At 41.9% G+C, this 124,539-nt stretch overlaps 3 protein-coding genes, 1 long non-coding RNA gene, 1 other non-coding gene and 1 pseudogene across 8 annotated transcripts; 5 read left to right on the top strand and 1 right to left on the bottom strand.

The window, feature by feature from the left end:
- The first annotated feature begins 15,356 nt into the window (after nucleotides 1-15,356).
- On the top strand, nucleotides 15,357-18,485 carry LOC112164041. 4 transcript variants are annotated; one of them, XR_005799186.1, is made up of 4 exons: nucleotides 15,357-15,600; nucleotides 15,717-16,103; nucleotides 16,180-16,267; nucleotides 17,314-18,485. It is a non-coding gene; the product is annotated as an uncharacterized LOC112164041 (long non-coding RNA). The 4 variants fall into 4 exon arrangements; XR_005799185.1 differs by having other exon boundaries at nucleotides 15,701-16,103; XR_005799184.1 differs by having other exon boundaries at nucleotides 15,357-15,946; nucleotides 16,023-16,103.
- An 8,983-nt stretch (nucleotides 18,486-27,468) lies between these two features.
- Nucleotides 27,469-42,983, top strand: LOC112164039 (peptidyl-prolyl cis-trans isomerase CYP37, chloroplastic). Its single transcript, XM_024300283.2, has 10 exons — nucleotides 27,469-27,719; nucleotides 27,942-28,037; nucleotides 28,544-28,651; nucleotides 28,909-28,958; nucleotides 40,456-40,558; nucleotides 41,308-41,361; nucleotides 42,135-42,293; nucleotides 42,444-42,566; nucleotides 42,734-42,783; nucleotides 42,893-42,983. Exons 1-10 carry the CDS (start codon nucleotides 27,690-27,692, stop codon nucleotides 42,957-42,959), a joined length of 840 nt encoding a protein of 279 aa, XP_024156051.1. The 5' UTR covers nucleotides 27,469-27,689; the 3' UTR covers nucleotides 42,960-42,983.
- On the bottom strand, nucleotides 31,567-31,673 carry LOC112168504. The gene has a single exon (XR_002924268.1). It is a non-coding gene; the product is annotated as a small nucleolar RNA R71 (small nucleolar RNA).
- A 10,684-nt stretch (nucleotides 42,984-53,667) lies between the features above and the next one.
- On the top strand, nucleotides 53,668-54,996 carry LOC112164037 (zingipain-1). The gene is made up of 2 exons (XM_024300281.2): nucleotides 53,668-54,106; nucleotides 54,200-54,996. The coding sequence occupies exons 1-2, from the start codon at nucleotides 53,668-53,670 to the stop codon at nucleotides 54,790-54,792; spliced, it is 1,032 nt and encodes a 343-aa protein (XP_024156049.1). The 3' UTR covers nucleotides 54,793-54,996.
- Nucleotides 54,997-61,835: 6,839 nt separating this feature from the next.
- LOC112164040 (protein FAR1-RELATED SEQUENCE 5-like) lies at nucleotides 61,836-64,366 on the top strand. Its single transcript, XM_040505795.1, has 3 exons — nucleotides 61,836-63,989; nucleotides 64,083-64,253; nucleotides 64,295-64,366. Exons 1-3 carry the CDS (start codon nucleotides 61,836-61,838, stop codon nucleotides 64,364-64,366), a joined length of 2,397 nt encoding a protein of 798 aa, XP_040361729.1.
- A 4,476-nt stretch (nucleotides 64,367-68,842) lies between these two features.
- LOC112203579 lies at nucleotides 68,843-101,983 on the top strand (annotated as a pseudogene).
- The last annotated feature ends 22,556 nt before the right edge of the window (nucleotides 101,984-124,539 follow it).

Raw genomic sequence — 124,539 nt, 5'->3', positions numbered from 1 at the left:
ATTCAGACAACACATTTTTGTTGTTGTAGAAGATGATGATTTCCTATCTCACATTTGGAGGGATATCCAAAATTTGATCAAGTACTTTTCCCTCTCAAATAGCCAAGCTCTAGTTGACTAGAAAATGTTGTGACATTCAGACTACATTTAAATGTCGTCTGAGTGTGGAGCTTGTTTTAAAATTTTCTATGTTATTTTGACTTGTGCTTTTGGACATAGATCCCTTGCCATTTTCTGTCATTCTCACTTGATCAGTTCTCTCAGCTTGACCTAGAACTCGCGAAACTGAAAAACCTCAAAAACTAGCCTCTCTCCTTCTCACTCAGCTCTCTCAGATCTCGATTCTCACTCTCTCCTTCTTCTTCTTGCTCTCTTGATTCTTCTTCTTAGTCTCTCCCTCTTCTTCTTAGTTTCGATTTTAGGTTTGATTTCGATCAGGTTTTTCTTCTATTTGGGGTGATTGGATTTTACTTTTCCTCTTATCCTCGTCAAAATGACGAACACTGTTCGTTGTTCCAATTACTGAAAACCCAGACCTCTCTCTCTCTGGCTCTCAGCCTCCTTCACTGTCGACGGCGGCGAAACGGCGGCATTCAGTGACTCTTGTCTTGGTCTCTCCATGAATTCGAAGTCAATCACTTAGTGACTCGTCGTCTCTCTCCCTCTCTCTCTCAATCTCTCCTGGACGGTCGCTAGGACTAGCCCTCTCCCTCTATCCACGAAGGTCGACGGCATCGACCCTTTCTCCTCGAATTAGATCAGGTGCTAGTTTTGGTCATTTAAGCTTTGTTTTTAAAAAATGTGTTGGCTTTGGTGAATTTTTCCGGGATTTATGTGATATGGGTTTTCGTTCGATTTGGTTTTTATTGGGTTTTTGATGCTTTTCTTGCTAGCTTTGGTTGCTGGGATATTGAAGACAAAATAAAAGAGAAGAAAATGAAATGGGCATGTCCTCCATTTTCTCTATGGTTTTCTGGGTGCAGAAACATACTGTGATTGAGTCCAAGCCTGAACATTTTCTGGTTGACCTTCGTTTGGATAATCCATGGCTTGAGCTTAGAAGGTACAGAGTGCTATTTTCATGTTCTTATCTGAGACATTATCAATGTCAGTCTCTTTCACATTTCTGATAAAAAGTCCCGGTGCTGTACTTCCAACAATTAGGGAAGAGAAAAAAGAGTTCAAGGTTTACCTTCTTGATTTGTATATTAATTACTATGTTGAGCAATCATTTTATTGCTGTTCAACATTGTGATTTTTCTTCCTGTGTTCTTGAATTTATAAGGAGCTTATCAAAACTAGGATGACTGCAGATGATGTAGATAACTACAGTGAAGCATTGAGAACTTCTTTAAAGTCTTTACTCCTTGAGGAATTAGTGAGTATATGTTATTCAAGCATTGGTTGGAATTGTGAGAACGTTTTTAGTTGAAGAGGCTGTTGCGAATGAAAGTTTTCAAGATAGGATATAGTTGTCACTAAAATTCGAAATGACATTGTTTCTTCATGTCAGGAAAAATTCTAAAATTAGTATTTGCTTAACTAAGCTACAAACTACACTTAATTACTGCACCTGCATAGATGCAGTGTGGGTGTCACGCTTTGTCAATTATTGCTTACATTCTCACTCCTTTGGGGTTGGTATTGGCTTTATGGTTTTGCACGCACTTCTTTGGAGTTTGCCGTTATAACTAGTGTTTCAGCCTCAAATACTCATGCGTGAATTTCAATCCCCATTGAGCAGGTGGTTGATTTTTCTTACTTTATGTCTCAGGTCTAGAGTTGCAACAAATAATTAGTGACAGCCGTTCTGAAGTTCATTCCGGTTAATCAGACTTTTGGGTCATGGTGGTCGCATTGAAGATTTGTGAAACCAAGATTGAATCTGCGACAACTGGATATAGTGTGCATAAATTAGATTTGTTTATCTTGGTGAGAGTGTTTTTTATCACATAACATTTATAACATCTTCTAGAGTCTCTCCAACTGATTTCCTTATGATAAGTTCTGAATTGATTGATAACCCTAAACTGTAGTTTCAAAATGGTTCAGTGGTCTTAGTTGTGAGTGTAAGGCAGTTTAACTTTGATGCATTGATTAAAAAAAAAAGTAAAACCTAGTGTTAATGGCTTAACTAATATTTTTTGGGGTTAAATACTGTTTAGTCCCTGTACTTTGTCTTTCTCATTGTTTCAGTCCCTGACATTCTAATTTAATCTAAAAACTCTCTGACCTCACAATTTCCCTCCAATAGGTCCCTTCCGCGTCAAATTAGGAGTTGGTTTTGGGTGAAATGTCCAATATACCCCTCTGTTATTTCTTTTTCCTTTTTTTCCTTTTTAATTTCCTTTTTTCCTTTTTTTCTTTTTCCTTTTTATTTTTTCTTTTCTTTTTTCTTTTTCCTTTTTAATTTCTTTTTTGCTTTTTCTGCTTTTTTTCTTGTTCCTTTTTAATTTCTTTTTTCCTTTTTTTTTTCTTTTTTCTTTTTGTTCTGCCTACTTTCTCATTCCTCAACCCACCAATCCCATTCCAATCAAACTCCACAACCCATCTGTTTCTCTCCCTAAATTGAAACCAAACCCAGCAAAAACCTAGCTTGGCGGTATATAGATGGACATCGAGTAAAAGCAAGAGGCTAGGAGTTGATCGATCACTTCTTCACCTTCTCTGAAGCCATCTCCCTCCGTTGTCTCTTAGCGGATCCGCCCTCATCTCCATCGTCGCCGACGCCATCTCTCAAACATAAGCAGATCCCAATCAGGTCTGAAATTCACCGCTCAACCACCCCCCCTCTTGTTTTCACAGCCTACTTCTCTCTCTCCCACTCAAATCCTACTTTCTCTCTCCACATCAAGCCTTAATTTGGAAACTTTTCACTGAAAACTACCATTTTTTCAGACTCTGAGGTTTTTGGGTCTTGCTCAAAATGGTGATTTGGATTTTGGGTCTGGTTGAAATGGTGGTTTTTGATGGCCAAGTTGACCAAAACCAGAAGTGAAGAAGAAGAATAGTGATGGAAAAGAAAAATGGCCGCCGGCGTGAAGAACAATAATTGGGGTTTCGGGTCGATCTGGATTGGTTCGCTGACGTGGTGCTACTGATGCAGCAGGATATGATGGTCATTAAAAAGGAAAAAGAAAAAAGAAAAAAGGAAAAAAAAGGAAAAAAAGAAAGGGAAATGAAAGAAAAGGTCACTTTAAAGAGTGAAATGTTAAATAGGTCACTAAGTTTCCCACTTGATAAAAAGGTCCATTGTGAATTCCTAGTAATATTAATTTAATCCTTATTAATAATGAGGTGATGTTAAAAAGGGTCAGTTTTTAATTTTTTTGATTCCGATTCTGCCCTTCAAGCCAATTCTCTCTCTACTTCATTATATTCTTCTTCTCCTCCACAAAGACACAGACCTCCTCTCTCGAGTGTCAATGGCGAAGAACGACGCGTCCTTGGGATCAGTGGGCAAGTTCTTGAAGCGGTGCCAGCAATCTGGCGAGCCTTCGACGATCGACGTCTCCAAAGATCGGAGCCAAACACGCACATGAGGCTCTACGATGATCTCCTTATCAACGGGTTTGATTCTCTTCTCAATTCTCCTTAGTTTTTTTCAGCCCTGGTATTTGTAATTGTAGTGAATTAAAGGTTCAGGAACTTGGAATTGGAATCAGGTACTACACGACGACGAGGCTGTGGATTGGGACACCGCCTCAGATGTGCGCTCTGATTGTGGATAACGGGAGTAGAGTCACTTATGTGCCTTGCTCTGACTTTGAAGCGTGCAGTAACCATCAGGCAAGTTCGGCTTCATTTTCGTTCTTGACTTGGTCATTAACTTAGTTACTTTCGTGATCTGTTTATTCCTGATTGGTTTTCCATCAAATTTGATCTTCTCTGATTTTGTTGCTATTGCTTTGTTCTCAACATCTAGATCGCTGTATAGGTTTTGCTTTTAGATGCCTTTGTATTGGTGTTTGCCTTTCTAGGCTTGATTTGTGGCTCTGTACTACTTGTATGGGAATTTATGGCTATATATTTGGCATTTGTGTGTGCAGAAACTGAAGTCCTCTTTTAGTTTTGTATAATTTCTGCTTAATTGAAGTTCTCTGATACATGCATGGAACTTGACAACTTTGTTCTTCCAAGTGTATGAAAAGGTGATACTTGGCGTATTACCAGGAAATAGTTACCGATTAATGCACTGATATTCTTTACGTTATTTGTCTATACTTGTTTGTCTACTTCTGTGTGTGTACATTGTTATTTGCTTTCCATCGTTTGCTTTGGCTCATGCTGTCGAACAAGATTGGTGTAAAATTAAAGATTCATCTGTGCATTGAAGTTTTATCATTGCTGCGTATTTTCTATTTAAGTGCATATTAATTTGGTCTCTCTCTTTTGAAATGAAACAAGTGGTTAGAATGTCATATGTGACCAAAATACACTTTCTTTAGTTTCTGTTCTGCCAATTCCCAGCTTGACACCCTTGTAATAAAATGTGAGGCACAACCTAGGTTGAATAGTTGTTCATAATTTTGTTGTGATTTTTCTATTGTCTTCCTCGACCATTTGGTTTAATTGAACCTTAGAAGCACAGGGTAGCTACTGTCAATTCATTTAATTGTTAGGTTTGAACTAGCTGCAACCATTTCTGTTCAATGCATTCCTGATAGATGTATTGAATAGGCTGCAGGGCAGGCAGAGGTGTCTGCTGCCTCTACTGGTCCTTGGTATTGTATCCTGCTCCAGATGAAAGAAGGACTTCTAAGGGAAATTTCTTATAATTCTTTTCTTGCTCTATTGAGAATATAAAAGTTGTAGGCACTACGCCGTTAATGCAGCTTGGCTCCACTATATTCTTTAGATGGGAGACATGTAATTATAGTGGAAGTGAAGTGAAGGGCACAGTTCAGTAGACAATGATGTAGTCCACCACAAGAATTGCCATTGTTATCTCATCTCTCACATAATCAGAAATCCATCATAATGTAGCTAAGATCTGAATCTGAAAAAGTAAAAATAGAAAGGAGAATAATTTGAATACAGATGTGGTGTTAGTTATTTGGTCATGTATATCCTTTGGGATTTCTATGCGGCAAGAAGATCAATTCTGGAAAAAGTACTGTGCTTGTTGTTTACTCACTAGAAATGACTATCCTAACAATCTTCTCATGTTTTTTCAATGAACTTTAGGTTTATTCTGCAATTGTGTTCTTCCGACTGGCCTGAACGAAACTAAGGTTTGGTAAGTAAGATCAGATGGAGGAACTTATGGAGATAAGAAGAAATCGAGAAGCCATTCATGTAATTGTGCACCCGGTTATGGAAGCAGAAGTTCTAGACAAAAACATTGTCTTCCTCCATCTTCTTTGTTGATCCATTCTACCTCAACCCCAGCTTTGACTGTAAAGCTCTGACACCAGTTCATTTGATTTGGAGGCATGTTATAGAGTTTTAGAATTTCATATGAACAACAGATAGGGTAATTGCAAAGTTAATTATGCTCCATCTGGTTATCTCAGCTGCTTGAAAACTGTGTCAGTGTATTAGGTTTCTGTAAAATGCTTTATGGGGAGAATTAAGGTTTGCGATTTTCAATATTTTTCGAGTTTCTTTGTTCACCCTTATCCTGGCTTGGATTTATGACTAGTTTCTCTTTGAGATCATGTCACTGGCTATGTCAGTGGCCAAGTTACTGGCCATGTCACATTCATGAACACGTCAATGTCAATCCCTGGTCAGTGAAATCATTGTCCAGACCAAATCCTTAGTTAGTGAGGTCACTGGCCAAGTCACTGTTAACCTCAAGTCACAATTAATTACATGTCACTAACTAAGTAACTGACCATGTCACTGACAATGTCACTAACCAAGTAACTGTCAGTAGCCAAGTCACAAGTTAATAGCCAAGTCACTGTTAATCACATGTCACTAACTAAGTAACTGATCATGTCACTAACCAAGTCACTGTTAATCACATGTGACTAACTAAGTAACTGACCATGTCACATTACATGTCACTAACCAAGTAATTGTCAGTAGCCAAGTCACAAGTTAATAGCCAAGTCACCGTTAATCACATGTCACTAACTAAGTAACTGACCATGTCACCACCAAGTAACTGTCAGTAGCCAAGTCACAAGTTAATAGCCAAGTCACTATTAATCACATGTCACTAACCAAGTAACTGTCAGTAGCCAAGTCACAAGTTAATAGCCAAGTCATTGTTAATCACATGTTACTAACTAAGTAACTGACCATGTCACTAACCAAGTAACTGACCATGTCACCAACCAAGTAACTGTCAATAGCCAAGTCACAAGTTAATAGCCAAGTCACTGTTAATCACATGTCACTGACTAAGTAACTGACCATGTCACTAACCAAGTAACTGACCATGTCACTAACCAAGTAACTGTCAATAGCCAAGTCACAAGTTAATAGCCAAGTCACTGTTAATCACATGTCACTAACTAAGTAACTGACCATGTCACTAACCAAGTAACTATCAGTAGTCAAGTCACAAGCCAATAGCCAAGTCACTGTTAATCACATGTCACTAACTAAGTAACTGACCATGTCAGTAGCCAAGTCACAAGTTAATAGCCAAGTCACTGTTAATCACATGTCACTAACTAAGTAACTAACCATGTCACTAACTAAGTAACTAACCATGTCACTGACCAAGTAACTGTCAGTAGCCAAGTCACAAGTTGATAGCCAAGTCACTGTAAATCACATGTCACTAACTAAGTCACTGACCATGTCACTGTTAACCTCAAGTCACTGGCAAAGCCACTGGCCAAGTCACTGTTAACCTTTAGTCATCGGCAAAGTCACTGGCCAAATCATTGTTAACCTGGTCAGCTCAAGTCAGTGACACAACCAAATCACTGTTAACCTCAAGTCACTGGCTATGTCACAGTCATAAACATGTCACTTGCCATGTCACTGATCATGTAACTGTCAATCGCATGTCACTGATCATGTAACTATCAATCACATGTCACTGGCCAGGTCATATTGCAATGACCATGTCGTTGTTATATACGTCACTGACTAAGAAAGAGAATCCCATCGTTTTGGTCTTAATAGTTTTGTGCTTTAGTCGATGTTGTTTGGTCATGTGGGAGTGCATTTAGGCTTCAGCAAGCAAAAATACATTTAGATTGTGATCAATTTTTGGTTCACAAAAACAAAAACCTTTCTTATCAGTTTTTGCTTCACAAAAACATAATCAATATATCTTAAACTTGATGCTAATGCATCAAATCAAAAGGCTACTTTATCTGCCAAGCAACCCTAATCAAAATGGAAACACCAACCAAAATAAAAATTATCCATTTCCATTGCATATGCATACCATACGATCCTCAAACACAAAGTACCAAGCAGTCAAATGGAATCAATAGATAACTAGACATTCAACATTAATCCACCAAAACTTAAGTTGACTTGAGTAAACTAGAATGTATTTTTAAAAGTAACACAAAAAGAGCAACTACATGACATCCTCCCAAACAGCCAAAATATGTTCTTCAACGCTTCTTGGACACTCCAACAATCTTCCCCCTGTGGCCAATGGTCTTACTGTGCTGTCCACGCACACGAAGGCCCTAGTAGTGTCGAAGACCACGGTGATTCCTGCACAAACAGAAAATAGCATCAGTCATAATATTCATAGAAACTCACCATGTAGATACCACAAAATAAAGTAAAAAATGATGAGAAACCAGCAAGACTTGACTCAAACATTCAATGTTCAAAGCATGTAGCATGTAGCATGTAGTCATAGAATCTGTGTTCTCAGTAGCATGTAAAAACTTTAAATCAACATAAACAACTGACGATTTATAACAATAAAATGATAAAACCCACATATTCTTCTTATCAGGTAAAGAGCTTTGAACCAGTTTAGAAAAAAAAAAAGAAAAAAAAAAGGGGTCTCTACAAAGCTAAGAAGGCTAACAAGCCAAAATATATAACTAGCATAACAAACTGTAATAGGCAGCTAAATTTCTTCAAGTCAAAACTGTTTGAGACTTTTAGAATAGCCATAACATATAATTGAATAGTAACCCTTACATCTCTCTCTCTGTGAAGTTGTAACACTCAGGTCAATGCACCTACATGGTTCCCAAATACTAAACAAAGGATAATAGACAAAAGCCTTTGCATAATCTAGGGCAGCCTTTCTAAAGCCATTATTTCACATCTTACAATATTGTAAACCAATTACAGAATACACTAAACTCTAAGCTTTTAAAACAAAGCCCAAATCAACACTGACACAATGTTCAGAACACAGATGACCAACATGATAAGAGAAAAGAAAGCAGGAGGTCAATTTTAAAAAAATTTGTTTAAAGACCAAACACTTGCCAGAATCATTCAGCAAAACAATTGCTAATACCAACAACAATATCAAACTCATAGCAATAAGTGAAGCAGCATCAATATACAAGAAGCGAAAAACAATCAACTTATGACTTCAAAATAAATTCAGACCTGATCTTCTTGAGCCTCTTGAGATCATCCCTGAGCTTCATACGCAAGCCATTGGCAACCACCTAAGAATATTTACCATCCTTGTAATCCTTCTTTGTGTTGAGAAACCAGTCAGGGATCTTGAACTGGCGGGGATTTCCCACAATGAACATCAGGTTATTAATTTTGGCAGCAGTTACCTCACTAGCCCTGCAGGCCCAATCAAAGCCACAATTTCAACAATCAATTAGCTCATAATTTCAACAGTGAAATCCCTAACTCAACCGAAAACGAAAGGAAAGAATCTAGAAGAGTACCTTCCTGAACTTCCTCGCAGGCGGTCTGTTCTCCAAAAACCTGAGAAAACTTCCAGTCGAGTGGCGCCATCGCCTCTCCAGACGTCGCCGGAGCCACGAGCCCCTCTCCGCTGCCGTTCATTTCTCTCACCACTACTTATAATCGCGAAAAAGTTTGCCGAATCGTGAATAGCATGAATCGGAAATCATGCATCAATCTGAACACCAAATCGTGAATCTCACAACGAGATTAGGGAACAATCAAGTGGACAAGCACGGCGATGAGGTTGTAAATCTCGACCAGAAAGAGAAGGAACTTGAAGCCGGATACGTCGCCGGAGCCGAGCCTCGACGCAATTGTCACCGATTTCGAGCAGATAGCTCCCGAAAACTCAAACCCTAGCCTAGCCTCCTCCTCCTTCGCCACCGCGACGTCATAAACTCCTAGTCCAATCAAACCCCAACGAATTCAGAAACGGTGACTCAGATCGCGGCGATTGCAATCGATTTATCAAATTGGGAGCGAAATTTAGAGAGAGAGAGAGAGAGAGAGAGAGAGAGAGAGAGAGAGAGAGAGAGAGAGAGAGAGAGAGAGAGAGAGATTGGTAAGGGTCGAGAAGAGTTCAGACGGGATTGGATAACGGGAGAGAGGGAGAGGTGCCAGTGGTAGTTTTTGTAATTATTGTTACTTTTAGTGGCAGGTTGTAAAGATATGACCTTAATTATCATGGAGACATTTATGTGTTCTGGATTATAATAAGGCACTTCAAAATGACCTCTTTTATCATTAGCCCAAAAAAGAAATTAAAAAGGAAAAAAGAAAAATAAAAAAAGGAAAAAAGAAATTAAAAAGGAAAAAAGAAATTAAAAAGGAAAAAGAAAAAAAAGAAATTAAAAAGGGAAAAGAAAAAAGGAAAATAAGAAATTATAAAGAAAAAGAAATAACAGAGGGGTATATTGGACATTTCACCCAAGACCAACTCCTAATTTAACGCGGAATGGACCTATTAGAGGGAAATTGTGAGATCAGGGAGTTTTTAGATTAATTTAGAATGTCAGGGACTGAAACGATGAGAGATGCAAAGTACAGGAACTAAACAGTATTTAACCCTATTTTTTGCAAACAGAGTTTTTAGCTCTAGTCCTCGGTTTTTCGACATGATCAATGTAAATACATAAATAAATGCTCAGAGTTGAAGCATGTTGTCTAATTGAATGGTCCATGCAGGGAGGGAACACCTGAGTAATCTGACTAGAAGTCTTAGCTTTAACAAGGCCCTTAGATTTCTGCCGTTTTCTTTGGATGCATGAAGGTTGCAAAAGTTAACTTTATATATATATATATATATATATATATATTTTATATCAAGTAATCAAATGCTTGTATTTAGCTAGTCAAATTCTATACAATCCAAACCCTTATTCATTTATTAAGTTGTATAATCAGAAATTTTCACTTTACAGGAATTCCTAGCAAATGAAGGTGGTGGTGAGGCACCCCTCGAGGGATCAATACCAGATATGACATCTTCAACTGAGTTAGTCACATCCCCAGAATTTCATGTTTCTCTTTTGTGCTTTAAAAACTAATTAGTTGAAATGTGTGCTTTTTCTACTTTCTTGCAGGCACTATGTAGCTTTACAGAAAATCTACCAAGCCAAGGCTGAGGCTGATTTTCTAGTATTGACCAAAGGGTTAGGACTCTTCTAAAGAGAATTAGTAGAGATCCTAGTAGCAACTCAAAGGCAACTGTTATAAGTTTATGCAAGAATGCTAGAAAACTCAAAGTAAGTGTGTGGAGTTTTATAGTGTCAACATTTACTTGTATTCGATCTGTTTGATTGTTGGTTTGATCTTATTTGAGCTCCTGAATTTGTTTCTTTCGTTCAAATTTTGAAGACTGTAAAGAGTTAATTGGGACGGGGCTTGGCAATTGGATCCATATAGATTCCAAACTACTTTTATTTTCCCTTCATCTTTTGTTTTGAAATTGGTCTTTGTTGTTTGGTTTTTAAAATGTTGGACGGCCATTTTGATTGAGTTCTTGTTGTTAGATAGTTTCTTTTGATTCCTTGTGTAGTTTGCATATGTTTCGTTACTTTTTCTAGAGCTATGAATTAAGTATATGTGATTTTGTTTTCTACTAATTATGCAGGCATTATGCTATTTGAATTTGAGTTTCTGGAATTATATATGAGAATAGGGTGAAGTTTTTGAAGAGTTTCAAAGAGGCTATGGGCTGCTGAGCTAGAGTGGAATATAGGGCAGCCCATAGCCTCTTTGAATCTGATTTGTACAATGCAGATGGGCTACATGCTCTTTGGCACAGTCAAGATATGTGGTTCTGAGGCTGCCCTTATAAACACTTTAACAGAGACGTATGTTTCAAGATGGGACTATAAAAAGAGAGGACATTTTTGTTTCCTCTAAATTATGGGGTAGTCATCACCATGACCCTATTTCAGCTCTGAGACAAACTCTAAAGTAAGCACATATACTAGATTACTATACCTACTAGCACCAAATTCATTTCTTAATCTACTAGAATTACATATGGAAGAAGAGTTAGATATGGAAGAATTGGATTTGGTTTAGGATTATTGGTCTCAATAAACCTTTTCATTTTTCCCCACATTTTTATGTAAATATTGAGTCTTTAGCTTCATTTTGATATTGGCTTTTGCTATTACTATGTTTGTCTCACTTTCTGCAATCAAGTTTATGTTTTTGCTGCTAAGGTTTGGAATTCTCAGCAATATATGTTATGGGTTGACATCAAGTTTGGTATTTGAGTCCTAGCAAAGCATATTGGTATTATCTGCAGGGTTATACATATATGCTCACGCACCCTGGAATACATTCCGTTTTCTATGACCACTTCTATGATTCGGGTGATTCCATTCATGATCAGATCGTGAAACTGGTACAACAGTACAACTAGCTAGTTCCTTTATTGACTTGTGTCTAGTAAAAGTTCTTCCTTTATTAAGCATTTGGACTTCCAGATTAGTATATATGGGCCATTTTGAACTGATGCTCATGATTAGGTTTGTGTACATGAGACAATTGTGGATTAATGAAAATTGCAATGAATGATTTTGGATGTGGATTTTATGGTTTCATGAATGGGCAATTTTAATTTCCAAAATGCATGCATACCAATTGTAACAAAGGACTACTACTATGTGTTATCACAAATTGCAAGGTACAACAAAAGCACACTAATGTGTGGTTGCAGCTGCACAAAAGCAACACAAACACCAATTAGAAGTCTATTGTCTTTTTGGCTTTGGGACGACAGAAAATTGTAGTCTAAATGGCAAAACAATAACATAAGTTAGATGGAATTGTTGGCTGAAGCATATAATAACAACAAATAAGTGTGGTTGGACTTGATCACAGACAATATAAAACACGTACTATTAGTGGACTTTTTTATATTCAGATCACAAATATTTGTCGTCTTAAATAACCTTAAACGACAGTAAATTGTCGTTGTAATGAGACTGACATAACAGAAAGAATATGATATCTATTGTCTAAACCATTTCCCAACATCACATATGTATAATTTCAAAACCTTTCACACAACACTTAAATGTCATATAAACCTACCCTAAAAAGACACTTAATTGTCCTCTGATGCGCTTTACGACCACAGATAATTGTTGTTTAAAGTCAATTAGCACAACATTTAATTGTTGTTGTATGACAAATCACAATGTTCCCAAAATGCAAAACTCATCAGACAACACATGACTTTTATTTTTTTATGTCGTCTGATTTTTCAGACGACAGAACACTTCTGTCGTCTGATACCCCCAAGACACAACACCGTACTAGACGACAGAACTATTCTGTCGTCTGAAGGCCTTTTTGGCATAGTGTATAGAGATTTGCATGTATCATGCACCTTAATTTTCTCTTGTTTAAGGAAAAGAGAATCAAGAGAGATTGATGAGAGAATTGTGTATTTCATTATTGAGAATAGGAGCCCTATATATAGGGATTACAAAGTACATGTTCTAATGGTACAGGGAAAACTATTCCGAATAGGACTAAGAATTCTAGAACATTCTCTCCTATTATAATCACGGAACTAATCCTAGTTTGATTAGGCACACATAAGTCGATTTCCTTCAACACTCCCCCTTGTGCCTCTCAAACTTGGTGGTGACGCTTCATCCGTTGCCTCGACCTTGCTTGAGTGAAAAATCCTATGGGACAAAAACAAGCTCGAGGAGGAGAAAAAGAGTACAACACATCTTTCACTCTTCGAGATCGAACATGTAGACATCATAACTCCCCCTAATGTCGATATCCCCCCTGATTGCTACAATTGTGGGAGTTCGGATAACTTTCTCAATCCGATGCTCTTCACATATTTCTTGAAGGTGGATTTGGGTAATGACTAAGTGAATAAGTCCGCTACATTATCCTCTGATCGGATGTGATTTACTTCAATCTTTAGAAGTGATTGTTGTTGCTGATTATAAAAAAACTTAGGCGATATATCCATGGTGTTGTCGCTTTTGATGAAACCTAACTTCAATTGCTCAATACAAGCTACATTATCCTCATAAATTCATGTAGGTTCATCCGTGGTAGACTTCAAACCACAACTTCCTCGAATATGTCTAATTACAGACTTTAACCATATGCATTCGCGCACGGCTTCATGTAGAGCTATAATCTCTGCATGATTTAAGGAAGTAGCAACAAGGGTATGTTTTGTAGACCTCCAAGATATCGCAGTGCTTCCCATGGTAAAGACGTAACCCGTTTGGGAGCGACCTTTGTGAGGGTCAGAGAGGTACCCTGCATAAGCAAAACCCATAAAAACATCATTGTCATTTTGATGGAAGGGAGGAGGAGGACGTCGACCACCTTGGACGTGGCGGTGGCATCTTGCCTTTTGGGGTCCGATCCCAATTTTCCATCATTCCTCTTCTCTCTGTATGAATAAAATAGGCTCATATCAATCGTACCTTTTAGGAATCGAAAGATTGTCTTTACACCAATCCAATGGCGGCGTGTTGGCGTAGAACTATGTTGAGCTAACAAGTTCACTGCGAATGAGATGTCTGGTCTTATGCATTGAGCTAAGTACAACAATGCGCCTATTACACTTAGATAGGGCACTTCGGCCTCTAATAATTCTTCGTCCTCATCCTTTAGACGAAACAGATCTTTTCCAGGCTCAAGACTAAGGCCAATCATGGGAGTACTCACAGGCTTTGCTTTATCTTTATTAAAGCGCCTTAGAATTTTCTGAGTATATACAGACTGATGGATCAAAATCCCATCAATACGGTGCTCGAGTTCTAAACTGAGACAAAACCGTGTTTTCCCAAGATCTTTCATCTCAAATTCGTATTTCAAGTATTTAGCAGTTTCCTTTAACTCATCTAGAGTTCCAATTAGGTTCATGTCATCGACATAAACTGCTACAATTGCAAATCCGGAACTTGTTCTTTTAACGCATGGGCATATTTCATTGTTAATATATCCCTTCCCAATCATGTAGTCATTTAGACAGTTATACCACATCCGTCCGGATTGTTTTGATCCATATAGTGAGCGTTTTAATTTTATTGAAAACGCGCTCCGTGGTTTAGAGCCACTTGATTTGAGTAATTGAAGTCCATCTAGATATATATATATATATATATATCTCTCTCTCTCTCTCTCTCTCTCTCTGAATCTAGATCCCCATAAAGATATGATGTAACTACATCTATAAGCTGCTTGTCAAGTTTTTCGGAAACTACCAAATTGACAAGGTAGCGGAACGTTATAACATTCATTACGGGAGAATATGTCTCCTTGTAGTCGATTCCAGGACGTTGTGAGAAACCTTGCGCCACGAGGCGGGCTTTATATCTAACCACCTCAATTTTCTCATTACGCTTTCAAACAAGGACCCATTTATGGCCAACAGGTTTTATATCTGGGGGTGTTTGCGTTATAGGTCCAAATTCCTGTCTCTTTGCTAGTGAATCTAATTAAGCCTGGATCACATCTTTCCATTTAGGCCAATCCGCTCTTCATTGACATTCTTCGACAGAGTGAGGTTCGATATCATCATGTTCTATAATTCATTTTGCAACCTGATATGCAAATGCATCATCAATAGCAATAGAATTTCTATCCATCATCTCATGTACACTAGTGTAATTCATGGAAATCTCCCTATTCTCTGGAATTGGTTTTGACATTGGAGCTGTGAGCCCCGGAAAATATTTAAGGAATTAAGATGAGTTTAATTTTATTTATCGATAAGTGATAACGATATTTGGAAAACTTTTCAGACAAACTTTACAGAATTGAATCTTCAATTTATTGACTCGAGTGTAAAGTACGTGACATGACGAGCTCGTGGTAATTTTCTTAGAATTTTTCGGACGTCGGAACTATTTATTACGAATCTCGGAAGTTCAGGAATTAACAAATTCATTTGGAATAAAAGAAAATATGTGGAGCGATCTGAGCCGTTCATTGTAATCTTGTTAATCAGGATCGTTGATTTCAAATATATAAAGGATTGAGATTGGATCAGCGACCCAAAAAGCCCCATTCCAAGTTAGAGCTCTCGACCCGTTTACACGACCTGACGAACTGCGTAGTGATCGACCGGAACCTCTCCATTCGGCGACGATAGGGCGGCGCACCGGTACCGTTCGGTTCGTCTTGACGACGCCGACGTGCCTCTTGTAACGGATCGTCCATGCAAGGAGCGAGGAGAGAAAATCGAGGCTCGAAAGTTTCTAACTTTCTGGCGGTTCCACAGCATTTTCCGGCGATCGTTTGTTGATGCATGAGGTATGAAACATGCTCTTCTCTTCGTGCTCTACATTTTGGTGTAAATGGATTTTGGAATTGATAGAGTTTTGTTGGATTGGTGTTGTCGGCTGATGTCGAGGCTACTGTTCCGGCAGAGTGTTCTAGAGTTCTTTGATTCAATTTTGATGATAATTCTGGTCCTAGAACGAGCAGCGAGAGGTGGGTTGCATTGAAATTTAGAATTGGTGTGGTGGAGCACAGTCGGGTAGCAGAACAAAGAGTTCGAAAGTCCGTGAAGTTTGATGGTGAAAAGTCTGGTTTTGTTCGAATTGGAACAAGACATAGACATGCAAAGGGAGAGAGATTCAGAAGCTTGCCAGAGTTGGTAATTGGGTTTGAGTATTCCTCGATCAATTCTTAATCCCAATTGGCTGTGCACTGATCTTTTGTTGTGCTTATAGCATAGGATTTCAACTTGGAGGTTTTAAAGACGTATAATTGGACGAGGGCTGTCCAAGTTCATTTTGAGTTCCACAGTGAAGGTAAGGAATTACTCAAATTGGTTCTATTGCGTTGTGTTAATTAAGTTTGGTTCTGAAACTTGTCTTCTGGATTTAGAACCGGAGTGATGGCGAATAAAGGATGCAGAACCTCGGTGGGCTAAGAAGTAAGAACTCCAACAATTGCAATGGAAGAGCTATTCATGGTAAGTTGGGAGTTTGTATGTAATCCTATATTTAAGTTAAATTTAAGAAAAGTAGTAACGTGATTGAGGAGGAAAAGTGACATTTGTTTGGGAATAAGTTGTGAACAGTGAGATTAGCATTATTAGTTGCAAAGCTGCGGTTGTGGTTTGATAGTTGGAAATTAAAGAAAGAAATTGTCAAAGCTCATGTTACCATGCACATTAAGTGGCTACAGTTTTGAGTCAGTTATTGGTTAGAGCAAGTTCACCCGTTGGGTCACCGGGTCACTTACTATTCACTGCTTTTTAGTGTATATTTTCATTCTCTGGGTTACTAAATACACTGTGCTCGTGACCCAGGGCACGAAATACACTGTGCAGGTCACTATGGTGACCTAGAACACTGTACATGGTGACCCAGGGCACAAAATACACTGTGCTCGTGACCCAGAGGGTGAAATTAACACTAAAAAGCAGTGAATAGTGGGTGACCTGGTGACCCAACGGGTGAACTTGCTCTTACAAGTTGTTTGTGATTAGATGCTAGAAGTAGAAATCTGGGCGTACATATTATAAATCGTATTGAAAAATTACAAGATATAATTGACCTTGGTGAAGCTTTTTGCTAGTGATGGCCTTGTGAATTCTATAATTTATCGATAACTATGTCGTTTACATACATTTAAAGGATTTGGGTTTCTTGACATCTGTGAATGTTGGAAGTGCACTGAATATATATAGAAGTGATTATAAAGCTAAGAACTTGACGTACTGTCAAGTGTTTTCCAAGATAAGTATGAGGTTAATTGATATATATGGACCAAACCAATTGTAAAGATGTTTCATTTGGATGCCTTTCTGGGTTGGTATCTAATCTTGAATTTGATCGAATTTTAATTTGAATATGGGTGTCCATAGTAAATTTGGATATGTCTGTGATACTTTGGAACCTCAAAAGTTTAGGAAAAATGACTATTCGAATATCTTGGTACAGTGAAATTGGCATGATCATATTACTGTTGTCAATTTCAAATATTCAAATGACAATGAATTGTTGTCGGACTTAGGGACTCTAGTTACCCGGAACATGAAAGATTGTGGTGTTGGCCTAGAAGAGCGAATGGAATCAAAGCTACGGTATTCCAGGTAGGGGATTCTGGACTCGCCTCAGTTAGTAATTTTGATGCATATATTTTAAGGAAATTATTGATGCATGAAAAATGTATTTCGATTTTTCTATGAGTTAATATTTGATGACCTGAGAGTGAGAGGAGCATAGCGACTTCCTTGGGCTTCGATCCCCTAAACCTCCGGAGGGGCTGTATGGGCTGAAGACTGTCTGACATCCTTTGAGGTGTGGCACTGCTTCTAGGTGATACGGCGTAAGTGGACACTCTCGCTACACCTTGCCGGTGTAAACGATGTTAATCGTGGTAAGGTTGTAGTAGGCATAGAATCAAAGCTATGGTATTCCAGGTAGGGGATTCTGGACTCGCCTCAATTAGTAATTTTGATGCATATATTTAAGGAAATTATTGATGCATGAAAAATGTATTTCGATTTTTCTATGAGTTAATATTTGATGACCTGAGAGTGAGAGGAGCATAGTGACTTCCTTGGGATTCGATCCCCTAAACTTCCGGAGGGGCTGTATGGGCTGAAGAGTGTCTGACATCCTTTGAGGTGTGGCACTGCTTCTAGGTGATACGGCGTAAGTGGACACTCTCGCTACACCTTGCCGGTGTAAACGATATTAATCGTGGTAAGGTTGTTTCATTCTTTTGGGCCCTACTGTACTTTTATATACGAACAACGGTTTTGTGGTTTCGAACATGTTTGTTTATATGCATCGTTTTCTCACTTACTTTGCCGGCACCATTGTTTAATTGTTTTTACACCTAGCTGGGGTAGAGTCTTATTGAGCAGCGAGGACGAAAGCTCACCCCTACAACAGTTTGTGGATGCAGGTACTGTGTATGAAGACAGGATAGCTGGCCGATGCTGGGTGTGGCTTAGTTACATTAAATTTCAAATTATGTCATCGACGGAGTTAGATCCGCATGACAGGTTTCCTTGTTTCCTTTACTCCCTCACAATTCGTTTACTGAGTTTGTAATTGTTCGTAAAGTACCCCTCTTGTAAATTTTTCGGATGGTGATCTTGAACCGGACTAATATTTGATAATTGTTATGAAATGACTTGTATTTGTTTTCTTTAAAGGATTTCCGATGGTTTTATAGTTTTCACCTAACTTAAACAACTGCTTTTGTGCTCAAGCTTTCCTAGTGTATTTATTAAAGCATTTTTAACTTCCTTGTGTTGCCTTGCGGGTTCTTAGGACTTGAGTTAAGTATCTTAGCTTAGGTTCTAAGGGCATGCGGCACTGTAATGTACTCGATTTGAAGAGGTGCAAATCGGGGGGTTATAGGAGCGTCTCCCAATGATGTCTCTTGGACATAACCATAATTCGGAATATTCTCATGAGATGGATTATTTTGTGCCAAACTCACTTTCTTTCTTGGGCAAAAATCCATCAAACCTTTGGGCCTTCCGCACTTCCTGGCAGAAGCCATGGTCTTAGCCACTGCGTCACCCATATAAGGGATGTTGGTGCCATGCTCAGTTTCCCTTGAGATGGCGTCATGTCCTCTAATTTTAGGGACATCAATCCTTGCAGGCACGTTTGCAGCAGGTATGTGTGATCTCGTCATTTTAGCGATATTAGAAAACGCATCAGACATCGATTCTGCTACGTTCTAAAGATCGAGAATTCTCCACATTTCAATTTCGGACTGTGCAGTTCGGGGATCAAGATGAGACAAAGTGCGGACAGACCACGACAATTCCTGTCGTTCCTGTTGAACATTTATGTTCTTATCTCCTCCTAACGACGGGAAGACTGTCTCATCAAAGTGACAATTCGCAAATCTAGCGGTAAAGAGATTGCCTGTCAAGGGTTCTAAGTAGCGAACAATCGTTGGAGAATCATATCCAACATAAATTCCCAATCGTCTTTGAGGACCCATTTTGGTGCGTTGTGGCGGCGTAATTGACACATAAACTGCATACCCAAATATGCATAAGTGTGAGACATCAGGCTCATACCCAGTCACCATCTGGGATGCAAAAAAGGGTTGAGTGGCAGTGGACCTCAGATGAATAAGCACAGCTGCATGCAATATTGCATAGGCTCAAGCAGAAATAGGGATATTGGTGCGCATAACCAATGCTCTAGCAACCATTTGTAGTCATTTAATAGCAGCTTCTGCGAGACTATTTTGGGTGTGAACATGAGGAACTGGATGTTCAACTTCAATCTCAATGGACATGCAATAATCATCAAAAGTTTTAGATGTAAACTCCACAGCATTGTCTAGTCCTATAGACTTAAAAGGATGATCAGGGTGGTGAGCCCTTAACTTAATAATTTGTGCTAGGAGTTTAACAAATGCAACATTCCTAGTGGATAAAAGCATGACATGTGACCAGCGTGTCGATGCATCAACCAACACCATAAAATATCTAAATGGTCCGCAAGGTGGTTGAATAGGTCCACAAATATCACCTTGAATTTGTTGCAAGAATAGTATATTTTCTTTAGTGTCCTTTGCATAGGATGGTCTCGATCCTAATTTTGCTAAAGAGCAGGTTTTGTAGAACGAATGATGTGCTTTAGAAACAATCAAGGAGGATTTTGGTTGAGCCATGAAGTCATAATGAACTTTAGAAGTAGAATTTGGATTCATGGGAGCATAGGTGGTGTCAAAGCCACTCTTGGGATGCAAGGGGATGGCGGCGCCGGCTTGTGAAGGCCGGTGATGTAGGGGGATGGCGCCATGAGGCACAGGGGCTCCTTGTTGATCCAAAATCCGATTTTTACTTCTTTTCATTCTGAAGAATGGATGTCCGTGTGAAGTCTTTAATATACAAATCATCATATCACGACCTGGATGTCCCAACCGGTCATGCCCAAGCCTATATCCATAAATCATCTCTCATAACATGATTGGATTCAATGATTCGGATAGTGGTTGCATACAACCCACTAGAATGACACATAAGTTTCTCTAAGACTCTTTTATGTCCGTAGTCATTAGAGGTGATGCAAAGAAACTCTTGTCCATTCTCACAATGTGTTTCCACATGAAAACCATTGGCTCTTATATCTTTAAAGCTCAATAGGGTTCTTCTGGCCCCAGAAGCGTAGAGAGCTTTAGTAACATTAATGATTGTGCCATTTGGCAATAAGAATTGTGCTGGTCCTCGACCATAAATTAATTTAGATGACCCTGCCATCGTAGTCACTGAAGATCGAGTAGGTGTCATCTCAAGAAATAACTACCTATTTCGAAGTATGGTGTGTGCAGTAGCACTATCCATGAGGCATTCTAACTCTCCAGGAAACATACTTGAATGAATAAAGTTTGAATCAAATCGATACTTTATTTCAATGAAAGCCAATGATTATGTCAAAGTTTCTAGATCAAAATTTTAATCCAAAACAAGCTTTAGACAAGTAGAAATTACTTAATCGTTTCGGTAACTCCAACTAAGCATGACCAGGAAAGTAAGAGGAGATGTTGGTGGAGCAAAGCTCGCTTAAGTACCACTTATCTCAACTATTTTCCTAGACATCACGCTTAATTTGGGTGAGCCTTGTTGCGAAAGAGTTATAACCAATGTCTTTGTTGATAATAGTTTCCAAAGTTTGGATTTAGATCGAAACAATGACGTTTAAATGGTCAAATTTTGATGCTTATGAATGCTCTTAGTCCGTAGCTTACGAATGCTCTTAGTTCGTAATATTTCGATTCTCGCGAACACTCTCAGTCCGTGTTTTACGAACACTTTTAGTTCATATATAGCGTGAACCCCCCATGGTTCTGCTTTGAGAATCGAACCCACGTTACAAGAAAGGTGGGATGTAGAAGAATGGAGGTTGCAAGTCCCCGAGAAAAAGAAGAGGAATTGAACAAAAACTAAAAAAAATGGGAACTTTTAGTAAAAAATACCTTGCCGGAAAATTTGGCAGGAAAAATCTCGCTGGTCGCAAAAATCTGGCTGAAAAGTCACCGGTTGCTGGAGGTCGTTGACCTGTGGGCCGATCGGAGTTGGGCCTACTGACTGAGGTTGGCCTGCTGCCGGAGGTGGGCGTGCTGACGTTAGTGACCCAATGGGCTGCGCACTCTCCTTTTTTTTTTTTCTCCAGTGGACTGCGTCCTTTGCTGGGCCGAGTTTTGTTTTGTTTTTTGTTTTTTTGTTTTTTTGTTTTTTTCTGGGCTGGGCTTGGCTGCTCTCCTCCTTTTTCGTCTTCTTCTTTTCTTCTCTCTGGCAGTTCAAGGGTGCAGCTGATCTTTGTGGCCGGTTCGGAGACTTTAAGGCCGGTTCTAGTAAAATATTTTCCAGTTCCCGGATTTTGGGGTAGTGGTGCTACTGGTGACAAAATTTGACAGCAATTGAAAGTTTGGAAGGTGGTGAACCGGTGGAATATTTGCTGCGGATGGTTTGGGGCTTCCGGTGGCCGGTTCGGTATGTTTCTGGCCAGTTATGTTGGTGTTTCCGCCTGTAGATACCTCTACTAGCAAGCTAATTTGCTATCTCACTAAGCATAAGTAACACCCTCTTAGAGGGGCCACAAGCCATGGTGGGGCCCAACCGAGACATGCATCCCGTAGCCCGATGTCCAAGCTACGCCACGGTAGTCGGAAGCGGCCAATACCTCACCGGGAAGCCACCTTCCTGGCCTTGCCAACATGCCTCCACAATATGGCTTTCTAGACTGGAATAGTGGTTTTGCATCCCACATCTACGAAAATGTAAAGGAGAGGGGTTCCCTTACCTATAAAAGGGACCCCTCCTCCCACTTAAAATCCATCCCATTACATCTCTTGTAATCCCTTTGGGCCTCAAGGCCCAAACACACTAGTTAAGCTTTCAAGTGAACGTAGTTTCCCACTAAGGCGGGAAACGAACCACTATACTTCTTCTTCTCTCTCTCTCTCTAAACGTTAATTAGACCCCTAGGTCACAAACATTAACATTGGCACCGTCTGTGGGAAGCCAACACAAAGCCTTCGTCACGTACCGTGAACTTTTGATCCTCTAGCATCAAGTCAATGCTCGATCAGCACTCATAGGGCAGGTCAACGCCCATCAAGCTCGGTCAACACCATCACGCTTGGTCAAAGCTGAAAAAAAAATAAAATTGAGCTTCAGCCCCAGCGGTAAACTCACTTGGAGGTAGCAAAACTTTTCCCCACTGGGTATTACGAGTCCCGCGACGACATCTTTTGCTAGCGAGGCTAGCATCTCCGGCAGCGACATCTTCCACCACCGAGTCTGGCAGAAACATCTTTCGCCAGCAAAGCTAGCGTGTCCAGCGGCGACATATTCGTCTAGCGAGTCCGGCAAGGACATCTTCCGCTAGCGAGGCTAGCGTGTCCTGCGGTGACATATTCTGCTAGCGAGGCTAGCGTGTCCTGCGGCGACATCTTCCTCCCCCGAAGACATATTCCAGTAGCGAGGCTAGAGAGTCCGGCAAGGACATCTTCCGCTAGCGTGTCCGACGGCGACATATTCTGTTAGCGAGGCTAGCGTGTCCGGCGGCGACATCTTCCGCCAGCGAGTCCGGCGATGATATCATTTGCGAGCGAGGGTAGCGTGTCCAGCGGAGACATATTCCGCTAGCGAGTCCGGTGGCGACATAATCAACTAGCAAGGCTAGCATGTCTGGAGGAGACATCTTCCGCTAGCGAGGCCGGCGGTGACATCTTCCGCCAGCAAGGCTACCGAGTCTGGCGGCGACATATTTCGCTAGGACAACTCCAACAAAATTTGGGCACTTACATCAATTCCAACTCCAACTCGCTCCAAATCGGCATAAGATAAGTAAATATATCTTCCTTTACGCTCTTTCAATTTGAGCTAGTGCCATGCCAATGCCATGCTTTTACTACTTCTAAGCATGCCTACAATATATCACACTTGATATGCATTTACATGTCTTCTTGATCCTTAAGCATGTTCACAACAATGCAAAAATATTATTAGAAACTTTACTACAAGTACATGCTATACACATATGCCATGTTTCTATTTTAATTGCAAAATTAAATAAACATGTGACACTCAAACAAACTATGCCATGCTTATTTGTTGTTCATACAATTAGCAAGATTTACACGTACACTATGTAAATACTTTGTCTGGCCTCTTGGCCACCATATGTTGTCAAACCCTCCCCACGGGAAATAGACCTAAACGGGTCTAGACTCCACGAGTCTATGGTCTACGACCAACCGCCAAGCGGTAAGGCAACGCCTCATAATGACGATGATCGCTACGCGGCAATACAGTCAAGCTTCTCTCCTCTGGGAAAGAGTAAAGGGACCGGTTAACACAGCCCGCGGCAGCCATTGATCCGGCGGTTAACTCCTGACGCTTGGGTATCAAAGATTAGGTTAGCTACCTAACGCCCACCGCCTCAGCGACACCACAGAGCTCCACGCTCTCGAGCTCTAAAGCTCACTCCTCAGCGGCAACCCCGAGCTCCACGCTCTCGAGCTCTAAAGCTCACTCCTTAGCGGCAACCCCGAGCTCCATGCTCACGAGCTCTAACGCTCACGCCTTCCGGCACCCCCGAGCTCCGCGCTCACGAGCTCTAACACTCATGGCTTCGCCACATTCATGAGCTTCCGCTCATGCCTTCGGGCAACCCCGAGCTTCCTGCTCACGAGCTCTAACGCTCATGCCTTCGCGGCACAACCAAGCTTCCAGCTCATGAGATTTCGCTCACGCCTTTGCGGCAACCCCAAGCTTCCTGCTCACGAGCACTAACACTCACACCTCCGCGGCACCCCACTAGCTTCGCGCTCTTGCAGTCACGGCATCTCCGAGCTTCCCGCTCATGCCTTCCCATCAACCCCGAGCTTCCCACTCATGCGTTCCTGGTAACCCCGAGATTCCTGCTCATGCCTTCCCAGCAACCCACGAGCTTCCAGCTCATGCCTTCCCGGCAACCTCGAGCTTCCCGCTCATGCCTTCCCAACAACCCACGAGCTTCCCGCTCATGTCTTCCCGTTCCATTAATACGGGTGAAAACCAAACAAACACAGGTGTTCACATATTCATCTTTCACGAATTACAAACACTTGCATTCACGGCACTCATGCAACTTACACCGAGCTTAACCTCGTCAACTAGACTCGTTTGTTCTCTTGCGAGCACCACGACATCATATGCAATTCATGTGCTTATTCGTGATATATTCACACAACCATATGCGTTCTCGAGTTTATACGTCATAATCGATCTTACTCGGCGCCATTCACATGTATACATCAACATGTATCATGCACCTCGTACATTCATATATGCCAATGCATATCCGTGCAACTCATATACGTTGCCCAACATAACAAGTATCTTACGTGCGCATGTTCCTATATTTGTTTTACAGGTTGAAGAGTCCCTTCTTGCTTACAGAGTTCGGGGACTTGTAGGGGTTAGGCGCCTCTCGGATGTTACTTACGCTTGATGACATCATGTGTATAACTCCCCAAACAAGAAGCTCCTCTTACTTGGGACTTTAGGGACTTGTAGATACCTCTACTAGCAAGCTAATTTGCTATCTCACCAAGCATAAGTAACACCCTCTTAGAGGGGCCCACAAGCCATGGTGGGGCCCCACCAAGACATGCAGCCCATAGCCCGATGTCCAGGCTACGCTACGGTAGTCGGAAGAGGCCAATACCTCGCCGGGAAGCCACCTTCCCGACATTGCCAACATGCCTCCACAATATGGCTTTCTAGACTAGAATAGTGTTTTGCATCCCGCATCTAAGAAAATGTAAAGGAGAGGCGTTCTCTTACCTATAAAAGGGACCCCTCCTCCCACTTAAAATCCATCCCATTACATCTCTTGTAATCCCTTTGGACCGCAAGGCCCAAACATACTAGTTAAGCTTTTAAGTGGACGTAGTTTCCCATTAAGGCGGGAGACGAACCACTCTCTCTCTCTCTCTCTCTCTCTAAACGTTAATTAGACCCCTCGGTCACAAACATTAACACCGCCGGTTCCGGACTCCTGGGGTCGGGGCTACTAGTTGGGAGGCGGAGGCAATTAGGGTTTGAGGGTTCCGACTTGTTTTGGGGTTTTGGTTATTTGTTTCAGGGTTAGAGCTCGTGCTGATAACATGTTTAAGGAAAAGAGAATCAAGAGAGATTGATGAGAGAATTGTGTATTTCATTATTGAGAATAGGAGCCCTATATATAGGGATTATAAAGTACATGTTCTAATGGTACAAGGAAAATTATTCCGAATAGGACTAGGAATTCTAAAACATTCTCTCCTATTATAATCACAGAACTAATCCTAGTTTGATTAGGCACACATAAGTCAATTTCCTTCAACATCTCTTAATTTTTCCTGAACTTATTGTCTTTACATGAAGCTGAAAATATCACCTTCAAGTACATGCATTGGTAATATTTTCAGTTTCATGTAAAGATAGTAAGTTCATTAGAAAGTATGCACAAAAATCATAACATTTATCTCAACCAAAAACGATATATTCATTATGTATCTGTTTCCAAATAACAAATTTCTATCTCATCATATTCACGTAGTGAACCTTCATAAAGATGAGTCATCTCAAACATAAAAGCCAAGCTTTCTCAATATTACTAAATCCACTAATTATACAAGCAGTTAGCTCACCTTTCTCTCTTCTTGGAGCTAAAATCAACTTCAAGTTTGGCATATACTTTATTTGCCAATTTGGTGGCTTGATCATTGTTTGGATGTGCCTTGGATACAAAAACAATAAACCATTCCCGTTCATCATTTTGGACAATTAGTTTTAGCCGTGGTTTGAGAATGGTCTTGAATTCATCAAGATCCTACAAAATTACAAAAGAAACAAAAGTTATTGAACTAGTAGACTAGCAACAACACATTTACACAGAAAAAAAAAGGGAGACAATTTCCAGCCACAAATGAAATACAAGTATATATCAGATCTACGGGAGATAGTAGCCATAAAACAGAGCATTAGTTCTAGCTCAAGCTGACTCCAGTACATTTTGAGCAAAAATACTCAGTTAAATAGATATAACGGAGATCGATTGTTTCTCATATGCACTAACTAGCAAATTCAAACATGCGACAAGTCCTTTTTCATCTGGTCCAGATAGGAACATGAACATCATCCAATCACACACAGATAATACACACACAAGACAATTCCTTAGCTTCAAAATATGTCGGCAACTGGTAAAGTATGAAAGAGAGAAATTGGCAACTTAATCAAAATGAGGTTAACCTGTAGAAATTGGCAATTCCTTAGCTTCAAAATAAGTCGGCTTCAATTTGGTACGGGCCGGCGATCTAGTGCTTCGCAGCACATCACGCTTAATGATTCCGATATTGGATCTGCCCGTTTAATTCCCCGACTATCTCTTTTTTTTTTTTTTTTTTTTGACAATTATTCCTGGTTAGTTACTGAAATATTTCAGCTAAGAAATAGAAAATGGATTCTCTAATAAACATGCCTCGTGTTGACTGTCATTGACCATTATCAATTGGCATGCTCTTGTGCTCCTTTTGTCATTATGGAATTGTTGATGGGGTTCGTTCGGTACATTAATATATCGATACATCAAGTAGACAAGTTTGATACACATGAGTAAATTGGCTCCATGTATTGATCGACTTGCTTAGCTTGATCCCTAGTTAGTCTACTATTTAAGAAGCTGGTTTACTAAATACTAATGTAGAACAGAATGTAGTAAGCCATATGGTACTAAAGCATCTTGACTTCTTTTTAATGGGATAATATGTTCAGCAGCTTTCAAATTTTTTTGGTTTTCCGTCCATTGTTTCAATTACTTCTTGCCAGAAATTAGTGTTATTCTTCAGGGTTCCGACATGATTTTCGGTGTCTTAAGAGATTATTTTGTTCGTGTAATGCATGAACAGATGATTTCGTTGTTCTTTGCGATGTTTTTCTTCTTTTGAAATGGGTTTTCAGTCATGCAGGAACTCGAAGACCAACGCAGTACTCTTTCCAATTCCTACATGTCAACTAATGGATATAAAAAGAAACTTGAGAGTTTAATTTCTGTGATCCTTGTGGTTGTCCAAATATCCTCTCCGCTTCCTCTGGTTGGTTTGGAGTTTTGGCCTAGATCACCTGCGAATGCGGTTCTTTATTCTCCAGACACTAAGGTTCCCAGAACAGGAGAGTTAGCTTTAAGGAGGGCTATACCTGCAAACACAAACATGAAGGCCATGCAGGTTGTTATTGATTATTGATTTTAATAATGCTCCTTATTGTTCAAAGTTAATCAGTTTGGGACGCACTTGCTTCGATTTCTAGGATTCTCTGGAGGAGATACTTTACTTGCTTGCTGAGAATCCCACAGAGAAAGCCTTATGGAACCATGGAGGGGAATGTGAAAAAAGCTCTAAAGGTATACTTTGCTTCTGTTCCAGGACTGCTACCTGGCAGCAAATTATGTATCATATGATCTGCCTACTTTTTTATACTGACTGTAATTGTGGAGATAATAACATGTAGAAACGACATGTTCTTTTGAGAACTTGTATTCTTACATCCATTATACATTGCATGTATGTTGTTTAGCCTACTTATGTTTGATTTAATATTCTTAGTTCTTTTTTCTTTTCCTTAGATAGCAACAGATGAAAAGGACTCAATTTTGGCAAGTGTACCCACAGACTTGAGGGAGAAGGCTTCCACCTTACATGCATCTCTTATCGATGGAAAGGTATGCAAAGGTCCATTGGAAGAAAAGGGAAAATTCATGAGATGGCAGTTAGCACTATATATGTTATTTCTTTCATGCATTGTGACACAATATTATATTTGATGAACGAATGGGTAAAAAAAAGAACATTGATATTATTGTTATGAGCACATTCAAAACATCACTTTTCAATTATACACTTCATTCTTTTTCGATGTTTTCTGAGGTAAATTGACTATTGTCTTCATGAAATTAGTCTTTTTTGGTTGATTGGCCAGAAGTCAAAGTTCTTGTTGGGCTAAAGGTTTTGTCTAACAAAAAACTTGTTTATGTTGCCCCACATATAATATGTACACTATCTAAATCCTAGCTGCCCATCATTAACTATAGAGAAGAAAGGAAGCACGGGAGTAGATGTATGGTTCTGCATGTTACTTGACTTAATTATGAAAGCTTGAATGCCATGAAGTTAGGCTATTCACTGCAGAGACTATAAGAATGTTATTGAATTTTTCTTAGTTTTCCAGAATGGATTGCAAGTTCTTCTTGGATATATAAAGGATAAGGATGCAGATAAAGTATCTGTGGCCCTTGCATCTTCACTGGATACCATTGCTGAGCTTGAGTTATTACAGGTAAACACAACCAATCAATAGCATTAGGTTGCAGTTTTAGACTTGTTACATAGATATATCAAAATCAACATATGGATGCTTTTTCAAAAGAATAACATGAATTGTGTTGTAGTCATAGAAATTGTAAAAAAGATTGGCAATGTATTCATTTCTCTTATATATATATATATATATATATATATATATAGGGGCTAATTATACAATGACATGTCTAAAATATTTTATGATTAATCATAATTTGATATTCTGTGCAACAGGCTCCAGGCCTGTCATTCTTGTTACCTGAGCAATACCAGAGATACCCAAGGTCAGTCTTATCTCAGTAGTTCCCTTTGAGTGATATTCTTCATCTGTTTGGGTGATGATACTACATTCATTTAACTATTGAAAGCTAAATTAGTCAGTCATTTGAAACTCCCTTATTAAATACATTTAGGTATGCAAACTTTCAAAGTTTTAGTACATATATCATTTCCAAAATTTGTAATCTAAAATTTTGCTTTTACAAGTTTCCTCTCACAGCTGATTATGGATGATTATTGAGCCAAATAAATCATTATCTTACAGCTGATTATGGATGATTTTTGAGCCAAATAAATAATGATTTTTTTTTTTAAGCAAGTTTTTGGATCCTGTTGTTTTATATTAGATCTCTAGCTAATGATGCAAAGGGACAAAACACAAATATGGTTTTTCGAAATGTTTAATGGTAACTGATAACTCATAATTTCATACATTTTTATACCCTTAAATGTAAGATTCTAGGCTTAGTTCTTATCATTTTTGAGTCATTTACTTTGTGTTTGTGTTTTGTAGGTTAAATTGGAGAAAAGAAAGATTTGGAGCTTAAAATCAAACGCAAGATTGAAAGGGTACTTGCTATCCTGAGTGTCCAGAATTGTCTCTGCTTTGCGTCAACTTCACAGATTAAACTGTACCTTCTCACAAGGAACTAGCAGGCGAGCCTTATACCATTGGAAAGATACGGATGTTAGCTTTCTGAGGAATTTTACGGAAGTGGATTCGCATTCTTGTGGAGCAAGTTATGATGATTTTAGCGAACCTAGTTCGGGAAGGCAGATTCTGACGGATTTTCGGAATCTGACTTGTGAGGCCCAAGTCCGTTGCTCTTAGCACTTGAATGGAACAAGGCTGAACGTGTTTGACATATTTGGAGTAGTTTCTTGCATTGACTTTAATAACCCTGCATTTCTTTGGAGAGAAGAAATCTATTCCAAGTTGGACTAGAAGACCTAAGAAGCCCAAAGTCGAGGAGGATTTGGAAAGAGAGATATAGGGCAGAAAACCTAGGACGTTCAGATACACAAGACACAACATATTTCGCAGAGAACAAGGAGAAGGGAAGCTCTCACCATCGCTGGTTCCGAGTTCCTCAATTCTTCCATTGTTTGTTTCATGTTTTCTTTGATTCTAGTCATGTTTTTCATAGTTATGGATTGCTAAACTTCTAAGCTAGGGCTGAGATGAAGCCCTTAGTATGACTATTCTATTTATCTAGTTGGTTTGCTATTGAATTTCTGGATTTCTATGTTAAACTCTTAATCACCGTTTCAATAGAACTTTTATTCAAAATCTTTGCTCGGGATCAATAAGACCTAGGTTTTGTTTATGAGTTATTTGGTTGGAAAATATGATGCTTGATCAATGAGTAGATGTTTTCTAAGGTGCCAAAAGATAATTTAATCTTGTGATTTAAGAGTTGTGAATTAAGAATACAAGTGCTTGATCATAGTCGATATTCTTGTTTGCATGATTTTCTAGTTCTTTTGTGCTTAATGGAGTTGAACATGTTTGCTTGAACCTGATCATTAAGTGGAGTAAGTCATAGTTTGGCTACTTGAGTTCTATACAGGATCAATAAGTTGGAATTCATAGGTTAGAAGAACTTTGGCATATGTCTGGGATCAATAAAGCTTATGTACGGAAATCTTAGCATGATATCTAGGGAATTCAATTGTTATCAATTGGGAAATAGTTTAGAAGTATTAGGTGGTGGATTCAATGCTTTAGCATCTTCATAATCTGCTTTCTTTAGAGTTTAAATCTCATTGCTCATTCTTGTTTTTAATTTCAGTTTCCCTTTCTTTAATTAAACCTCAATCACATCATAAAAATCAGTTTGTTTCACTTAAGTAAAGCACACCTGTCATTGCAAATTTGTTTCAATCAGTCCTTGAGGGAATGACCTCGTGCTTGCACATCTATCCTACAATTGAATCGTGCACTTGTGAGTACTAAATTAAAATTGACAACAAGTTTTTGGCGCCGTTGCCGGGGACTGACTTAATTCAATTTGATTTGTCAGTTGTGCCATACTTAATTTTTGTATAGTTTTTTTTAGTTTTTTTAGTTTTTTCTTTTACTTATTTTTTTGTTTATTTTTCTTGTAGGTTTGAATTTTGTTTATGCAAGGTCGTCGATCCCAGAATTTAGATATCATTGTATACGATCCGGAGATTGAACGAACTCGTAGAAGACTCTTAAAGCAAGCAAGAACTCAAGCTCAAGTTGTGGTTCCAATGGCAGAAGATGAAACAAAAGCATTGAAGGAGTTCACGGCTCCTACTGCACTCACAACATCATCTTGTATTGTTGTAGCTCCTATTCCTGCAGGAGTGCGTTTTGAGATTAGACCAGCAACAATCCAAAGCTTGCCTAACTTTTATGGAAAGACGAATGAAGACCCTTATCTCCATGTGGAGGAATTCAAGGACATATGTGGGACTTTTCGGTATGAGATATTAGATGAGCAGATCCGTTTAAGGCTTTTCCCTTTTTCCTTGAAAGACAAGGCAAGAAAGTGGCTAAGCTCTCTTCCCCCTGGTTCCATCAATACTTGGGATGATTTGGTTAAAAAGTTCTTGTTGAAATTCTTCCCGGCTAAGAAAACCAATGCTCTCCAAGCAGAAATTTTTGGTTTCTCTCAACCCGAAGGAGAACCTTTTTATGAGAGTTGGGAACGTTATAAGGATTTATTTTTAAAGTGTCCTCACCATGGATTTTCTAAACCCCAAAAGGCTCAATTTTTCTATAGAGGTTTGAATGCCCAAAGTAGAAGTATGGTGGATGCTACAGTTGGTGGAAGCTTGATGGGAAAGACGGCAGAAGAGCCAATTCAAGCTTTTGAGACTATATGTGAAAATTCGCAGCAATATGATCCTTATACATCAGTGCCCAAAAGAGGAGGACTATATGAGATTAGTGCAAGTACTAAGTTGGAAGAACAAGTTGCAGCCTTGGCAAGACAAATGAAGAGCCTTACTCCTCTATTAAATAAGGCTGCAAGGGAGACATGTGCTTCGTGTTCAAGTATTGCACATACCACAGAGGCTTGTCCCGAAAATTTCTTCCAAGATGAGCAAGTCAACATGGTGAATAATTATAGAAGGCCTGTTAATGATCCTTTTTCAAATACATATAATCCAGGTTGGAGGCAACATCCAAATTTCTCTTATAGCAATAATAATCAGGTGCAAATGCCAAGGAATCCTCCCATGCAAAATTATCAAGGGTCGGTTGAACAAAAGAAACCATCTCTTGAAGAAACCATGAAGCAACTTGCACAAAATCAGATGGAATTTCAAAAGGCGAATGCTCAGATGCTTCAAGCTATTCAAGAGACCAAGAAAGAGCAGCAAGTTCAATCTCAAGCTATTTCTAAGCTGGAAGTTCAAGTTGGTCAGATTGCCACTGCTTTGAATGAGAGAGAACAAGGGCGTTTACCTAGCCAAACTCTTGCTAATCCAAGGGGTCAATTTGAGAAACATGAGCCTATGAAAGCTGTGATCACATTGAGGAGTGGAAAAGAAGTTGATATAAAAGTTCGTAGTCCAAGAGATAAAGAAGAAGTCAAACGGGGAAACCCAGAAATTAATGAATCAGCAGAGAAGGAATCTGCAGAGGGATTGAAGCTGCAACAGCAATCCCGAAAACGTACTGATTCAACCCCAGCGACTTCTAGCACCCCAGAAACGCCTTTACGGTCTACTTCAGAGTCTCAAGTTGTTCCCAAACCTCCATATCCACAGTTGCTTCAGAAGCCAAAGAAAGATAGGCACTTGACTGAGATTATGGAACTATTTCGCAAGGTACAAATTAATATTCCTTTGCTTGATGCTATTAAACAAATCCCAGCTTATGCGAAGTTTTTGAAGGAGTTATGCACTAATAAGCGAAAATTTGAAGATCATGAGAAAGTGTTGTTGTCAGAAGAGGTCAGTGCCGTAATTCAAAGAAGACTCCCTCCAAAGTTGAAGGATCCGGGTAGCTTCACAATCCCTTGCACAATTGGTGATCATTATTTTGAGCGTGCTTTGATGGACTTGGGTGCAAGTGTGAACCTGATGCCATACTCTCTATATTTGAAATTAAAGCTTGGTGACCTGCAACCAACATCAATCACCTTGCAATTTGCAGACCGATCAGTCAAGAGGCCAAAGGGAATTGTTGAAGATGTGTTAGTGAAGGTTGATAAGTTCATATTGCCTGCAGATTTTGTCATTCTTGAAACTGAACCAGATGCTTATTCAAGTGAGGATGTACCAATCATTTTGGGTCGTGCATTCATGGCTACTACTGATACCATAATTAAAGTAAAAGATGGACTTCTATCTATGACAGTTGGTGACATGTCCGTGGAGTACAAGATTTTTGAAGCTGGTCGACATCCCTCTGAAGATGGTAAATGTTTTATGGTTGATTCAATTTCTCCTATTACTCATGAATCTTTTGTTTTGAATTCATCTCAAGATCCACTTGAAGTATGTTTGACACAATCTGGAATGGATTTTGATGCCAAGAAAGAGGTTGATGAGTTAGAGAAGCTTCTTAATGCTGCACCGGTTTTTGAATCACGAAAGTGGAACCAATTTGAGTCTTTACCTTTGTCCACAAATAAAGTTGTGCCTTCCATTCAGCAAGCACCGAAGTTAGAGCTCAAGCCACTGCCACAACACTTGAAATATGTATTTTTGGGTGAAAGTGAGACACTTCCAGTGATTATTGCTTCGGACCTTTGTGAAGAAGATGAAAAGAAGTTGTTGCAAGTTCTTCAAGCTCACAAAACAGCGATTGGATGGACAATTGCAGATATTAAAGGTATAAGTCCTACAATGTGTATGCACCGAATCCATCTTGAAGACAATATGAAGCCAACACGTGATGCACAAAGGCGTTTGAATCCACCAATGAAAGAAGTTGTGCGTGCTGAAATTCTGAAGCTTCTAGATGTTGGAATTATATATCCAATTTCAGATAGTCAATGGGTTAGTCCAGTTCAAGTGGTGCCTAAAAAATCAGGAATAACCGTTGTGAAGAATGAAAAAGACGAGTTAGTGCCTACAAGGATGACTACGGGTTGGAGAGTATGTATTGATTACCGAAAGCTCAACACTGCCACACGCAAAGACCACTTTCCATTACCTTTTATTGATCAGATGCTTGAGCGATTGGCAGGTCATAGTTATTATTGTTTCCTTGATGGCTATTCAGGGTATAATCAAATTCCTATTGCACCAGAGGACCAAGAAAAGACTACATTTACTTGCCCTTTTGGTACTTTCGCTTACCGGAGAATGCCTTTTGGATTATGTAATGCACCAGCTACCTTCCAACGGTGTATGATGAGTATTTTCTCCGACATGGTGGAGCGATTTATTGAGGTATTTATGGACGACTTCTCTGTTTTTGGTTCTTCTTTTGATGATTGTTTGCTTCATTTAGCTCTAGTGCTCAAAAGATGTCAAGAAACCAATCTTGTGCTAAATTGGGAGAAGTGCCATTTTATGGTCAAGCAAGGTATTGTGTTGGGACATATTGTTTCAAGCAAAGGCATTGAAGTTGACAAGGCAAAAGTGGATTTAATTACCAATCTTCCTCCACCAACAACAGTAAAGGGAGTGCGTTCCTTCCTTGGCCACGCCGGATTTTATCGACGTTTCATGAAGGATTTTAGCAAGATTGCAGGACCATTGAGCAATTTATTAGCAAAAGATGCAGAATTTGTGTTTAATAAAGCATGTCTAGAGGCATTTAACAAGCTCAAGGCTCTCCTCACTTCAGCTCCTATCATAAAGCCTCCGGATTGGAACTTGCCATTTGAATTAATGTGTGATGCGTCGGATTATGTGGTGGGTGCAGTTTTGGGGCAGCGTCTAGAGAGGCTTCCTCATGCTATTTATTATGCTTCAAAGACTCTAAATGATGCTCAGCTAAACTATTCTACCACCGAAAAAGAGTTGCTTGCGGTTGTATTTGCTCTAGACAAGTTCCGGTCTTATTTAATTGGTTCCAAAGTAATTGTCTACACTGATCATGCTGCCCTTAAATATTTACTTGCCAAGAAAGATGCCAAGCCTCGACTGATCCGTTGGGTTCTCTTACTTCAAGAATTTGATTTGGAGATAAAAGATAAAAAAGGAAGTGAGAATGTGGTTGCAGACCACTTGAGTAGATTGGTGCATGAAGATGATGAAGTGGACTGCCTTCCTTTGAATGAAAATTTCCCTGATGAACAACTGTTTATGGTACGTGATTCTCCTCCTTGGTTTGCTCATATTGTGAACTTTATTGTTACTAAAAAATTCCAGATCATTGGAGCAAGCAAGAGAGGGAGAAATTTCTTTCTAAAGTGAAGCATTATATTTGGGATGAACCATATTTATTCAAATATTGCCCAGATCAATTGGTTAGAAGATGTGTCCCAGAAAGTGAGTTTCAAAGCATTCTTCGTTTCTGCCATAGTTATGCTTGTGGTGGGCATTTTGGAGCCAAGAAAACAGCGGCTAAAGTTCTTCAAAGTGGTTTTTATTGGCCAACATTATTCAAGGATGCCTTTGAATTTTGTTCTTCATGTGATCGCTGCCAACGAATGGGTAATATCTCTAAACGTGACATGATGCCTTTGAGTAATATTTTGGTAGTTGAATTATTTGATGTTTGGGGAATAGACTTCATGGGACCTTTTCCTCAATCCTTTGGCAATCTCTATATATTGGTGGCAGTGGATTATGTATCAAAGTGGGTTGAAGCAATTGCTTGCAAAACTAATGATCACAAGGTGGTACTTTCTTTTCTCAAAGACAATATTTTTGCTCGTTTTGGCACTCCTCGAGCCATTATAAGCGATGGAGGACTACACTTTTGCAACAAGCCATTCGCATCACTTATGAAGAAGTATTCCATCACTCACAAAGTGGCTACACCTTACCACCCTCAAACTAGTGGTCAAGTTGAGATTTCCAACCGGGAAATTAAAAATATTTTGGAGAAAATAGTTCGCCCGGATAGGAAAGATTGGTCTCAACGTTTGAATGATGCTCTATGGGCGTATAGGACAGCCTATAAAACTCCAATCGGCATGTCACCATATCGCTTAGTTTTTGGGAAGGCTTGTCATCTTCCGGTAGAGTTGGAGCACCGAGCATATTGGGCAATCAAGCACTACAATTTTGACATGAATGCAGCCGGTGAACAGAGAGCATTGCAGCTGAATGAGATGGAGGAAATTCGTAATGAGTCTTATGAGAATGCAAAAATTTACAAGGAGCACACCAAGAGGTTTCATGATAAAGTTATTCGTCAAAAGACATCCGAACCAAACCAAAAGGTGTTGCTATATAACTCCCAAACCAAACCAAAAGGTGTTGCTATATAACTCCCGACTGAGACTCTTTCCAGGGAAGTTGAAATCTCGGTGGATGGGTCCTTTTCTGGTCACAAAGGTGTTTCCCCATGGAGCAATTGAAATTAAGAACTTGAGGAACAACTCTATATTCAAAGTGAATGGTCAACGTCTCAAGCCTTACTTGGAGACATCTTTTGACACCAATGAGCAGCATGTTTCCTTCACTGATCCTCCAAATGAATGAGCTTAATCTTGGTCTGGCTGAAGACATAAAACTTAGCGCTTGTTGGGAGGCAACCCAATGATTCTTGGAAGAAGAGGAGTGCGTGTTCAGCAAGAATGAGGCTTCTAATCATGTCACATCTGCTACCTTCATACCAGGGACGTTTCCTAACTCTTTTCTTCTATTTTCGTAGTTCTTTTTCATCCATTAGTTGTTTTGGTCGTGTTCTGTCCCCTTACTGTTATTGCTGCACTGCTGTTTTATATTCTGGGATTGTAGTATGCACTTCAATCCTGCGACTGATTTGTTCTTCACATTGCGGACAATGCTCAATTTAAGTTTGGGGGTGGGATTTCATATTTTTATTTTATTTTAGGTCTGTGTTCGGTGTTTTGTGTTACCTTATTCAAAAAAAAAAAAAAAAAGAATAAAAATTAAAATTAAAAAATTTGCGTTTTTTATTGGGTTTTTAGTCTTGTTTGTGAGTCCAAGTCTTAGGGTTCTTCCAAACACTATGATGAGCATGAACTTCTTTCGGATTAATATTATGGTCTCAAGATGATAGCAAGCATGTATTGATTCATGATTTTAAGTAATTGTTAATAGATTTTTATGACCATTGTGCTCAGCTTGTCGTGCATTGATGGTTAGATTGGTGTTATGATTGAAATTTGATTAATGCATGCTAGGATGAGCTAAACTTGATTTTAACCCTTGTGAGAATTTGAGCCTATATATGTGCTTTTCTTTTCTGAGTGAATTAGAATAGATCATCCTATTTTCTTGATGTGGATTTTGCATGATCTCATCTTTTATTCATCTTGGTCGAGACTCGGATTCGACTTGCATATTTTATACAAGGACAAATGCTAGAACTTGCCCCAAAGCCTCTTGAAGCGTATGGTTGAATTGCATGATGGACGGGAAAGGATAAAGGCACTAGGATTAACCACCATAGCCAAATTAAACCTGTGTCCCTTTAATGCACACAAGTTGTGCCACCCCCTAGATAAACCCTCTTGAGCCTATATTAAGCCTTTTCTTTCGTCAACCACAAATTCCTTACCCTTTAACCTAGTATAGCTATATCTTGACCCTATTCTAAGGAGTTAGTGGAGCAAAATTTTCAGAGATTCATTATTGTTCAAGGTATTGTTGTAAGCAAATATGGAGGAATGTTATTGTAAATGTCGATCCAAGGAAGGAAGAAAAAAAATATTGATGGCTATCGAGAAAAAAAAAACAAAAAGAATAGCCGAGAAGAAAAAAAATCGAAAGAAAAAAAAATAATAGAAGAATTTCCTTGGATTCGATAAGTTGTTTATTTATATTGTGGTGTTTAGAATGAAGCAAAGGCCCAAAAAGATGACATCCGGCCTTAAGAAAAAGTTTCTTGCTTCATGTGTTTCGAGTTTTATTGCCTTGAGGAAATTCATTGAAGTTCTTATCTCTCTACATTATCATCCTGGTGCTCTACTATGTCCCTTAGGATTTTTGTGATTTCTTGATCCTTTCTTTCTTGAAACCTACACCCATGGCCCCATTACAACCCTAAATAAAGACCTCTTTGATCTTTGAAGTTGTGCATTCGATTTGTGGAGACTTGTGCAGAGGGGTGAGCATATGGTGTCACTGGCCTTTCATCTGAGTTTTGGCATTCCTTTCATGAGATCGTAATAAAAAAAATATTTTCAGAAAAAGCTTTTCTCTCTTGTTGTCATATGTGAGCTATTTGTTTGCCTTTATACATCATTCCTCTCACATATAACTTGAGTGAAAATGGAAGCTTATGCCATAGTCAGAAAATCATGAGTGGAAAGAAATTGAGTGCATCCTTGTGAGAAATTGAGTTGACACTTGTTTGAAACATGAGGAAGTTGGGTTTCTTTTGTTGCGTTAGTTTGATCGTTCTTGCACTAAATTTTGAGTATGATGGTCATCAAAATAGATTAGTTTTTAAGTGAAGTTGTGAATTTGATATTGTGCTTGCTCGAATCTTGACTGACCATACTTGTGGGCAATATAAGTTCTCTGAGATGTTTGGAAGACATTAGGTCCGTGTCTTGAGTCTTATTTATTTTTCTTTTCTTGTTTGCTCGAGGACTAGCAAAATCTAAGTTTGGGGGTATTTGATAACTCATAATTTCATACATTTTTATACCCTTAAATGTAAGATTCTAGGCTTAGTTCTTATCATTTTTGAGTCATTTACTTTGTGTTTGTGTTTTGTAGGTTAAATTGGAGAAAAGAAAGATTTGGAGCTTAAAATCAAACGCAAGATTGAAAGGGTACTTGCTATCCTGAGTGTCCAGAATTGTCTCTGCTTTGCGTCAACTTCACAGATTAAACTGTACCTTCTCACAAGGAACTAGCAGGCGAGCCTTATACCATTGGAAAGATACGGATGTTAGCTTTCTGAGGAATTTTACGGAAGTGGATTCGCATTCTTGTGGAGCAAGTTATGATGATTTTAGCGAACCTAGTTCGGGAAGGCAGATTCTGACGGATTTTCGGAATCTGACTTGTGAGGCCCAAGTCCGTTGCTCTTAGCACTTGAATGGAACAAGGCTGAACGTGTTTGACATATTTGGAGTAGTTTCTTGCATTGACTTTAATAACCCTGCATTTCTTTGGAGAGAAGAAATCTATTCCAAGTTGGACTAGAAGACCTAAGAAGCCCAAAGTCGAGGAGGATTTGGAAAGAGAGATATAGGGCAGAAAACCTAGGACGTTCAGATACACAAGACACAACATATTTCGCAGAGAACAAGGAGAAGGGAAGCTCTCACCATCGCTGGTTCCGAGTTCCTCAATTCTTCCATTGTTTGTTTCATGTTTTCTTTGATTCTAGTCATGTTTTTCATAGTTATGGATTGCTAAACTTCTAAGCTAGGGCTGAGATGAAGCCCTTAGTATGACTATTCTATTTATCTAGTTGGTTTGCTATTGAATTTCTGGATTTCTATGTTAAACTCTTAATCACCGTTTCAATAGAACTTTTATTCAAAATCTTTGCTCGGGATCAATAAGACCTAGGTTTTGTTTATGAGTTATTTGGTTGGAAAATATGATGCTTGATCAATGAGTAGATGTTTTCTAAGGTGCCAAAAGATAATTTAATCTTGTGATTTAAGAGTTGTGAATTAAGAATACAAGTGCTTGATCATAGTCGATATTCTTGTTTGCATGATTTTCTAGTTCTTTTGTGCTTAATGGAGTTGAACATGTTTGCTTGAACCTGATCATTAAGTGGAGTAAGTCATAGTTTGGCTACTTGAGTTCTATACAGGATCAATAAGTTGGAATTCATAGGTTAGAAGAACTTTGGCATATGTCTGGGATCAATAAAGCTTATGTACGGAAATCTTAGCATGATATCTAGGGAATTCAATTGTTATCAATTGGGAAATAGTTTAGAAGTATTAGGTGGTGGATTCAATGCTTTAGCATCTTCATAATCTGCTTTCTTTAGAGTTTAAATCTCATTGCTCATTCTTGTTTTTAATTTCAGTTTCCCTTTCTTTAATTAAACCTCAATCACATCATAAAAATCAGTTTGTTTCACTTAAGTAAAGCACACCTGTCATTGCAAATTTGTTTCAATCAGTCCTTGAGGGAATGACCTCGTGCTTGCACATCTATCCTACAATTGAATCGTGCACTTGCGAGTACTAAATTAAAATTGACAACAGTAACTGTAGTGGTCTGCTCCATCTTATGTACATATCAGTCTTGCATTCAGGAATTCTTCATTGAATGAGAGGATATCTTTGATCTTGAAGTTGCATTTCAATACTCCCGCCAAAGATTCTTTTGATATACACTGACTTGCCAAACCTATGTTTGAAAGACCTCCACATATGTTATGTGTGTCTTTTACATTGGCATTTTGTGTACTATAGTAGAGAATATCATTATTTTGTTTAAGACTTGTAGGCTTACAGGGAGAGGAACTGTTGAATTAATCATTGAGAAAGGTGACGGTTCAACATTTTCTCCAGAAGCTGGTGGCGAACCAAGAAAGACAGCCAGTATTCAGGTATAATAAATTTAGTAATTTACTTAAGGTTTGTGTTATGTTCCCTTTATGGTTATATGAAGTGAATACACAGGAAAAGAATATCTTGAATCTTCTGTCTTGTGTTTTTCCTTGTTACTGTTGTGTTCAGTTTCTTGGTGAATGAGTAAAAACAAATTGCCGGTATATTTTTAGACCTATCTCCACTTTTCCAGACAATTTGGAGACTTATACTAGCTAGGTACAACCTTTGAATTTTGTATTGATGCTCAAAAACCCAATCAGAAGATCTCATGTCTGAGTTTCTTCTGAAGGTAACACACATAATCGAACAGCTTTAAAACATGAAATATTATATAACTAGACTAGCCTTTGTCCCCATATAGGTGTCATGTTCATCTGTTAGATTTATTTAGCTTTACTTTGTAGAGTTATATATAGGTCAATATCTGTAACTTATATACATCCTTAACAACTTTTAAGGGTCAAGTAAATGAAAGATTTACCCTAGCAGTTTCTGGTTAAACACAATGCATAAGCTTGTAGTTTACTGGGCGATTTAGAATCACTAGATCAAGGATCGAGTTATTATACTGAATGCTTAATAACCTCTGCTTTAGGAACTTAGGGGCTAGGTTTAAATGGTAGCCTGGACTCTCACACACACACACACAGAGTTTGATATTTTCAAAGGTAAAATGAATGCCTGGCACCCACATTGACTGTGAAAAGATTTAATGATCAAATACTGATCGGTAACCTTTGTACAGGTTGTTATAGATGGATATTCAGCACCATTAACAGCGGGTAATTTCGCAAAACTGGTAAGGTAGTTAAACACGTGAACCTCACATTGGCCTTGTGCAATTATCTACATTTTGTGAATAGATGTGCTTATTGGTGCTTTACCCCTTTAAATTTTTCATCCGCACTGGTTCATCCATATGTTCTAGGCCAACTAAAGTGTCTAGAAATGTTAATTTAATCTTGTAAGATCCACATCATATCCAACATTTGGTCTTTAATGTTTATTTTATCACACTCTATTTGCAATTATTTCTCAAGCATTCAATATCACATAATTTCACCAACATGATGTTACAATTTGGGTACTTGTGGTTTTGCAATTTATATTCTATGAAAAGTTTTTGTCCAATGTCTCAATCTGACAAGTTTATAACGAGGTTATTTTAACTATTAATAAGCTTCATGTTTGGTGACTTGGTGTCTTGGTCTATGTTGGAAGCAATGATAGGGACATCCATGGATACTATTTCTGAGAGGAAGTATAAAAACCTCAGTATTATCAGACAGATGTCATAGATGGTCCAAAATGTAGAGATTAAATTTGGTTAAAGTAGATAAACTCAAGCAGTTTTTGTTGAGTTCACTTCTCTTTCTTCTATGCTATACATCATCCAATCAATGCTTAACTATGCCAACCCATTTTTCTTATCCTTGTTTAGTTGAACTAGCTGATGATAATGCCAGTCTTCGTCTGAGCTTTAGTATTTGGCTATGATAGTCCTTGCGAAATATTATTATTTTTCAAATAATAAACAGGATGAAACATGTCTAATAATCTAAATATCTGCAGGTAAGTGATGGGGCATACAATGGGGCAAAGCTCAGCTCGACCGACCAAGCTATTCTCTCAGATAGTGGTCTTGACAAGAACAGTGGTTCTAGTGTTCCTTTAGAAATCAAGCCATCTGGGCAATTTGAGCCCTTGTATAGAACAAAATTAGATGTCCAGGTATGCTTATGCTTTATGCCATTACAATAAAGCATATGTTATTACAACTCATCAGTGGTGATCAATATTTGATATCCGTTTTCATAATTACTTTGATTCGTTGATTCATGCTTACTTTGTGGTCATTATCTTTTCTATTTTTCGTGGAAGGACGGGGAATTGCCAGTTCTTCCGCTATCTGTTTATGGATCAGTTGCAATGGCACATAGTGAAGCCTCTGACGAGTACTCCTCACCATATCAGTTTTTCTTCTATCTTTATGATAAAAGAAATGTAAGTGCAAGCAACACTGTTTTAGTTAATCATCTAATTGGAGCTCTGAACCCTAACATTTAGAAGTTTGATCCATCAGTTATTTCATGATTCATCCATCTCATAGTGACACTATTGTTTTCTTCTTCATCATTTCATCTAAATTATGATGTAACTTTATCCTATAGGCTGGCTTGGGAGGATTATCATTTGATGAAGGAGAATTTTCAGTTTTTGGGTAATGTATCTTGACTCCTAAATTTCTTGTGGGTAAATAACTTGGGTATTTCGATAAAGAAATTCCCGGTTTTCCTTTTAACTCATTATATACAATTTTTAATATGCAGATACACAACAGTTGGGAAAGATATTCTTTCACAGATAAAAACTGGAGATGTGATTCGATCTGCATAGTTGGTCGAAGGTCAAGATCGTCTAGTGCTGCCAAATGAGAAGTGATTTGTTCTCTTGCCCCCAGGACTTCTTTCATTCTTTACATCTGTTGTGTTTTAGTCTTTTAGAAGGTAGCAGCAGCAGCCTGATTTTCTTGGTGCAGGTTGTGTACGGTTGTACCTGAACTTTGATAACATCAAATCCATGGCCAACCTTACAAGCACAGTGAAGAGAGAAAGAGACGAAAATGGAAGAACAATCTGGAGCAAAATTCTTGAGAGTGTTTTCAGAAAAATGCAAAGTGTCACCAATTATTACAACAAACCCCTATTTATAGTAATACACCTACTTCACTTATTACAGACTGGAAAATATAGAAAATATCTAAAATCTCTGCGTCACATGCTTGACAGCTGGATGCCACACCATTGGTCAAGCTGACTCTTCCATGTTGAGGCAACATTATAGTTAACACCTCCCCTCAATCTCAGCTGGGGATACCACACTGAGATTGACACAATGTTGTTTGAAGATTGGGCTATGTAAACCTTTGGTGAAGACATCTGCAGTTTGATGTTCAGTGGGAACATATTGCAGAAGAAGATCTTGTCTCTGTACTCTTTCTCTTACAAAGTGAAAATCATTATCTAAGTGCTTAATCTTTGAATGGAATACAGGATTGGAGCATAAAGCAAGAGCAGACAAGTTGTCACACTTCAACAGAGGAGGGGCAGGTACTCTTACCTGCAAATCACATAGCACATGCCTTATCCAAGATATCTCTGCTGCCGTGTTTGCAAGAGCTCTATATTCTGCTTCTGTTGAACTTCTTGACACTGAGCCCTGCTTCTTTGACTGCCAGGATATAGGACAATGGTCTAGATACACAATGAAGCCAGTGGTAGATCTCCTGTGGTTAATCTCACCAGCCCAATCAGCATCACAGTAGGCATTAATATATGCCACACTGTCACCATACTTGTAAAACAATCCTTTGCTCAAAGTTCCTTGCAGATATCTTAATATTCTCTTAACAGATGCATAATGAACATCAGTTGGGGCAGACATGAATTGACACACAGTATTGACAGCGTAGGCAATATTAGGCCTAGTGAAGGTTAGATACTGGAGTGCCCCAACAATGCTCCTATAAAGAGTAGGATTCGGTAGAGGAGTACCTTCATTTTTGAGCAACTGAACATGAGGAAGGCAAGGTGACACACATTCCCTACAAGTTTCCAGACCTGCTTTGACTATCAACTCCTTTGCATATTTTTCTTGGGACAGAAAAATACCATTTTTCTTGTATTGCACATTGATGCCAAGGAAGAAAGACAAGGAACCGAGATCTTTCATATCAAACACTTCACTCAACTCGGACACAACCGCATTGATTCCTTCAGTATCAGATCCAGTTACGACAATATCATCCACATATAACAATAAGGCAACTACACCTTTTTCACTTTGCTTTATGAATAAGCTAGGATCTGAATGAGAAAAATGAAAGCCTAGAGCTGGAAGAAAGTTAGTAAACTTTTCATTCCAAGCTCTAGGAGCTTGCTTCAAACCATAGAGTGATTTCTTCAACAAGCAAACATAATCAGGATGGATAGAGTCAATAAATCCTTGTGGCTGTTGCATATAAACTTCCTCTCTGAGATCACCATGCAAAAAGGCATTTTTAACATCCAACTGCCGTAATTCCCATTTATTCATAGCAGCAAGAGCAATCACAAGTCTAACTGTACTGTGTCTCACTACAGGGCTAAAAGTTTCATCATAGTCCAAGCCTTTCTCTTGACTATACCCCTGTGCAACTAATCTAGCTTTGTGCCTAGAAACAGTGCCATCAGGATTCCTTTTAATCTTATATATCCATTTACTCCCTACAATGTTCTTACCTTTAGGTAATGGAACCAGAACCCAGGTACCTTGCTTCCAAAGCGCATCCATCTCCTCATTCATTGCCAAGTCCCAGTCAGGTGTACCAACTGCAGCTCTAAAGGACTTGGGCTCTATAGACTCGTGAATATCCAAAACAGAAGTAAAGCCACTAAAAAAAGGCTAATTCATCAAGTAGATTCTGTTAAACCACACAAGAGAAGGCACAAAAGTCTGGAAATAATTTGTTCTTTACAATCCCATTCTTTGCTCTTGTCAGCATAGAGTGATTATTATATGCCTGAGCATGATCTTCAACAAATTGCAACTCTTGAGGTAGGACTACACTGGCATTATTACTATCACTGTAGTTGGAGGAAATATCATCATTAATTGAATGGGAACCACCACTACCACTTCCACCATCTTCACTTAACACATTCACGTTTCCACCATCCACATTACTATTCACAGCAGCATTCACATCACTATTCACAGCAGCATTCACATCACTATTCACAGTACTCACATTACTATTTACAGCAGCATGAGTCATGTCCCCCCCATCAGCCAAGGTAGGGGACCGTGCAGAAGGCTGAGAGGACTGGGCAAAAGGAAGCACCACATGCAATTGAGCTGGAGGAAGGACGGAAAGCAGATGTGATGGAAGAGAAGGAGAGCTGGCAGAGGGGGATGGCCTAGCAGGACTAGGGATAGATGGTGTTGGAGTAGAGGTTGACACAAGAGAAGCAACTGAAAAGGGGAACTGAGTCTCATCATGGATAACGTGTCTGCATAGCCAAAGTTTATTTTTCTCGATGCTGTAACAAAAAACACCTTTGTAACCAAGAGCATAGCCAAGAAAAACACATGTAGTTGTTCTAGGATCAAGTTTGTCATGGGAATATGGTCTAAGATAAGGATAACATGCTGAGCCAAAGATTTTGAGGGAGTGGATATCAGGTACAGATCCAAACAACTCAAAGTAAGGAGAATGCATGTTGAGAGATTTACAAGGCATTCTATTGATAAGAAAGGCTGCATGAGCAACAGCATTAAACCAAAATCGTTTAGGCAAGCTTGCTGCCATCATCAAAGTGATGCAAGTCTCTACAACATGTCGATTCTTCCTCTCAGCAACCCCATTTTGCTGAGGAGTGTGAGGACAAGTAATAAAGTGCAAAATCCCTTTGGTGTCTAGGAAATTCCTAAAAGCTTTGCTATTATACTCCCCACCTCCATCAGTTTGCAAGGATTGAATAGAACAATGAAACTGTGTTTGCACAAAGTTGAAGAACTTGACAAATGTGGAGAAAACATCTGATTTATTAATGAGAGGAAAAATCCATACAAACTTGGTATTATCATCAATGTAGGTGACATAGTACTTAAAGCCTTCCAAAGACAAACAAGGAGCAGCACCCCATACATCAGAATGAACTTTCTAAAATGGAACAACTGACCTAGAGACTGATTCAGTAAAAGGTAACCTATGCATCTTTCCACTAAGACAGGAAGAACAAATATTGGGACTAGAATCATTGCTAAACTGCACTTGAGAAAGTGATAGCATTTTAGCAGCAACATCAGAAGTAGGATGACCAAGTCTTTGATGCCAGAGAGAGGACTTGATAGCTGAACCAACAAAGGCAGTATGTGTATGTTGAGAGATAGAAGGAAATCTTGGACTTTTGAACAGAAACAGTCCTTCACCATTACTCTTTCCCTTGTATAACAAGTCCTTTGTTTCTTTGTCCTGTACACAAATGTCAATATCATCCATAATTATGTAGCAATGATTGTCTTTGCATAGTTTATTGACGGACAGAAGGTTCACAGCAAGACCAGGCACATGTAAAACATTTTTAAGTCTAAAAGAGTGCTTGTCAAGTGTAATATCAGTAGAACCAATATGCTTTATATTCAAACCTGCACCATTGCCAATTGTGATGGAGTTGTGAGACTCATAGGGACGAGCAATGGTGAGATTCCTGAGATCAGAGGTCATGTGATGAGTTGCACCAGTGTCTCCAATCCAAATCTCACTATGTTGTGTTCCAGATGTGCTAGCACCAGAAGATTGTGCTGTCATAGCAGTCAAGGTAGCTAGAGGTTCAGCACCTTGATAGGCATAGTTGCTCCTATTATGGCAATCCAGTGCTGCATGACCCTTTAGGCCACAAATTTGGCAAATTACCACAGACTGAGATGGATGATTAGGTGGGACATTACTTCTGTAAAAGCAATTAACTGCAGTGTGACCCTTTTTTCCACAAATCTGACACTCAGGTGAGGAACCAATATTGTTTCTATATTCACCATTGTTACCCTTGTAATCAGGAGAAGCAGGATTTTGGAAGCATTTGCTTGCAATGTGGCCTTTCTTGTGACAATAATCACACTCAGTATTTTGATAACAGTTGCTAGCATTGTGACCTCTTTTACCACATATCTGACATTCAACACTGTTGTAACTCCTGAAACTTCCTCCAGTTTGATCATTCTCAGAAATGAGTTGCTTGCTAGTACTCCAATCAACATGTCTTCCATTATTGTTATTCCACACACCTTTGCCTTTATCACTGCTAAATGATCTAGTGGAACCTTTATTTCTGTCATCAGCATTGAACCTGTATCCATTTCCTCGAGCTGCCATTGCAGTCATAGATCCTGTAGAGATGAACTGTGCTTCAATATCTCTTTCAGCAGCTAAAAGTTGAGCCCTGAAGTCCTTAAGTGAAATGGAGCTGTCACAAGCACGAATAACAGTCTTTATCATTGAGTACTCATCAGGCAAACCATTCAAGGTGAGCACCACAATATCCTCATCTGCTATAGCTAATCCAACAGACTGCAACTGATCTCTGGCATGCTTAATACGAAGTAGGTACTTGTCAATTGAGTCAGCACCCTTCTTGATGGTCTGCATGTCAGTTTTGAGCTGAATAATGTTGGCTCTTGAGACAGTAGAAAACCTTTCTTGCAAAGCTAGCCAGGCTTCACGAGATGAGCTACATCCAACAATGATTTCCATCATATCATCATCAAGAGTGGCCATTAACAGACCAAGTAAGGCCTTGTCAGTCCTCTTCCATTGCTTATAAGCTTGAGTGATCTCATTAGTCACAGTCCCATCCTCAGTAAGAGCAAGACGAGGGGACATGGATAGGTTCCATCAAAGAAGCCAAAAAGATCATTTCCTTCGAGAACGGACTAGAATTGAAAGCTCCACTTGACAAAATTTGTTTCACTCAAGCGAACAGTAATCATACTCAGCAGGGAGTTAACATCAGATTGTGTAATAGTCATGATGGCTGATAATGAGTCTACAGATTATCAAACTCTTTGATTAACCAAATATTGTCAAACTCGTATCTACTGTAGTATAATCTCACAAGCAACCAAGCTATAAACCTCGTTTTATCACAAATCTCACAATATCATATTCATCATAGTCTCACAAGCAATCAGGTTATCAATCTTGTCTTATCACAGATCTAACAATATTATACTCATCACAGCATGATTTTCCTTCAACAAATCTCTTTATCATCTCAGTTATATCTCAATCACTATCAATTTTACCAGATCCATATATCTCAAAGATTCAACATCACAGAATTAGTACAAATCTCACAAGAGAACGGAGATCCAAATCACAAGTCACAGATTGATATGAAAAGTTTAGATGAAGTCAAATCGCAGCACAATAAACCATTTCACAAGTGAAAACAAGTAATCGAAGTCAGAATCAAAACCTCAGAAGCAGAAAGCAAAGATCTAGGGTTTGGTTGAAGTACACAGTGAGCTTGACGAAGACGAAGAGCGAGCTGCATTAACAAGGAGTATCAGTAAGAGAAGCTCAGGATCAAGAGCCATAGCTCTGATACCATGATAACATCAAATCCATGGCCAACCTTACAAGCACAGTGAAGAGAGAAAGAGACGAAAATGGAAGAACAATCTGGAGCAAAATTCTTGAGAGTGTTTTCAGAAAAATGCAAAGTGTCACCAATTATTACAACAAACCCCTATTTATAGTAATACACCTACTTCACTTATTACAGACTGGAAAATATAAAAAATATCTAAAATCTTTGCGTCACATGCTTGACAGCTGGATGCCACACCATTGGTCAAGCTGACTCTTCCATGCTGAGGCAACGTAATAGTTAACAAACTTCTCCTCCCATTCCTCTTGTATCGACAATATAAATATTGACTAAAAGAAGTGTTATAAGATTACAATCAACTATACTGGATCATTATTCCAATTTCCAGCTTATCTTTCTTTTCCCCTTTATATTGATTTTCCTTTTTTATCCATTCAGTTTGCATTTTTTATCAGGATTCTAGAATTCACCACTACTATGAGTTAGATACTTAACGGGTCAACCATACCATGCTGGTCATCATCAAGTCTTGATAATGTTGACTTTGAGCTAATGATGTGGCTTTGTTCACTATGTGCCATGCTGGCAATTACAGGTTGTAATAAATAAATGTGCTAGGGTTTTCTTTTTCGTTTTTCAATTGCTATAAATAGTCTAAGTGTGTTGTAATAATTAACGAGACTCTCATTATAATTGCTTGGTATCGGTTCTTTCTCTCTCTGTAAGGTCTTCTTCTTCTTCCAGCTTACTTACATTTCAAGCTTTTTGATCTATGGCGGCCATATATGTTATCATTAGACAGCAACCATTTGCCATTGTTAAATTTTTTTTTTTTTGGTCGAAGGGCAGCATCAATTAACAAGGCACATGGCCAAACAACAGTACAAGGGACACATAATACAAATTGGAACATGCAGAGCAAAGGTTAGTTGAAACCGCCGCAGTGAGAACTTTTTGAAACTAGGGTTGCCGCCTCTGTTTCTAGGGTTTTCTGCAGTGCCGATCTCCGGCTTCAGTAGGTGCTCGACACCTTGCCTCCACACCATGAATTGTTTGATTTGGAATTGCCAAGGTATTGTGAACAGAGGAACTTGGCATGCCCTCAAGTTATTGATTCAGAAGCACAAGTCGTGCTTGGTGTTTCTTAGTGAAACCCATTGCACCAAACAGCAGCATAAGACACTCCTTCGATCGGTAGGACTCCCTTACATCGCTCACTTTGATCGGGTGGATAGAGCAGGAGGTCTGGCATTGATGTGGGATGATTCGATCTCTGTCCAGGTGAGAGATGTGAACAAGTATTTCATTGATGCGATGGTGAAAGGGCCAGACAACCTGGAATGGCGTTTCCCTGGCTTCTACGGGCACCTGGAAACTGGTCAACGCCATGTCTCTTGGGATTTACTGCGATCCTTGGCCCGTGATCCGGCGGAGAAATGGATTGTTGTTGGAGATTTTAACGAGATCTTGGACCTGGGGGAAAATTCAGGCGGTCGGCTTCGGAGTCAGGGCCAGATGCAGGCGTTCCGACAAGCTTTGTCGGACTATAACTTGGAGGACATGGGAGCTGCTGGTGGTATCTACACGTGGAGCAGTCCCGGCATCAAAGAGCGTTTGGATAGAGGCACTTGTTCACCAGCATGGGGGACAGAGTTTGGTTTCTCTAGGGTGGTGAACTTGCACCCTAGTCGTTTTGATCATGTTCCCATCCTTCTGGAGGTGCGTCGTGAGCCGCCGCAGCTGGAGAGACGGAGAAGGCGGTTCCGCTTTGAGGAAATGTGGTGTGCTCATGAAGGTTTTACACAGAAGGTGGAGGAAGTATGGAGTGAGTCTTATAATGGGAACCCTATGCTTCAGTTATGTCGGAAAATAAGAGGAGTTGGAAACCAGTTGTTGACTTGGGATCGCACTGTTTTCCAAAGCCGGAGGGAGGAGGTGGAGGTAAGTCGCTCACAGCTTAACACCCTCTTATAGAAGCCCTTTGATCAAGATGACCAGGAAGCTAAGCAGCAACTTTCCAGAAGATTGAACGAATTGATGTCGATAGATGAGACTTACTGGCGTCAACGTTCACGTGCAATATGGCTCAAAGATGGGAGTGGAGTTTTTTGCAGAAAGTTATGCTCAAGATGGGTTTTGCTAGTCAATGGGTGGAACTGATTATGTTTTTTCTGTCCACGGTACGTTATTCCTTTCTCATTAATGGCAATGCCAGAGGTTTCATTGCTCCGCAGCGAGGTCTGAGGCAAGGTGACCCTATCTCACCCTACTTATTCCTACTATGTGCTGAAGGTCTATCGGCTCTTATTTGTCATGCTGTTTCTAGTGGTCAATGGCAGGGGTTATGCATTTGTGATAGGGCTCCTGTTATTAGTCACTTGCTCTTTGCTGATGATAGCATGTTATATTCCTATGCTAGTCCTCAGGACTGTTATCTTATTCATCAGTTACTCAATATCTATGAGAAAGCGTCGGGGCAACAAGTTAATTTGCAGAAAACTAATGTGGTGTTCAATAGGAGTGTGCTTCCCCACTTGCACGAAAATATGGCGAATATTCTGGGAGTTCAAATGGTAGACAAGCATGAGAAATACCTAGGTATCCCAACTCTAGTAGGCCGGTCCAAGACAGATACATTTGCCTATATTAAAGACAACTTGTCAAAGAAACTGACAGGATGGTTGTCTAAATTATTAAGCAGCGCTGGTAGAGAGATCTTAATCAAGGTAGTAGCTCAGGCTATGCCTCTATATACGATGAATTGTTATCTGCTACCTCAGTCTCTTATTCAGGAACTTCACCAATTATGTGCTCAGTTTTGGTGGGATAGTACGGAGGAGAAGCGGTCTATGCATTGGCGTGCTTGGGATGCTTTATGTAAACCCAAAAGCACAGGAGGTATGGGTTTTCGACATTTATTTGCTTTTAATCTTGCCATGTTAGCAAAGCAAGGGTGGAGGTTAATCCAAAACCTGGATTCTTTAATTGGCCAGCTTTTAAAAGCTTTGTATTTTCCCCATTGTAATTTTTGGGAAGCAACTTTGGGGGCGCAACCCTCTTATGCTTGGAGGAGTATCGTGCAAGGTAGAGATATTCTACCGGCAGGTATCCGGAGACATATTGGCAATGGGACAACCACTAATATCTGGGCAGATCCCTGGCTAATGGGGGAGGACTTGAGTTTGTATAGGTCCGATCGAGCTACTGTGGTTGCGGATCTGTTTCTTGCTCCAGGTGTATGGGACACTACTCTTTTATCTCATTTATTCCCTACACATATTGTTCAGAAGATACAGGCACTCCCACTTAGCCCTCAGAACCATGCAGACAGATGGATTTGGGATGCTGACAGAAAAGGCAGATTTACAGTGAAGTCTGCTTATCATGTTGCTAGGTGTAGGATTCTTGAAGAGGAGCCTTCTAATCCTAACCCTAGTGCGGTTCTTTGGAAACAATTATGGAATGCCCCCGTGCCAGGTAATGTGAAGGTTTGTGCTTGGAAGGCAGCTGCTAATATTCTTCCTACACGAAGCAGGCTTAGTGAAAGAGGTGTTGATATTGATACCCAATGTCCGTTTTGTGATGAAGAAGTTGAGTCCCCAATTCATGCCCTACGAGATTGTCCCCATGCAGTTAGTATGCTCCAGGTATCTCATATTCCTAATCTCCCAGGTGCCTCTTGTGTTGCGGATTGGTTGGTATCCATTTACTCACAGGCCCCAACAGTTTTTGCTCCTTTATTGATGACCATCTGGGCTACTTGGCGTAACAGAAATTCCCGGATTTGGGATGAGGAGTGCAAGTTGGCTACTGATATTATGCCAATAACATTGGGTTGGTGGGAGGATTACAAGGCTGCTCGCACTCCCTCACCTTCTGTTCATAGATCAGGGTCTTTAACCTAATGGAAAAAGCCTCCTATTGGTTTTATTAAATTGAACGTTGATGCGGCCTTTTGTTTGGATTCGGGTATCACAGGATTGGGAGGTGTTTTCAGGGACCATGAAGGAGTTGTGTTGGGGGGCTTTCGACACACAGTAATGGTGTCTAGTTCTGCCTGCCATGCGGAGTTGTTGGCTTTGCTTCTCGGAGTGCAGTTGGCTATTGATCAGCATTTAACACTAGTGATAGTGGAAACAGATTGTATGCATTTGGTTCACGCTATCTCTGGCTCTTCCCTTGATCAATCGGAGTTGGGGTTCTTAATTGATGACTTGCGAAACTTGTTGCATGCTGCTTTAGATGCTAAAGTGGTTTTTGGTAATAGGCAGGTTAATCTAGTAGCGCATACTTTGGCGCAGGAGGCCAAAGCTGGTCAATTTGGTATTGATTTCTTTACCAACATCCCTCCAAGTGTGGAGGTTCTAATTTTCTCTGATTGTAATGACGTTTCATCAATGAATTAGTCTTCCATTTCACTCCAAAAAAAAAAACAGTACAAGGGACACAGCCCAATACACACGAATTCCGCAAAGCATGATTTACATAGTCAATTGCCAAAACAAGCAAGATTGGAGAAATCAAAAGAAAAGAAAGAACAGCCGAACACAGAAAGCAAAAAAAGAAAAGAAACTTCGAATTTACATTACGGGCAATAGATAGAGATCGTCACGTACTAGTTGCCAAGACTTGATTAGCGGGCGTACATAATGTTCCAAGTCTTTAGAAGTTGAACACTGAAATTTGGACTTGTGCTAATTTTCCACATAAAAGACATCACTTGTTTTAGCTGTATATTTAGAAGTATACAGAAATTTGTGCCAATTTTCCACAGAAGAACCGAAAACATCAAATTGTATATATATTCATGCCAATTATACACGTTAGATTTCTCCTATATAAACGCAATACTATAATACTTGCTTCTTCACAGCTTGTTTGCCAATCACTTCATAAAACAAGCCATTGTCACAAAGTTACCCGGCCTCCGGTACTAGAATTGTGAACAATATATGGCTTTTCAACGCATTAACCTTGTGTTTATTGCCATATTCATTACCTTGGGGACTTTGGCTTCTCATGCCACATCTCGTTCATTGTATGAAGCTTCCCTTGCTGAAAAACATGAGCAATGGATGGCAAAGCACGGCCGCGTTTACCCAAATGCGGCAGAGAAGGAAAGGCGTTTGGGCATCTTCAGGAAGAATGTCGAATACGTGGAGAAGTTCAACAATGAAGCGAATAAGACTTACAAGTTGAACATCAACAAGTTTTCTGATATGACCGACGAAGAATTCCGGAGATATCATACCGGATTCAAAATGCCCCCCGGCTTAAATTCAACGTCATCCAATTTTAGCTACCAAGGCTTGGCTGCTACTGATATTCCAACTAGCGTGGACTGGAGGGAACAACAAGCTGTCACCCCCATAAAGGATCAAAAAACATGCGGTAAGTGAATCACATGCACCATGCATACGTCAAACCTACTTGATCGATCAAATATTATCCTTGTTACTAACTTTTGTATACATATACATGTAGGTGCTTGCTGGGCATTTACAGTAGCAGCAGCTGTGGAAGGGCTAACCAAAATCAAAACCGGCCAATTGATCTCACTCTCTGAGCAGCAACTTGTGGACTGCAATCATCAGAACAAGGGGTGCGGCGGTGGTAACTTAGATTTCGCCTATTCCTACGTAGTACAAAACGGAGGACTCGCTCGTGAAGAAACTTACCCGTACCAGGCAACAGAAATGGGAACATGCGATACTAACAAGGAAAGTGAGCATGCCGCACAGATCACTGGCTATGAACGCGTCCCTTCCAGCAGTGAAAACGATCTACAGAAGGCTGTGGCCATGCAACCAGTATCGATTGTCATTACTGCTGATGGACCAGATTTTAAGATGTACGGCAGTGGGGTGTATAAATCCGGCAATTGTGGGACGGAGCCCAACCACGCCGTCACGGCCATTGGCTACGGGACGACTGAAGATGGAACCCCCTATTGGTTAATGAAGAACTCATGGGGGGAGGGTTGGGGTGAAAGTGGGTATATGAGGATTCTTAGAAACAGTGATGCCCCAGAGGGTATGTGCAGCCTTGCTGTCAGTCCCGTCTATCCGACTGCATAACTCTACGTATAATCAAACCAATAACATCAGGCCCCGGCCTTTTCCATATATATGAATTAAGTATGCACTTCCAAATTCTACTATGTATGCACTTCCAAATTCTACTATATGTTCGGCCGTGAAAACGGCTGTATTGTATTTTGTACCAGCATGTATTTGCTTAAATAAGTTGGGTAGCTCTTGTTTCAATATAAGAGGATCCCATTAGAGGAAGATCGATCATTGCCAACTCATTTGTGATAATTACCATTGCACTATAGGTATTATTTAACCAACCAAGTGCTCATATATGCAGCAAGTTACTTGGAATATGCAATCAAATGAGAGAGACTTTTTATTTTTTTTGCAGAGAAAAATGAGAAGAAATTTTATGTACACCCCTATAATTACTTAATGCATATTCCCTCTTTTTCATTTTTCATTAAACTTTCATATAGACATCTCCTCTTTTTTTGACTTTGTCAAGAGGAACTCAAAGGCTTCATAGGTCCAAGATAAACCCCTTCGGCGCATGTGAAATGCTCCAACTGTGCATTGCAGCATAGTGTCTGGCCACTTTGACAGCTTCGGGATTTGAACCTAGATTGAGGAACACACCTAACTAAGCAAGAACCATTAGGTCACTTGCAGTGGTTATAGGCATCTCCTTTTTAAATAAACTAGTCTTTATTGACACATGCGATACATGTGTTAAACATTTTTTGTTTTTATTTTTATTTTTACTTTTTGGAGGAAAAAAAAAGTACGAGATTACATCAGTAAGATGTGGGTAGTTATATATGTCGATAGTGGGATTGGATAGTTTACATTTGTAAAATGTGTGGGATGAGAAGTTATCCTTTCCTTCTTTTTTTGAATTTTTTTACATTTATATTTTGTTATTTACCACAATATCCCTCATATATTAAAGACAATTTTGAAAACCATAGTTTAAGGATAGTTACGTTATTTCACACTTATTTTGGCCAACAAAGTGGGTTCTTTTCATAATTACTAGCATTTCTCCACACATGCTCTGCAGAGAAATAATTGGTTATTGCAGAGAAAAGAAAATGGTTATTATTATTATTTTTTTAGAAAATAAAAAAGAAATAGTTGGTTATTGCAGAGAAAAGAAAATGGGAGAGAGAAAAGTGGGTTGTGAGTATTTTTTTTAAAATTTTTTTAAATAAAAATACATTTTGTAAATGTCTTAATTATCCTTTTGATTTAATTAATTCTCAAAGTTTATTAATCTTTGTAGATACCTCTACTAGCAAGCTAGTTTGCTATCTCACCAAGCATAAATAACACCCTCTTTGGGGGCCCACAAGCCATGGTGAGACCCAACCGCGACTTGCATCTTGTAACCCGATGTCTAAGCTACGCCACGGTAGTTGGAAGCAGCCAATACCTTGTCGGGAAGCCACTTTCCCGGCCTTGCCAAGTTACCTCTATAGTAGGCATTTCTACACTAGAATAGTGGGTTTGCATCCCACATTGAAGAACATGTAAATGAGAGGGGTTCCCTTACCTATAAAAGGGACCTCTCCTCACACTTAGAAGCCATCCCGTGTAATCCTCTTAGGCCGCAAGGCCCAACACATTAGTTAAGCTTTCAAGTGAACGTAGTTTCCCACTTTCGAACCACTATACATCTCGTGTCACACACACACACACACACTCTCTCTCTCTCTCTCTCTTAAGTTAATTAGAGTCACCTATTCTAAACATTAACATTGGCGCCGTCTGTAGAAAGTCAACACAAAGGCTTCGTCACGTACCATGACCGTTGGCGTTAGGTCAACGCCCATCGGGGCCGGTCAATGCTTGGTTAATGCCCATATGGGCTGGTCAACGTTTGGTCAATGCCAACAACAAAATGTCAACGTTGCACTACTTATACAAAAAAAAAAAAAAAAAAAAAAAAATTTGAGCGACTTGGGCATCCAGCCCTTACGCCAAGATCATCGGCACATTAGCTCAGCGTTACCCATTCTCAGCGGTAACCCAAAAACCCACCCTTAGGGGGAACAAAAAAAAAAATTTGGTGTCAATTTACTTTGGACACCCAGACGGCACCTACCCTCCTCCTTGGCTAATTGCACCGCCAAGGCTTGATTCCTCTTGATCCGCCAAAGACAGGCCGCTCGTGCAATCAAAACACCGCCAACAGCGAACACATAGATGACAAGCTCCTCCTCACCGCCGAAGAAGGCCGGTCAGGGGCAAAGCAGGCCGTCAGCGGCAAAGCAGCTTTGCTTCTTATCTCCCACCACGCTTTAGCCTTCTCCGCTGACCAACTAAGGGCAACTTCCGCCAACCAAAAGCTCCGCTCCGCTGGACAGCATCACCGCTGGGCAACTTCAACCAACCAAAAGCTCCGCTGAACGGCATCCCCTCCAACCGCTAGGCAAAGTAATTTATCAGCGTCAAGGTCGGCGCTCACTCCACACCACAATAATTGATCAGTGCACCCACAGCGGTCACCTGTCTCACCTATTCACCGCCGCTCCATCATAGATTCATAACTGCAATCCACTTCCAAGCACGACCAATTTTCAAGTGCACAGTGCTAATGGAGCGTCAAAGATAATCTGGCGGAGCGTCAAGACCAATTCTGATGCACAGCTAACGTAGCAACTGTGATCCGCCAAGCATAACACAGTCATCACCGTCAGCAAACGGCAAGCCTCAAGAGGCCAACGTCAGTGCTAGACCCAAAATAAGAAATCGAGGTGCTCGCTAACTCTGCTTGACGAGTGACGAACCATCAACTCCTCTTCTTGACGCAGCGCCAAGGGCCCTCCGCCAGCCGCAAACCTCCGCTGTCCAAACCTCCGCTTGGCTGGACAAACTTCCGCTGGACAAACCTCTAACCAACCGGGTACTGGTCTTCAATCATGGTTTCGAGCTCCTACGGACGTCAAAACGCACATAGCCATCAATGATTGCTGGGTTGTCTTTTGGGAAGGCTCTTGGGATGAATGGGAGCAAGAAGTCTGCAGAACCAAAATTTGCAGCCACGCCATAATTGCTATGGACACCCACGGCTGAATAACCTCACAGACTTTCTGGGCATTCCAACTATATCCAAGAGCAGATCATCACGGCTAGCCTTCGCTTGGACCTATAGCACCTCGAAGAAAAAGCCAAGTCCTCTTCTTTTTCATATGCAGTTGAGTTATATATATTCTGGAGTCGAACATACACGCTATTGCTGCACATTCATACTGTGTCCAAAGGATAGCTCGACACCAACACACACCACGTGCCTTCTTGTCAAATAATATCAAGAACATGACGTGTGACTCATTAAGCATACCACTGATGTTAGCTCACTGATACGCATATGTATATGTCTAATATATATACAAGTCTTTACAATCATTTCCCCCAGGCCATTTATTGCATCTAAGTACTGGAATACACATGCCGGGTTCAACTTTGCATGTGATATTGCCATGCTCTAAATTAGTGACACGTGAACAACGTAATACATTTGTTTGCTTGTGCACACTTATGGCACAACTATCTAATTTAAATGTGATCTATACGCATGGGCTACTATAGCACACATATACTTAATTGATAAGTTGGCCAATTATGCAAGATAGCGTTCCAATTATTTGCTTCCCCCAAACACATGCGTACTTGCAATTAAACATAAATACCAAACTCTAAGTAGCCTTGCTGTGAGTTTGCATTATATCCTTCATGGTCGATGGTTGTAGACTTTGTTACACGTATATGTCTCATAGCCACTTTCTTATGATTCCTCATATCATTCAAAGCTCAATATGCCATATCCAAAAAGTTAATTAATTCTTACTTTTGGCTTCACACAATTTAAGCGAAATACAAATTTACACTCACTCATGCTTGTGAGATTCGAGCATCTAGTGGTCAGTTAATGTCATGAAGTCATTACTATGCTGTACTTCAACACATTTACATGAAACCTCCACTACGTACATATAGTCAACAAAATCATATGATTAAGTTACTAATCATTTACTTTATCTTATATTAAGGAGACATAATCACCGATCACCTCTTCAATTAGAGAAATCATCATCCTTCTGCTAAGGAACTTCGCCGGACCAATGGAGCGTCATGCTCGGACAACTCCAACATGATTTAGATACTTATATCAATTCCAAACTCCAACTCACTCCAAACTGGCATAAGATAAGTAATTATATCTCAATACACGCTCTTGCAATTAGAGCTATTACTATGCCTTTACATGCTTTTACTACTTCTAAGCATGCCCACAATATATTACACTTGATATGTCTTTACATGCTTCCATGACTTTAAGCAGGCGTACACTATGTATCAATGTTACTAGTACGTCTACCATGCTAGATATGCCATGCTTTATGTCTCCATGATCCGTAGGCATGTTTACAACAATACAAAAATATTATTAGGATCCACATTACAAGTACATGCTAACATGCCATGTTTCTATTTAATTACAATTTAATTAAATAAACATGTGACCATCAAGCAAGCTAGGCCATGTCTAGAAGCTTGTGACACCTATGACTTAATTAAACATGCTCGGGTAAACAACTTGCTTGGGTTACGACACACTTGGGTATCGAGCATGGCCACAACTTTCTTGGGCCACGCTCCGCATGCTCGCGTAGCGCCTACTCGCTCAACTGCACCAAACTTGCTCGAACACAACCTAACTCGCTCAAACATATCCAACATGCTTTAGTTAAGCTCTAGGTTCACAATGCTTCATAGCTTTCATCGAGAGCTTCTCCCAAAATTTTATATGGACACCCATCACACTTGCAATTATCTATTGTGCATGTTACATGGCCATAAGATCCATATATTATTACTTGCTATGCTTATTTGTTCTTCATACAATTAGGAAGATTTACATGTACACTATATGTAAAATATTTTGTCTAGCCTCTTGGCCACCATATTTTGTCAAACCCTCCCCACGGGAAAGAGACCTAAACGGGTCTAGACTCCACGAGTCTATGGTCCACAACCAACCGCCAAGCGGTAAGGCAACACCTCATAATGGTAATAACCGCTACGCGACATTGCAGTCAAGATTTTCTCCTCCGGGAAAGAGTAAAGGGACCGGTTAACACAGCCCACAGTAGCCATTGATCCGGTGGATAACGCCTGACGCTTGGGTATCAAAGATTAGGTTCACTACCTAAAGCCCACCGCCTCCGTGGCACCCCCGAGCTCCGAGCTCACGCCTTCACGGCACCCTCGAGCTTCCCGCTCACGAGCTCTAACGCTCATGCCTCCGCTGCACCCTCGACCTTCCCGTTCACGAGCTCTAACGTTCACGCCTACCCGGCACCCCCGATCTTACCGCTCACGCCTTCACGACACCCCCGACCTTCCCGCTCACTCCTTCACGGCACCCCCAAGCTTCCTTCTCACTCTTTCACGGCATCCTTGAGCTTCCCTCTCACGCCTTCCCGGCACCCCCGAGCTTTCACGCTCACGCCTTCTCGGCACCCCCGAGCTTTCACGCTCATGCCTTCCGGCATTCCAAAGTTTTACACTCACATCCCCTTGACATAATACACATTAATGGAACATTGAATTCTTCTACCATTTGTCCTTTGCAACAAATTGAATTCTTTTCGCATGCCATTAATACGAGCGAAAACCAAACAAACACAGGTCTTCGCGTATTCATCGTTCACGAATTACAAACGCTTGCCTACATCGCACTCATGCAACTTACACCGAGCGTAACCTCGTCAACTCGACTCATTCATTTTCTTGCGAGCACCACGCGCATCCAAGCCAAGTATGCTAGTAAGATAGATGATATACAATACTTCATAAAAACAAGATGGATGCCCAGTTCATTTTAACATGTAGACTTGGTTATAAAGGCTGAAAATTAGGAACGGTCCCTGTGGTGGAGGGTCAATCCTAATGTCAATAGTCAATACCCATGGGTGAGATTTATAACCAGATTTAGTCCAGCCTCACGAGTCCGTCAAGCTCTTTTATAACAAGTCCAGGTGCCACGCACGTGCCAGAGAAGCTGACCTATGCAAGCTTCTTCTATATTATCATTGACGTAAAACAGTTGGGTAAGCTCTTGTTGGGAATTGGAGAGCACTTGAGAACAATTGCTCTTGAAACCTTTAAACTGGGGAAAAACTCGGATATGCTTCACGTGCAGTTAAATTTTAGCAAGCTATCATACACAGTGATCATTCGTATGTGCAAATTTCTCAATATAACTAAACTGGAGAGCACTTGAGAACAATTTCTCTTGAAAACCATCAAACTGAGGGGGAAAACTTAGATATGCTTCACGTGCAGAAAATTTTAGCAAGGTATCATACACAGTGATTATTAGTACGAGCAAATTTCTCAATATTACTAAATGGGAGAGGATCCTCTCCTAATCTTCTTATCTTCCTAACCTACCTAACCTTTTAACACCAAACTGACACGTGTCCAAACTTACATCCAATGGCCTACAATAAATTTAGGTTTTTTTATCTCCATTTTTATTTGAGTTCAGGTTGCCGCGCGGTTGGTTTTGTTTCCCTCGCTTTCTCCCTTCTCCCTCTTTTGTTCCCTGGCGCTCTTGATGAAGTAGAAACGAGTCTTCAGTCGTGAAATTCAATGGATACACGCAGAGAGATCTAATCAAAATTTCAGAACTTTAGCTTTGATTCTTCTATGTATCTCACTTTCCCTGCATTCCATTACGACATGTAAGTGTAATCCCCTTTTATTTTGGGTTTTCTTTTCTAAACTCTCTTCATATTGTGTGTTTTAGAGTTTAGGAACTCTATATTTGCTATGGACAAAGAGGAATTCCCTGCTTCATTATTACAAAAAAAAGGACCCAAAATGCAATTTTCATTCAAGTTTCGATCTATTCATGTATCAATTGTCTTTCGTATATTGATATCAAAGTAATCAAACCATAACAAAGCATCAAGGCGATCTTATTCTTGTAACCTTTTATTTTTTTTTGGACTGATTCTTGTATCTGTATTGATTGTATCTTTTCAGTTTACTGTACAAGGAATTGGTTGCAGATGGATAATGCATTGGGTGCAACAGATGTTAATGTAGAGAATTTTGATTTTGATTTGGAATTGGATTGGAAACCAAGAAAAGGAATGGAGTTTGATTCTGAACAAGCAGCTTATGACTTCTACAATAGGTATGGAGGAAAAGAGGGGTTTAGTATTAGAAGGGAGAGTCATGCTAAGAACAAGAAAACCAGTGAAATCACTTCAAGAGTATTTGTTTGCTGTAAGGAAGGTATTCGATCCAAAGATAAGAGGGAATACATGATTAGAAAATCCAGAGCAGAGACACGTACAGGTTGCCATGCTGAACTTTGTATTAAATTGAATAGGGAGAACAATAAGTTCTTTGTTACCCATTTTGTTGAAGAGCACAATCATGCTCTTGTGGTGAAAGAATGTTCCCACATGCTTCCTTCGCAACGAAAAGTACAAGACTGTCAAGGCATTGATATAGACTTAGCACACGATTCTGGAATTGGTGTCACGTCTCTATATGAGTTGATGGGTAAGCAAGCCGGTGGAAGAGATGCTGTGGGGTATACAAAACAAGATGTGAAAAATTACCTTAGATCAAAGAGACAAAGAAGCTTGGAGTATGGAGAAGCTGGATATATTATGAAATATTTTTCAGACCAAACATTGGAAAACCCTTCATTCTACCATGCTGTGCAATTAGACAGTGAGGAGCAAATAACAAACTTATTTTGGGCAGATGCTAAAATGATCATTGATTATGGCCAATTTGGGGATGTTGTTAGTTTTGATATGACATACAAGATTAACAAATCTAATCGACCTCTTGCTGTGTTCATTGGATTCAATCACCACCGTGAGACTATTATATTTGGGGTGGCTTTAATGTATGATGAAACAGCAGATTCATTTATATGGTTGTTTGAGACCTTTTTGAGGGCAATGTCTGGAAAGGCTCCAAAGACTATATTTACAGATCAAGATGCTGTAATGGCAAAGGCTTTTCGACATGTTATGCCAGATGCATATCATAGGCTTTGCAAATGGCATATGATGCAAAATGCCATAAAGCATGGGAGTAGTTTTTTGACAGAGGATGGTGGAATCACAAGTATTTTGTCAAGGTTCATGGAAAATATTGAGGAGGAAGATGAGTTTATATCTGCTTGGGATGCTATACTTGATCAATATGGTGCGCGTGACAATACTTGGCTGAGTAGCATATATGATTTAAGAGAAAAGTGGGGCTTTCCGTATGTTAAGCGAGCATGGTCAGCTGGATTAAGAAGCACTCAACTAAGTGAGAGTTTTAACTCTGCCTTGAAAAAATATTTAGACTCTAACCACAATCTGTCAGAGTTTTTTACACACTATGAGAGGATGGTTGCTGATAAAAGGTACAAGGAGTTACAAGCAGAATATGATATGTGCTTCAGGTTGCCTATTCTGAAAATGCATGTCAAAATGCTATATGAAGCAAGAAAAGTTTACACTAAACTAATATTTGAAGAGTTTCAAGATCAATTTGAATCGTCTCTTGAAGCTTCTATAACAGATTGTGTTGATGTTGATGGTGGAAAGATATATACTGTGATTAGAGATGGCTACTCTAGAGAACGGCAAGTGAAGAGAGATAGTGATGATATACTCTCTTGTAGTTGCAGATTATTTGAGATGAAAGGGGTTGTATGTAGGCACATTATCAAGGTCCTTAGAGAAGTGATGCAAGTCAAAGAAATTCCTGAGCATTATATCTTAAAAAGATGGACCAAAAAAGCTCGAGCTGAAAGTGTTCAAGACATGCATGGGCGTGAAATTCAACCCGACCCTAAGTTGCAACAAGCCTCTTGGTACAGATCTTTATGTTCCACCTACATTAGAATATCAAGCAGGGCTTCTGAAAATGAAAAAGCATACAAATTAGTCATGACAAATGCAGAGAAGTTAGCAAAAGAAGTTGAAGAATTGCTACGATCTGAAATGAATGCTAAAGTGGATGAGAATGGTCATACAACTCAATCCACTCCTACTGGACAACTCAATGTAGATGGTAATGTGGTGAATGCAAAAGGGCTAAAGAAGAAGGAAACATCTAAAGGAAGAAAACGGAGAATCAAGAGTCAAGTAGAGATAAGCATGAACAAAAATAAAAAACAGAGGCAACCCAGTAAAAAAGCAATGGAGGTATTCTCCCATTCTTATTTCTATAAAACTACTTCCTTATTAGTTTGTTTAAATTTATTTACAGATATCATTCTTTGATGTTATGCAATTCAGGTTACTCCTGATCAAATGAATGATGTATACAAGGTGACTTTTGATCCAAGATGTAATGAAGAGAATGCTACTCTTGATCTAACAAACAATGCAGAGAATGATGCTTCTGTTATAACAAGTAATGCAGATCAATTTTTGGAACAAGACTTTTGTGCATCTTCACTTAGTCAGGTATATTAATATTCTGTCATTTATTGTTGTTGTTTCTGCAGATATTGAGAAGTATTGCTTTGGTTCTCTTCTCAGCAATTTCTGGTATACATATAGTTCTATTGAACAATTGACTGAATATATAGGACGACCATTTTGGCTTTTGGATGGGTTTAGTGATTCATTGTAAATAAGCTATGTGATACTTATGCCAATATGAAGGAGTTTTGTTTACATTTACATGAGTTTTGGTGGAACATCAAGTATATTATGTCATAATGTGATACTGGTATGAATAGAAAAAGAAAACATTTTACAGACACATGATGCTTATTCTTTTCTCTCCCCTGGCCTAGAACCATCTAGCTCATTAAACTTTTAACCAATCATCAATTATTCATCAGTATGGCTATTTGGAAGGTATGAGCTTCTGATTGAAGTTCTTTGCTTCTCTGGGCTCTAAGATGCATTGCTTTGGTGCTCTTCTCACTGGTTCTCTGATATTATAGTTTCATTCATTTTGAATTCAATTCAAAGTACTGTACTCCATCTCTCTCGTTGTTTTTTTGAGGCAAATCAATTATCACTTCAAACCCCTTCGATGCTTCTATTTCTATATGTGCTTTGATCATGCAAATCAATTTATATGATACTATGGTCTTTCATTTTCTATAATTTATGTGAATATGTCCTCTGTGGTTTGTTCTTAGCAGGTTGTGCAGGCTTCTGCTTCGTTTTTGTAAGAGGCTTCTGCAATTGTATAGCCTTTCTGTCTTGTTTTTGTAAGAATGGAAGAGGGCATTTGTGCAGCATTATGTTTTATTTTTTTAAGAGAGGGCAATTGTGCAGCATTATGTCTTATTTTTTGTAAGAGGAGTGGTAGCTATAATCTTCCATGAAGTCCTACGAATATTGAGGATAGAATGTGAAAGTTAGTAACTTTGAGACATCTAAGACTAGTCATTGGCAGATCATATGTAGACAAGCAGTAATTCATATACCCCTTTTACCTTATCATGGGTTTACTCAATTATTTCTGTTTTCGAAAGAGTAGCCGATCCTGATTTTGTTGAACAAGCACTAATTTGATTCAAAATATAGATATTAGAATATTGTGATGTCGGACATTCTGGACAGAGAACCATAAAACAAAATACATGGATAGGGACCAAAAGAAGGGGACAACAAAAGGCTACAATTGCATATATGATGAGCTGTTAGCTTCTACTTTGATCATATCAGTGTGTTAAAGAGAGGTTTTGGGGTAGAGCAAAGAAATGTAAAATGCCAGTAGTGATCAGCACATTCAACAGTATATCCACAATATACAAGTTTTAAAAGTAAAAGCTAACAGGGAATGCCTATGCATATTGCCAGGTAAAGTTACCATTTTATTCAACATGAGGATGGCTATATTAAGGTAACATCAAAGTCTGAAATTGATAATAACAACAAAAGTGAATTACAAGAGCCGTCCCTAGAAGGCAACTAATGTAGTAATGCGCTTCTAGGATCTTACACATCCACCAATTACATGAAATTATGAAAGAGCACTTTATTGGGGTAAATTATTTTGTACAGATTCCTTTCCATGAAGTGCTCTTTCTTGTCATCGTAAATTCTGCAAACCTTACAAGTTGGTTTCCCAAAAGAATTCTGCATTACACAAACTAACACAAATTGGTATCCCAAAATAACTCTGCATTATACAAATTAGTTTCCCAAAGAATTCTGCATTACAAGTTGGTTTCCCAAAAGAATTCTGCATTACAATTTACAAGTTGGTTTCCCAAAAGAATTCTGCATTACACAAACTAACACAAATTGGTATCCCAAACTAACTCTGCATTATACAAATTGGTTTCCCAAAGAATTCTGCATTATACACAAACTAACACAAATTGGTATTCCAAAAGAACTCGGCATTATACAAATTGGTTTCCCAAAAGAATTCTGCATTATACATTTCCCAAAAGGAGAAGGCAATTGTACAAATACTCTTTTATAACAATTACAGTCTCCTCGATTCATTAAGAATGCTAGCTAGTAATCGTCTTCCTTCTGGTTTCTTCAAGTTCAAATAGTGATATGCTGCTTGGCCAAAAAACTCTCTGACCTCTTCCAGGTCTCTCCCTACCACCATCAAGTCTCAATGACACAATTAGCTTTAGAAATATTATTTGGCTGAAATACTTGATACAATGATCACACTGTATGAACAAAACTAGTTCACATATATGCAGTTTCTGTACAAATATTGTGTCTGTAAATTTCCCTTGTAAATTTGCCTATAGAATACAGACCATAAGACCTGCCAACTACATATAATAATCGCATCTTGACATGGCAAACCTAGAATTAAGATAGAATTATGACGACTATCATATGGGAATCCCAACAATAATTCTTTACAATCAGAGTAAACAACAATAACGCAACTAAAACAGAATACAAATTCTGCATGACAACACCTCATGACGAACTGTTGATTAGAGTTATCCCTGATCAAAAGGGGGCTAATTTTGCAATGTAAAATAAAAAAGTGCTTCCATTTGCATATTTGCCTAGAATGGAAGGCTTGAACACTTACCTGCAGCTTCAAGATGCAGATCCCCAAATTCGAGGGATGAAGAATAAGCCCAGACAAAGAAAAAAAATCAACCAAAAGTAATCTAAACCCAAACCAAAACCAATCGAGGCGTCGAATCTTAGACCAGATCGAGATCTCCGAAACCAAAACAAATCGAGGCGTCGAATCTTAAACCAGATCGAGATCTCCCAAACCAAATTGAGATCGCCCAAACCAAAACCAATCGAAGCGTCGACGCCTCCTTTCCATTTACCAGCAATTTCTTGTCGGCGGCACAGAGCAATTTGGAGGGCCAAGGATGTGAAGCTAATCGGAGCAATTCGAAGTGGATGTATAGAGAGAGAGAGAGAGAGCTAATCGGAGCAATTCGAAGTGTATATGTATAGAGAGAGAGAGAGAGAGAGAGAGAGAGAGAGAGAGAGAGAGAGAGAGAGAGAGAGAGAGAGAGAGAGAGAGAGAGTGGATGTATCTCTCTCTTTTAGCCGCACTGATTGAAAGAAAAATAAATAAATAGTGCGAAATCATATGAGCCATTGGATGTAAGTTTGGACACGTGTCAGTTTGGTGTTAAAAGGTTAGGTAGGTTAGGAAGATAAGAAGATTAGGAGAGGATCCTCTCCCTTACTAAATCCACTAATTATACAAGCAGTTAGCTCACCTTTCTCTCTTCTTGGAGCTAAAATCAACTTCAAGTTTGGCATATACTTTATTAGCCGATTTGGTGGCTTGATCATTGTTTGGATGTGCCTTGGATACAAAAACAATAAATCATTCCCGTTCATCATTTTGGACAATTAGTTTTAGCTGTGGTTTGAGAATGGTCTTGGAACTCATCAAGATCCTACAAATTAAATTTAAAAAGAAACAAAAGTTATTTAACTAGTAGACTAGCAACAACACATTTAAACAGAAAAAACGGAGACAATTTTCAGCCACAAATGAAATACAAGTATATATCAGATCTACAGGAGATAATAGCCATAAAACAGAGCATTAGTTCTAGCTCAAGCTGACTCCAGTACATTTTGAGCAAAAATACTCAGTTAAATAGATATAACAGAGATCGATTGTTTCTCATATGCACTAACTAGCAAATTCAAACATGCGACAAGTCCTTTTCCATCTGGTCCAGATAGGAACATGAACATCATCCAATCACACACAGATAATACGCACACAAGGCATTTCCTTTGCTTCAAAATTAATAAGTCGGCAACTGGTAAAGTATGAAAGAGAGAAATTGGCAACTTAATCAAAATGAGGTTAACCTGTAGAAATTGGCAATTCCTTAGCTTCAAAATAAGTTGGCTTCAATTTGGTATGGGCCGGCGATTTAGTGCTTCGCAGCGCATCATGCTTAATGATTCCAAATTTCCGATATTGGATCTGCCCGTTTAATTCCCTGACTGGCTGACTATATCTTTTTTTTTTTTTGACAATTATTCCTGGTTAGTTACTGAAATATTTCAGCTAAGAAATAGAAAATGTAATCTCTAATAAACATGCCTCGTGTTGACTGTCATTGACCATTATCAATTGGCATGCTCTTGTGCTCCTTTTGTCATTATGGAATTGTTGATGGGGTTCGTTCGGCACATTAATATATTGACACATCAAGTAAATAAATTTGATACAGGAGTAAATTGGCTCCATGCATACATTGGTTGACTTGCTTAGCTTGATTCCGAGTTAGTCTACTATTTAAGAAGCTGGTTTACTAAATACTAATGTAGTACAGAATGTAGTAAGCCATATGGTACTACAGTATCTTGGCTTCTTTTTAATGGGATGATATGTTCAGCAGCTTTCAAATTTTTTTGGTTTTCCGTCCATTGTTTCAATTACTTCTTGCCAGAAATTAGTGTTATTCTTCTGGGTGTCTTAAGAGATTATTTTGTTCGTGTAATGCATGAACAGATGATTTTGTTGTTCTTTGCGATGTTTTTCTTCTTTTGAAATGGGTTTTCAGTCATGCAGGGACACGAAGACCAACGTACGTAGTACTCTTTCCAATTCCTACATGTCAACTAATGGATATAAAAAGAAACTAGAGAGTTTAATTGCTGGGATACTTGTGGTTGTCCAAATATCCTCTCCGCTTCCTTTGGTTGGTTGGGAGTTTTGACCTATATCACCTGCGAATGCGGTTCTTTATTCTCCAGACACCAAGGTTCCCAGAACAGGAGAGTTAGCTTTAAGGAGGGCTATACCTACAAACACAAACATGAAGGCTGTTGGTATAGATATCTCTCAGGCACAAGTATCGGAAGCACAAGACTTACTAACCACGTGAAATGGTGCCGATAACGCCCTGACACGATGCCAATACCATACACTAGTGGTATCGGGTGAACCACAGTTAGTCCCACATTGGAAACAAAGGAGTGACAAGCTCATCCCCACATTATAAATACATTTCTCTCCACTCATCCAAGATAAGTCACCGCTCTCCATTTACTCCTACCTAGTCTACATTCTTACATGTATCTGACTTAGGCATCGGAGGGTAGAAGGCCGGCTAGCCCGGTCTTCCCTCTGACCTCTGTTCATAGTTGGCAGATACGGATATCGGAGGTGGAAGCTCTTATCACAACCCCATTTCTACCGCAGAAACATTTGATGCTAGAATGAGCCATCCGATGGTGCAACATAGCTCACCACGAACAATTTCACTATTTCATTGAATTTTTTTTTTTTCCGGCAACCAAAATTCTCTCTCTCCTCTCGGATTTCCCTATGCTCGCATGCCAGAGTACATCTCCTTGGTTTTAACAAGAGATTGGATGAGAGAGAAAGTAAATCTGAGATTTTTTTTCTCTCTCTCCTCCATAATGTTATGATCTTTACGTAGCTCACCTCTTTTACACACTCTGAACCCCAACATCAAAGGGTTCTGTGTTTCGAAAATCAAGATCAGAAAACAACCTATTCTCAAAAATCAAATCATTCAGTTCCTGGATTTCAGTTTACAGAAAATCTTGAGGAGAGAGAGAGAGTAGATCTGAGTTTCTCTCTTTCCTCTACCACTGCTGTACAAGCACCATTGTGCCTCACCTCCACCACCATCGTGCTCCGTGGCCTCCGGCGAGCCACCGACAACCCTCCGTCGTCCGACGATGGACGGAAGAAGCCCACGCGCCGCCACCAGGTGCCCCCAGATTTGATCTGGACACCCAGGTTCCCCAATCTTCTCTGCTGATCAATCAACCCTTCACCAGCCATTTGCTCCGCCGGTCTTCATCTTTTCGAAATCAACGACCGACTGCCCAACTAAATCATCATCATCCCACTCTCTTTACAAGTTTCGCAGTCCCTGGGTCGTGTATGATAAATAAAAAATATAACAAATTACATATAAGTTATTGACAAAAGATAACTTAACAAATACATCATCTAAAGATTGAATTAAACATATAAGGACTAAATCTTACAAATAAGGACAATGTGCTCTCCACTTGCCACATGTCATGAGTTAATTTACCTTTTTATCCTTATCTACTTCTTTTGACTTCTAATCCCTTTATAAGGTTAAATATTACAAATAAGGACAATCTGCTCTCCACTTGCCACATGTCATGAATTAATTTACTTTTTTACCCTCAACTACTTTTTTTTACTTTTTTTTTACTTCTAATTCCTTTTATGTTACTTTTTTTTATTTTTTAGAATAATGACTTTATATTACTTTTTTTATGTTACTTTTTTTCGTAACTTAGCTTTATCGATATTTTAAACTCTCCAAAATATCTTCAAAACTAGTTTTAGATACGAATATTTACCACATATATCAAAACTTCCATCAAATTTTCTAAATTTTAATTTAAGCAAAATATCCATTGAAATTTCCACAATTTTGAGGTACCAAAATTTTCTAAACTTCGTCTCACTAGTACATTTCCCAACACAAATCCCCTCTTCTGGTAATGCACTCGTCATCGCGTAATCTTGCTACTACACTTGTACTCGTGTTCTGCTACTACACTCGTCATCGCCTAATCCTGCTACTGCACTTGTCATCACCTAATCCTGCTACTGCACTCATACTCGTCCAGTTCTGCTACTGCACTTGTCATTGCCTAATCTTGCTACTGCACTCGCTGCACTTGTACTCGTGTTCTGCTACTGCACTCGTCATCGCCTAATCCTGCTACTGCATCGCCTAATCCTGCTACTGCACTTGTCATCACCTAATCCTGCTACTGCACTCATACTCGTCCAGTTCTGCTACTGCACTTGTCATTGCCTAATCTTGCTACTGCACTCGCTGCACTTGTACTCGTGTTCTGCTACTGCACTCGTCATCGCCTAATCCTGCTACTGCATCGTCAAATCCTGCTACTGCATTTGTCATCACCTAATCCTGCTACTGCACTCATACTCGTCCAGTTCTGCTACTGCACTTGTATTCGTGTTCTGCTACTGCACTTATACTCGTGTTCTGCTACTGCACTCGTCATCGCCTATTCCTGCTACTACACTTGTACTCGTGTTCTGCTACTGCACTCGTCATCGCCTACTCGTGGTCAGTAGCAGCTTCATTTGCAGTAGCAGTAGCAGGATTCTTTTTCTTCTTTATTGCTGAACGTGTCCTCGGTTCAGTAGTAGCTTCATTTGCAGTAGCAGGAGCATTAGTAGGATTCTTTTTGTTCTATATTGCTGAACGTGTCCTCGGTTCAGTAGCAGCTTCATTTGCAGTAGCAGGATTCTTTTTCTTCTTTATTGATGAACGTGTTTTTGGTTCAGTAGCAGCTTCATTTGCAGTAGCAGTAGCAGTAGCAATTAGATCTGTCAATCCATGAATGAAATTAAAAACATAGAAAATTGCATTATTCCCACAGCAATATTACCAACCAATAGCAAGATCACCATTTTGCACCTACACATAGTAGCATAAAGTTCATCAGATCATCTTGTCCATACACATAGTAGCATAAAGTTCATCAGATTGCATTAGACACTGCATGTGGTATCCAAGAGCTGAATAATAGTTTTTAGTTTGCCAAATGAAGTAGCAATTGGGATATTGGGTGCAAACATGCACAATGTTAAAACTAAAATCAGTGGAACCAAAATTAGCGGAAAGAATGTTAAAACTTCTTAACACACAACAAACAAATTACCTAACTTTATAAATCTCTCAGTCTCAGTAATAAAAACTGAAGAAATTGGTATCAACAATAGGAAATTCAAAAGGCCATAATATAAATCTTTGCCCCATCAAAGTTTTCCAACCATAGTACTATATCTTCCTGTCATATGATACATTTAAGAGTTATCAAACTCTTTCAAGAATATTCCATCATCTCTTTAAAACTAAACTTAAAGATACTATTTTTCACCCTTACTGCAAATTTAAAGAACCTTAGGCTTTCAAGAAAACAGGGGAAAGAAGATTTTATCGGACAACCAGGAGTTCAAGCATAGTATCACTGACGCCCGAGTTACAAACAAGGTGGTACTTAGTGTTCTTACTCCTTGTTGGCAATAATATGTTCAGTTAGTCACTTTTCTGAACCTTGTGATCTAAACATTTTGGCATTCTCTTTTCGTTCCTTTTACATTTGTAGAGAACTAAATTGAATTTTGTCCACCAATGTGATGATACCAAATTATCAACACTAACTAGAGATTGACAAGCTTTTGTAGCCTACGGAACTACCAAAGGTATTGGTAGTACCATTGATCAACAGGGGACATGGAAATCACAAAATCAGTGGAACCAAAATTAGCAAGGGAATGTTAAAACTTCTTAACACACAACAACAAATTACCTAACTTTATACTCTTAACAAATTAACATCAATGATGAAAAAGTATAATTAATCAACCTTTCATATCACTATAAATTCAAATTAATTGGCTTTTATCTACAATAAACCACTAAACAAAGCGAAAGATGAGCCATAAGCTAACTGGAATAAGGAATTTCAGGTCAATGATCTCACAATTAACAATCATTCAGCACTGTACAATCCAATTTTCAACATCAAAACCAGAAAATACTGAAGCTTACTCGGTCTTTAGGCCGCCATTTCGAAACAAATCCGCTATCAGAAGGACCTGTAGGGACTCGCGCCTCGAACTCGTCGTGGCGAAGCTCACACAAGACAATGGTTTGGGGCAAGTACGCCATGCTTGTAGTGGTTGTACCCGTGGCATTCTCATAGCTACTACTCGCAGTCTCTGATTCCCTTCTCTGCGAGCTCACATCACCGTCGTTGTGGCTGGGATGGCCTGGCCTTGGCGCATGGAGTCTGACAGTTGCAACAACTCTTCGATTGAAGTAGATCAAGGGAGATCTGAGGGAGGAAGTGGTGGATCTGGCGGTGCCAGAAACCCTAGAAATTGGAGATCTCCGTGAAGATGAATTGGGGATTGAGAGAGCGAAACTAAGAAGGAATAAGGACGACAAGTATAGAATGCGTTCTCTCTCTCTCTCTCACACAGTGGCAATGCCCGTAAATTGTGATGAAACTCAAGCATTTTGGTCATTTTTTATTAAAATTAGGAGTCAGGCTTACATCATTTAGTTTTTGGGCCTGAACTCATGTCCTTATTTGTATAAATCTTTTTGAAAGTGAGTTTTATGTGTTTATATCTTTGGTCATGTGCTACTATGTAATTTTCTATAAAAAATAAAGGATAATAAAAAGGGGAGGCAGAGGGGAATGGTCTTGTTCTGGACACTCCCAAAGCTTCCTTTCTTTACACCATAGCGATTTCTGGTACTGAAGAGAATCCGGAAAGACATCTCGGCATCGAGATGGGGCAACGCTACTCCATACACCCTGCATATCCTTTTATACGTATATGCTGGGTCTCGGTGACCAAAGATACAACTTGTTTTGGAAACTACATACTTATCCAATTATATATCATTGGAGCCCGTGTGCGTACCCAATTAAATATGATCGCTGCATCCGCATGCTCTAACGCCTGCATGACACACACATACACTCTACATCAATGATCTAATGGCATGTATCCACCGCATTAGCTCTTTGACACATTTATGTCACTACTCTATCAGGCCCGCTCACCTGTGGGACGAAAATAAAGGGACAAAACATGACAAAACCATCTCAGCCGTTGAATCTTAATTCAATTGATCAAACGGACAAAACGGCAAACCATTAAAACAAATTTTTTTTAACCTATTATCCAATCCCGTTTAGTCTCAACCAAGACTCTACGTTCAGTCTTGGGTTCTTCCTCCTCCCTTATCTCCACGTTCAGTCTTGAGTTCTTCCTCCTCCCTCGCCTCCCATATACCATTCTTGATTCATCCTCATCCTCATCATCATAAGATTGGCCTATCTTGAAGGTATTTTTCATAGATTTTACTCTCTCTCGATTTTAGGGTTTTTTTTTTTTTTTAATTTTTTCTCTTCAGTTTGGGTGAATCATGGAGCCATCGTATTTTGTTTGATGATTTCATTTTTGGTGTTCTGATTTGATTGTCGAAATTTTGGTATTCTTTTGCAAGTATTGATTTTGCTGGGATATAGAGTTGGTCAAAAGAAATTGAAAAAAGGTCAATACTTTTTGTCCTGACTTTTTGTCCATGGAATGGATTGAATCATTGAATAGGAAGCCTCATTGACCCAAAAAGGTCAATACTTTTTGTCTTGGTTTCATTGTCTTAATTTTGGTTGTTCGTGTGGAAGTATTGATTTGTGGTTGCAAATGGAAATTGGTTTAGTTTTCGGATTTGAATTCCTGCTCAAAATTCGATTGACTGGAGTTGGTCAAAAGAAATTGAAAAAAAATCAATACTTTTTGTCCATGGAATGGATTGAATCATTGAATAGGAATTAGTCAGTCAGTCAATGTTGGTCAAAATTCAATTGACTGGAGTTGATCAAAAGTCAAAATCTTTGAGTCATGCACACACCTAAGGTGTATCACAGTTGTCAGTCAATGTTATGTAGGCACCCTCAGAGAGTAATTAGTATGGATTCTTCAAAAGAATATGGTGATGCTCCCTCTGGTTTGGAGATATAGTCCCCAGTTACCATCATCATGAAATCTTTTGCTGCAACAGAGGTTGGTTAGGCTGTTGATAGGTTGAAGCAGTGGGAAGAAAGGATCTAATAAGATTTTTTTTCCAAATTAGTGAAGATATTTTTTTTTTCTCTGGACTAAATCAGCAAGAGAAAGTTTCATAGTTAAATCTCTTCTGGACTTTGTAAATATGCCAACTGCTTCTTCTCACATTTTCAACTGGTTGGTGTGACCTCAAGCCACTAGTTAAAGGAAAAACAAATAATGTGGTATTGGAAGCTAGTTCATTCTACATTTATACCATGTGAATTGCAAACCAAAAAACTCAAGTTCTAGGAATCTGAAAGTTAGAGCGAGGAGAGAAATACTATTTGCTTCGTTTGAGTATGGTTTTAATCTCTCACTTTATGTGGTCCTTCTTGTTTTCTATATTTGTGGGATGTATACTAGTTACAATTTTTTCATCATGGTCCTCGCTATTTTTGTTTCCATTGGATGATTTTTATTTGACTAATTTCATTTTTGTTTATGTAGGTCAGGGTACAGTTCTTGTCTGCTGAAGGCAAAACCCTTGCCAGTTTGAGCCATCCATGCATGTTATATTTTAAAAGTGAGCCATCCGTGCATAATACAATCCTGGCGCTAGTATTCGCGAAATATACGATGCATCCATGACCCTTGAATCAGAACTTCCCCTGTTTAAAAGGATTATATGGAACTGGAGGAGAACTTTATTTGTTTGCTGTAAAAGTTGGAGAGATACTGATTCAACCAGTTAGAGCATCTCCAATGGCTTTTCTTTTGGTTTGGGTCAAATTTGAACTTGACATATGACATGGCAAATTTGATATAACAATATTTTGACATCCTTTAAGCTCCAATGGCTATGTCAAATTTGAATATTACTTTAATATATAAAATTCTATTTATGTTGTTTTTCCTTCTTTTTTTTTTAATCTTGTAAATCAATTGAGATGCAATTGAGATTATGAGACATTTGATTCCCAACAGACATTTGTCTCAGTTATAGTTACTTGGTCAGTGACATGGTCAGTTACGTGACCAGTTACATGACCAGTTACAGTTACTTGGTCAGTTACATGACCAGTTACATGACCAGTTACAGTTACTTGGTCAGTGACATGATCAGTTACATGGTCAGTTACGTGACCAGCTACATGACCAGTTATAGTGACATGGTCAGTTACATGGCTAGTTACAGTTACTTGGTCAGTGACATGGTCAGTTACTTGGTCAGTGACATGGTCAATTACTTGGTCAGTTACATGGTCAGTTACGTGACCAGCTACATGACCAGTTATAGTGACTTGGTTAGTGACATGGTCAGTTACATGACCAGTTACAGTTACTTGGTCAATGACATGGTCAGTTACTTGGTCAGTGACATGGTCAGTTACGTGACCAGTTACTTGGTCAGTGATATGGGCAGTTACTTGGTCAGTGACATGGTCAGTTACGTGACCAGTTACTTGGTCAGTGACATGGGCAGTTACTTGGTCAGTGACATGGTCAATGACATGGTCAGTTACATGGTCAGTTACGTGACTAGTTACATGGCCAGTTACAGTTACTTGGTCAGTGACATGGTTAGTTACGTGACCAGTTACAGTTACTTGGTCAGTGACATGTAACAGACATCCCAATTCACAATCACAAGTTATAATCATAATGCAAAAGAATATACACAAGTTCTGGGCAGTGGATGAATGAAAAAACATTCATTGAATGACAACCCAACTGATGCATATTACAATCCATTACATATAAAAAAACTTGTGATTATGCTGAAACAAAACAGAAGAAAGATCAACTTCATCCTTTACATGCTAAGTGGTGCTTCATTTGATTGCTCAGTGGGGTTGATTTGTATGCTTGACCTGCTCATATACAATATCAATGATACATTAATAAGCATGAAATAGATCACATCAAGAAATAAAAGCAAGTGTTAGTAGTAAATAAAGTTATTACCCATTAGCATTGTGCTTCTCACATGTTTTTATGTTGTGCCCAGTTTTACCACATTTTCCACAGTTTCTCTGCCTATTCATTGCAATTTCTTTGGATGACTTCAACCTCTTCCCACTTCCTTTTGCCTTTGATTGAGATGGTTCTTCAATGAGTATTTCCTGAGGTATTCTTTTTTTTTTTTTTGTGGATGGAAGTTCCTCAACACCCAAATTTGAGAGAAGTTCTTTAATACCAAGGCGAAGGGAATGGAGTCCGTCTGTGAAATATTTTGTTGTTTCTTGTGAAAGAGACGCCTCATCAATGACTTATCACCCACATCTTTCACTTCGACACCATCATCATCCCAAACTCTTCCAACTTTTGCATTTTTTGTCCACCTATCCAAGATGTATTCAATTGGCAAATGTACCATATTCATACTTCGAAAAAAGAAAATGATATGCCTACATGCAATTCCTTCAACCTCAAAGCCTCCACAACTACACTTGGCAAAACCAGAAACTTTGGCATGAACTATTTGTCGCAATTTCCAGCTTTGTTCATCATCTGCAGCCCTTAAAACATTATACACGCATTCATTTTCATCTTCCTTCAAAGTTTCACATTTCAAGTAAGCAGTACTCTTGACAACCTCATCTTGGAACCTCAAAAATATTTCTTTTGTGTACACCTCACGCATTTGCTTTTCTATGGGATAGTAAGTCCTTGTCTTTGGAATTTCATTACTATCAACATGATCACGAATCAGTTCTTCATGCCTTTGTTGTCTAAGTCCCCTTTTAATCCTTGTAGCAAAATCCAATAAAGAATTGTTCACCGAAACAAATGATTTGAAGAATGAATGGTTACTCTCAACTCTTTGACTACTTTGCATACCCGCATGAAAGATGTGATTGCAAAATGCAGGGACCCATTTACTTCGTAGTTCATACATTGTGCTCAACCACGCATGATTTTCTTGACTACTTTGTTGCACAGCATTCTTCCAACTAGCTTCAAATTCTTCTTTAGTCTTGGAGTTATATACACTGGCTTTGAAGAGTCCATAATAACTTTGAGCAATCACAGGACCAAGCTTATCTCGAAATTTAAACATGATATGCCAAAGACAAAAACGGTGGAGTGTAAGTGGAAGAACTTGAGCAATGGCTTTTGCAATTGCTGGATCTTGATCAGTAATTATAACTTTCGGTGGACCACTAGGCATAGCTTTCAACCATTGTTCCAGTAACCAAATAAAAAACTCAGTTTTCTCATCACTTAGAAGTCCACAACCAAATACAATTGTTTGGCCATGATGGTTGACGCCAGTGATTGGAGCAAAGATCATGCGATATTTGTTTGTGTTGTACGTGGTATCAAACACAACAACATCGTTAAAGAAATAATATGCTTTTTTTGAGGTAGGATCAGCCCAAAAGCAACGATTCATCCTATTTTCTTCATCTCGGTCAACTTCAAAATAAAAAGACGGCTTCTTTTCCTTTTCTGACTCTAAGAACTCAAGTAGCATAGTTGCATCATGTCCCTTCACTTCTTCCCTTGAATCTCTTTCAAAGTTTCTCAAATCTCTGGGAATACATCCTACATTCTGTATACCACCTGCCACAGTCTCCATTATTTTGAATTGCTGACTTGTTCGAACATTAACACTAAGCTTTTCCATAAGACACTTTTTTGCCTTTGTAAGCTTGCGGTGTGATGGTAATAAATGTACTCTTTTGGGGGTTGTAAGTTCATGTGTATGAGTCTCCTCGAAGTCACTTACACACCAATTTTTGCTTGCCTTGTTAAAGACGATGTTCAACCTTGCCTTACAACCCATACGCTTTATTCCGCACCTCCTTTCTTCCATGGTCGATGAATGTTGCCGTCTTGAGTTCTCATAAGTCTCATCTGTTTTTCCTTCCTTGGAACATAAAAATTGTTTCCAAGTAATCTCTCCAGTCACCTTACTTCTCTTAGTTGAACCCATTCTCACACTAAAACCAATAGTCTTTGCATATATCTCATTGTAAAAGTAATAGGCCTCCTCTAATGATTCGAATTCTTGACCAAGCTGAAGTTTTGGTTCATCTACAACAGCATTCTCATTTGTCTCTTGTAACGATGGTTCACCCATCATAAAGCTATAGCATTATATTACAAACACCCTGTACAAACACAGCTATAATTAGAATTTCACCATAACAGAGTCAAAGACATAACACTAATAAAAAAGAAGTTAAAAACTAAACACAATTTCAATTCAAGCATTTTACTTATATTATAATTGAGCTCTTCATGTATGGAATTGCATTTTGACGACAAAATTGTGTGAAGCCATGAGCTCCTCATTAAACAAATCTATGTTGACCGTTTGAGATTTTAGTGCTCTGAATTAACATATTGCCCTACTTGAAAAAGATTTTTAAGAAAAAGAAAAAAAAAAGCAGAAACTTTGACCGTGAGACAGAGAATGAAATCAAAATTAAGACAATGAAACCAAGACAAAAAGTATTGACCTTTTTGGGTCAATGAGGCTTCCTATTCAATGATTCAATCCATTCCATGGACAAAAAATCAGGACAAAAAGTATTGACCTTTTTTCAATTTCTTTTGACCAACTCTATATCCCAGCAAAATCAATACTTCCAAAAGAATACCAAAATTTCGACAATCAAATCAGAACACCAGAAATGAAATCATCAAACAAAATACGATGGCTCCATGATTCACCCAAACTGAAGAGAAAAAATTAAAAAAAAAAAAAAAACCCTAAAATCGAGAGAGAGTAAAATCTAAGAAAAATACCTTCAAGATAGGCCAATCTTATGATGATGAGGATGAGGATGAATCAAGAATGGTATATGGGAGGCGAGGGAGGAGGAAGAACTCAAGACTGAACGTGGAGACAAGGGAGGAGGAAGAACCCAAGACTGAACGTAGAGTCTTGGTTGAGACTAAACGGGATTGGATAATAGGTTAAAAAAAAATTTGTTTTAATGGTTTGCCGTTTTGTCCGTTTGATCAACTGAATTAAGATTCAACGGCTAGGATGGTTTTGTCCCGTTTTGTCCCTTTATTTTCGTCCCGCAGGTGAGCGGGCCTGACTACTCTATATGCTCTTCATGCATGATTTTCTATATTCATCAGCAGATTCATATAACAGCCATAACTTTCTATGGCTGCACATGCTCCTCACTATCTCTGTTAATTAATGTAAATGATGTTCACACATGCATACCGTGCAATCAAACGCCCTTGAAGCCTACATGCAGGGAATATATGCTCAAAAAATTTGGACTACTTGAAGGATGTGGTTATCAATTAATGTCACGCATAAACATGTACTCATAGTCAGCACTTGGCAAAGCAACAGTTGCATTTTGACATAAAAAATGGTCATTGCACAGAATTAGACAATCAAAAGCATAATCAGACTATGCAAACATAGTACTGCTCACTTACTCTTTTTTGAGAAGCTACCTTCACTCTTACGAGATACTTTATATACAAAACGGGAAAATTTCATGAATGGTACCCAAAGTATGACTTACTATGCATTTCGGTACACCAAGTTTCAAAACATAAACTTTGGTATTTGAGGTTTCAAAACCGACCCAATATATGTACACGACGTCAATGACACCGTCAGTCTGCATGCCATTACGCACACAGTGAAGGGCAAAATTGGTTTTTCATTTCTCAACAGCTTTCCTCTCTCTCTTCTCAGACTTCTCTCTTTCCTTCTAAACGACTCTGCTACCCCAAACTAGCAGTGGCCTCCGATGAGAAGTATGGATTCAAGAGGCCTATGCTTTTTGTCATCACTTGAAGAATCAGAAGCCCCAGATTCTGATCTAAAATCATGATCCCTATGCCTTTTGTGGCTTCGCTTCTTCCTCTTCTTTTCTCCTTCATAGCCACTCTCATATCCATCACTGTTGTCATCACTTGACCTTGAGGAATATCTCTCTGGCTTCCGCCTGGATCTCTTTTCCTCCTTTTTGTTGTCACCGATCACCGCCATCGATCACCACGCCTCTGCACCGCCTTTCGTAACCTCCGATTATAGCCCCTATTTCCAATCCTACCCTCCATCACCGTCGAATTTTTCACCAAAGCTCGACCTCGACAACCAAGGGAGCCATGGGGACTTTGTTTCTGGTCTACGACCCTCCTCGGGTCCTTCAATTGCGACGAGTATTTGGGCTGGGCTATCTCTTATTGCCCCAGCAACGATCTCAGATCTGCTCTTCCTTGATAATCCCAAACATCTCACCTCAATATTGTATGTTAGGTATAGACAAGCTAATGCAATCTCACCTCAATCTCTTTCTGGGTTAAGAGAAAGAGGTCAGAGGTAAATATAGATAGAGATGGCGCATTTCGGATGAAAACCAACCATAGTAGTGGAGTTGGAATGATTGTAAGGGATGGGGCAGGTGCGTTTAGAGGAGCTTGGTCTGGGTTTCATCCCAATTTTTCTTCGCCTCTTCACAGCAAGTACGAGGCCTGCAGGACGTGTTGAGAGAGAGAGAGAGAGAGAGAGAGAGAGAGAGAGCTAGGTGCCCAGAATAAGAGTGATAAGAGCATATTTATGCGATGTTAATAGCGTTAATCTCCATACTTTCTTTGTTAGTTTAGTGTATTTTCTGGTTATTTACTTTGTTTATTTGTTTTATAGGTATCTTGGAGTAAAGAAGAAGAAAAGAAGTAAAAGAGGGATTGAAAAGCAAAATCGGGAAATCTGCCTGTGCAGATCAGTTAACTTCGACAGAGCACTAAGACCAGCTCAGAACGATCCAGAGAATGATCTTTATATTGATGGAAAGCCTCAGATGTCTAGTTTCCAAATATTTTTACGGCTCATCAATATCATTTTTCTAAAGGAAGTTATGGCCGATTTAGTACAAAGAGGTCAGCCTGCGCGTGAATCTGAGGTTGGACGGGAATTTAGGTTTCGAGGCCCAAATCAAACCAAGAAGCCCAAGAACGAGTTTCTGCTTCATATTCCGACTTATGATGGACAAATGGCATGATGTGAATGGTTGGAATGAGTCATCAAGCTCAAACGCCAATAGGAAAACTCCACCTAAGCACGTGAACCCTAAATTCTTTTAGGTTTTGGATTTCCTAACCTCTAAGCATATAAAAGGAGATCAATCTGCAGCAGCTCGCGCTCTTCTTCTTCCTCCCTTTTTCATTATTTTGTGTTTTTGATTCCAATTATGTGTAACTAAATTTCCAGTAGTTAGGGGGCAGTTGAAGCCCCTGGACATGATCCATAACATGCTTTGACATTCAATTTGTTTTCCAATTAATATAGTTGAGGTTTTGTTTACCGATTTCTCATTGATGAATTCTATGTTTGTGTGCTTTGGAGGCCTACTTAGTATGCATGCTAGGGTCCTAATACTTTGATTGTTTGATGCCTGGATCAATAGCTGGATTCCTCAAATTGTCTAGAGAAGTAATTGGTAGTTTTCACTAGCAAGTAAACAAAACCCTAGGTTTAGCAAGGCTCTAAGTTAATTGCGATGCCTAGTGATTGCTCAAACTCTTTTCAAACTTAATGATCTCTGCATGTTTAATCTAATAAGCGTACCTTTAGGTTGCATTGCTTGGGAATAGTCTAGGTGTAGAGCACTTCCTGCCTAGCGTACAAAGTAAGAAAGAGTAATAGGTTGTGTTCAAGCGTACCGAGCCAATCTGAGTGTCTTCAACTAAGTTAATTGGTAGTAAATTGGACAAAGTGTATTGTGTGTGATTGTTGGGGGTGGATACTTCCTTCCTAGCTAGTTTCATTATCTTGATATCAACCAATCTCAAATCTGTTCCAGTTTCGTTTTTCTTTCTGTTCTCTGTTTTGACGTATTTTATTCTCATAGTAAACGAATTCCAAATTTCACCAAATTTTGTATACTGGACGCCTTGTGTGTCTAGTACGTCTCTGTAAATTTTCATATTTTTCTGGGTTGTTTTGGTTAGGATTTTAGTTTGTTTTTCGACTGCTGTTCAGTAGGAACTGCAGTCACGTTTTTTTGTGACTTTTGTTGAAGCTTTTAGTTTAACTTAATCCTCTGCGGGAGACCCTTATTTCCCTATATTACAATTGACATATTTGCAGGAGAATAAGGGAGAGAGAGAGAGAGAGAGAGAGAGAGAGAGAGAGAGAGAGAGAGCTAGGTGCCCAGAATAAGAGAAGAGAGAGACATGGGTGCTCAGAGTAAAACAATTGAAGAGACCTTTTTACCCCTTGAAATACGACAGCTAGCACAAAACTAACAGCGTCATTGACGTCGTGTATATATATTACGTCTTTTTTTAAACCTCAAGTACCAAAGTTTATGTTTTGAAACTTGGTATACTGAAATGCATAGTGGGCCTTACTTCGGGTACCATTCATGAAATTTTCCCTACACAAAACAATGCCAAATGATCTACCGGCACTCGCTAGCCGACATTGAATTTTATATATGAACAACTTTAAGCTTTCTATATTATCTTCACTACTTATGAACGGCTTCAGATAAATTCTCATTTATACCCTTTTAATTTGAGATAATGCTATACTTTACATGCTCCATTGATTATTATAGTCCAAGCATACCTACAAAATGCGATAATTTCAATAGCATATTTACTATGCCCTAATATTGATGCCATGCTTTAAATGTCTCCATAATTATCAAGCATGACTATAATATGCACAATGCTATTAGTATCTCCACTGCGATTTACATGCTAAACACATATGCTATGCTTTTATCTTGATTTCATTACTACATATACACTTGCGATACTCGCTTTACAAATGGTGACATGCATAGATGTCCAAACAATGTCATGCACACAAAATTGCCCATTTAGCTATACTCAATACTCTTATTTACACACTTTAATCTTATATCCACATGTTGCTACATGTTTAGCACATCTGTTGCTTATATACACATGACATTTCACTAGCGAGATCAGTACTCGCTCCTGTCATGACAAATGTTCTCGATACTGGGGGGACTTGTACACCATACCCCCCATGCCTAAATGACGTACTTTTGCCGTGGTAAACGTTCTACTGGGGGACTTTTGCATCGTACTCACCATGCCTGAATGACATATATTCGCCATGCCTAAATGGTACATACTCGCGATGGTCAATGTTCTCGATATTGAGGGACTTGTACACCCTACCTGCCATGCTTGGATGGCATATCCCTTCCATGCTTCAGTGACATATCGCCATGCTGTACTCTTTATGTTTCAGCGATATATCACTTTTGCTTCAACAGTATCTCATCTACACCTCAATGGTATCTTATTTATGCTGCAGCCACATCTTATTTGTGCCTCAGTGGTCTAACCATCTATGTTTCTGCTCTTATCTATGCCTCAACAATATATTATCTAGGCCTCAGCGATATCTTATCTATGCTTCAGCGGTATATTATCTATGTTTCATCAGTATCTCACCTATGCTTCAGCGATACACTTGCAATGCTTCAACGGTATCTTATCTATGCCTCAATGTCGTTATGTTCTCCATGCTTAAGCAATGTCCTCGCCATGTTTTAGCGACATACTCGCTATGCTTCAACAATACACTCGCCATGTTTTAGTACCATACTCGTCATGCCTCAGTGGCACATTCTCGACATGCTTCAATGGCGTACTCGCCATGCTTCAGTGACATACTCGCCATGCTTCAGCAGTCTATTACCTATGCCTTAGCAACCTATACTCGCCACATCTCAGCAGTACATTATCTATAGATCAGCCATATCTTCTCTATGTTTTAGTAGTATCTCCTCTATGCTTCAATAGTATCTCATCTATGCTCCAGCAGTATCTCATCTATGCTTCAGCGGTAACTGCCATATGTTTCAGCTGTATATTATCTATCTTTTAGTAGTGATTATCTATGCTTCAGCGTCATCTATGCTTCAACATCATCTATCCTTTATGCTTCACCGATACGTTCTTCATGCTTCAACGGTATCTTATCTAGACCTTAGTGATATATCATCTACGCTTCAGTGATACACTCACCATACCTCAGCGATGTCATATACAAGCTCTGCAATATGTTATTCATGCTTTAGCGGCATCTCACCCATGTCTCAAGCGACCTACATCTCAACGCGACGTAATCGCCATGTTTAGAAGGACACACTCGCCATGCCTCAACTGTAAACTCGCAATGCCTTAGCGATATACTCAACGTACTCGCCATGCCTTAGTGGCATATACTCACTCATACCTTAGCTTCACGCTTGTGGCCTAGCAAGCACTCTCAACTCCCCGAACGTGCCCTAGTGACACTTGGGACTATACTGTTTGAAGCCTGCCCATGATAGTATTATCTTGGCTTATCTATAGGCTTACTATATAACCCCTCTGGGACTCTGCGTATTCTCCAATGATCACCATGTATTCTCTAATGATATTCTCCAATGATCACTATGTATTCTCTAATGAATCCTCCAATGATCGCCATGTATTCTCTAATGATATTCTCCAATGATCGCCATGTATTCTCAGATGACCACCACGTCTTCTCTCATGATTGTCATGTATTCACCTACGATCATGGTGTATTCTGTCACTGCCTTTGGCAATTTTCAATAAAATTGGCTTAATATCGCCATTTCTTATCTCTCTCCACCAAAATATCGCTAAAGGCATGGGCAAGCTGTATAGCAATCCCAAACTACTGCCTAACGCGAACAAGCTGAAATGGCTATACAATGCGATATCGCTCATAGCCGGTTCTGCTGGTACAGCACGATGTTGTCCCTCGCAAAGCGCTGCCAGTTGCGATCAAATGAATGAACGAATGAATGCTACGTGACTTGAAGCATATGCTCTCGCAAGCATACGAATCGTTGTCAAGTAAGGGAAGTATTAAAACCTTGATTATCGTACCTCGGGGATTAGGTGTTGGACCTAACCGAGGTAATTGGCGCTAGAGTGACTCAAAAGCATACGATGAAAAATAAAAATAAAAAGAAGTAAAATAATATTCACAAGGCACCAAGCCTAGGCAATGCTCGGCTTAGCTCACACTAAGCCTAATCAAAGCCACTAACTTGTAGCCCAAATGAGTTATGCACAATGGAAGGTAGAATTTTGTTTGGGAGTTTTGAATTGGGAATTAACTAAATTAAATCAAACTAAAATAAAAGCAAACAACTAATTATCAAGCAAGAAATTAAAATTCGGATTTCAAATTAATGGGAACATGGGAGTGTCGGGTGATTCACACTAACTATCTTGTAAACATCGATGCCAATTTCATAAATACATGCATTTCCTATATGTGTTAAGTCTCGTATTTAGTACCGGTCAAGTCTACTAAACCAATTATCCTTTCGGTGTATAGATTATGCCGGTTAGGGCCACAATCAACTCTCTAACTTAGGCATTACGCCGGTTAAGGCCCCAATATCTAAAATTAGAGGCCTAGAGTGCAAGATAATAGAGACTCAAGCAAGCTTAGCTACAATTAAGCTAGCTAATGGTTACCACACTTAAATCCTAGATGCAACAAGACCAATAAGTTGTCAATTTATCAATCTATTCATCACAATTGCCCACAACATAATTTCAAAGGATGACAAAGCCTAGAAACATGCTTCTAAGGACCAATACATTCGGATTTAAAGCATACACAATGAAAATTGCATTTATTAAAATTAAAGCATCAATATTTATACAAGATGAGTTAGGGCTTCACAACCCTAACTCCCAAAATTGAACTACTCACTCATAATTAAAATAAGATTTAACATCAAAACTATGTACAATTAAAATAGATAAGAAGAGAGAGGATAAGCTTTGCTTAATTTCAACAATGCTAGAAAGCAAAGAAAACTAAGCTAGCTTGAATCCTCCTAACTACCCAAGATGAAATTAAAGTCTTGATGATCTTCCTTGATGAAATTTGAGAAGAGTCCAATACTTTAATGTGGAAGAGTGAATGAAAATGGGAGAGTGGGTGAGTTGCGGCGCTGTTGAAGAGAGGAAGGAAAAAATGGGGTCTGCTGCGGCTGTTGTCTTCGAGACTTCCCTCGAAAGGGTGAACGGTGATGAATATATATGTGTGGCTGATGTGTTCCCTTCTTACTTGAGAGAATTAAGGTTAATTAAACAATGGGCTGGGCTGAGGTGATGGAATACGAATGGTTGGCTCGCTGTGATGGCTGGGAAAGAAAGGAAAAGTGGATAAAATTGGATATGCAGCTGGCACGTGGTATAAAGAACAGCCAAATATGATGGGCTATTCAATTAGTTTAATTAAGCCACACATGCAGATGCACTTCCGTTTTCTTTAATTAAACCAAAGTTGGTTTAATTAATTGTTAAGCCATTTTCTCCAATAAGCTTCAATTTGCTGCCCCATTTTCATTTTTGTCTCATTTGCTTATGAAGTTATGAGTGATAAAGTTTTGTCCCTTTCAATGTATTGACTCAAGGTTGACTTCCGTCTTTTTGTCGAAAACTCAATTTGCTCCAATTTCGGTTCATTTTATCTCGTTTCCGCAATTCCGCTTATTTTCTACACAATAAAAAAAATTAGATTAATTACATAATAATTGACTTGAGGATTAACTTATTTATAGTGTTTTAGATATAATTACATGCATAAAAATGCGTGTAATCACTACGCGATACTCCGCCATGAATAAATGATACCCGATAAATTGCCATGAATGAATGAATAAATGATACGCGATACTCCACCATGAACGAACGAATGATACGCGATACTCCGTCATGAATGAACGAATGAATGAAATGCTTCTACTCGCCACAATTATCTGTCACTCCAACACCAATGCTAACAATTATCGCCATCCGACCCAAACGGTCATATCGCTACTATCGCCACGGGCCATACGCCGCCCCCCTCCCCCCCCCCCCCCCCCCCCCCCCCCCCCCCCCCCATATGTCACGCAACAGACAAGGGCACGCTGTATAGCAATCCTGACTTATTGCCTACGTGTTATCACTACTGAAAATGGAACATCGGTCATGGCAGGTTTCGTTGACACTGCACGATGCTGTCCCTCGCAAACCCTTGCGATGCTAATTGCGATCAAACGAATGAATGAATGAATGTTATGCGATATGCCAATGAATGAATGTTACGCGATACGCCAATGAACGAATGAATGAATGCTACGCGATACGCCAACGAATGAATGTTACGCGATACGCCAATGAATGAATGAATGAATGTTACAAAATACGCCAATGAATGCATAAATGATACACGATACATCGCGCCAAACAAATGTTGGTCAATGCAAACTGCTCCAATGCGATCACAATGTGAGATGCTTCAATGCAAAATGCTCCAAGGTGAAATGCCTAAATAAAATGCGATCAAGGCGAAATGCCTATATGAAATGCGAGCAAGGCAAGATGCCTAAATGAAATACGAGCAAGGCAAGATGCCTAAATGAAATGAGACTAAGGCGAAATGCCTAAATGAAATGCGAGCAAGGCGAAATGCCATGTCATTATTTGATATCGGCATGAGTTATCTTCCTCCAACACTTGATATTGCCACGTCTTATCTATCTCTTACACGATATCGCCATGCTTTATCTCTATTATACAATATTGCTGTTTTACCTCTATTATGCGATATGACCTCGAGTTGTTTCTCCAACACGCGATATCACCATATGTCATTATCTGATATCAACATGAGTTATCTTTCTCTCACACGCGGTATCGCCATGCGCTATGCGACATTGCCATGTTTCTCTATTATACAACATTGCTATGTTTTATCTCTAACATATGATATTACCATGTATCATTTCTCCATTACATGATACGATATCGCCATGGCTTCTCTCCATTATACAATATCGCCATATCTCATTTGTCTCCATTATGTGATTGCATGCCACTACATGCAAAACGAAAGGTTGTGCCAAGCTTAATAATAACGATATCGCCAAGTAAATTCTAGTCACTATTGGCTACATCATTACAACCACTGTCGGCTATATTCATTACGGCCATTATCGGCTTCACCCCAAAATTATTACTATCGCCATATGCAAAAATGGGATGACATAGCCAAGGCTATCCTTGCAGACACCAAGTGTATCGATTACACCTTATATTGAGCATACATGATGCCACATGCTAGTAGACCCTAGTCTAAACCCTCAGACCTCGGTCTCGGGGGACTGGTTACCCTAAGGAAGTCACTCTCGCCAAATGTCCAATGCATGCTTGCGCGGTTTTTACTTGGAAAATGAAATCACCACCCCATTCAAGACTCCTCTTAGCTGGGGACTTGGGGGACTAGGGGTAATGGTTGTACGGAAGTCACGTGGCAAGGATACTCGCCTTGCACTTCCGATACTTTTACCATGGACAGACTCCCCACCTGTACATGCATGTACATTTGCAAGCATAATTAGCTATAATGGGCCACGCTCATTGTACCGCCAAAGGTACTAATTCCAACTAAAGGAATGACATGCAGACACACCGCCAGACAGGCTACGGCCTCGGCGTCGGACCACCTCCAGATCGCCGCCGACGCGCCGCCACACGCCACGCCAAGATGGCATCAGAAGCTTCTAAAACTGGGAACTGAAGCATGTCAGTCCCACATCGAAAACAAAGAGAAGATCAACCTCTTCCTCACCTATAAAAGGTTCTCTCCTCTCTCCTCTCTCCTCATTAATTACGCATTCAATACTTACCTACTGTTACTTTGTCAACACAAATACATTGACTAACTTAGGCATCGGAGAGCAGAAGACCGCCCGGCGCGGTCTCCCTCTGACGCCCATTGTATTTCATTTGACAGATAACGGTAGCTTCGAGAACAACACAAGTACCGATCCGCCCACCGGATCAACGTTAGCTAGGGTCCAGCTACCGCTGGACTTTTAGACATCAACATTGGCGCCGTCTGTGGGAACCCTTGAACAGAAGGTCATCCCGCTACAATCACCATGACTAACGGTAGCGGGGGAAACGCGGAGGAGCAAGCAGAACAGCCCGCCATCCCCCAACCCTCCGACCCCGCGATCGGCGTTAACCGCGCACTATTCACAACCCCGGCCAACCCCAGCGGTGAGGCAAATCCAGGCAGCAGCCGCCCATCAGGCCAAGATCTCGTCACCATGTACGAGCTAGCACTGGCGGATCTTCACAAGGCAAACAGAGAACGTGAGGACGAGCACAGGGAAAAGGCTGAAGCCCAAAGGCAGGTGGCTACACTAATGACACGTTTTGAGGAACTAAAGAAGACGCTGGCGGCCACCGACCGCCCAGCACAGAGCGAGCAGTCACGTAGCACCAGGCGTAGTCGACCCAGCACCGGAACATTGGTACCAGGGCCGGTCATACAGATGCAGGTACCGCTGAACCCACCTGAGTTGTTGGGAATGGGACCGCCGCCCATACCTCAGCTAATGTTGGAGCAAGAGGCGGAATCACTCCCACACACCAACCGCTCAGAAACCAGGGCGAGGACAGAGGGTAATCCGCCTGTGCCGAGGTGCAGGCCAGCCCAGAGGATCATTCAGACCGATTCCGCCGACGAGGCGACCGCCCAGCTATTGGAAAGGATGCACCAACTGGAGCAGAGATTGATTCGGGCGGAGTCGGGCGTCCCAGCGCCAACTCGGAATCCGCTCTTCACTTCCAGACCCGGGCCCTTTTCCGCTGCAATTCTGCAGGCTGTCAGACCAGCATATGCAAAAACCCCAAAGATGCCGCACTACGGCGGATTGTCCGATCCCTTCGTCCACATGGACACCTTCAAGAAGGTCACCAACAACAAGGGTTTCGACGACGCCACCTTATGCCATTTGTTCAGCGAAACACTGGATGGCGAGGCAATGAACTGGTTCTTTGAATGTCCGCCAGGTTCTGTCAGCTCATTCCATGCACTATCACACGCTTTCCTCTCCCGTTTCATCTTATTGTCGGCCGGGCATCACAACACGAGTCAGCTGTTCAGCGTTAAGCAGGGGGAGGACGAATCACTGAAGGCCTTCGTCACAAGGTGGCGGGCGGCAGCGTCTCAGTGCCGCGACCTAGACAAAACTATGGCATCAGCGGCCTTCAGAAAGGGACTTCTCAAGGGACCGTTCCTCTATCACCTCAACTACAGTCATCCCAATGCGACGTATGACCACGTCATGAGTGAGGCGGTCATTCACGCTTAGGCGGAATTCATCACATATGGAGAAACCCCACCACCACCAGCAACGCCAACAAAGTCAACACAGCCATCCTCCAGTCACCAGGAAACCGCTAACAAGAACCCTTCGGCACCGCCAACTGACAAGAAAAGGGAGTGGCAGCAGGGCCACCACCAGAACAAGCGGCAGAAGGACCAGCCTTACAACAGGGGAAACCGCCCAACCCATGGAGATAACCGCAACAAGCAGGCGGAGTCCTCGCAGCGGTATGCAGTTTTCACAGTCTTAACGGCCTCATATGAAGATATCTATAATCAGTGCAAGGATCAGATTCCACCGCCACCCCCTCCAAAGTACCCAAAAACGGGTAAACCCAGGAACACCAGCAAGTGGTGCAAATACCACGAGGACAGCGGCCACAATACCAATAGCTGCAATGCTCTCAAAACAGCCGTTGAGACCTTGTACCGTGACGGCAAGATGGAACAGTTCAGGGTGAGCCAACCACCACCAGTAATTGCCAACGTCGAGACCTTGGGCCGCATCAACACCATCGATGGCGGTGCTCCAATCACCAACATGTCCCACAGGGCAAGAAAGCGCTATGCAAGCGCTAATCATCCGAAGGAAGTCTGCAACATCCGCTACGAAAGATCCGCCAAACTCCCGAGATCAGGTTGGGAACCTATTACTTTCTCAGAGGAGGAGGAGCGCGGAGTGCATTTACCCCATGATGACCCATTCTTGGTCGATGCCATTCTTGGCAAATTCTCAGTGGGGAGAATCTTAGTGGACAGCGGATCCGCTGTCAACGTTATCTTCAGCGGTTGCTACGACCATCTCAAGCGAAACAAAAAACTACTCCAGGATCACGAGCCACTGCTCAGCTTTTCCGGTGACATCACACAACCGCTAGGGTCGGATTACATGCGCTTGGTTATTGGCACTAGTCCGTGCATGGCGGAGGTGCATACGGAGTTCATTATCGTCGACTGTGTCAGTTCATACAACGCTATCATTGGTCGACCAGCGCTTAACAAGCTCAAGTGCATCATTGCCGGGTACATGCTTCTCATGAAGTTCCCCAAGCCCAACGGCACAGGCTGTGTGAGGGGGAGCCAGCAGCTGGCACGAGAATGTTATTCAACGACTATGGCGCGGTCAACGCGCCGCCATGAAATTCTGACGGTGGGTAATGAAGCACCGCCACCAAACATCTTTGAGGATCCTAGGGATGAGGAGGAGAAATATGTAAGGAAGGAGCCGGTCAACCCGGACACATCGTTAAAGGTTGTCTGCATCTCAGACGAGCACCCTGAGCGGACAGTCCGCATAGGCGCCCAACTGGATCCAGAGGTGGAGGCAGAGCTCACTCAATTCCTGCGTGACAACGCCGCCGTCTTTGCATGGTCCTACGCGGACATGCCAGGTATCTCCCCTGAAATTATCACTCATAAGCTGACCATCAAACCCTCCTTTTACCCTATCAAGCAGAAGCGGAGGGCCTTTGATGAGGAAAAATACCGGGCAATCGGAGAGGAGGTCGCCAAACTACGGAACATTGGATTCATCCGCCAAGTCATCTATCCCCAGTGGATCTCAAACTTGGTAATGGTCAAAAAGCCCAGCGGCAAGTGGCGGATGTGCGTCGACTTCAAAAATCTCAACAAGGCATGCCCAAAGGATAGTTTCCCGCTACCTCGTATCGATCAGTTAGTCGATTCAACTGCCGAACACGAGCTCCTCAGTATGATGGACGCTTTCTCCGGATACAATCAGATCAGGATGCACCCCAGCGACCAGGAATGCACCACCTTCACCACCGATAAAGGCCTCTACTGCTACAATGTCATGCCTTTCGGTCTGAAGAACGCCGGTGCAACTTACCAGCGGTTGATGAACGCCATGTTCGCTGAGCATCTGGGCAAAATCATCGAAGTCTACGTGGACGACATGCTAGTTAAGAGCATAAAGGCCAGTGGACATGTGGCAAACCTCCGGATCATAGTAACCATCCTCCTGGCCTATGATATGCGCCTCAACCCAGAAAAATGTTTCTTTGCAGTCACCGCTAGCAAATTTCTCGGTTACATCGTCAGCGAGCGAGGTATCGAGGCTAACCCGGATAAGGTACAGGCCATCCTTAACCTGGCGAACCCCGAGTATAAGGTGGACGTCCAGTGCCTCCAGGGCAAGCTAACCGCCCTTTCTCGATTCATCTCTCAACTAACTGATAGGTGTGCTCCATTCTTCAAACTCCTCAAAACAACTCACAAGAAGCTCATTGACTGGAACCCAGAGTGTCAGGCGGCGTTCTAGGGCCTAAAGGAATACCTGGCGGCAGTCCCCCTCCTTTCTGTCCCTGCGCAAGGAGAAACACTGTTCATCTATCTAGCGGTCTCGGCAACGGCGATAAGTTGCGCCATTGTCCGGCGGGAGGGCCAGGATGAGCTCCCAGTGTTCTACGCCGGCAGAGGCATGAACGGAGTAGAAACAAGATATTCACCGTTGGAGCAACTGGCCCTCGCACTTTTCGTTGCCGCCAGACGCCTCCGGCAGTACTTCCAGGCTCACACGATCCATGTGTTAACCAATCAACCGCTGAGGCAAGTGATGCAGAACCTTGAACACTCGGGGCGCCTCAGTAAGTGGGCCATTGAGCTCAGGGAATTCGACATAGAGTACAAGCCAAGAACCGCCATGAAGGGCCAGGCAGTGGCGGACTTCATCGCTGAACTTACTGAGCGTCAGGCGGAACCCGGTACTCAAGCAGAGCCCGGAACAGAAATAGTAAACGGTGAGGAGGCAACTCCCCTACGGTCAGATTGGAACCTGCACGTGGACGGCTCCGCTTGCGCCAAGGCCAGCGGCGCCGGAGTTATCTTAACAGGACCCGGGGGACTGAACGCGGAGTACGCATTGAAATTCAACTTCAAGGCTTCAAACAATATGGCGAAATACGAGGCACTTGTCGCCGGTCTACTCCAAGCCATTGACTCGGGAGCTGACAGCGTCAACATATTCAGCGACTCGCAACTAGTCGTTAACCAGGTCAACGACAGCTTCCAGGCCAAGGACCAGCAGTTAGCGGCATATTTGGGATACGTCAAAACCTTGCTAAAAAAGTTCAAATTTCACTCCATCACACAAATCCCCAGGGAAAAGAATGCTAAGGCTGATTCACTGGCGAGACTGGCAACCGCCCAACCACATCAGAGTCCAGCGGACACAAGGGTGGAATACCTTGACAAGCCAAGTATCACAAAGACCCTGGCGGAGATTTTCAACATTCAGGTCAATCCCAGCTGGATGGACGAAATCATTGCATACAAGCGCAGCGGCACATTGCCAGAAGATAAAGTCCACGCAAGACAGCTCAAACGCAGGGCAACCCGCTACAACGTCCAGGACGGCAAGCTTTACCGCCAGGGATTCACCCACCCCAACCTCCGCTGTCTAACCCCAGAGGAGGGAAAGGTCGTCCTAGCAGAAATCCATGGCGGGGAATGCGGAAACCACTCGGGCGCCAGATCCTTGGCTAACCGCACAATGCGACAAGGTTACTTCTGGCCCACGCTTGGTGATGACGCTCGGCGGATTTCGAGGTCTTGCCACAAATGCCAACAGTATGCAGATCTCCCACACGCGCCGGCAGAACCACTGTCAGTCATCATTGGCCCATGGATTCATTCCACGTGGGGCCTTGATTTGATGGGAAAGTTCCAAACCGCCAAGGGCCAGTTCAAGTACATCATTGTCGCCATCGACTACAACAGTAAGTGGGTAGAAGCGGAGCCACTGACGGCAATAACTACCGCAAAGGTAATCCGCTTCCTTTGGAAGAATATCTACTGCCGCTATGGCGTCCCACATACAATCATTACAGACAACGGCACACAGTTCAACAACAAGGAACTCATCTCATTTGCCGCCAACCTGGGCACCAAGTTAAGTTTTGCATCTGTCGCCCATCCCCAAACCAACGGCCAGGTCGAAGCAGCAAACAAGATAATCAAGAAGCTGCTAAAAAAGAAGCTCGACGACGCCAAGGGTTTGTGGGAAGAAAAACTTCCAGAGGTCCTATGGGCCATCCGGACAACTCCAACTACCGCCACCGGCGAAACCCCTTTTTGTATGATGTTCGGCACAGAAGCTGTCCTTCCTATTGAGGTAACTCAGCCCACCGCTAGGGTCAACGGCTACTGCCCGGAGACCAACAGCAACGGCGTCAACTTGGACAGGGACCTCCTAGAGGAAAAAAGACACAAGGCCCATTTACACAATTTACAAAACAAACAACGGGTATCGCGCTTCTACAACGCCAGGGTCAAGGCCCGGAACCTCCAATTGGGGGACTCGGTCATGAAGGAAGTCATCCCGCCACCAACAAAACTCCGCCCAACATGGGAAGGCCCGTACAAAATTGTGGAAGTCGTTAGCCCAGGCACCTTCTACTTAATGGACAAGGACGGCGTCACATCGACCCACCCTTGGAATACTAAACACCTTCGGTATTACTACAAATAGTCAAACCGCTACCCAAGAGCATCTTGACTTAGCTAAATTTTTTGTTCAAATATTTAGCTAAGGGAAGCTACCCAACGGGTACTACCCCACTTTTGTACACTGATCCGTCAGTTATCAATGAAACGAGGAATTATTCAAACCATTGTTACCAAGTCTAGCACTGAGGGCAACTGGCAACGCCAGCAATCGTCGGCGGACTTCGTCCGCTACGTGGTGCACTTGGACCAATCTTAATTCCTTTAATGTTTCATTGATCGACAGAAGAAATATATATTACTCAAAACACTAGCACTTGCGAACACATCATGGCAAACCAATTCAGAAATTTATTTCACTTTCAATATTCTTTACAAGCTGTCGTGACTCAGCGGCCACAAAACAAAACAAAAAAAAAAAAACTAGGAAGGTCTCCAGCGGCCTCGGCCGGCTTCAGGGGTTGCCTTCGACATTTTCTGCTTCGGCGGGCGGCGGCACGATCGATCGACTCGCTTGGTCGGACCCTCGCGCAGTCGGACTGGGGGTCTCCATGGTACCATCCGCCCGGGTGTGTGCCTCCAGGAATCCGGCACGTGACATCTCCGACGGGGTGGGGTGGGGTGGGGAGTCTGCTGGGACCCTTCCGCCGGATGAGCGCCACTTTCTCCGCTGCCCGAGCAGGCACCTCCGGCTGGGGCAGGCACGTCTGTCTCCGACGGGATACTCTCAGCCGGCGGCGCGTCAGGCTGTGACGCTTTGGCGAAGTCAATGGCGCCCTTCCGCTTCAGCATGTCTATATTTGCTCGGGCCCCAGCCTTCGCCGACTCGATCATTGCCTTCTTAAACTCCGCCGACTCGATCATTGCCTTCTTAAACTCCGCCGACTGCTTGAACGCCTCAACGGCGGCGGCCGCAGCGGTACTCCCTTCAGCCCTCAGCTGGGTAACCTCACCCCCCAACCGCTTCACTTCAGCCATTCGGTCGGCGGACTCCCGCTGCACAACAATGAGTTTTTTGTCCTTGGCGGCTATCCGCTCCTGCAGCAGGACTATGTCTTGCTCCAACTTGGAGACATATTCATTCCTCTCCAAGTCCCGCTCAATGGCTACGTTGAGCTTACCGCGAACGTCGGCATAGTCACATTCCGCCTTGGCAAACCCCCGCTCCGCCTCCCCCAGCTTCTCCTTCATCTCCGCCAACTCCCTCTGGAGACCTTGGATTTCATCCCTCAGCTCCCCCTCAATCAGGGGCCGCTTCGACGCCGCCACGAACATGTCGTGCAGTCCCGCCGATATTTGACCAAACGCCAAGCTGAAGGGCGATTGGTCAATTGCCGTGGGGCGCGAGATACCCGCTAGGCCGCCGAACCCTAGCCGTTCGCATAGATGGAAGAGGAACTCCCGCTCACCATCTGTCATGAACGCAGCGTACTCGGCAAACGAGTCCAGATCACTGCCGGTGGGCGTCTCTCCCTCCATCGCAACAGTTTTCGAAGGAGCTTGGCGAGCCTTCTTCTGTCGGCGGGCCCCGATTACCTCAACCTCCTCTTCCTCTTCCTCGTCAGGAGAATCAACCTGCCGGCGTTTTCTCTCCAGCGCCCTTTGGTTCCCGGCGGCGGTCCTCGTCACCCTCACTGGCGGCTCCGCCGGTTGCACCACTTTCCCCTTTTGAGGGCCACGCCTCTGAGCAGGCATCCGCTCCTTCTGTTGCCCTGCCGCAACGCCTCCCCTCTCCCCGCCAGCCGCTTGGGTCCCCGTTTCCAATGAAACAGGAAAAATAAATCCGGATACCAACCTCGGTGGTGAAGCCTACGATACTATGATGCACGGTAATCCTGGGGGGCCGCTATCGCCGTTTCTCCGGGAACAATATCTCCAAGCTCCGGCAACCTCTTTCTTCAGTCTCGGACAAGTAGAGCGATAAGAACACGACTGTGGGTTTGAAGCTTTTACCAAAGTGTCAAATCTCGCTGGCTTTCCCCCCCCCCTTTTATGTCAACATCAGCGCGTCCTCCGCCGTCCGCTGCAAAACGACATCAATCGACAGCCGTACACGTGTCACAGACCTCCACTTACTACCCGGATTAACCGAGGCGTCGCTTCGTTTTCGAAACCCGTAATTACTATCATTTATGGTAAGCAGACAGCCAGGCTTAGGGGATAGGCCTCCGCACGCTAACCCCCTGCGGGTTGGACACGTGTCTACTACCACCAGACGAAGCGTCTGGTGGAAGTAACCACTGCGATAACTTCACCAACCGTCCGAGTCTCCGCTGAGCGAAACCCCGCCAGCGGAAACTTCTCCCTTGTCATCCTCCAAGTGACGAAGTCTCCGCTGAGCGAAACCCCGCCAGCGGAACTTCTCCCTTGTCATCTTCCAAGTGACGAAGTCTCCGCTGAGCGAAACCCCGCCAGCGGAACTTCTCCCTTCTCATCCTCCAAGTGACGAAGTCTCCGCTGGGCGAAACCCCGCCAGCGGAACTTCTCCCTTGTCATCCTCCAAGTGATGAAGTCTCCGCTGAGCGAAACCCCGCCAGCGGAACTTCTCCCTTGTCCTCTTCCAAGTGATGAAGTCTCCGCTGGGCGAAACCCCGCCAGCGGAACTTCTCCCTTGTCATCCTCCAAGTGATGAAGTCTCCGCTGAGCGAAACCCCGCCAGCGGAACTTCTCCCTTGTCCTCTTCCAAGTGATGAAGTCTCCGCTGAGCGAAACCCCGCCAGCAGAACTTCTCCCTTGTCATATTCCATGTGAGGAAGTCTCCGCTGAGCGGAACCCCGACAGCGGAACTTCCCCATAGCCATCCTGCAAGCGGGGTGTCTTCCGCTATACATCTTCGGCGGAACCCCCTTTCATCTTGCAAACTGCGTACTTTGTTGAACGCAATATCGTTCAACAAAATACCGACAGCCGCGTCTACCGGACGCTGCTTCCTGCTACATTTAGCGGGGGGATATCCGCCAAACTGCGAATCCCGAGGCCACGCCTCACTCTGACAATGACCGCCACGCGGCGTTACCGTCAGACCGTCCCTACGGGACACGGGGACTAGTCAACAGTCTACGACGGCCCTGATCAGGCACGTTGACCCCCGTCATTTGGGTGTCACATTGGGCTCGCTACCCAACACCCTCTGCTCCGTGCAGCTCCCCCTCAACAAACAATTTGCTGACCATCCGGAGGTCTATCTTCGCCGGGGAGTGGGGGACTCCCTGGGGGGCCCAGCAGGGGCCCGCCCGAAAGGGTATAAAGCGTTTGCTCAGTAAAACCAACGGTTGACGACGCACTGACGCTAATTATGCTCTTGCAAGTCTAGCGGAAGAAAATGCTTCAAACCACCGAGCAACTCCCCAACCAAGATTGCCCTCCTTGACTAGGGAATTGGGGGACTTGTACATGCATGTACATTTGCAAGCATAATTAGCTATAATGGGCCACGCTCATTGTACCGCCAAAGGTACTAATTTCAACTAAAGGAATGACATGCAGACACACCGCCAGACAGGCTACGGCCTCGGCGTCGGACCACCTCCAGATCGCCGCCGACGCACCGCCACGCGCCACGCCAAGATGGCATCAGAAGCTTCTGAAACTGGGAACTGAAGCATGTCAGTCCCACATCGAAAACAAAGAGAAGATCAACCTCTTCCTCACCTATAAAAGGTTCTCTCCTCTCTCCTCATTAATTACGCATTCAACACTTACCTACTGTTACTTTGTCAACACTTACCTACTGTTACTTTGTCAACACAAATACATTGACTAACTTAGGCATCGGAGAGCAGAAGACCGCCCGGCGCGGTCTCCCTCTGACGCCCATTGTATTTCATTTGACAGATAACGGTAGCTTCGAGAACAACACAAGTACCGATCCGCCCACCGGATCAACGTTAGCTAGGGTCCAGCTACCGCTGGACTTTTAGACATCAACACCACCCAAGAGAACTCTTGACCAGGGACTTGGGGGACTTTTTGGTATAGATACCTCTCAGGCACAAGTATCGGAAGCACAAGACTCACTAGCCACGTGAAATGGTGCCGATAACGCCCTGACACGATGCCGATACAATACACTAGTGGTATCGGGTGGACCACAGCTAGTCCCACATTAGAAACAAAGGGGTGACAAGCCCATCCCCACACTATAAATACATGTCTCTCCACTTATTCAAGGTAAGCCACCAGTCTCCATTTACTCCTACCTAGTTTACATTCTTACATGTATCTGACTTAGGTATCGGACAGTCGAAGGCCGGCTAGCCCGGTCTTCCCTCTGACCTCTATTCATGGTTGGCAGGTACGGATATCGGAGGTGGAAACTCTCATCACAACCCCATTTCTACCACAGAAACAAAGGCCATGCAGGTTGTTACTGATTATTGATTTAATAATGCTCCTTATTGTTCAAAGTTAATCAGTTTGGGACGCACTTGCTTCGATTTCTAGGATTCTTTGAAGGAGATACTTTACTTGCTGAGAATCCCACAGAGAAAGCCTTATGGAACAATGGAGGGGAATATGAAAAAAGCTCTAAAGGTATACTTTGCTTCTGTTCCAGGCCAGGTTGCAAATTCTGTATCATATGAGCTGCCTACTTTTTTATACCGACTGTAATTGTGGAGATAATAACATGTAGAAACGACATGCTCTTTTGAGCACTTGTATTCTTACATCCATTATACATTGCATGTATGTTGTTTAGCCTACTTATGTGTGATTTAATATTCTTAGTTCTTTTTTCTTTTCCTTAGATAGCAACAGATGAAAATGACTCAATTTTGGCAAGTGTACCCACAGACTTGAGGGAGAAGGCTTCCACCTTACATGCTTCTCTTATCGATGGAAAGGCATGCAAAGGTCCATTGGAAGAAAAAGGAAACATTCATGAAAAGGCAGTTAGCACTATGTTATTTCTTTCATGCATTATGACGTAAATATTATATTTGATGAACGAATAGGTAAAAAAAGAACAATGATATTATTGTTATGAGCACATTTTTAGGCTCAAAACATCACTTTTTCAATTCTACACTTCATTCTTTTTAGATGTTTTCTGAGGTCAAATTGACTATTGTTTTCATGATATTAGTCTTTTTTGGCTGATTGGCCAAAAGTCAAAGTTCTTGTTGGGCTAAAGGTTTTGTCTAAGAAAAAAACTTGTTTATGTTGCTCCACATATAATATGTACACTATCCCAATCCTAGCTACCCATCATTAACACTATAGAGAAGAAAGGAAGCACGGGAGTAGATGTATGGTTCTGCATGTTACTTGACATAATTATGAAAGCTCGAGTGGCATGAAGTTAGGCTATTCACTGCAGAGACTGTAAGAATGTCATTGCATTTTTCTTAGTTTTCTAGGATGGATTGCAAGTTCTTCTTGGATATATAAAGGATACGGATGCAGATAAAGTATCTGTGGCCCTTGCTTCTTCACTGGATACCATTGCTGAATTTGAGTTATTACAGGTAAACACAACCAATCAATAATATTAGGTTACAGTTTTAGACTTGTCACATAGATATATCAAAATCAACATATGGATGCTTTTTCAAAAGAACAACATGAATTGTGTTGAAGTCATAGAAATTGTAAAAAAGATTGGCAATGTATTTCATTTCTCTTATATATACAGGGGCTAATTATACAATGACATGTCTAAAATCATAATTTGATATTCTGTGCAATAGGCTCCAGGCTTGTCATTCTTGTTGCCTGAGCAATACCAGAGATACCCAAGGTCAGTCTTATCTCAGTAGTTCCTTTTGAGTGATATTCTTCATCTGTTTGGGTGATGATACTACATCATTTAACTATTGAAAGCTAAATTAGTCAGTCATTTGAAACTCCCTTATTAAATACATTTAGGTATGCAAACTTTCAAAGTTTTAGTACATATATCATTTCCAAAATTTGTAATCTAAAATTTTGCTTTTACAAGTTTCCTCTTACAGCTGATTATGGATACTTATTGAGCCAAATAATCATTATCTTACAGCTGATTATGGATGATTGTTGAGCCAAATAAATCATGATTTTTTTTTAAGTAGGTTTCTGGATCCTGTTGTTTTATATTAGATCTCTAGCTAATGATGCAAAGGGACAAAACACAAATATGGTTTTTCCAAATGTTTAATGATAACTGTAGTGGTCTGCTCCAGCTTATGTACGTATCAGTCTTGCATTTAGGAATTCTTCATTGAATGAAAGGATATCTTTGGTCTTGAAGTTGCATTTCAATACTCCCACCGCAGATTCTTTTGATATACACTGACTTGCCAAACATATGTTTGAAAGACCTCCGCATATGTTATGTGTGTGTTTTACATTGGCATTTTGTGTACTATATAGTAGAATATCATTATTTTGTTTAAGACTTGTAGGCTTACAGGGAGAGGAACTGTTGAATTAACCATTGAGAAAGGTGACGGTTCAACATTTTCTCCAGAAGCTGGTGGTGAACCAAGAAAGACAGCCAGTATTCAGTTATAATAAATTTAGTAATTTACTGAAGGTTTGTGTTATGTTCCCTTTATGGTTATATGAAATGAATACACAAGAATAGAATATCTTGAATATTCTGTCCTGTGTTTTTCCTTGTTACTGTTGTGTTCAGTTTCTTGGTGAATAAGTAAAAACAAATTGCCGGTATATTTTTAGAACTATCTCCACTTTTCCAGACAATTTGGAGACTTATACTAGCTAGGTACAACCTTTGGCTTTTGTATTGATGCTCAAAAACCCAATCAGAAGATCTCATGTCAGAGTTTTTTCTGAAGGTAACACACATAATCGAACAGCTTTAAAACATGAAATATTGTATAACTAGACTAGCCTTTGTCCCCATATAGGTGTCATGTTCATCTGTTAGATTTATTTAGCTTTACTTCGTAGAGTTATATATAGGTCAATATCTGTAACTTATATACATCCTTAACAACTTTTGAGGGTCAAGTAAATGAAAGATTTACCCTAGCAGTTTCTGGTGAAACACAATGCATAAGCTTGTAGTTTACTGGGTGATTTAGAATCACTAGATCAAGGATCGAGTTTTTATATTAATTGAATGTGTTGAAGGATGTTGAATTTTAGTGTGCTTCTTCAAATTAGGGTTTAGTTCTAGAGTTGTAATAGGAGAATGTTCTAAATTTCCTCATTGTATTTATATTCTATTACTTTGTATGTACTCTGTAAATCCCTATATAAAGGGCTCCTATTATCAATAATAGAACACACAATTTATCTCATCATTTTCTTGAATGATATTTTCCTACAACACATTATCAGCACGAGCCCTAACCCTAGCCCTAAAACAAAAAAAATCCTAAAACTCTTCTCACCAAAGCTGTCGCAAGCCCTAGCCTGAGCTAGGCTCATCGCCTGCTGCAGCCTTGTGCCTGCTGCCCCCGCAGCCCCTGCGCACCCGTGTGCCTACTGATCCCTGCAGCCCTGCGCAACAACACCTGCTAGCCCACGTTAGCGTTTGCCCCCCGCAACCCCTGCGCACCCGTGTGCCTACCGTTCCCTGCAGCCCTGAGCAACAACACCTGCTAGCCCATGCTAGCATCTGCCCCCCGCAATCCTCATCTCTACAGCCTGCACGAGAACACCTGCACGACCCTGCGACAGCCAGCTTGCTAGCGCTCCCCTACGCCAACCAGCCCAGTGTGCACCCCGTGCTACGCGCCAGTGCGCTCGTTGCTGCCTACTGCTCTGCAGCCCCATAGCCCTGCAGCACCCGCAGCCAACCCCTGCAGCTCCCGCGTTCACCTAGCCTCGCCCAAAGTTCGCCTACCTCGTACATCACCGCAGCCTGTTTTCCAACACGCCTGCATGAACACGTGCATATTCTCAAGCCTCGAATCAACAAGTTTTTAAGATTAAAGTTCATACTTTCTTGTCTTTTAAATTTCTTTATTTTCTTCGGGGATTGCATCTTCCCTTTTTCCTCCATCCCACCTTTCTATAACGTGGGTTCGATTATTTAATAAGCGGAATTGTGGGGATTCAAGCTATATACGAACTAAGAGCGTTCGTGATTGTAGGACTAAGAGCGTCCTCAAGCATCGATCTTTGACCATACTAAACATCATTGTTTTGGTCTTCTTGGAAATAGATTTCTTGGTAGCATAGCTCGGAAATCTTATTAATATTAGTTTTCGTGGAAGCATTGACTCCGAAACTAATTCGTTCTTGTTTCACTTTTCAGGATGTCGAACTCGAACGAACTCAATTTTGTTCTATTGGATTATGCAGGCAAAAGATACCTAATATGGGCTCGGGACGTTGAGCTCCACCTTATTGCCCGTGATTTATTGCACGCAATCCAAAAGCTTTGTTCTAAAGGAATTGCTCCAAACCCTCAAACTGAGATCAACAATTCCAGGGCACTTGCCTTGATGATGCGTCACATGGATAGGGACCTCCAATTTGAGTTCATGAATGAGGATAGCGCTATAAAGCTATGGCAAGTGCTTCGTGAATGTTATGACAATGTTCGTGACTACATCCTTCAGAATTTAGAAGCAGAATGGAATGATCTTCGCTTCTCTGACTGTGATTCAGTCATGCAATTTTATTCGGAAGCTCTCCGCATCAAAGTAATGATGCATCTATGTAGAAAGATAATAACAGAAGAACAATTGATTGAGAAAACCCTCAATACCTTCCTTATCTATGCTATGAGGTCCTCTAATTTATTCTGGACTCATGTAAACGCAAGACGGATCACAAGTTTTCAACAGCTTATTGAAGCTATGGCCACTGCTGAAAGACATGGCAACGATCTTGAGAGAAGAAAGATTGAGAGGCTTCAAGATAGCCATCAAGAGCATCGTCCCATAGCTAGAGAAAGTCACCATCGACGTCATGATCCATACGATCGAAATGTTCATGAAGGTAATCGCCAAAGGTGACAATCACGCGACCGTAGGAGCCGTGACTTTGAGGGACGAAGGGTTAGAAACCATGGAGCCAACATTGGCCATGGTCATAATTTTCCAACGGGAAATTTTTAACAACAGTACACAACAAATAGGTGACTCCAAACTTCGGTACATTAAGTTTTAAAACAATCATTTTGGTACATGACTTTCAAAACCCGACACACTTTTAGTACACCTCGTTACTAACACCGTTAATCTTATGTAATTATTCATTTTTCAAAGGATAATTCAGTATTTTCCTCTCTCTCTCTCTCTCTCTCTCTCTCTCTCTCTCTCTCTCTCTCTCTCTCTCTCTCTCTCTTTCTGTGTACCTACATATGCCAAAACGAGCATAATTAGCTATAATGAGCCACGCTCATTGTACCGCCAGAGGTACCGACTCCCACCAAAGGGGTGACCTGCGAAGGCACGGCCAGGCAGGCTACCGCTTGAGCCCTGGACCGCCCCCAAATCACCGCTGACGCGCCGCGTCAATATAGCATCAGAAGCTCCAGACGCTGGGAACCGAAGCACGTCAGTCCCACATCGGAAACATGAAGAAGATCAACCTCTTCCTCAACTATAAAAGGTTCTCTCCTCTCTCCTCATTAATTACGCAATTACTACTCATTTATTGTTATGCTGCCCATATACAGTGACTGACTTAGGCATCGGAGCAGTGAAGACCGCCCAACGCGGTCTCCCTCTGACGCCCGTTGCAGCAAACGGGAACCATATAATCCTTGGAGTAACGGTCCGCCCACCGGACCCGCGTTAAACAAGGAATCGGCTACCGCCGGACTTGAGCATTAACATTGGCGCCGTCTGTGGGAATCCTTGAACAAAAGGTCATCCCGCCACAATCACCATGACTAACGATAGCGGGGGAACGCGGAGGAGCAGGCAGATCAATCCGCCATTCCCCAACCCACCAACCCAGCGGTAGGCATCAACCGCGCGTTATTCACCACCCCGGTCAACCCCGGCGGTGAGACAAACCCAAGTAGCAGCCGCCCACCAGGCCAAGACCTCTCCTCTCTATATGAGCTGGCACTGGCGGATCTTCACAAAGCGAACAGAGAGCGTGAACAAGAACGCAAGGAAAAGGCCGAGGCCCAAAGGCAGGTGGCCATGCTTGTGTCCTGCTTTGATGAGTTAAAGAAAATGCTGGAAGCCACCGCCAACCCGGCACGAAGCGAGCAGTCACGAAGCACCAGGCACAGCAGACCTGGTACCGGAGCATTGATACCAGCACCAGTCGTGCATCTTCAGGTCCCGCTGCACCCACCAGAGCTAGCGGGAATGGGACCACCCCCTGTACCCCCAGTTAATGTTGGAACAGGAGGCGGAGTCATCACTGCACACCTACCGCTCGAGACCTCGGGCAAGAACAAAGGGAAACCCACCCGCTCCCTAAAATGTCGCATTACAGCGGTAAGACTGATCCCTTCGTCCATATGGACACCTTCAAGAAAGTCACCAACAACAAGGGATTCGATGACCCCACCCTGTGCCACTTGTTCAGCGAAACGCTGGACAATGAAGCAATGAATTGGTTCTTCTAATGCCTGCCGGGATTCATTGACTCATTCCAGGCATTGTCGCACGCTTTCCTTTCCCAGTTCATCCTACTATCCGCCGGGCACCACAACACAAGCTAACTGTTCAACGTCAAGCAGGGTACGGAGGAGACACTGAAGGCATTCGTCACAAGGTGGCGGGCGGCAGCATCTCAGTGTCGTGATCTTGATAAAACAATGGCTTCGGTGGCTTTTAAGCAGGGACTCCTCAAAGGGCCATTTCTCTATCACCTCAACTACAATCACCCAAATGCGGTATACGACCACCTCATGAGTGAGGTGGTCATTCATGCCCAAGCAAAATTCATCACATATGGAGAAACCCCACTGCCACCAGCAGCACTAGCAAAGTGGACACAACCCTCCTCCAGTCAGCAGGGGACCGCTAACAAAACCTCCACACCGCCAACTGACAAGAAGAGGGAGTGGCAGCAGGGTCAGTACCAAAACAAGCGGCAAAAGGACCAACACTACAAGGGAAACCGCCCATCCCATAGGGACAACCGCAACAAACATACGGAGTCTTCCCAAAGGTATGCGGTATTTACAGTCCACACGGCTTCGTATGAAGAAATATACAATCAATGCAAGGATCAGATCCCACTGCCGCCCCCGGGAAAATACCCAAAAACAGGAAAGCCAAGAAACACCGGCAGGTGGTGCAAATACCACGAAGACAGCGGTCACAATACCAACAGCTGTAACGCCCTCAAAACAGCCATTGAGACCTTGTACCGTGACGGCAAGCTTGAGCAGTTCAAGGTGTGTCAACCGCCACTTGTGATCGCCGACATTGAGCCCATGGGCCGCATCAACACAATCGACGGAGGTGCTCCAATCACCAACATGTCTCACAGAGCTAGAAAGCGTTATGCGTGAGCTAATCACCCAAAGGAAGTCTGCAACATCCGCTACAAAAGGTCCGCTAAACTCCCAAGGTCTGGTTGGGAGCCTATTACCTTCTCAGAGGAGGAGGAATACGGAGTACATTTGCCCTACGACGATCCTTTCTTGATCGATGCTATTCTCAGCAAAATGTCGGTGGGAAGAATCCTGGTTGATAGCGGCTCCGCTGTCAACGTTATATTCAGTGGTTGTTACAACGACCTTAAGCGGAACAGAAAATTGCTCCAAGATCATGAACCACTGCTCAGCTTCTCTGGTGACGTCACATAACCGCTGGGCTCTGACTATATGCGGCTAGTTATTGGTACTAGTCCATGTATGGCTGAAATACATACGGAGTTCATAGTTGTTGATTGTTTCAGCTCATACAACGCCATCATTGGTCGGCCAGCGCTCAACAAACTCAAGTGCATCATCGCCGGGTATATGCTGCTCATGAAGTTCCCCACACCCAACAGCACAGGCTGTGTGAGGGGAAGTCAACAGTTGGCACACTAGTGTTATTCTACTACTATAGCACAATCAACCCGCCGCCATGAGATCCTGGCGGTAGGCAGTCAGGCACCGCCACCAAACATTTTTGAGGACCCCAGGGAGGACGAAAAGAGGTACGTAAGGAAGGAGCCGGTCAACCCAGAAACATCACTGAGGGTTGTCAGCATCTCGGACGAGCACCCTGAGCGGACAGTCCGCATAGGCGCTCAATTAGACCCAGAGCTGGCGGCGGAGCTCACTCAGTTCCTACGTGACAACGTTGCGGTCTTTGCCTGGTCATATGCAAACATGCCAGGCATCTCCCCTGAGATCATCACACACAAGTTGAGCATCAAACCATCCTTCTACCTTATCAAACAAAAACGCAGAGCCTTCGACGAAGAGAAGTACCGTGCTATAAGAGAGGAGGTTGCCAAGCTCCAGGGCATTGGGTTCATCCGCCAGGTCATCTATCCCCAGTAGATTTCCAACCTGGTTATGGTCAAAAAGGCTAACGGCAGGTGGAGGATGTGCGTCGACTTCAAAAACCTTAACAAAGCATGCCCGAAGGACAGTTTCCCACTACCCCGCATCGATCAACTCGTCGATGCAACCGCTGGACACGAGCTCTTCAGCATGATGGATGCTTTCTCTGGCTATAACCAGATCAGGATGCATCCCGACGACCAGGAGTGCACCATCTTCACCACCGACAAGGGCCTGTATTGTTACAATGTGATGCCTTTCGGTTTGAAGAATGCAGGGGCAACTTATCAACGACTGATGAACGCCATGTTCGCGGAACATCTGGGCAAGATAATCGAGGTCTACGTAGACGACATGTAGGTCAAGAGCATAAAGGCCAACGGACATGTGGCAAACCTAAAAATCATAATAGCCATCCTCCTGACCTATAGTATGCGCCTCAACCCAGAAAAATGTTTCTTTGGCGTCACCGCCAGCAAATTTCTGGGGTATATTGTCAGTGAGCGGGGCATCGAGGCCAACCCTGATAAGGTGCAAGCTATCCTCAACTTGAAGGACCCGGAATGGAAGGTGCACGTCCAATGCCTCCAGGGCAAGCTAACCGCCCTGTCTCGATTCATCTCCAGACTGACCGACAAGTGTGCCCCATTTTTCAAAGTCCTTAAAACAACCCACAAGAAGGTCATCGATTGGAACCCAGAGTGCCAGGCGGCGTTCCAAGGCTTGAAGGAATACCTGGCAGCAGTTCCACTCCTCTCTATTCCTGTCTAAGGAGAAACATTGTACATTTATCTAGCGGTATCTCAGTCAGAGGTGAGCTGCGCCATCGTCCAGCGGCAAGGCCATGACGAGCTCCCAGTTTTCTATGCCGGTAGGGGCATGAACGGAGCAGAAACACGGTATCCTCCATTGGAGCAGCTTGCTCTCGCACTCATCGTTGCCGCCAGACGCCTCCGCCAGTACTTCCAAGCCCATACAATCCATGTGTTAACCAATCAACCGCTGAGACAAGTAATGCAGAACCCTGAACATTCGGGGCGCCTCAGCAAGTGGTCCATTGAGCTCAGTGAGTTTGACATAGATTACAAACCACAAACTGCCATGAAGGGCCAGGCGGAGGCAGACTTCATTGCTGAGTTCACCGAGCGTCAGCCCGAAACCAAGATCGATGTACCACCCCGAACGGAAATAGTTACGGCCGAGGAGCCGGCTCCCTAACAATCAGACTGGAACCTACATGTGGACAGTTCCGCTTCCGCCAACGCCAGCGGCGCCGGAATCATCTTAACAGGACCAAGGGGCTTAGCGTCGAGTACGCGTTGAAATTCAACTTCAAAGCTTCTAACAACATGGCGGAATATGAGGCACTCATTGCCGGCCTACTCCTCGCCATTGATTCAGGGGCTGATAGTGTCAACATCTTCAGCAACTCTCAGTTAGTCGTTAACCAGGTCAACGACAGCTTTCAGGCCAAGGACCAGCAGTTAGCGGCATACTTAGGATACGCCAAGACGCTGCTAAAAAAATTCAAGTTCTACACCATCACACAAATCCCCAGGGAAAAGAACGCCAAGGCTGATTCACTGGCAAGACTGGCAACCGCCCAGCCACACCAGAGTCCAGCTGACACAAGGGTGGAGTCTCTGGACAGGCCAAGTATCACAAAAACCCTGGCGAAGATCTTTAACATTGAGGCCAATCCTAGCTGGATGGACGAAATTATTAAATACAAGCACAACGGGACATTGCCAGAGGACAAGATCAAGGCGCAACAGCTCCAGCGGAGAGCAACCAGTTACAACATGCAGAGCGGCAAACTTTACCGCCAAGGATCCACTCACCCCAACCTCCGCTGTCTAACCCCAGAGGAGGGAAAGGTCGTGCTGGCAACAATACAAGGCGGGGAATGTGGAAATCATTCAGGCGCCAGATCCTTGGCTAATCGCACAATGCAACAAGGCTACTTTTCGCCTACGCTCGGTGATGACACCAGGCGGATAGCAAAATCTTGTCACAAATGCCAACAACATGTTGATCTTCCACATGCCCCGGCGGAACCTCTGTCGGTTATCGTCAGTCCCTGGATTCACTCAACGTGGGGCCTGGACCTGATGGGAAAATTCCAAACCGCCAAAGGGCAGTTCAAATACATCATTGTCGCCATCGACTATAACAGCAAATGGATAGAGGCGGAACCTTTGACGGCAATAACTACTGCCAAGGTAATTCACTTCCTCTGGAAGAACATCTACTGCCGCTACGGTGTCCCGCACGCAATCATCACAGACAACGGCACACAGTTCAACAATAAGGAACTCATCTCTTTCACCGCCAACCTGGGCACCAAGATGCGTTTCTCATCCGTCGCTCACCCCCAAACCAACGGCCAGGTCGAAGCGGCAAACAAGATAATCAGGAAACTGTTACAGAAGAAGCTCGACAAGGCCAAGGGTTTGTGGGCGGAGAAGCTCCCGGAAGTTCTATGGGCCATCAGAACAACCCCAACTTCCGCCACAGGTGAAACCCCCTTTTGTATGATGTTCGGAACTGAGGTTGTCCTGCCTATCGAAGTAACCCAACCAACCGCTAGGGTCGACGGCTACTGCCCCGAGACCAACAGCGACGGCATTAACCTCGACAGGGATCTCCTAGAGGAGAAGCGAGACGCAGCCCATTTGAACAATCTCCAGAACAAGCGACGGGTATCGCGTTTCTACAACGCTAGGGTCAAAGCCCGCAACCTCCAACTGGGGGACTGGGTAATGAAGGAAGTCATACCACCGCCAACAAAACTCCGCCCAACTTGGGAAGGTCCATATAAAATTGTAGAGGTCGTGAGCCCAGACACCTTCTACTTAATGGACAAGGATGGCGTCACAACGACCCACCCTTGGAATACTGAGCACCTTCGGTATTACTACAAATAGTCATACCGCTACCCAAGAGCATCTTGACTTAGCTAAATTTTTGTTCAATATTTAGCTAAGGGAAGCTACCCAACGGGTACGACCCCGCTTTTGTAAACGCTGTTCAGACAGCTATCAATGAAACGAGGAATTATTCAAACCATTGTTACCAAGTCTAGCACTGAGGGCAACTGGCAACGCCAGTCAGCGGACTACGTCTGCTACATTGTGCACTTGGACCAATTTTAATTCCTTTAATGTTTCATTCATGGCCAAAAAGAAATTGTCAAGACCTCTAGCGGTACACACATCATCACAAACAAAAGAAAAAACCAAAGTATAGGAGCTTAGGTCCCAAAGTTTCATTTATATCCCAATTGAATTACATCAAGTATTTATGCCTCAGCGGCTACAAAAACTTTCCTACTCCTATTTTCAGGGGTTGGCGGGGTTGGCAGGGTTAGCAGGGTTGGTGAGGTCCGCTCCGCTACCTTCGGCATCTCCACTGGCGGCCTGCGACGGATGGGAACGGCTCGTCTGGTCGGACCCTCGGGCTGTGGGACTGGGGGTCTCTATTGTGCCATCCGCCCGGTGTGGGCCGCCAAGAACCCAGCGCGAGACACCTCGGACTGGGCAGGCGTCCGCTGACAGTCACCCTTTGGAGGTCCGCCACTCTCCCCGCTACCCGAGCAGGCTCCAACGTGACCAGGTGTGGCAGTAGGAGCGGTACTTGTTGTCGGTGGAGCTTCCTTAGATGGCTGCACGACCGGCATCGACGCTTTCGCCCAGTTGATGGCGCCCTTCTGCTGCAGCATCTCCACATTGGCCAGGGCACCAGCCTTCGCTGCTTCAGTCAGCGCCTTCTTGTACTCCGCTGACTGCTTGTATGACTCAACAGCAGCGGCTGTAGCATGGCTCCCCTCAGCCTCTAAGCGAGCAACTTCACCCTCTAGCCGCTTAACCTCGGCCTGTTTGGCGGTGGACTCCCGCTGAAGGATCTCAACCTTCTTATCCTTGGCGGCCACCCGATCCCGCAGCAGGGACATGTCTTGCTCCAACTTGGCGAACTGTTCGTTCCGCTCCAAGTGCCGCTCAATGGCAACGTTCAGCTTGCCACGGGCTTCTGCCGCATCGCAGTCGGCCTTTGTCAAGCGTCGCTCGACGTCAGCCAACTGTTCCTGGGTCTTCCCCAAGTCCCTCTGTAGCCAACCACCTCCTCCCTGAGCTCCCGCTCAACCAGGGGCTATTTTGACGCCGCTTGGAACATCTCATGCAGCCCAACGGCGACGTGCCCAAAGGCTGTGCTGAAGGACGACTCGCTGACTGCGGTCGACCGAACAATCCCCTCCAGGCCGCTGAACCCCAGCCGCTCGCAAAGGTGATACAGGAAGTCTCTCTCACCGTCGTTGAGGAACTCGGCGTAGGCGACAAATGAGTCCAAGCCGCTTGTACCCACCGCTTTCGCCACGTCAGCGAGAGCCTCGGGCGGAGCCTGCCTTGACTTCTTCGACTACTCGCGGGCCCCGGTTACCTCCACTTCCTCCTCTTCCCCGCCCGAGTCGGGCTGACGGCGTTTTCGTTGAAGCACCCGCGTGCTTCTAGCAAAGGCAGGCCTTGAACCCCCCGTCGGCGGCTCCAACCCCGCTATGGTAACACCCTCGGTTGGGCGCACTGCTTTCTTCGGCACCCCGCGCCGCAGGGCCGGCGCTCTCTCTTTCCTCAGAACCGCCTCACTCACCGTGCCGGTCCCCTCCTGAACGGCAGGTAGACCGTCACCACCAAGATGAGAGTGGTGCGGCATTGGCAGCACCATAGGAACCTCTGACGAGCTCAGCACCAACGTCTCTGGGTCCACCACCGTCTTCTGCGCCGCCATCCCTGAAGCATACATGGCTTCCAGGAAGTTGTCGATTTCAGCGCGGTCCATGACTTTTGCAAAAGCGTCACAGCTAGCCTTGTTTCCCGGCGGAGTCTCTACAAAAAAATATAGTGGCAGGCCAGTTAGCATGAGGCAACCTCACAAAAGGCACGATACAGCGGAGATTACTTACCAACGGCACGCGTCAGTTGTTGAGCTACCAACAACTCCCACCCGCTAAGGAGACCGAAGTCCAGCAAGTTGCGATTCCGCCAGCAACCCCTGATGCGTGCTACCCAGCACTCTTCCTCACGAGTCAGGTTGTACCGCAACCCCGCTGCACAAAAAAGGTCATTATCAGTAGAGTACAAAAAAAAAAAAAAAAAAAAAAAAAAAAAAAAAAAAAAAACAGAAACCCCACCAGTCGTGTTCAGCGGAAACGACAAACAACCTCAGATGGGCTGAAACTCCGACTTAATTCTAAACGTCGGCTCCCCCTCGTTGGACCCCGCTTGGTACTCCCACCCCGCCGTGGCAATGCAGAAGGAACCTCGCTAGTACGACATTGAGTCCCTCAGGTTCTCGATCAGCTTGGGCGCTCCTTGGCGACGACTGAGGTTTACTTGCCCTCTACAACCCTGGCACTTCACGTACACCAGTTCGTAGAAATGTAATACCTCCACCACGGTCGGTCCTTCGCAACCAGACAACCGCCACAACGAGTTCAGCGCCAGCAGTAACCACCACATGTTGGGGCACACTTGCCCAAAGGCGATGCCGAACTCGCACACCAGGATCTGTAGGTTGGGCACCAGCGGGAAGGTCACTCCCTCGCAGAATATAGCCTCGTGCACCGCGGCGTGGCCCATTGGCAGGATCGAAGCCTTCTCCTCTACCGTCGGCGGACGCAGCTTCACCACTCCGGGCAACCGGAACACCCGCTTCAGTCGGTTGACGGCAACAGCGGTCATCCTACCTCCAGCCTAGTCAACAGGGGTGCCGTCCTTGAACACCCACGCCGACTCGGTATCCTCTCCCGCTACACCTTCCCCGCCAGCGGTTCCGCTGGCGGCACTATTGCTTTCTAGCCGCTCTTCGTGCAAAGTGTGTGCAGCGGCAGCCTCCCCCGCCCTAGAACTCTCTTAACGCGATGCACGATCCATATCTACGTCCCACGGAATGGTCTGTAGCAGCTCGACCTCTAGCGGTTCTGGCAGTGAGGTTCCTGCACGGGCAGACGGACGCAACGAGTCAATAAAATTTCTATCAGCCGCGCTAAACGACACTTCAGATCCAGAATCCTCACTGCTCGAAATCTCTATGACGTCGGCCATCCCAAAACCCTAAAACCCAAATCAGTTAGCTCACACAGGATCTAACCTATCCCTATATTAGTCAGTGCCCAAGAACATCAACAACACCCAACCCAGAAAATACCAAAACATGAACAAACGCCCTCAAACCCATATTCGACCATCTAGAAAATCCCTAAAAACCCCAATTCTGTCAAATACAGCAACCCATCCCCAAACCCACTCTCACATCCTCACAACACTTCAATAAAGGACGTACCACAGAAACACCCAAAAACCCAAAAATCACCATGCCAGACATCCAATGAAACAGGGATATAAGTTAGAATACTAACCTCAACGATGGTGTCTCTGACAGCGGTGAGAGCACTTGTCTTCGGGGCCGGAGGTCGTCGGTTCTTCCACGTATGAAAACTCGGCAGTATCGTCTCAACCTTCTTCTCCGATCTCAGACGCAGAAAGCTTTAAGACGACGAAGCACAGTTCAAAGCTTAGAGCAGTGTCAAAAATGCTAACTTCCCCCCCCCTTTTATGTCAACGTCAGACAGTCCTACGCCGTCCATTGAAAAACGACATCAGATGTCAGCCGTACACGTGTCCCACAACTACAGTTACTCTCCGGATTAACCGAGGCGTCGCCTTGGTTACAAAATCCATCATTACTAACATTAATGGTGAGGAGACGGCTAGGCGGAGGAGACACGCCTCCGCACGCTAACCCTTTAGGGGTTCGCCATGTGTCAACCACCATCAGACGAAGCGTCTGGTAGAAGTCACGACTTTTGGGAGGAAGGCACCAATCGTCGACAGATGCCGCTGAGCGAAACCCCGCCAGCGGAACTTCTCACTTGTCATCTTCCAAGTATCGAAGCCCGCTGAGAGAAACCTCGCCAGCGGAGCTTCTCACTTGTCATCTTCCAAGTATAGAAGCCCGCTGAGCGAAATCCCGCCAGCGGAGCTTCTCACTTGTCATCTTCCAAGTATCGAAGCCCACTGAGCGAAATCCCGCCAGCGGAGCTTCTCACTTGTCATCTTCCAAGTATCGAAGCCCGCTGAGCGAAACCCCTCCAGCGGAACTTCTCACTTGTCATCTTCCAAGTGTCGAAGCCCGCTGAGCGAAACCCCGCTAGCGGAACTTCTCACTTGTCAGCTTCCACGTGTTGAAGCCTGCTGAGCGAAACCCCGCCAGCGGAATGCAAAAAGAGACGGAGCTGAGCCACAAGTTCTGGGTTCTTGTGTTTTGGAGCTTATTAGCTATCAAAGTTTCTGACTTTTAACAGGCTTTAATGGGGAGAAGGGGTTTACTCCTTGGCCGGGTTTGCTAGGAATTGGTTGGGGGATGGGAGGACGGAGGATAGAGAAGGAGAAAGAGAGAGAGAACATGAGTTTGCGTGAGCGCGAAGCTCGGGGTGCTGGGAATGCGTGAGGGCGGAGCTCATAAGCCTGAAGCTCGGGGTGCCGGGAAGGCTTGAGTGTGGAGCTCCTGAGCGGGAAGCTCAGGGGTGCCGTGAAGGAGTGAGTGGGAAGCTCAGGGGTGCCATGAAGGAGTGAGAGGGAAGCTCGGGGGTGCCTTGAAGGCGTGACCGCGAAGCTCGGGGTTCCCGGAAGGTGTGAGCGCGAAGCTCGGGGATGCAGTGAAGGCATGAGCGCTAAGCTCGTGGGTATCGCAGAGGCGTGAGCGTTAGAGATCTTGAGCATGAAGCTCGGGGATGACATGAAGGCATGAGCGTGAAGCTCCTGGGTGCCATGGAGGCGTGAGTGTTAGAGCTCGTGAGCGAGAAGCTCGGGGATGCCGTGAAGGCATGAGCGCAAAGCTCGGGGGTGCCGCGAAGGCGTGAGTGTAACCGTCGTTAATTATGTTGGGTTGTATGTACAAGTCCCCGAAGTCCCTAGTGAAGGAGGGTTTTCTTGTTGGGTTGATACCAAAGCTACAAAGCGTAGCTTTGTGCCGTATAATGAGCATAATTAGTGCAAGTGTGTCGTCCATCTAGAATTGGTTGGAGTGAACGCTTATGCCCTTTCGGGTGGGCCCTTGCTAGGCTCTCCGAGGAGTCCCCCACTCCTGGCTATAGACCTCCGTATGGTCGGAAAATTGTTTGATGAGGGGAGCTGCGTTTGAGCAGTGGGTGTTAGGTAGCGAATCTAATCTTTGATACCCAAGCATCGGGGGTTAACCGTCGGATCAATGGCTGCCGTGGGCTACATTAACCGGTCCCTTTACTCTTTCTAGGAGGAGAAAAGCTTGACTGCAATGCCGCATAGCGGTCATTGTCATTATGAGGCGTTGCCTTACCGCTTGGCGGTTGGTCGATCGTGAACCATAGACTTGTGGAGTCTTAGACTCATTTAGGTCTCTTTCCCGTGGGGAGAGTTTGACAAAGTATGGTGCCAGAAGGCTAGACCATATATTTACATATAGAGTACATGTAAATTTTGTAATTGTATGAACAATGACGAATAAGTATAGCAAGTAATAATATATGGATCTTATGGCTATGTAACATGCACAATAGATAGTGGCAAGTGTGATGGGTGTCCATATAAAATTTTAAGAGTAGCTCCCAATGAAAGCTATGAAGCATTGTGAACCTAGAGCTTAACTAAAGCATGTTGGATATGTCTGAGTGAGTTAGGTTGTGTTCGAGCAAGTTGGGTGTAGTTGAGCGGGTAGGCGCTGTGCGAGCATGCGGGGCGTGGCCCAAGCAAGTCGTGACCATGCTCGATACCCAAGCGAGTCGTAACCCAAGCAAGTCGTTATCCAAGCATGTTTAATTAAGTCATAAGTGTCACAAGCTTCTAGATGTGGCATAGTTTGTTTAAGTGAGTGTCACATTAAATTGATTTAAGCATGGCATGTGTATAGCATGTACTAGTAGTAAAGTTGCTAGTAACATTTTTGATAATGTTGTAAACATACTTAGAGGTCATGGAGACATAAAGCATGGCATTTCTAGCATGGTAGACGTATTAGTAATATTGATACATAGTGTACGCATGCTTAAAGTCATAGAAGCATGTAAATACATATCAAGTGTGGTATATTGTAGGCATGCTTAGAAGTAATAAAAGCATGCCATTGGCATGGCACTAGCTCAAATTGAAAGAGCGTAAGAAGGAAGATATAGTTACTTATCTTATGCCAATTTGGAGTGAGTTAGAGTTTGGAATTTATATAAGTACCCAAATCATGTTGGAGTTGTCCAAGCATGACGCTCCATTGCCTTGGAAGAGCACCATAGTAGATGACCAATGACTTCGTTGATTGAAACAATGCTTCATGATTGAGTGCTTAATATAATATGAAGGATTAGCAACTTGTCCATATAAATGAACGGAGTAAGTAATAAAATTAAATTGATTGTATGCACTTAAGCAGGGAAAAGTATGAGAAAATTTGTTTCATCTAGCAATAAGAGTATGATTGAATTAGCTATAAAAAAATTGTTAATATAGAATAACATGTTTGACATGAGGACCAGGTGTAATACTCGCTAGTCCAACATTTCATATGTACTCCAGCAATTTGTTAGAGAAATACACATACAACTCGTCTACTAAGATATACTCATACTGTAATGATAAGCGGTGTAATGATGTATTGAGGCATGACCCATATCAATTGATCATGTAATACCCTTACAGAGCATATAATCAAGTAGTTTATGCAACACAAACTGAAAATGTAATTGCAAGACCAAGGCATGTAGGTTCAACGTCAATTTTTATAATGATTGAGGCAAATAGGCCAAACACCAATTAGACGTGTACATGCAAGTTTGCAAGGAGCAATATATATGTAGCTAAGTAGCTAGATGGTCGAGTTGCCCACTGCGAGGTAAGCCTAGAATTATTTAGGTAGGGTACGTGCATATCCTTAGCGGTAGTCAAAGATATATTAAGGCTCAGTATTGGTAGACATATATCATAAAGTTTGTGCATGCTTTTTTGAGAAAAAGAATCAAGGCATATATCATTCTCAAGAACAAAGATTCAAGGCATACATATAATATGGATACGTATAAACCTTAATTGTATGTCAATTATACTTCTCATTGTGACAGATCATCATGTGCAGCGATATAACTCTTTGTGGCAAGTGTACATGGGACTGAGTGTCAATTATACCACTATTGATAAACAATGGGCTCATGCTCGATGAATTATCTAGGCATGTGGTGCTTTATAAAGCTCGATAAGCAGATAAAGTGAGGAATAGAGACTTAACTTTGTTAGTTGCTCTGACCACCATAGGAACCCAAAATTTGACTGCATAATTGAAAGCAGAGTCCGCCTCAGTATACACATCGTTCGGCATATGACAGATAAGATTGGATGATCGCTGAAACGTCATTGGGTGAGGCCGGAGTGAACTAATGATCGTTGTTCAATCTAGGTGACCGCGGTAAGCAGATGATGGTCGAAGAGGTGACGGACGACGATGGCCGGCGGTGATCAAAGAAGATGGTGGTAAGTGTCCTGTCAATTAGGTGTCCAAATCAGATTTGGATTGTTGATGGTGTTGATACTCTACGTCGGTGATCGCTGCCACTGAGATCCATCGAGCATCAGGTGATGATCAAGTGATTGGTCTAACTCAGATGGAGTGAAGATGCAGGTGTGGTGATGAGTTGATGATCATTGTCCAGGGCTGATGATGAAGTTGTCATGGCTGCCCAGAGTAGATGTATGTTTGGCAGCGGGGGCAGTGAGTGTTGATAAAGAAGACAATCGCTGATCATTGGTGCCCAGATCAATTGCAGGTTTGATGCTTTCTGGGCGGCGGTGTGCAAGTTTGGCCGCTGAGGTTTGAACTCCAGTTTAAAAATTGGCGGCTGGCGCTTAGCAGGAGCGGGGTTTGCCTAGCAGTTGCCGCTAATGGAGCTTAGCGGGGGAAGCTCGATGGTCACCGCTGATGAAGCTTGGGGGGGGGGGGGGGGGGCGCTGATGGACCTTAACGGGGAAAGCTCGATGGTAAGCTTAGCGGGGCCACTGATGAAACTTAGCTGGGGAAGCTTGATGGTAAGCTTAGCGGGGCCGCTAATAACGCTTAGCAGAGGAAGCTTGATGGTGCGTCAAGATGGCTAGCGGTTGTCGCTGGCAGGAGATGGCCTGCTAGCCTTGCTAGCGGCGTGCCTTTTTTTTTGTTACCTCTAAGTAAATTTACCGTTGGGGCTGGGTTGGGCTGTTGGCTGGTACCGCTAGCTTGCTAGCAGTGAAGCTCAAATTTTTTTATTTTATTTTATTTTATTTTACCGCTGGGGTAATGTTGATCATGGTTAGGAATAAGTTGCCGCGGAGCTAATGATGATTTAAGAATGAGTGATGATTAAAGAATATGGGTGCTCAGTGAGTGATGAATTTGAATAACTCAAGGAAAAAAAATTCTTTGAGCTTCGTTAAGCTGACTTAACGCATGATAAATGACGAAGCCATTATATCGACTTCCCACAGATGGCGCCAATGTTAATGTTAGTGACCGAGAGGTCTAATTAACGTTAAAGAGAGAGAGAGAGAGAGAGAGAGAGAGAGAGTAAATAAGACACAAGAAGTATAGTGGTTTGTCTTCTGCCTCAGCAGGAGACTACATCAACTTGAAAGCTTAACTAGTGTGTTTGGGCTCTGCGGCCCAAGGAGATTACAAGAGATATAATGGGATGATGTTTAACTGGGAAGGAGTCTCCTTTTATAGGGGAGGGAGGCTCCTTCCTTTACATGTTTTCCAATGTGGGACAAGAAACCTCTATTCTAGTGTAGGAAGTTTATCATGGAGGCATCTTGGCAAGGTTGGGAATGTGGCTTCCTGGTAAGCTCTTGGCAGTTTCCGACTACCACGGGGTAGCTTGAGTGTCGAGATACGAGATGTATATCGTGGTCGGGTCCCACCATGACTTGTGGGCCCACTAAGATGGTGTTACTTATGCTTATTGATGTAGCAAATCCTCCATAATAGTGGAGGTATGTACAACCGTGATGAAACATTTTCACACAGCATCGAAAAAATGTGACTATTACGAATCTTAGTCTTGAAATCTAATTCATATCCTTGGAAAATATTTCACTTGGATGTCTTTATCACTGCGTAAATTATATATCTTCTCTCTTGTTTATGTAGATAGCTGATCCAACTCAACCTGAATTTGACATTTTGGACTTAGAAGGACTTGAGTACCATTGTTGGGTTTCTAATGTGGAAACAGCCTTCGTGGCAAAAGACTACATCGCCACCATCACCGACCCCAAAGACGACGTACCGGCTAACAAGGTGAAAGCAAGTGCCTTAATGTTTCTAAGGCGACATATTGATTCTAGCTTACACTAGGAGTATCTTCAGTTGAAGACACCCAAAGAACTGTGGGATGCCCTTAAGGAACATTTTGGGAACATTCATGACACTTTACTCCCAAAACTGACCGTTCAGTAGAATAAAATCCGCTTGCTTGACTACAAAAGTGTTAATGACCTCAAACAAGGACATGTTGCACCTCAAGGCATGTCTCAATTTTTGTGAAAGGGAACTCACAGAAGATGATATGATCCAGAAGACTATTTTCACTTTTCCTACTTCAGCACTTATACTAGCGAACTAGCATAGGCTAGAGTGTGACAACAAAAGAATCACAACCTTCAATACGCTGATCAACCTACTGCAAGTGGCTGAGAGGCACAATGAGGTTCTTTTAAACAACAATGCCAGGCCCGTTGGACAAAGAAAATTCCCAAGGCTAATTATAGCAAAGTGAAAGGTGGAAAGAACCCCACTACAAAGGGGGTTGGACGTGCTGATCCCTATCCACGTGGAAACAATGCACTACATGGAAAAGGACATGGGGTCGCGGAGGCCCTCCCAATGTATGGCGCAGAGATGGTGGTGCTGGCCCTAGTGGTCATGGAAAAAAGGTGCAAAAGGCACCTAAAAACCCTTCAATCAAAAAGGAAAGAGTTGACATTTGGCAATGAACCATGCTATATGTGTGGAGTTATTGGGCATTGGTACAAGAACTGCCAAGCAACCAATAGAGTAGCAGCCACTTACAAGAGGTATAAGGAGTCTAAAGAATAAGAAGCTCACTATATGGAAGAATGAGGCCAGAACTTGAGTGCTTAGTTGATAGTGGGACTGCCCACACCATTTTAAGGAATAGGCAATTATTTATTGAATTAATAGCTTATATTTCCTCTGTGACTACAATGATTAGATCATCACAAGTAATAAAAGGGCAAGAAACTGCCAAATTTTTGCTGCCTAACGGCACAATGCTTAAAGTCACAGACGCTCTGTATGCACCAAGAGCTAATTGAACCTTGTTAAGTTTCAAAGATATTCGTGCCAATAGTTATCATATAGAAACCCACTGTGAGAATGGAACCGAATACTTTTATATTAACTCTAATGAATGTGGAAGGAAATGCATTTTAGAGAAACTAATAAGTCAATCTAGTGGACAGTACCTCACTACTATTAGAATCATTAAATCCTATGTTATCATCAATAATGAAATGTGGGACACTGCCTCATACAAGTTTTGGCATGATCACCTAGAGCACTCCGGTCATGACATAATGATCCGTATTTTAAAGAACTCACACGGACATTCCTTCTTTTGAGTGAAAAATAAGATGGGACAAAAATCCACCACACTGCAAGGTGTCGGTCCTAGTACCGCTCAAATGCAGCCATTGCCTTCTGAAGTACCAGAAGCACTACCACCCTCCCATTATGCCTCATTGACTATTTCAAAGGCACATAACTTGTTTTGCAAAGCCTACTCTTTAGCACAAACAGGATTAAGACCTTTCTATGCTAAAGATACAAAACAAAACATTCCATTCTTACAAAGGATACAAGGAGATATCTGTGGACCTATCCATCCAAAATGAGGACCATTCAAGTACTTTATGGTTCTGGTGGAGGCTTCGACAAGCTGGTCACATGTCGCTTTATTGTCCACAAGAAATGCTGCATTTGCAAAACTCTTAACACAGATTATACGTTTAAAGGCTCACCACCCTGATCATCCTATCAAGTCTATAAGGCTTGATAAAACTGGAGAGTTTACATCAAAAGCATTTGATGATTATTGCATATCTATTGAGATCGATGCAGAGCATCCTGTACCCCATGTGCAAAAACAAAATGGTCTCGTAGAAGCCACCACAAAAAGGCTACAGATGGTGGCTAGGGCACTGGTTATGCGCACCAACCTGCCTATCTCTGCCTGGGATTATGCAATATTGCACACAGCTTTACTTATTCGTTTCAAACCCACTGCTAGCCAACCATTTTCTGCGTACCAGTTGGTAATTGGATATGAGCCGGGCATTTAACACTTACACATATTTGGTTACGCAGTATATGTGCCTATCGCACAAAAATGGGTCATTAGAGATGATTAGGTATTTATGTTGGATACGAATTTCCAACAATAATCCACTATTTGGAACCCTTGACAGACGATCTAGATTTGTGGATTGTCATTTTGATGAGATAGTCTTCCCGTTGTTAGGGAGAGATAAGAAAGAGGATTTTTCAAGGGAACGACAGTAATTGTCGTAGTTTGTCCCCACTCTGTCTCATTTTGATCCCCACACTTCACAATGTGAAAGTAAAGTGAAAAGAATAATTGATCTTCAAAAAATAGCAGATTCGATGCCTGATGCGTTTACTGAAATCGCAAAAGTGACAAGATCACATATACTAGCTGCAAATGTGCCTGCAAGTCCCCAACAAGGGGCACGGCGCTGCAGATAGAGGCATTGCAACCATACTTAGTGGAGGTGTGGTTGAGGCCGTGGCTTCCCAAAGGAAGAGGGGGTGGCCACTTGGTTCGACTAACACTCACCCAAGGAAGAAGAGCGCGAGTAAGGCACAAACAGATCCAGTAATCATCAATGTAGATAATCCCTCTCATGAGATTGTCTCTGATTAAAGTTATGTCCATGAATCAATATTGGAGGATGCTCGGATGTTTGAAATGATTCCAGAGAATAAAGAAATCTCAATGGATTATGAGAGTGTGTATGAGTTGATGGAAAGATCTTTCATACATATTTGAATCAATATTGGAGGATGCTCGGATGTTTGAAATGATTCCAGAGAATAAAGAAATCTCAATGGATTATGAGAGTGTGTATGAGTTGATGGAAAGATCTTTCATACATATTGATGATGTATTTGCATACAATGTTGCTCGAGAAATCATAGAGCACGATGATATCAAACCACGCTCTGTTGTAGAATGTCAACAAATAGCATATTGGCCTAAATGGAAAGAAGCAATCCAGGCAGAACTAGATTCTCTGGCATAGAGACAGGTATTTGGTCCGGTAGTGCTAACCCCACTAAGTGTAAAGCCTGTAAGACATAAATGGGTCTTTGTCAGAAAGCGTAATGAGAAGAATGAAGTCCTAAGGTACAAGGCTCGTTTTGTGGCGCAAGGTTTTTCACAACGTCCTAGAATTGACTACAAGGAGACATACTCTCCCTTAATGGACGTTATAACATTCCGCTACTTAGTTAGCTTGGTAGTCTCTGAAGGACTGGAAATACAGCTCATGGATGTGGTTACTGCATATCTCTATGGGGATCTTGATTCAGATATATATATATATATATATATATATATATATCTCTATGAAAGTGCTTGACGGCCTTACATTACCCAAATAAAGTGACTCTAAACCACAGAGTGAGTTTGCAATTAGGTTGAAACGCTAACTTTACGGATTGAAACAATCTGGGCGGATGTGGTATACTTGTCTAAGTGACTACTTGATTGTGAAAGGGTATAAGAACGATGAATTATGCTCCTGCATATTCATAAAGAAAACAAATTTTAGATTTGCAATTGTAGCTGTATATGTCAATGATATGAACATAATAGGTACTCTTGAAGAAATAAGAGAAACCGCTAGTTACCTGAAATCCGAATTTGAGATGAAGGATCTTGGGAAAACTCGATTCTGTCTAGGTCTTAAACTAGAACACCGAGTTTGTGGACTACTAATCCATCGGTCTGCGTATGTCCAAAAGATGCTAAGGCGATTTAACATCGACAAAGTTCATCCTGCTAGCACTCCCATGATCGGTCGAAGTTTGGATGCAAAGAAAGATCCATTTCATCCAAAGGAAGATGACAAAGAGGTGTTGGGAGCTAAAATTCCCTATCTAAGTGCAATAGGCTCATTATTGTACTTAGTCCAATGCACTCGACCAGACATTGCATTCTCAGTAAACTTGTTAGCTAGATTTAACTCAGCGCCAATGCAGCGTCACTGGAATGGTATTAAGAACATTTTTCGATACCTGAAAGGAACCATTGACTTAGGACTGTTCTTTCCCTACAGAGAGACAAGAGGGACCGCAGATGAAACTACAATCCCCAAAGAAAATGTTGATGGCGAAAGCGCCACTCACTACACCGAAAACCCAAATAATGTTTAGGTTGGATTTGCTGATGTTGGGTACCTCTCTAACCCACAAAAGGTTGTTCCCAGACTGGTTATGTATTTACCATTGGGAACACAACGATATCTTGGAGATCAACCAAGCAAACCCTTGTGGCTACCTCCTCGAACCACTCTGAAATCATTGCTCTACACGA

The sequence above is a fragment of the Rosa chinensis genome, chromosome 5, assembly GCF_002994745.2.
Source record: "Rosa chinensis cultivar Old Blush chromosome 5, RchiOBHm-V2, whole genome shotgun sequence".
In the NCBI taxonomy this organism is placed as follows: domain Eukaryota; kingdom Viridiplantae; phylum Streptophyta; class Magnoliopsida; order Rosales; family Rosaceae; genus Rosa; species Rosa chinensis.
The sequence above is the reverse complement of the archived record's forward strand: the minus strand, read 5'-3'. Positions and strand labels throughout refer to the sequence as shown.

What these genes read in the sequence shown, in the direction of transcription:
- LOC112164040 (XM_040505795.1), top strand. Translation starts at nt 61,836, where the DNA reads ATGGATAATGCATTGGGTGCAACAGATGTTAATGTAGAGAATTTTGAT. An exon ending in CCAGTAAAAAAGCAATGGAG is followed by an intron (nt 63,990 to 64,082) that starts GTATTCTCCCAT and finishes TATGCAATTCAG; the next exon opens with GTTACTCCTGATCAAATGAA. An exon ending in GTGCATCTTCACTTAGTCAG is followed by an intron (nt 64,254 to 64,294) that starts GTATATTAATAT and finishes TTGTTTCTGCAG; the next exon opens with ATATTGAGAAGTATTGCTTT.
- LOC112164037 (XM_024300281.2), top strand. Translation starts at nt 53,668, where the DNA reads ATGGCTTTTCAACGCATTAACCTTGTGTTTATTGCCATATTCATTACC. An exon ending in AAAGGATCAAAAAACATGCG is followed by an intron (nt 54,107 to 54,199) that starts GTAAGTGAATCA and finishes ATATACATGTAG; the next exon opens with GTGCTTGCTGGGCATTTACA.
- LOC112164039 (XM_024300283.2), top strand. Translation starts at nt 27,690, where the DNA reads ATGGAGGGGAATGTGAAAAAAGCTCTAAAG. An exon ending in CGGGTAATTTCGCAAAACTG is followed by an intron (nt 41,362 to 42,134) that starts GTAAGGTAGTTA and finishes AAATATCTGCAG; the next exon opens with GTAAGTGATGGGGCATACAA. An exon ending in GGAGAATTTTCAGTTTTTGG is followed by an intron (nt 42,784 to 42,892) that starts GTAATGTATCTT and finishes TTTAATATGCAG; the next exon opens with ATACACAACAGTTGGGAAAG.